Raw genomic sequence first — 144179 nt, forward strand, 5'->3', positions numbered from 1 at the left:
TTCGTACTCTTCTGTGTCATTAAAGACTACCAGTCTTGTGTCATTCAGATTATCATCTACCTTCGTAGATAAATTATTTATCTGATCCGAAAGTTCGACTACTTTTTCTGATAATGAACTAATTTCCCCCATGTGTCTTTCTGAACCAATTTTCAGAGTATCTACTGTGTCCTTTAAGTTTTCCTGAGTTTTTGCAAGTTGCGTAACCGAATCGGTAGATGCAACTGAGTCAGTTTTAACCCTCAAGGTCTCGTGATTTTTATGAACAATAGTTTGCAGTTCTTTTATGGCTGCTTCGTGATTCTGTAATGCATTTTTATGCCACGAAAAAATAGGTTCAAAATGCTCACAAATTTGTGTTTTTATGTCATTACAGACTTTTTGACATTTCGATTCGATGTTATGTAACTCAGTAGTTAAATCATCACGTGTTTGTTGAAGTGTTACTTTAATTTGTCTCTGATTTTGTTCCATTTGTTGCTGTGACTGTTTTTGATTTTGTTCCATTGCGTTTAACTGTTGCTGTGTTTGTCTCTGGTGTTGTTCCATTGTGTCTAACTTTTGAAGCTTTTGTCCCATTTCTTTCTGATTCTGTTCAAGCGTCGAGTCGAACTACTGCAATACAGCGAGCGCCAATACTGCCAGCTAAATAAAAGATTCTAACTACGGAAGGCACTAACTACTGATAGGCATAGTTAGCAAATGAAAGATTTTTATAGAAAACAAACAATGTATTTACCTTAATAATGTTCAAAAGTTGTCATATATATATATATATATATATATATATATATATATATATATATATATATATATATATATATATCAGTTCATGATATCCAGTATTACAAATTTACTCTTTCTGGTGGACATACGTCCACATCGTCCGCTCTCAAAATTCTGCCATCTCTCTCCGCACATCCACCACTGCTGGCGGCTCATCTCCAACTGCGCAACGCTACGCGCTGTTCACATCTAACTGCCCAACACTACAATAGCAAAAATTCCAACAATGCAAACCAGCCACAGACTGCCCACAGCACAGTCAGTGATTTTCATACAGAGCGCTATGTGGCGTTACCAACATAAAAACCTAAACAGCCTACTTACAAAGTGTTCAGCCACATGTGAAACGTCAACCACAACCTGCAACAAATGATGATGCCCAAGTAGGTGTTTTAGCTGCTGTCGCGGCTAATCCGCACATCAGTAGCAGACAAAATGCGCGAGAATAGGGAATTTCAAAAACGTCGGTGTTGAGAATGATACATCAACTTCGGTTGCATCCGTACCATATTTCTATGCATCAGGAATTGCGTGGCGACGACTTTGAACGTCGTGTACAGTTCTGCCACTGGGCACAAGAGAAATTACGGGACGAAGACAGATTTTTTGCACGCGTTCTATTTAGCGACGACGCGTCGTTCACCAACAGCGGTAACGTAAACCGGCATAATATGCACTACTGGGCAACGGAAAATCCACGATGGCAGCGACAAGTGGAACACCTTCACCAGATCTAACGTCCCCGGATTTCTTTCTGTGGAGAAAGTTGAAGGATATTTGCTATCGTGATCCTCCGACAACGCCTGACATAATGCGTCAACGCATTGTCAATGCATGTGCGAACATTACGGAAGGCGAACTACTCAGTGTTGAGAGGAATGTCGTTACACGTATTGCCAAATGCATTGAGGTTGACGGACATCATTTTGAGTATTTATTGCATTAATGTGGTATTTACAGGTAATAGTGCTGTAATAGCATGCGTTCTCAGAAATGATAAGTTCACAAAGGTACAAGTATCACATTGGAACATCCGAAATAAAATGTTCAAACGAATCTGCGTTCTGTATTTTAATTTAAGAAACCTACCTGTTACCAACTGTTCGTCTAAAATTGTGAGACATATGTTTGTGACTATTTCAGATTTAAGTGTCAGGAAGTCCTTTATGAAAGTATTTGTATGGAGTGTAGCCATGTATGGATGTGAAACATGGCCGATAAATAGTTTAGACAAGAAGAGAACAAAAGCTTTCGAAATGTGGTGTTACAGAAGAATTCTGAAGGTTAGATGGGTAGATCACGTAAGTAATGAGGAGGTACTGAATAGAATTTGCGAGAAGAGGAATTTGTGGCACAACTTGACTAGAAGAAGAGCTCGGTTGGTAGGACACGTTCTGAGGCATCAAGGGATCAACGGTTTAGTATTGGAAGGAAGCGTGGAGGGGAAAAATTGTAAAGGGAGACCAAGGAACGGGTACATATTATTTTATAACAGTTCATAACACATGTGGCTCATATAGGAAGCCGTAGTACACGTGAAACTATCGACGTTGAGTAACTGCTGAAGACTACAGGATGACTTAAACAGAATTTCTACTTAGTGTGACGAATGACAGCTTGCTCTAAATGTAAAAAATGTAAGTTAATGCAGATAAGTGGGAAAACAATCCTGTGAGATTCGAATAAGTGTTAGTGGTGTGCTGCTTGACACAGTCACGTCAATTAAATATCGCTCCAAAGCGAAATGAAGCGAGCATGAAAGAATGGTACTTGGGAAGACGAAAGGTCAACTTCGGTTTGCAGAGAGAGTTTTCAGAAAGTATTGGTTATCTACAAAGGAGACAGAACATTTGGAGACCCATTCTTGAATATTATTCTTGTGTTTGTGATCCCCACACAATCGGATTAAAATATGACAATGAAGTTATTTAGAATCGTACTGTTAGATTTTTGGTCGGTAAATTCGGTTAACATGGGGGTGTTTTGGAAATGCTTCGAGAACTCAAGTGGGACTCCCTGGACAGAAGACGACTTTTGTTCTTTCTTTCCGAACCGCTACTGAGAAAATTTAGAGAACAAGCATTTGCAGATGACTGCAGAACCATTCTACTGTCGCCAGTGTACATTTTAGGTAAGGACCGTGACTATCGTGTTATATCAGTGGCAGATAGACAATCGTTTTTCCCTCGCTCCATTTGCTACTGGAATAGGATGGATAATGACTAGTACCTGCACGTGGTACTCTTTGCCATACACCACACAGTGGTTGCGCAGTATGTATATACATGTAGAAGTAGGTATGAAATAAAGTTTGCTATGTTTTCAAATATCCACTTTGAATATCTTTTCAAAATCACGCTACTACTCATTTCCAGCTATTCTTCGAGATCACTATCCATAAGAGACATGTAGATTATTGTGAACAGAAGACCATTTCATTACTTTTCGCACGGTAACGAATAAGAAAACAAATATTCTTGTACTAAATATATTTTGGCTTTTGTTATGCGTTACACACTGAAAAAATTCTTTCTTTTTTGTGATTGGAGTAGATTTAATAATGTCTAGCTTAATTCTTAATTTAACTTTAATGACCCAAGATGGTGGAACTTCCAGTCCTATGATCATGATGTAATTAACACTCCAGTGTACGTGAAGGGTCGTACGATGTGTCTGTTATGTGTCGCAGTGCCGAGGGTTAAGCGATGTTGAACTTGATTTTGCACTTGAAGGACAGCACCACACAGCCTTTTAAATTTAGAGGGCGTAAAAGGAAGTGACACTATGATCATGTAATTGGAAGTGCCGTCATGTTGGTTCTTAAAGTATACAACAAGCCTTGATAGCTGCAAGTGATCTATATTCTGTGGCATTGGGAAGTGTCAGCATGGTTTCCTCCATTATGCTTAACATCCCTCACCTATTAGGCTAGAAGACGAGACCAAGCGATGAGCACTTAGGTTTGTGTTTATTACTGGAGAACCTGGATAATCTCATCACTGACGTTGGTAACATAAATTACACCGTCAATGGTGCACTTCTTGCCAAGAAGACTTTAAATGTGCTTGCGCCCATTGTAGAACCGTTTTGTGACATGATAACATTAAAAAATGGTTAAGGATTTCGTGATCACTTGTTGAGAAACTGCCTGTTGGCCTCTGTATGGAGATCTTCGGCCGACGTTTGTTTGATGATTTTTCTGACGTTTCGCCAGCACGAATGGCTAGCATTGTCGGAGCTTAATCTTCCATTGCTGGTGGTGGATTGGAGTCGAGCTCGCGACGGCAGATTGTATGTACCTGGCGCGCCAATGTCCAGGGGCTTTTCCGTGGTCGTTTCCGGTGCTGTTCTCCTCTTGTTGCCTGCAACGGTCTTTCGATGCAGGATTGGAATGTACGATCCGTTCGCTTTGAGGCTTTCTTCTTTCTTGTTTAAACTTTTCACATGTTTGTGTTCTTGTTTAGCTTCTCTGAACATCCAGGTGTGATAGCTCTTTTCTATAACCAGAACGTCAGCGCCGACGAATTTTACTAGGTCGTCTGCGTCACACAGGATTGATCGTTGTATGTTGGCTTAGGTGGAGAAATCGGCCGAGATAGAGCATGTGCTGTGGGAGTAAAATTCGCCGACACGGAAGTTCTGGCTGTAGAGAAGAGGTACCTCCTGCACTTGTTCAGAGAAACTCTAGAAGTACACAAACATAAGTATAGCTTCAACAATGAAGAAGAAGTCTCAAGGTGAACGGAACATGGATTCCCGTGCTGCAGCGAAAGACCGTTGCAGGTAACAAGAGGAGAACCGCACCGGAAATGACCACGGAAAAGCCCTTGGACGTTGGCGCGCCAGGTACTTGGAATCTGCGACCGCAAGCCCGACCCTAATCCACCACCAGTAATGGAGGATGACGCTTTGACAATGCCAACCAATCTTGCTGGCGAAACGTCAGAAATATTACTAAACAAACGTCGGCCGAAGAACCCGAGACAGAAACCAACAGGCAGTTTGTCAGTATAATGTTGCTTAAAATCTGCAATCAAGCAGAATCTCAAGAAAAATTAGACAAGGGAGGGTCTGTAATGTTAAAGAACGAAATGTGCGATGCATTTAATAATTACTTAAGTGGTAAATTCTCCAAGATGCAGCTACCACTTCTCCTCTACCGGGACGACAATGTAACAACAAGACACATATTGGAAAAAATTGGCTGGGATGAACCAGAAACTATTTTGGAGAAAGATAAAATTCCTATGCTGCATCATACAAAGCATGATTGGTTGAGGTTCAAGTGACTGTCTTGTTGGAAGAGCTGCCTGGAATATTGTAAACGACTATTGCTTCACGAAAGTGGATATAACGCAAGATTTTGCTTTGATTTTTTAGCAGAATGGAGATGTGTGATTGCTTAACATTAAACTCATGCATGCAAGAAGATACCAAGGAAACAGCAATGTGACTGTGAACAATGATAACACAGTTTTGTGTCGTGAATGTGAAATTCACGGCACATTGTTTTTCCTTTCACCTATCCAGGAGTGGCAGTGCTGATCTGACGCTAATTGTATGGCCACAGGGCGTGGGCGGCGGTTTGAACCACAGCTAACACCAGTCCAACGTAAGTTGGGATGGCGTGGGATGGAGGTACGTTAGTGACCTGCTCCACTTGGTACCATGAACCAGTGGATTCCAAAGCCAAGGTCGTGGTAGAGTGGCCGAGAAGCCTGCAGTGCATCGCAAATGGTCAGGCCTTGGGAAAACGGCCAAGGATGTTGGTGGAAGCGTGCTGGACCTGGAGGTGTTGGGCAGTGGGGGAGACATGTGGCAACAACAATTCGAATCTATGCTCGGAGCCGTGATGCTAGTGGCTGTGGAGTCTGCAGGCAGTGCCAGGCTCAGAATCTGGTTTTAGTTCAATCACTTTGGATGGGCGAGTCAGACCTAATTTTTTACAATGGTTTGTTGTTGGAGGATGGAGCAGAGTGGATGGGAGAAGTGAGTCAGTTGGTGGCCAACAGCCATGAAAATCAACTGGGAGCTGGTATGCCAATTGCCAGGCCTTTTGAATAACCAATTGTCGATTTAGGATGTGGCCGAGCAACTAGGGGTGAGAGAAGAACGGCAACCCCTGCAAGATTAGCAGGTGAATGGCTTTGTTTACTACAGTAAATGTGGAGCACTAGGAGTGTGCGCTAACGATCTACAGTGATCCTCTGTCAGTTGACGAGAATCAAAATTCAGTCATGTGTGTTAAGACAGTGTACAGTGAAGAGAGAGAGGGTTAATGGGCTTTGAGTGCGTTGGTTCATTACAGTCATATACTGTATGGTGGGGCTGTGAGTAAAGTATAGTGTGTTTGTAAGTTGTTTCCTTACATGTTATCAATATGTATTAACGTTTCCCAAAATGAAACTTATAGGGGTTATTTGTCTTCTTATGGTGAGAACATGGTGTATATCAGTGGTAGTAATGAATGATTGGTGGAGGTACTTGCTACTGGAGCCAGAGGTAGATATTATTATTCATTCATCCCTCTGTATGGAGTTGATGGCAAGTTCTAAACTCTAAGGGCTGAAAGTCTGATTCTATTGTTTGTACTTCTGTTTTTAATCTAATGTGAGCCTTATATTAAGCATTTTTCCATTATATTGAATGGTGCCCAATTGTAACATCTATGCGCCAAATGTGGGAATTTTTGATCTGTGATTTTGTACTTATTGGTGACTACTTATGTGTTACTATGGATGTATCTAATATCATTTTGCTATACGATCTTGCTTAAAAATGGTTAACTCCATCCACAGGCCTGGCAGGCTCAGTGGTAAAGACTGACTGCTGTGTCCTCCCCTGCTAGTGGCGTTATTAGATTTCGTATGGAGGGATGTGGGTTGAGCACCACATTCTCTCAGCCTTTGTTCGTTTTCGTGACCTGAAGCTGCTGCCACCCAGTAAAGCAGCTCCTCAGTTAGAATCATAAGGCTGATTACACACCAGTTCTCCCATTGAGCACTGACAGCACTGGAAACCAAACCCAGGTTCTTGGCATGATGGTCACTGAGCTGCAAAGGTTAACATGATATTTATTAAGGAGTATTTAAATTATCTGCTCCAGAAACAGAGTTGAGCGATATATATTTGTCTTATTGTTTAATATTCTGGTCTTGTTATTTTGTTGTGGAAGGTCTTTATTTTTTTAATAAATGTTTTTTGTAAAATAAGCCCATGCCTGCCCCATCCAGTGTTGTGCAGTGGGTCTACTGGGGCAACAAGAATACATGAAAATTGACTGGTGGGCAAGTAAATCTTTCATACAATCAAGACTGAGAAATGTTATAAATTATATTCTGTCCACCTATAATTTCAGTTATGCACTGGTAAACTATGAGGAAACTGTTAACAGAGACTCCAACGAAGATGACATCAATATGGTACAGAAGATTTAGCGTGGTATTTAAGTGGAGTAAGGTTCCTGTAGGGGATTGGGCAGATGTGCGGCCGAATTAAAGAATTATATTATTTAGCATCTAAACTTTAATTAACGCAACATTAAACCACTTACAATAAAAGAAATATATATTTCAGTGGCACGAAAGTACTTCAAATACGGCTCAAACAACCAGTAGCACAACTATCCTTTTGAGAATAACAGAACAAGGACAAATATAGAATAAATTAACTTTTGCCCTACAACATGTATTTTGGAAACAACATAACAGTTTACAATTTCTAGCAACTGGCCGTAATTAAAAATAACAACTGAAAAACTTACTATGCCAGTGAATAGTGAAACTTGTCTACGATCGCTAATGTAAACTTAAACTATAGCCAGACCTGCTATTTCTACCATCACCAGGCAACTAAGACTCCACCTATCCACAATGCTATGAAGCTACCGATGCCATAACTGACAGCTGATTCACATAAAGCGCTAACAGAAGGGATCCTTAATGCGCAGAATTGAACCGCACATCAGATCATTTACAAAGAAAACTCTTAAAAACATTGCAAAAGCAACTGATTCGCACTCATAGCGAAAAACGATAAACCTCTGTTAATATGCCTAATCCTGGCCACAATGCATACTGATGCAGTTATGCCTGCTCTGTCCCACAACACACATTGTCACACAATCCACATGCCACAATCACAAACATCCCATTGCATAGCACTCACGGACTTCAGACATCCACGTAGAAAGATGTTTTCGAGTGGCTATATAGAATGCACATTTATACCTAACATGGTGCACTATCTCAATAACAAGGCCACCAGGCTGCCACCATAATATGAAAAAGCACTCAGGCTGTGCTCCTTATAACTAGCTCCTCTGGAGCTGTTGTGCTTCTGACCATGTAGAGGCAGCAACTTCTCCACCAGGTTGTTGTCCAATGGCAGCCTTGTCTGCACTGACCGCCATCTTGTTTAGCAACTGTCCCTCACACACACAAGGCTCTTGAGGTTCTACCTTTGCCTTAGACCCACTCCTTTGAGTCATTCCAGCAACTACCATGTCTTGCCCATCTCCAAGCAAAGCCCGACCCACCAATGTCGTCTGCTGCTACAGACAGACAACCAAGAAAAATAGAAGAAAAGAAACTTCATGCACAGCAAATAGGGATAATGCTAAGGGTGGTATCGACTTACTTCACCAAAATATCAGGATAATAAAAAATGAAGTAGATGAGCTGATAATGTGTTTAGATGATCTCAAAAATAAGAATGAGATTGATATACTTTGTCTGTTTGAGTACCATGTAACTGTGGGGATGGAAAATATCAGTATAAATGGGTATCATTTAGCATCTTACTCTTGTAGATCTAGTATGGATAAAGGAGGAGTTGCCACTTTTCATAAAACAAGGGTATGAATACAGAACTGTTGAAGTTAGCAAATTTTGTGCATGTGAACTTCAGCTAGATAATGCTGTGTTGATATTAGCAACAATGTACAGGTCTCCACTAGGAGATTGGGAGCTATTCATAAAAACGTTTGACTCCCTATTATGCTGTCTGTCAGACAAAAAGAAGAAGTTTTAAATCTGTGGTGATTTCAATGTTAACTTTCTAAGCAATTCTGATAGGAAAAGTGAACTAGAAGTGTTGTTAACAACATATAACTTAATCAGTGATCAATTTCCCTACATGTATAGCTCAGGACAGTAGTACTCTAATAGATAACGTATTTGTACAGCAAGAGCATGTAGAACAAACACATGCTCTCCCTGTGGTAAATGGATTATCTGACCATGATCCACAACTGATTAACTTACAAAACCTAACAGGGTGTACACTTCAGAAACCATTAAGTAAAAGTATGAAGGTGCTGAACTCAGTATCTATAGATCACTTCAGAGAAAGTTTAGGAAATGGAAACTGGGAAGATATATAGAATGAGCCAAATGCTAATGATAAATGCAGCGTATTTCTTGATAAATTTATATCTCATTTTGAACATTGTTTTCCAAAGAAAATTACTAAATGTAACACCACAAACTTTTCAAAGAAACCTTGGATTACTACAGGTATTAAAGTGCCTTCAGAAAGAAAAAGAATACAGTATGAGACAGCAAGAACTAGTAAAGATCCAGAAGTAGTTTTACACTATAAAAATTATTGTAACATCCTGAGAGAAGTTGTAAGGAAATTAGAAATATGTATGTTAGAGAAGAAATTAACAACTCCAGCAATAAAATAAAATCAATATGGAATGTTGTTAGAAGGGAGAAAGGAAAATTAACCACTGGGGTAGGTAGTATTACTGTTAAGGAGAATGAGACCATCATAACCAACAGTACACAGGTAGCCAATGTATGTAACAATCACTTTTTAAGTGTTGGAGAAAAAATTGGTGAGATTAGTTCAAAAGAAAAAGCCAGGCAGTACATTGAAGAGTCAGCTTTAAAAAATTTTAGTCAGATTAAGTTTCATCTAACAACCTGTTGTGAAATAAGGAAAATTATTAAATCTTTGAAAAATAAATGTTCTGTTGGAGTAGATGACATCTCTAACAAGTTCTTAAAACAATGTTTTGAGTCACATATGTAATGCATCACTGACTCAGGGTATTTTTCCAGACAGGTTAAAATGTGCCATTGTCAGGCCTCTCTACAAAAAGGGGGAAACCACAGATGTCAGAATTACTGGCCAGTATCCCTGCTTACAGCATTTTCAAAAATCTTTGAGAAAGTAATATACTCAAGAGTGGTTACCCATCTCAACAGTAATGGGATACTTAGTAAATCACAGTTCGGATTTCAGAAATGGTGTTCCACTGAGACAGCAATATACAGTTTCATTGTCCACATAATACAGTCTTTAATTAGTAAAATGTCACCAGTAGGAATATTCTGTGACTTATCCAAAGCATTTGACTGTGTGAACCATGATATTATGTTAGAGAAATTACAATTCTATAGTATAAATGGAACAGCATATGAGTGGTTTAAGTCGTATTTACAGAACAGGAAGCAAAAAGTATCTTTACTTGCTACAAGTGATTCAAAGGAGTTTGCCACTTCATCTAACTGGGGTGAAATTACATTAGGTGTTCCACAAGGTTCGATCATGGGTCCCCTCCTGTGCTTGATATATGTGAATGATCTCCCTTCTTATGTGAACAAGATGCTAAACTGACACTGTTTGCTCTTGGTACAAGCATAATTATTAATCCAGTAACAGAAAATCCAATAGGAAATGATACAAATAAGGTCTTTGGCAAAGTTATTAATTGGTTTTCTGCGAATGGCCTTGCTCTGAACTTTGAAAAAACACGGTACATCCAATTTTCTGCTGCAAAAAGTATAATTCATTCAATAAACATAACATATCAAAAGAGATCAGTAGCCAGGGTACAGCATACTAAGTTTCTTGGTGTGCATATAGATGAGAATCTTATTTGGAAAATTTATATTGTGGATCTCCTAAAGCGACAATGTGAAACCTACAAGATGAACAAAAAATAGATCACAGAGAGAATCTATTCAAGTTTTTATCGCACATTTAAGTTGTTCATCATGGGCGCCTCTCCTGAAGTGGCACTGCGATAGTCACTATCAGTGACCTTTTAAACAGATGCCTACAAGATGTGCAACTATGAACCCCACACATTATTCTAACTACTTTCTTTTGAGCAGTGAATACCTTTTGCCGAAGTGTTGAGTTGTCCCAAAATATTTTTCTGTATGACATCAGAGAGTGGAAGTATAGAACGCATATTAGCTTGCTAATTTCTACATTCTAAACACATGTGGCATGTAAACAGGTGAGCAAACTTCTAATGGGATATGTGGGTGACTGTAAGTCATACTCTCTATAAACAGGTGAAAACTGACATTTATGTATGCAACACAGCTAACGAAATAATAATATTTAACTGTCAAAGATGAGTTTTACTTCAAATTTTATTCTAAAAAACTTCAAAAACGCGGAATAAAATCAACCACTTCTTTAAATTCCTGTTACTTCTCACCACCTGCATGGATATCATACCACAGTCAGCATGACACTCCTGATTTAAGACACAACAGATCTTCAAATTATTTATTTTCCACATGTATGGTACTTGTCAGATGTCATTTCCCTTCCAGTTTAATATATTTGCAAAAATATATCAGCAACTCGAAAAAGTACAATATTCATATCGAATATGAAAATGTCAGTTTCCAAACACACACATTTACCTCAACTTGGTGCCTAAAACATTATTGTGAACTGTAAAATAACTACCTCAACACCATTTCCAAAGCTAAAAAGTAGAAATAACCTACTAAACTAAGTAATAAGTCAACTTTAGAAGTTAGGTCTAAAAACTGACGTTTTAGAACTAACCTGTCCGGCCTACAACTGCAGAATACACGTGTTAACTAAAATAATACGGTAAGTGGGTAATCACATTAATAACCAGGCAGTCACAATTACTGGAAGTATTTCGTTAATTAAGTCTTCCCTTGGTCGCAATACAGTCTTGTATTATCCATTAAACTGGTTAATAATTATTGCTTTTATTACAAATGATTCAGGCCTGCTAGACGTTATCTACAATAACTACTTTTGATGAAGGTTACAATATTTAGCTATCTGAAGCGTTGTGCCAAGCCGTTCTAGGACAACTAACAGAGAAATCACTATTTAGCAAGGAGGAAAAAAGTGATTTGACGATTTAATTGCCATATAGAACTTGTAACTGCATATTTTACGTAATGCAGAGTCAGAACTTCACCTACGTATGCACAGAACACACTCAAGGACAATGATGGAGATGAAAGTTCTCCAAAGAACTTAGTTGATCTCTCAAAGGTAGTCTCTCTCATAAAATTATTTATCATTTATTGAGTACATAAAACACATGAAACCTGCTTGTCATAATATATAAGTAAAAATTCATATTTCAAAAAATAAAACTTCGCACCAAAGTAGAAGTGCATAATGTTGTAAGATTTTGCACACGTTGCAAGCACAATGAGCCTTCAGGTTAAATATTTCCACATCTAAGTCGTTTGTATTACTTGAATCATGATTCGTTAAAAGGTCCTGTAAAGTATGTTGGCAAGGAATTAACACATAAATAAATACATTAGTCTTAAAAAGACTTTCCTCTTACCAGTCCCCAACTAGACACCAAGGCTTCAATGTCTTCATGTAGTGTCAGTAAGATTTAAGTCCTTTTAACAGTGAACTGTATGTGGGAACATAATGAAAGCAATTACGTCTGGAGATAATAGACTAATCTCTGACCATAAAGGTAATACAGAAGTAGCTGTGATTCTCTTACTTTTTGTATTTCATGATTATTTTATTATTTTAATATGGTTGACTTAGGTGAAATTGTTAATGAAACAACAAAAAAGATAAAAGGGGGAAGGGTGTGAGTAATGACACCATATATTCAAGGAACGTAATAAAACACAATCAAACATAAACAGTTGGAAGAAACGAATTCCTCCAAGTAAACCTGCTAACAAATGCTGGTAAACGTAAGGGAAAGGTTATGTGTGGAAACATTATTTGGAAATCAAACACCTGAAGAACTAAATAATGTTAGTTAGTGGTAATGTAATGTAAGCTAACAACAGTGGTTATGATATTTCGTTCGCTTGCAGACTGCACTACTTTGTAAAGCTTAAAGAAGAAAAGCAGTTGGATATGTTAACCCATTTCAACAATGACTTTGCAAACAAGGACACCCAAGATATACATCTTCAGTGCTGAATAGAAATGACACTTGTTACTCATAAAAGAAAGAGAAAGATAGATAGCAATGAGCAATGGGGTGCTAGTTTCACCTACAATATATGGTGCTATGGTGAAAAATTTAAAGTTTGTTAGACAGCTTTCATAAGTTTACATGGCAATTCAGAAGTGGTTACCCATCTCAACATTGGTTGACTTTTTGAAGGTTCCTCTAATGCAAGGAAAATTACCAAAGGGCCATTGTGGTAGGCATCCAATCCAGAATGGAGCAGTGGTAGCACAACAAAACAAAATACACAACTGTATTACATTGTATCCAGTGAAAGAGAATCACTGTTCAGGAAGAACATCCAGTACCTTGGCACTTAACTGTCAGTCAGAGCTCTGTATGACATGTTTAAAGAAAAAATCCAGAGAGAAGTGTGAAATATCATTATTACAGGCAGTAGTTTCAAGAGCATTTCGAACTTTCATTTGGTCATCCTCAGGTCTACACTTGTATAATCTGTGAGGAATTGAAGCTAAAACATAAAAGGTCCCAATTATCCATGTTGCAGAAAGCATGGCCCCAGCTGAACTTTTAATGCATACAAGAAGAAATTCTACTGCAGTCCAAAAGTGTCTGAGCAGAAGTGTCAGGACAACAGTAACACTCACGCCATAGCGATGGATTACATACAAAATCTGTCTTTGCTGCATTTATTTCTATACAAACAGTGTTTCATTTACGTCAGCTCTGGGTGAAAATATTTGTGTAGATGACTGAAAACTGAAGAATATTGTTTTTGTTTATACCATGAAGGTATTGCTGAAAAGGTAGCAAATGAATTTCTTCCTTTGTGATGGATTACATCAATATAAACATTCCCTCTCATGTAAAAGAACTACATATGTAAAGGATGGGTGTGTGAGAAAAAACAAGAATCATATGGTTATATGTATGTTTCTATCACTCACTAGTAAAGAGCATTTCAATACAGTCATCCACAGATTTCCTATTTGTGGATGAAATTTGGACTCCTATCCAGTACATATCACTAATGTTACATAGTTCGAAAAGTGTCACCTTTGTGAAAATCATGTAATTACCTGACAAACTGAATTTTAGTACTTGATGGAGACAATTCTGTAAGAAAACAGCACTGTCGATGGAAATCATGAAATGTTCTGTGCCCCAATCTGAAGAAGTTACATTTAAACCTTGGGGTTATGTGGAATTTATGTACTCTTCAGTTCTGAAAGGAAGTGTAGTGACTTCACCACACATATACAGCTGTTTGCATCATGCGTTTAAGGTTGCATGGCCTAATAATATGAATGGTGTAGCTTTCTGTAGCACCTTAGTATATCCAGATGGCAGAGTTCCTAACAAAACAAAGGGAGTAGTGGGCATTGAGCAATTAGTGTCATATATTCCTCATGGAGAATAAGAAGAGATTTTTTACCAAGCAATTGTTAACTGGAACAACATGGCCGGAGCAGATTACGTTATTGAAGAAGAGTGAAAGAACATTGCTAGACAGTATTCATAAAATCATTGCCTTCATGCCAGGCTTAAAAATAACAGCGTATATTCTGTTTATTGTGTGTTTGGATGTTCTAAAATATTAAATAATTTTCCTTCTGGAATATTGTTAGAAACCTGCAAAAATGTGATAGATAAACTGTTTTACCTGAATTAAAAGTCATTCAGGAAAATATATTGTGTCACTATTGACTTCAAGAAAATAATCTTTATCAGATCAGAAAGTATGATTTTAGTTGAGAATAACAATATCAAAAACAGGAAGAATTACTATTTTAGAAATATTTTACAAGGTAATTGTTAAATGGACTTACATCCATGCACTAAAAACACCTTTAAATACTTCTAAATTGCTTCTGAAATTAGATTAGTACTTGTTCCATAGATCATGAATACGACACTACGTAATGATGTGGAACGTGTCAGGTTAATAAAAAGTGTCTATACAAGATATTACATTAGACAAAATATTATATGACACTCAATAATTTTTTTTTTGTGGAGGTTGGGAAATTACCCACTTACTATATCCAAAAATTCATCTAATGATTAGAAGGAGTTAACATTAAGAAATTCTTTTAATTTCGTTTTAATTGCTATATGGCTATCTGTCAGACTTGTGATGCTATTAGACTTTTGTGGCAGCATAATTTACCCCCTTCTGAGCCAAAGTTAGATTTAATCTTGAGTAGTGAAGATCATTCTTTCTCCTAGTGTTGTAACCATGTACACTGCTATTACTTTTGAATTCGTTCAGATTGTTAATAACAAATTTCATAAGTGAATATATATATTGTGAGGTTACAGTGAAGATTTCTAGCTCTTTAAATAAGTGTCTGCAGGATGATCTTGGATGAGCTCCAGCAATTATTCTGATTACACGCTTTTGTGCAATGAACACTCTTTTACTCAATGATGAGCTACCCAAGAATATGGTGCCATACGTAAACAGAGAATGAAAATAGGTGTGGTAAGCTAATTTACTCAGATGTATATCGCCAAAATTTGCAATGACCCTAATAGCTTCAGCAGGTCCTCAGTGTGTTTTTTCGAGTTAAACCCCTCATCAGTGCATACACCTAGAAATTTTAAATATTCTGCCTTAGCTACCAATTTCTGATTGAAGTCTATATTTATTAATGGGGTCATTCCATTTACTGTGTGGAGCTGTATATACTGTTTTTTGTCAAAGTTTAATGAGAGCCCATTTGCAGAGAACCACTTAATGATTTTCTGAAAAACATGTTTTACAATTTCACCAGTCAATTCTTGTCTGTTGGGTGTGTTAGCTATACTTGTATCGTCGGCAAAAAGTACCAGCTTTGTATCTTCATGAATATAGAATGGCAAGTCATTAATATATATTAAGAGCAGCAGAGGACCCAAGACCGAACTTTGCGCTACCCCATTCTTGATTGTTCCACAGTTTTAGAAATCACCAGTTTTTTGCATATTATGTGAACTGTTTATCTCAACTTTCTGCACTCTTCCAGTTAGGTATGATTTAAACAATTTGAGCACTATCCCATTCATACCACAGTACTTGAATGTATATAGAAGTATTTCGTGATTTACACAATCAAAAGCCTTTGATAGATCACAAAAAATCCCAACAGGTACCTTCCGGTTACTCAGAGCATTTAATATTTCATTAGTGAAAGTATATGTAGCATTTTCCGCTGAAAAACCCTTCTCGAAACCAAACTGACATTTTGTTAAAACTTATTTTTGCAAAGGTGTGAAGCTACTCTACAATACATTAATTTTTCAAGAATTTTGGATAAGACAGTCAGAAGAGAGATTGGGTGGTAGTTCTTGACATCAGACATATCCCCTTTTTTATGCAGTGGTATAACAATGGCATACTTCAGTCTATCTGTGGAAATATCCTGCTTCAGAGAGCTATTACATATGTGGCTAAGAATCCCACTTATTTCTTGGGAACAAGCTTTTATTATCCTGCTGGGAATGCCATCAATCCCATGTGAGTTTTTATTCTTGAGAGAGGTTATTATCTTCCCAATTTCAGATGGAGAGATGGGTGGAATTTCAGTTGTATCAAATGGTGTGGGTAAGTGCTCTTCCATTAACTGACTTGTTTCTTCTGATGAACATTTAGATCTTATTTTCTCTAAAACTTTTAAAAAATGATTATTCAAAATGTTTTCGACTTCCGGCTTGTTGTTTATCAAGTGTCCATTCGCTTTGATGATGATGCCGTCATCCTGTACGTTTCGTTGTCCTGTCTCCCTTGTAACAATATTCCAAATTGTTTTGATTTTATTATCAGAGGTATTAATCTCAGACATGATGCACATGCTTCTGGACTTTTTAATAACCTTTCTTAATGTGGCACAGTAGTTTTTATAATATTTGGCTGTTTCTTGGTCATTACTCTTTCTTGTTGTTAGGTACAGTTCCCTTTTGTGGTTACAAGATACTTTTATTCCTTTAGTAAGCCAAGGTTTTTTTGCATAGTTTCTTATAATTAGATTTAACTACTTTCTTGGGGAAACAGTTTTCAAATTCTCTTACAAGTGTATCATGAAATAAATTACATTTTAAATTAGCATCGAGTTCCTTGTACAACTCATCCCAGTCTAACTCCTTAAGATTTTCTCTGAAATTTCTAATTGTTGAGTCATTAATTGAGTGCACAACTTTGGAGGGTAGTTTTGAATTACTGAATGGAGCTATGTCATATGCTGTAACTAGCTGAGCATCATGATCAGAAAGCCCATTCTCAACAGGACAAGAATTTATGTTTTTAAACCTATCTTGGTCTATAAAAGTGTTATCTATCAATGTGCTGCTCTCCTTTACTACCCGAGTAGGAAAATTAATGACAGATGTCAAATTGAAAGAACCGAGCAAGACTTCCAGGTCATTCCTCCTATTACACTCTTTCAATGAATCAACATTGAAGTCCCCACAAATAATAATTTGCTTTCCCCTGTCTGACAGATAGCACAACAAGGCACCCAAGTTTTCCAGGAATAAATGAAAGTTTCCTGAAGGGGACCTATATACTGTTAGAATTATAAAAGTGCCCTCCTTCAGTTTAAGTTGACAGGCACATGCTTCTATATGTTGCTCTAGACAAGACTTTTTTGTATCTAAGCTTTCTACACAGTGATAACTTTTGACATATGTGGCAACTCCTCCTCCCACCTTATCCTCTCTACTCATATGTGCAGCTACTTTATAACCACTGATATTTGCCTTTTCCATATCAGAAACAATGTGATGCTCAGACAGGCATAGTATATCTATTACATTAATAGATTCAATGTCATCTAAACAAACCAGGAGCTCATCTACTTTATTCTTCAATCTCGGAATATTTTGATGAAAAATAATAACATTATTTTTTACTTAACTTTTCTGAGAATCTACTTTTTTCTTTAATCCATCAATATTTTGGTTAAATATGGTAAAATTATTAGTATTCTAATAAACAAGTCCAAGAGTAAGAGTAGAAAGAGTTACAGTAGTCTGAACTGACATCACACAGCTGAACTAGGTGGCAAAAAGTGTTCTTTAGTTTTCTCAAAAGTGGATCAGTGGACTTATGCCCTTTTAACAAGTCACGATTCACTTGTTAAAATACATGCAGCTCTCTTGCTGGCACTACTGAAATAAATTGTTGGTTAGCAGATGAGTGTAGGTCGATCTGCAAACTAAGGGTTAAATTCACACAAATACATAACAACTGACTCTAGAAATTTACGTTTGCACTACTGCTTAAAGGCTACTTGTCAGCCAGAATTAGCAATGTTTATTCTCACTTCACAAATTCTCCTCTCACTACTCACTCAACATTCGTAGTTTTAGGCATATTTCGGATACCGAACTTACTAGAGAGATAAACAAAGTTCCTTCTGAATGGAGTTTTCAGTCCTTCGTTAATGCATTAGTTTTTGATGAATAGCATTGAGTACAGGCACCCTGAGAGTGTTTTCAATGAAAAAAGATCTCCTTGCAGATATCAGACAAATAGAAGCGTCTTTAAGAAAAAGGTCATCTGTAGAATCACAGATCTGACAACACAAAACTTAAAAAAATTCAAAATACTTGGTCTGGAATCGGTATTAATGTAAAAGTCAGCGTGGAACATATGCATAAATTCCCTGAATGCATCCCACACAGAGTTCTATTGGATTTTGAGAAGTAACTGAGACATCTTTCACAACTTCATACTCCATCATGCAAAATATATAGGGAAAACCATTTATTGATTTGGTAATGTATGTGAATTTGAATTGTCACCTTAGGCATCTAAAACCATCTGTGAAATTTTCAAGTGAAAGCGTACAATACTATTAATTTTTGGAGCAAGCTGATACATTTTCAGGGCAAGTAGACACATTTTCTCTTGTTGAAACACCATTTCCTGCACATTCACTTTTATTTTTTTGTAAATTAGTATCAACATTAATACTCTGATGTATTCAAGGTCACTGACCTCACATGATATCATTAGGGTTCAAGATAAAAAAATATCCCTCACTGGCACATTAAGCCAATACCTCTAGACCTGAAACAAGGGCTGAGGTTATCTTTATGCTTATATTTTGAAACATATTGCTTATTTCCTATTATAAGCTCATAAACGAGCAAATGCACCAATTTTCTGCTGATTTCTACTATCTTTGATGTTAGCTGCATAAGTGTATGGTGTGAAGCTTTATCATCTAATTTTTTAATTTTTATTTTGATTTTGGGTGTGTTCATTTATCGGGAGAGAGCTGTATCCATTGGCTGAGGCGGTGGTTTTTAATGATATTAACTTCTTTACATTGTTCGACTGGTTCAGTCGGTATTGTATGCAGGAGTTTCAGTGTGAATCTAAAACATACCATTTTATGTTCGTTTGGACTACAAGATGTGCTGTTTTAGAATAATGTCTATGGTCTTTTTCTGGAGATGTTTAATTCTAAAACGTTAACACTGAAGGCAGTAGGAAACAACAGAAAATGTGTTGCACCTTTCTTTAATAGAACTTATCCTACAAAATAAGCAATATATTCAAAAATATAAACATAAAGAGAAGATTCCACACAACAAGAAACTTCAGCAGATAATCATTTATAATTTAAAGAATAATAATCCTGATTCAAAAGAAATCTGGCATATACGAATTCAGCTGACGTAGTTTTCCTCCTGTTATATGGGAAAAACTGGGAGAATCTTCTAGACTCAGTTCAAAAAGCATTTAGATGCATTACATTTAAACAACATACCGAAATCCTCACATGAAATGAGCACTTCTCTCAACAGACATGGAATAAAAACACTGAACACCACATCTTGATACTCAATCATGCTGAGAAATGTAGCCTTTTAAGTCTACTCGAAAAGATAGAAATATATGAACGTAAAAGCAAATCGCCATATCATTTCATCAGTGAAGAGACTGAGTTAGGCAATGCAGCATTTCTACATAACTTCATTTACCTGCTTTCCAATCCGAAGCATACATCAACACTACTCAATTTGACAATAATAACATGCAGGGAGTAACCCAACATGAAACATTTCACTAAAACCTAACAGCCCACTTAGTCGTTTGTTAGTAAAATAGTTAAAATTAATTTAAATTACAACTAGATATCACATGTTAATATAACATCCACTGCTGCAATATTATTTATTTAGGTACAACTGTGTCTCATCAATTATTTTGCTCCCCATGTATACTACAGCAATTACATAATATTATTTCTGTAACATTTGCTAACAAACTGACTACTTTATCTGTTTATTTCATTTCTAAGCAAAGCTCACTAAATGTAAATTATTTGCAATGAAACGTCTGTACTTTGTAAATTTCCTACTGTCGCATCAGTATACAGAGTGTAACAGAGAAACTCTTTGGCACATGGACATTTATATTTGTGGTATCACCATCTTCAACGTGGCAAAATCTTTTCGGTGTGTGTGTGTGTGTGTGTGTGTGTGTGTGTGTGTGTATGAGTGGATGGGGGGAGAAAGTATACACGTAAAGGAGTGTATATAACCTTCAGCAAACACATAACACAATAAAGCGAGATTTGGAACTAAGTAACCTAAAAGTAAAACAGTTCTAGCTTAAAAGATTTGCTTGGGTTGTGTTCAGTTGTTACTAGGCATGTAAGGCACTACACATGAAGGGCACTATCAACCCAAGGAACCTTTACCACAAGCGAGGATAAAGAGGTGAAGAATAATATAAACATAAAAAAATGTACATCTAAAAGGAAACAGCCATCTGATGATGAACCTTTAGGTTCTAAACTGATGACAGCGCTATTTCTGTGAATAAATGGTATTATTAACAGTGGGTGTTACTATTTTCTTCTTTATAAAATATCAGCCTATGTATTGTCCATTATGAGCTATACAATTTTGAGTTTATTTGCTATTGGCCAGTTTCGACAGTATAATCATTATCAAGGAACATACAAACTGCACTACGCAACAAGTCGCAACCGGTGTGACATACTAATTAATACTTTAGTCGATCTACACGAACGGTCGCCTTGACTGCATTGGCTATCCGTTCCGACACACGGCCAGTTTCATACATCCACACGTCCTAGTGTCTACGTCCCACAACGCACGGATGTCTGAAGGAACATTGCCTCAAATTATACAAAGACACTGTAAAATACAGACACTGCCCTACTGAATTTCATGTCAAGGCAAGGCAATCTAGCGAGCAAAAACGATATCTCTCCCGGTGCGAGAATCATACGATTTGCATGTGAGCACTATGAGACGTTGACAGTAGAACATATGGACGTTTTATTCTGGCTGTAAGTCGTGCAGAGATAGTCAATGCACTTAAGGCGACCGCTCGTGTGAAGCAGGAGATCTGGGTTCGACTACCGGCACAATACAGATTTTTATATGTTACTAGTAAATAGTAGAGCAGGTATACAATCGGATTCACAGTTTGGAAATACATTTCGCAATGCTTAAGATGTGTTGTGCTTTGTTCTGCCTCATCTGTATTACTGAAACACTATTCCAGGAACCGGTACCAGTTGCTGCATTGCCACGATAAAAATCCGATTTTGCGTAATTATTGACCGAACTTAAAAATGTAAAATGCTGACATAATCTGCTCATTAAGAGGTATAATGTCATATTAAGATTTTAACACAATAAGACAAGACTTAGAGTTAGAATCAGTATGTGTTTTTCTTGAGGCAGCGTAATTGACGGCGCGCCAATGTGCAGTATTTTAGAATGAGAGCGCTTAGTGACTACCAACAAACTTTACACATAATTTTGAACCGATATGAAATTTTTTCTCCCTGAAACCTCTCACAGAATGATGAAGGAGAAAAGGACTATCGGTTACTACATTTTCGCTGTTCATGCAGTGAAACTTCAGCAATAAGAGTGACGCTATAATTTATTAATTCTTTACTACTAGCTCTATTCAGGCGCAATTTTTAGACAGTACCCACATATACCACTGAACATAACTGCACAATTATATTACTGTGCGACACGTACACTACTGGCCATTAAAATTGCAACACCAAGAAGAAATGCAAATGATAAACGGGTATTCATTGGACAAATATATTATACTAGAACTGACATGTCATTACATTTTCACGCAATTTAGGTGCATAGACCCTGATTAGTCAGTAACCAGAACAACCACCTCAGGACGTAATAACGGCCTTGATACGCCTGGGCATCGAGTCAAACAGATCTTGTATGGCGTGTACATGTACAGCTGCCCATGCAGCTTGAACACGATACCATAACCCATCAAGAGTAGTGACTGGCGTATTGTGACGAGCCAGTTGCTCAGCCACCATTGACCAGAAGTTTTCAATTGGTGAGAGATCTGGAGAATGTGCTGGCCAGGGCAGTAGTCGAACATTTTCTGTATCCAGAAAGGCCCCTACAGGACCTGCGACATGCGATCGTGCATTATCCTGCTGAAATGTAGGGTTTCGCAGGGATCGAATGAAGGGTAGAGCCACGGGTCGTAACACATCTGAAATGTAACGCCCACTGCTCAAAGTGCCGTCAATGCGAACAAGAGGTGACCGAGACGTGTAACCAATGGCGCCCCATACCATCACGACGGGTGATACGTCAGTATGGCGATGACGAATACACGCTTTCAATGTGCGCTCACCGCGATGCCGCCAAACACGGATGCCTCCATCATAATGCTGTAAAACAGAACCTGGATTCATCCGAAAAAATGACGTTTTGCCATTCGTGCACCCAGGTTCGTCGTTGAGTACACCATCGCAGGCGCTCCTGTCTGTGATGCAGCGTCAGGGGTAACAGCAGCCATGGTCTCCGAGCTGATAGCCCATGCTGCTGCAAACGTCGTCGAACTGTTCGTGCAGATGGTTGTTGTCTTGCAAACGTCCCTATCTGTTGACTCAGGGATCGAGACGTGGCTGCACGATTCGTTACAGCCATGAGGATAAGATGCCTGTCATCTCGACTGCTAGTGATACGAGGCCGTTGGGATGCAACACGGTGTTCCGTATTACCCTCCTGAACCCACCGATTCAATATTCTGCTAACAGTCATTGGATCTCGACCAACTCGAGCAGCAATGTCGCGATACGATAAACCGCAATCGCGCTGGGATACAATTCGACCTTTATCAAAGTCGGAAACGTGATGGTACGCATTTCTCCTCCTTACACGAGGCATCACAACAACGTTTCACCAGGCAACGCCTGTCAACTGCTGTTTGTGTATGAGAAATCGGTTGGAATCTTTCATTATGTCAGCACGTTGCAGGTGTCGCCACCGGCGCCAACCTCGTGTGAATGTCCTGAATAGCTAATCATTTGCATATCACAGCATCTTCTTCCTGTCGGTTAAATTTTCGCGTCTGTAGCACGTCATCTTCGTGGTGTAGCAATTTTAATGGCCAGTGGTGTAGTTCAGGAGATTTGTCGACATAAACATTCATATGCGTGAAAAACTAGCTTATGTTTGAAATGGCGTGCAGTAAAACTTCAGAATCAGAAATCCAGGTAGATATAGATGTATATGTAGAATTAATTACTTCTTTACTACTAATTCTATTCTCAACACATTTTGGATGCAATATCTACATATATCACTCAACGTACCTGCCAAATTTTACCACTGTATGACTCATAGTTCAGGAGATATGACGTCGTAAATATTGACAGGCGTTCGAAACTAGTTATTGCTTAAAATGGAGCGCAAATTTAAGAACTACACTCCTGGAAATTGAAATAAGAACACTGTGAATTCATTGTCCCAGGAAGGGGAGACTTTATTGACACATTCCTGGGGTCAGATACATCACATGATCACACTGACAGAACCACAGGCACATAGACACAGGCAACAGAGCATGCACAATGTCGGCACTAGTACAGTGTATATCCACCTTTCGCAGCAATGCAGGCTGCTATTCTCCCATGGAGACGATCGTAGAGATGCTGGATGTAGTCCTGTGGAACGGCTTGCCATGCCATTTCCACCTGGCGCCTCAGTTGGACCAGCGTTCGTGCTGGACGTGCAGACCGCGTGAGACGACGCTTCATCCAGTCCCAAACATGCTCAATGGGGGACAGATCCGGAGATCTTGCTAGCCAGGGTAGTTGACTTACACCTTCTAGAGCACGTTGGGTGGCACGGGATACATGCGGACGTGCATTGTCCTGTTGGAACAGCAAGTTCCCTTGCCGGTCTAGGAATGGTAGAACGATGGGTTCGATGACGGTTTGAATGTACCGTGCACTATTCAGTGTCCCCTCGACGATCACCAGTGGTGTACGGCCAGTGTAGGAGATCGCTCCCCACACCATGATGCCGGGTGTTGGCCCTGTGTGCCTCGGTCGTATGCAGTCCTGATTGTGGCGCTCACCTGCACGGCGCCAAACACGCATACGACCATCATTGGCACCAAGGCAGAAGCGACTCTCATCGCTGAAGACGACACGTCTCCATTCGTCCCTCCATTCACGCCTGTCGCGACACCACTGGAGGCGGGCTGCACGATGTTGGGGCGTGAGCGGAAGACGGCCTAACGGTGTGCGAGACCGTAGCCCAGCTTCATGCAGACGGTTGCGAATGGTCCTCGCCGATACCCCAGGAGCAACAGTGTCCCTAATTTGCTGGGAAGTGGCGGTGCGGTCCCCTACGGCACTGCGTAGGATCCTACGGTCTTGGCGTGCATCCGTGCGTCGCTGCGGTCCGGTCCCAGGTCGACGGGCACGTGCACCTTCCGCCGACCATTGGCGACAACATCGATGTACTGTGGAGACCTCACGCCCCACGTGTTGAGCAATTCGGCGGTACGTCCACCCGGCCTCCCGCATGCCCACTAGACGCCCTCGCTCAAAGTCCGTCAACTGCACATACGGTTCACGTCCACGCTGTCGCGGCATGCTACCAGTGTTAAAGACTGCGATGGAGCTCCGTATGCCACGGCAAACTGGCTGACACTGACGGCGGCGGTGCACAAATGCTGCGCAGCTAGCGCCATTCGACGGCCAACACCGCGGTTCCTGGTGTGTCCGCTGTGCCGTGCGTGTGATCATTGCTTGTACAGCCCTCTCGCAGTGTCCGGAGCAAGTATGGTGGGTCTGACACACCGGTGTCAATGTGTTCTTTTTTCCATTTCCAGGAGTGTATATTCATCCAGTTTTTCATAACGAGAGCACTTAGTGACTTCCAACAAACTTCAAGAATAATTTGAAGCCTTTCTTAAACTGTTTGTTGCTTGCATGCTTAAAGGCATGAATTGAACACATTAATTCATTTGTAAAGTAATCAGTTGTTTCATACATGGGAGTTCGATTCCTTAAAGAAGCGGTGATTACTGCTTTATTATAAATTTTCCGTTCATATTCGATACAGATCTTATTAATGTTTATGTTTGCTTCCACATGTGACTGATGGATTATTCATATGTCACATCCGTTGTTGCGTAGTAATGATTTGTATGTTGCTTGGTATTGATTACACAGTCGAAATTGGCCAATAGCAAATAAAATAAACTGAAAAATGTACAGCCCGTTACAGACAATGCTTTATTTATTTTATTTTTTTGAAAAATATGTCTAGGCTGTGGACTGGTGCACAAACAAGATTAGCTTTAGTTTACCTCACTTGCTAACTTATTGTTATGTGTAATATGGAGGTTTCTATCAGAAGGCATTATCCCCACGAAAACATAACATTGTTTTCAACGAAAATATCACAAATGAAACTGGTTATTCGTTTACAATGCTAGGTGTTCTGTTTTTTCTCTAAGCCTGTTAATAATAAAACGTAATTAATATTTCTTTTAAATACAGATCTTTGCTGTAGAGCACCATCCATGAGATAAATATCAGCTCAGCTGGAAATAGACAACATCTGAGTCAAAACATGTGGAAATATGAGATAAACGTGACCAGCTGCATGAAGAGAACCTTTCGGTTCGAATCAAGTAGGTGAGTTATCTTTTTTAGTAAATGGAACCATCAACAGTAGCTGGTTACTCGTTTTACTTTCTGTAATAAATTTGTACGTATAATACAAAGTTTAATAGTGGCACTCAGTCTTAAGAAACTAAATGAATCTTGCTTACATAGGCTATCTGACCAAAATCCCCACACACCCTAACAAATTCACTATTTGTGACGTGAGACTAGCTATAAATTCAGATGTGTGATATGGAAGGACCTCAACCCTGGCACGTATATATTGACAGAAATATTTACCCAGACAGTAACACTTCAATTGACGTGTTTGTTGTTGTAATGGCCAAAATACGATGATGACTCAACTCGAAGGCTCTTGTCCCTGAATGCAGCCGATAACAAAACAGTAGAACAGGCAGTCTACGGAACCTGGAAGGATTTATATCGCAACAGGACTTGGAGTTTGCAGACTTACATTTATTAAGCAATACTCAAAAAAATGAACGCTTTTAGACACGAAAAATTTGGGCAGGTGAGTGTGTTTCAGCAAGGGTGTTACGCGACAGCAACGAAAATTTGATTCGGCAGACAAAGAGTCCAGATGTAATGACACGCACAGAGAATGTTCCGTAGACGTGTGGCACGGTTGCTATGGATGGCTTTACTGCTAGGTCTAATGTATGACGAGTTCTGGTGAAAACTCTCTTGATATTAACTCTGAGTATCAGACAAGACTGTAAGCAAGACCCCCGACCGAGTTCAACCTGGTCACCACCACCACCATAGCTGGAAGATGCCTACACAAAAGTCTCGTGACATCAATCATAACCATACACCAAGTGGTAATGACTACAGAAGTTCCCTAAAAGTCCACCTGCAAGTATCCTGTTTGTGTTAAAGTAAATCCATATTTCTCTTCTGTCCTCAGGTGTGTCTAGGTATCAACGCATTACAGTTCCTTGGACATCGACGTGTCAAGTAAATAATAATTTCCTCCACTGCTTCATTCAGTAAAGAAAGTATATCAGGACCGATGAACATAACGATAATGTTCTCATAGACCCTCCTGATGAAACTCTACACAGAATAGGAGCGCAGGAGGTTGGATCAACCGATGTACACAATGTAATTAATACTGACGAAAAGTGCCGTCTCAGGTTTGCACATCGACAGCCGGAGAGACTCCTTGTGGGGAGTGGGATCATACGCCATGCTTCCATGAACAATAACTAGTCTAGAGACGCAAAGAAGTCGTCACAGATTAACCACGCTAATAACGAGGATTTCAGATGAGATAGAATATCGCTCATTAAATTTCGAATAAGCTCTTTCGCGAAAAAAATATGCACACTGGACGATAAATCAATCACCTCCAACAGACGTCATGCTATTATCGTGTAATACCATCTCTAGCGTTGGTTAATGGCCTACACTGGCGAGGAAGAGGGATGACAAGTTTCTTCAGAGGAATATGTATGCTTTGCACCCCTGCGAAAACGGCTGCCGTCATCTTCAAATGGAGGAATGTGCGCAGCAGATTCGTCATGAAAATGTACTCGTAAAAGATTGGGCAAAACATGGTTACCGATAATCTTGAAATAAAGACCCTGGCCCATATTCATGGTAATCTGAACTGCTGGTTAAACTCCTGATTGAGTTGTCGCTTCACTAAACGATTTGAATCATTTGGAAATAAGCAAAATCGTTCGTTTCTGAGACCACGCCTCCAAAAAGCTACTATGAAGGCTCTGTTTTCTTTGGTCCACTGAAGATGTGCAGCTTCTTGTGTCGCTGTGAGTGATGGTGGTTTGCAAGGTATCCGAATCTTAATTTTCTCTGCACCCAGTTCTCGGAAACTGGCTGATGTGATCCTACAGACACTGACAGTTGAAATCCCTGTCGTATTTCAAACCGATTGTCATTGACTGGGTGCTATCGGATCCACGTCAGTTACAATATTTTTTCGAGCACTGTTCCTACGCCGTGTTAAATGGCTCCGAAGGGTGCAGCATTCCATGTAGACACATTAGAAAGCACACATTCATATGTCAAAACGGCCAGCTTTATTCCCCATGTAGTCATGGAACGTCCAAACACGATAGCCATTTTCTGCCAACCTGTCACGTATCAAACGCGACTTATCTTCCTCCACTGATTCTGTATAACGGAGTGGTGCGCGCACACCACTTTATTCACAAATTTTATCTCAACCAGGCAGGGTCACATGACCGACTTGTGCAAATTCTACACGAATTTCGGAAACTTCGTCGGATCCTTTGCTTCACAACTTCAAGCTGTTGGTAGATATTTGAATCATTTTGATCCAGTCCGAGCCCTTTTTTACTGTTTTCCGCGTTACTCCGCAACTTAACATTATAGGCACACCCTCCGGATGAGATGTTAGTCGCCCCCATAAAAGAGCACACCAGTCACTTTGATAACCCGAGCGCCGACGTGACTTTAAACATGCCACAATAGGTATTTACATTCCAGAATCATCTATTTCGCAGAGTACTATACCTAGGCAAGAATGGCCCAATTCTGATTTTGAAACACACTATTTTTTTTTGCTATTTCTAATTCGATGCTGGTAATTGAGGTAATTACCATAAAAAAAGCAAAATAGTACTACACCTCTGGCTCCCATTTCTTTTTACTTCTGAAAACTTTTGTATTTTTTGCTTAATCGCAGCTACAGCACTTAACTCCAATTTTTTGCTGGTTATTGTGTTTACAATATTGTGGCATAGTGCGAGTTGATGCAGAGGCACAGTATTCACTGAATTCTCATAACATAACCTGCTCACCATTTTCTAATCAGCTAAGCTGAACTATATATTAAATTACGCAAGAAGCAAAAGTACGAGCCGTTTCACGGATGTTAAGCGTCCTTTGAAGGCTGTGTGTAGTAGATAGGAAATTTAGTAAATTATCAAATTTTAACGAAATCATACTACTTGTTACACATTTTTAATATTTTTATTCAGTTCTCATACTATTTCACCTCCAAAAGAAACAATGCGCTACGTGATCCGTTTTACATGTTTCTCAGCAGAATGGAATTTTCAACTTACGTTGGAATATTAACAAATTCATAATTAAGGTCTGAGACGCAGGCAAAACTGATAGTGCGGCTGAAGTCTTAGTCTCTGACTCCCTGTCACTCACACAGAAAATATTTTATTATTATTGAGAACGGTAATCGAATATAGTGTCACTGCTAATCGGATGCTGTATAATGGCTGAATAGATTCTTTTGAGAACACTTTTTGATGTTGTATGTTCGGAGGTCACTCGAGGGATTACATCAGCTAACAATTTGGCAGTGTCCACTTCCAGTCTTCTGGAACGATTCTCTAAGTTGAGTAGTATCTGTTCGGAAAACAGGCAGTGCGTCTTAGAGTCGTCCGGATGTGAAGCATCGTCCATGGTGAAGCTCTCCAGGTGCAGAATATTACTTCTTTCTCCTGAAACAAACAAGCAAATTGCTCATGAAAATATCTTCGTCAGGTCGTGGGTAAGAACACTTCAAATATTTTAGCAAAAATTTATGTTGTAGGAGATACCGTTCTTTGTTCGCATATTGCCCTGTATTTCGTATGAACTCCAACTGTATCTTATTCGATGTGATCTGCAAAGCCATTAGGTCAATTATTTGTTGTTCTCAGAATCACCGCTATGTGTCAAGAGCAACTATCAGAAAATGGTTTCCGAACAAACGACTATGGCTTCATGAAGGATAGAGAAGTATTGTTGATTTATCTTTATTTGCTTCTAAAGTGGGGCTATAAAGTGGTTTGTAGATCCCTGATTCCATTTCAACGAGAGAAAAACAAGTGAAAAAGATTTTAGTTCCTCAGAACCATATTTTCTTAGTTGTATTATGTTTTATATGTTGAGTCTCTATGGTGATATTTCGTACACGTATGAGCTGCTGACTTTCGATACCATTTTAGTCTATTTTAGTTTCAACGATATTCTGTTAGTTCTTAGGATTTGTATGTTTACTTTAATAATTGGCATATCATGTATTAGTTTTCATAAGTTTAGGATGTGTTGTAAATAGGGTTACCACATCAGCTTTTCTTTTTATTTTCTTTTTTATATTTCGCTGAATAATGCATTAACTAAAATAACTTTGCACTTGAAGAGAATGATAACAGACACATATATTGATATTTATCCAGGTTGGACATTGCCGGAAATCTGATGCACAGTAACGTTGAAAAGGACACACCGTTATGGAAAAACCAGACACTGAGGAAGATGGAAGTGATGAAGGATGAGATTAAAAGCAAGAGAAAATTAGTTCAACCGCTTGCACCACTGGCCTAAAGATATGAATGTGCTTTGCAAGTGCCAAAACTGGTTACTCAAAAAGAACAGATCAACATCCATAGGAGGAAGAATTGGTCAAATATGGCGTATGTACGGTGTACTGAATAGGATATGTTCATTTACTTTACTTCAGCAAGGAATGCTTTTAAGAAGTGTCCTACATAACGACATATCACTATATTAATATTTATAATAAATTTGTAATGTCATTTCTTCTTATTTTTAGAGAAATTTTTTGATAACATCGAATGGTACACATTCTTTGAAATCCTGTACGTAGCAATAGTACCTACGACTTTTACACAAATTGGACTGCTGTTACACTGCCGCAAAAAGAATTAGTACACCTGGAAAGACGACGACGATTATATCCGATAATGGAATATGCCACCTGGGGAACAGTAGATGTACTGATAATGGTTTCAGCGTTGCCAGCCAACAGATAGCATAGTGGCGTAGCTATCAGAGCATCGTCTGTATCTACCCTTTAATAGGGAATGCTCACAGCCAGAAGGCTCAGTGTGGTGCAAACGTGTGAAATTACTAGGCAACCATACCACAGAGACGCACTCGTGCCTCATGCAGCCAAGTGAGCGAGTTTGAAAGGGGTCAAACTGTGGCCTCCCGAATGGCAGGATGGACATGTTGGACGTGGTGCGTCAGTTGTGAAACGATTATGTTATCAGTTTGTTGTTGTTGTGGTCTTCAGTCCTGAGACTGGTTTGATGCAGCTCTCCATGCTACTCTATCCTGTGCAAGCTTCTTCATCTCTCAGTACCTACTGCAGCCTACATCCTTCTGAATCTGCTTAGTGTATTCATCTCTTGGTATCCCTCTACGATTTTTACCCTCCACATTGCCCTCCAATACTAAATTGGTGATCCCTTGATGCCTCAGAACATGTCCTACCAACCGATCCCTTCTTCTGGTCAAGTTGTGCCACAAACTCCTTTTCTCCCCAATTCTATTCAATACCTCCTCATTAGGTATGTGATCTACCCATCTAATCTTCAGCATTCTTCTGTAGCACCACATTTCGAAAGCTTCTATTCTCTTCTTGTTCAAACTATTTATCGTCCATGTTTCACTTCCATACATGGCTACACTCCATACAAATACTTTCAGAAACGACTTCCTGACACTTAAATCTATACTCGATGTTAACAAATTTCTCTTCTTCAGAAACGCTTTCCTTGCCATTGCCAGTCTACATTTTATATCCTCTCTACTTCAACCATCATCAGTTATTTTGCTCCCCAAATAACAAAACTCATTTACTACTTTAAGTGTCTCATTTCCTCATCTAATTCCTTCAGCATCACTCAACTTAATTCTACTACATTCCATTATCCTGGTTTTGCTTTTGTTGATGTACATCTTATACCCTCCTTTCAAGACACTGTCCATTCCTTTCAACTGCTCTTCCAAGTCATTTGCTGTCTCTGACAGAATTACAATGTCATCGGCGAACCTCAAAGTTTTTATTTCTTCTCCATGTTATCAGTGTCACATGAATATTATCACAACTATAGATGAGGTTCTGGACGTCCTCGCAGCACATACGCCCGCCAGGATCGTTGTATGGTAAGGGAAATAGTGGTAGACCGTACAGCTACTACAGTACAGATAAGAGGGCTTGTGAGACCAGACGTGTCAACACGAACTGTTGCGAGTCAGTTATCAGCAGTGGGACTACTGGCACGCACGGCTCTCGCCCGTCTTAAACTCACGTCACGGCATCGACGTGCACGCCTCGACTGGTACCGTCAGAGGATCACTTGGAAGATAGAATGGCGCGCTGTGGTCCTCAGCGATGAAAGCAGATTCTGCCTGCACTCAAGTGATGGTCGTTCGGGCATACGACGTAGACCTGGTGAGCGCTGTCTCGTAGAGTACATTCGTCCTAGACTCACTGGCCGCAACCCAGGCGTTAAGGTCTGGGGTACGATAAGCTACAACTCACGTTCCCCTTTGGTGTTTTGCAAGGGACGCCCCTCCCACTGCCCATGAAACTCAACGTGCTCTGCAAGACGTGCAGCATCGTCCCTGGCCGGTAGGATGTTCGGAATTTTCTCCAATCAAGCGCGTGTAGGATATGATGGGATGAGAAGTGGCTCGTGCGACTCGTCAACCAACAGCTCTTATAAAATACGTCAACAGGTCGAGAAGGCGTGGCATAACATATCCCACGACAGTGTTCGCCATTTGTACGAGACTGCGCCGTATTTCCTGTTTTCAACAGAACCGAGGTGGAATCTTCCTGCACGTCGGTCAGAGGCCTGAAGATGGCGTAGTAAATCGCCGAAACTGGTAGGAAAATAAAATATGTTTGGAAACTAGACGGCTGAAAGGCGTTTGATTTGACATCCTGTATTCTAATATGGGTGTTTGAGCGTAGTTCGATACATGGTAGCTCAGAACCGCTTGTGCTATTGATCTGTAAATGTAATCATTTCATGTACTCCATGTACACTGTTGGAACAATAGATCTTGAATTAATTGAAAATTTTAAAAGGGAGTATTAGTTTTTTCAGCCCATGTACTCGTAACATCTTGATAATGTTAAATGGGATAAGACTAAAAGGAATAGACTATAAAGACAGAAAAATGATATGGAACATGTACAAAAACGAGACAGCAGTTATCCGTGGACGGACAAACCAAGAAGAGGTGCAGATACCGAAAGGTGTCCGACAAGGTTGTGCATTATTCCCCGTTATCTTTAATCTGAACATTGAAGAGGCGCTGAAAAAAGTAAGGGAAAATTCACAGATCGGTGTAGTAATTCATGGCCAACGAATAGATGTGATAAGATATGCCGATGGTATAGCTGTCCTAGCTGAAAGTGAAGAAGATCTTGTAGTCCTACTGAATAGAATGGATAAAGTTATGGAGGAAAAATATAATGTGAGAATTAATAAAGCAAAAACAAAAGTAATGGCATGCGACAAAAAAGATCAAGTGAAAGTCCAAGTTCATGTAGGCAATGAACTGCTTGAACAAGTTGATGAATTTACTTACCTGGGCGGTGATATTACCAGCGATGGAAGGAGCAAGGCAGAAATGAGAAGTAGAATTGCTCAAGCTGCTTTTAACAAGAAAAAAAAACATCTTAACATCTAAGAGCATCAGCCTTGAAATCAGGAAAAGATTTTTGTAATCATATGTGTGGAGTGTGGCATGCTATGGGTGTGAAACATGGACGCTCGTGACAGAGGAAGACCAGAAGCTAAATTCTTTTGAAATGTGGTGCTATAGACGCGTGCTCAAAATAAAATTTATCGACAAGGTCACAAACGAAGTGGTTCTGGAAAGAGCAGGTGAGAAGAGAAGCTTCTGGAGTTTCATTGTTAAAAGAAGAGTGCAATTTACAGGCCATCTATTAAGACATAAAGGACTCCTGAACACAATCATAGAGGGACATGTCGAGGGAAAAAGACCAAGGGGAAGACCACGGCTGAGGTACATGGATCAAATCGTGAAAGATGTGGGATGTAACAAATGAAGACAAAAACTGAAAGACGCACACAATGGAGACAAACTGCCATTGTAGCTGTTGCAAACCAATCCTTGGTTTGACCACTACAGAAGAAGACTCGTATAAGGGCCGAAAGCCGTGAAAGGGAAGAGGAGAAGGGGGTAAAACAAGATTGTAGCCTCTCGCCGATGTTATTCAATCTGCACTTCGAGCAAGAAGTACAGAAGAACCCGTAGAAGTTTGAAAAGGGAACAAGGCTTCGAAGAGAAAAACAAAACTTTGCAGTTTCTCAATAAGATTCAGAGACAGCAAAGAACTTGTCGAGTCAGCTGAACGAAATGGATAATATCTTCAAAAGAGCTGTAAGACGAACACCCAACAGAATTAAAAAATAGATTTAATCAGGTGATTCTGACAGAATTATAGTAGGAAATGAAATGTAAAATGAAGTATGTGACTTTTGCTATTTCTGATGCCAAGTAACTAATGGTTACTTAGTAAATGAATCGACTTCATTTACTTCCGGTACGATGGACCCGGAAGAATTATGGGCAAATTTTAAACACATTGTAAATCACGCATTGGAGAAGTATGTGGCGAAAAAGTGGGTTACAGACGGAAATGACCCACCATGGTTCAACAGCGCAATTCGGAGAATGCTCAGGAAGCAAAGACAGTTGCACTCGCGGTACAAGAAAGATCGGGAGAATGAGGACAGGCAAAAGTTTGTAGAGATTCGTGATGCTGTAAAAAGAGCGATGAGCGAAGCATTCAACCACTACCACCGTCATACCTTAGCAAAAGATCTTGCTGAAAACCCAAGGAAATTCTGGTCTTACGTAAAATAGGTAAGCGGGTCGAAGGCTTCCATCCAGTCACTCACTGATCAGTCAGGCCTGGCAACGGAAGACCGCAAAATGAAAGCTGAAATTTTAAATTTAGCATTTGAGAAATCTTTCACACAGGTGGACCGTACAAACATACCGTCGTTTGAGTCTCGTACAGATTCCCGTACGGAGGACATAGTGATAGACATCCCTGGGGTTGTGAAGCAGCTGAATGGGTTGAAAGTAAATAAATCGCCAGGTCCTGATGAGATTCCAATTCGGGTTTACAGAGAGTACTCTACTGCATTGGCTCCTTACTTAGCTTGCATTTATCGCGAGTCTCTTGCCCAACGTAAAGTCCCGAGCGACTGGAAAAAAGCGCAGGTGACGCCTGTATATAAGAAGGGCAGAAGGACGGATCCTCAAAATTACAGACCAATATCCTTAACATCGGTTTGTTGTAGGATTCTCGAACATATTCTCAGTTAGAATATAATGAATTTAATTGAGACAGAGAAGTTGCTGTCCATGCATCAGTACGGCTTTAGAAAGCATCGCTCCTGTGAAACGCAACTCGCCCTTTTTTCACATGATATCTTGCGAACCATGGATGAAGGGTATCAGACGGATGCCATATTCCTTGACTTCCAGAAAGCGTTTGACTCCCTCACTGCAGACTCCTAACTGAAGTACGAGCATATGGGATTGATTCCCAAATATGTGAGTGGCTCGAAGGCTTCTTAAGTAATAGAACCCAGTACGTTGTCCTCGATGGTGAGTGTTCATCGAAGGTGAGGGTATCATCTGGAGTGCCCCAGGGAAATGTGGTAGGTCCGCTGTTGTTTTCTATCTACATAAATGATCTTTTGGATAGGGTGGATAGCAACGTGCGACTGTTTGCTGATGATGCTGTGGTGTACGGGAAGGTGTCGTCGTTGAGTGACTGTAGGAGGATACAAGACGACTTGGACAGGATTTGTAACTGGTGTAAAGAGTGGCAGCTACTCTAAATATAGATAAATGTACATTAATGCAGATGAATAGGAAAAAGAATCCCATTAGTAGTGTAGCGCTTGACACAGTCACGTCGATTAAATATTTGGGCATAACATTACAGAGCGATATGAAGTGGGACAAGCATGTAATGGCAGTTGTGGGGAAGGCAGATAGTCGCCTTCGGTTCATTGGTAGAATTTGGGGAAGATGTGGTTCATCTGTAAAGGGACCGCTTATAAAACACTAATACGACCTATTCTTGAGTACCGCTCCAGCGTTTGGGATCCCTATGAGGTCGGATTGAGGGGGGACATAGAAGCAATTCAGAGGCGGGCTGCTAGATTTGTTACTGGGAGATTTGATCATCACGCGAGTGTTACGGAAAAGCTTCAGGAACTCGGGTGGGAGTCCCTGGAGGAAAGGAGGCGTTCTTTTTGTGAATCGCTACTGAGGAAATTTAGAGAACCAGCATTTGAGGCTGATTGCAGTACAATTTTACTGCCGCCAACTTATATTTCGCGGAAAGACCACAAAGACAAGATAAGAGATATTAGGACTCGTACAGAGGTATATAGGCAGTCATTTTTCCCTCGTTCTGTTTGGGAGTGGAACAGGGGGAGAAGACGCTAGTTGTGGTACGAGGTACCCTCCGCCAAGCACCGTATGGTGGATTGCCGAGTATGTATGTAGATGTAGATGTTGTCGAAGTACAGAGTAGCAACAGCAAGAAATTCGATTCCGGTATAGAGAAATTTGTTAACACCGAATGCAAACGTAAACGTTAGAAAGTGTTTTTTGAAGGTACTTGCATGGTGTGTACGCTCGTATGGTAGTGATAAAAGGACGATAAGAAGTTCACACTGGAAGAGTCTTGAGTCTGAATAGTGTTGTTAGAGAAGAATGTTGAAAAGTAGATGGGTAGATCAAGTAACTAATGAGAGGCATTGAATCGAGTTGAGGAAAAATGAAGTATGTGGCACAGACTGACTAAAATGAAGAATCGATTGACAGGATACATACTGAGGTATCGAGATCGTCAGTTTGGTAGTGGAAGTAAGAGCATGTAATACCAACCCCTTTTGGAATCCTGTATCCTATTCCAGTCTTATCTCCACTCTCCCGAAGAGGGCATATATGTAGTATTAGTAAGTTATATCAATTTATACTGTTGCTTTGACTTTGTCTACCTTGTGTATCACCAATATATGGAATGAAGGAGACACTTTTCTGGTTATCTGGATTCGAATACTGAGATACACTGAAGATTCTTCGTGCAGCAGCTTAGTAATTTACACTAATTTAAACTGTTGTTTTGACGTTGTTTACATTGGGCGTCACCAGTATTTAGCATGAAGGGAACATATTGGATTAAATACTAATGTACCATCGTAATTTACACACAATAAGAACTACAGGCACATAGTAGGAATAAAATTGCTATTGTAATTATGGAGTAATTAACGATTAAAGTTGCGATACTTCATGTCATCGAGAGAGAGCTATTTTTATGATCTTTTATGTCAGAAATTGTTTATTCTCCTAATAGAAATATGATACGACAATTTTTCAGTCAGAACCAAACATGTTTATGTTCTCATTGGTGTTAGTGAAGAGAACTGTAATTACGACCATATAGAAATGTAAAATTTTGCTAATCTAAAAATTTAATTAGTTGAATCTAGGCTTTTCATTCAATAAAACTAATCGCTCTATTCACCTGAAAATAATAATATTACTTTAAGACAGTAAAATAATATATGCAAATTAACGATATATTTTGTTGCAATGATAAAACATGTAATTTTTAGCCTTAATAGAAACAGATCCTCTCCTGTCTTTGTATGAAATTATTCACTGTTATTCCATGTAATTTTCTACGTAGTTTGGGAAGACGCATGTAAAAACTTTAATTGTTAATATGCAAAAATTGAATATGTAAAAATGACAGTAATTGTTTGAAATCATATAAATAGAGGATATTTGTACGCCGCCATAAGTCAGTTTTAGGTCACTCTTAAGCCAGTCTTTAAGTCAGTCTTCGAGAGAATTTTGTATCAACAGCATGCAGCCAGACTTTGTAAGTTCGCCACCGGACATCTAGTGTGCGAAATAAAATGTATGGTGAACTGAAACTTATTGAATCCATTGCATAGATCCCATCAAGAAGCAGCACCCTGCATTACACAAGATATGTTTCTTTTTTTTTTTTTTTTTTTTTTTTTTTGGTGGAGAATATCCGTAATAAGACGTGGTATGTTGAACACTGCTTTTCTTGTGTTTAGCAATTATAAATATCCAAAACGTCTTCACGAAAACATTTTCGTCACGTTTTATTACAAGCAGGAATGTGGGAGGAATTGTAGAGGGAGACCAAGGCTTAGAAACAGCAGTCAGGTTCAAATGTATGAAGGTTGCAGTAGTTATGTAGATATGTACAGTCTTGTACAGAACAGATTAGCGTCGAGAGGTGCATCAAAAGACCACAACACATTTTGGAATGTGTGTTGACATTTTTTGTCTATATTAATAACGATGCTAGGACAATATTAATCAATCATGTGCACTTTACAGCATGAAAAGATGTTTGTATTTCGTTGGTAAACTACAATTAATAATAATTCTCTTTTCCAAGTGTAGCTTTGTCTTGTTAGCAACCGTATGTATTATGGTGTGGTACGTTGGCTGTAACAGTGTGTAAATTCAATAAAATATTCATAAATATATTGTTATTAATGGTGTCAGTCGAGGCGATTTCCTTCAACTTACTTTACAAATTTAGCAAGCATTTATGTCATGCAAGTGAGACAGAACAAATTTATATATACAGGGTGAGTCACCTAACGTTACCGCTGGATATATTTCGAAAACCACATCAAATACTGACGAACCGATTCCACAGACCGAACGTGAGGAGAGGGCTAGTGTAATTGTTTAATACAAACCATACAAAAATGCACGGAAGTATGTTTTTTAACACAAACCTACGTTTTTTTTAAATGGAACCCCGTTAGTTTTGTTAGCACATCTTAACATATAAACAAATACGTAATCAGCGCCGTTTGTTGCATTGTAAAATGTTAATTACATCCGGAGGTATTGTAACCTAAAGTTGACGCTTGAAACCTCCGACGTTCAGTTGCGTGTTGTAACAAACACGGGCCACGGTCGGCGAGCAGTGTCATGCGCATACTGCATCGTCACCGCTTTCACCCGTTTCATGTGCCGCTACATCAGCAATTACATGGTGATGACTTTAATCATCGAGTGCAATTCTGTCAATGGGCATTAACAGATAATGCGTTGCAGTTCTACCTGTTTACTGATGAAGCGGGTTTCACAAACCACGGGGCAGTGAATCTACGGAACATGCGTTACTGGACCGTGGACAATCCTCGCTGGCTCAGACAGGTAGAGCGACAGCGACCGTGGACTGTAAATGTATGGTGCGGAATCATTGGCGACCACATCATTGGGGGCCCAAACAGCTGCAACATACATCGCTTTTCTACAGAATGATCTGCCAACGTTGCTCGAAAATGTCCCACTGGAAACGCGTCGACGTATGTGGTATCAGCATGATGGTGCACCTGCACATTCCGCAATTAACACTAGGCTGACCCTTGACAGGATGTTCGACGGGCGTTTCATAGGACGTGGAGGGCGCATAAATTGGCCAGCCCGTTCTCCTGATCTTACACCTCTAGACTTCTTTCTGTGGGGTACGTTAAAGGAGAATGTGTCCCATGATGTGCCTACAACCCCAGAGGATATGAAACAACGTATTGTGGCACCCTGCGGCGACATTACACCAGATGTACTGCGGCGTGTACGACATTCATTACGCCAGAGATTGCAATTGTGTGCAGCAAATGATGGCCACCACATTGAACATCTATTGGCCTGACATGTCGGGACGCACTCTACTCCACTCCGTAATTGAAAACGGAAACCACGTGTGTACGTGTACCTCACCCCTCATGGTAATGTACATGTGCGTCAGTGAAACCGAGCGAGGTGGCGCAGTGGTTAGCATACTGGTCTCGCATTCGGGAGGACGATTTAGATTTTCCGTGATTTCCCTAAATCGTTTCAGGCAAATGCCGGGATGGTTCCTTTGAGAGGGCACGGCCTATTTCCTTCCCAATCCTTCCCTAATCCGAGCTTGCGCTCCGTGTCTAATGACCTCGTTGTCGACGGGACGTTAAACACTAACCACCACCACCACCACCGTCTGTGAAAAAGACCAATAAAAAGGTGTTAGCATGTGGACGTAATGTGCTGTTCCAGTCTCTTGTGTAGCTAAGATCCATCACCGTTCCCTTTGGATGCCTACGTAATTCGGTGCTCTCCGATACACACGATCGAACAGCGGAGGGGTGGTACTCAAGCGTCAACTTTAGGTTACAATATCTCCGGATGCAATTAACATTTTACAATGCAACAAACGGCACTGATTACGTATTTGTTTATATGTTAAGATGTGCTAACAAAACTAACGGGGTTCCCTTTAAAAAAAACTTAGGTTTGTGTTAAAAAACATACTTCCGTGAATTTTTGTATGGTTTGTATTAACCAATTACACCAGCCCCTCTCCTCACGTTCGGTCTGTGGAATCGATTCGTCAGTATTTGATGTGGTTTACGAAATATATCCAGCGGTAACGTTAGGTGACTCACCCTGTATATATATATATATATATATATATATATATATATATATATATATATATATATATAAACTCTCGCGACGGAATGCCGACCGTTGCTTGAAACTGCTCCAGATTCCAGCAGAATAATGCCTTGCCTCAGCCGACAAAGAGTTCCAGATCTCTACAAAAGTGCCCACAGTTCCTTAATAATAACGTCCCGCTGTTAGGAGCTCAGCTTGTGAGAGATGTGTTTAGGTCAAAAATTATGGTACGGTAGATACCTGTTCCTAACAGACTCCAGTTCGTTTCCTACGTTTTCTACAGTTATACGAGTTTTTGGAACTACTCGTAAAGGAATCACTCATCATGTAATTGTTCTGTTAGTTTATTTAGAAATAAATTTATATGTACAATATTTTGTTACGCAGTTTGAAACGCCACTAAAGCAAGGTGACTTTCAATACGTGTTCTGCATTAACGGTACAGATGCTCAGAATGCAAGTATGTGTTTGTCACGATATATTTCGAGAGAATATTGTCTAGGATACGGTTTTTGGAAAGGGTGGGATTTAAAAATCTAACTACTTAATTCGAAACTGACGGTAACCCAACAAGTTCTAAAAAGCGGAGACGTGCAAGAGTTTCATATTCAGAAAGTTAATCTGGCAGTACACGGATGTGCAAGTTACGAAGCAGTCGTACTCGACTACACGCGACGAACCGTGAAGTACTAAATGGATTTCAGGAAAAAAGTCAAGAAGGATGCTGGCGCAAAGACGCTGATGAAGCAACAGGTTACGAAAGACGATCGCTAATGACACGTTTAGTTTAATTGGTGGCAGTTGACGTTTTTTATACCGACCGGCAGGAATTGCTGCGTTTACAGCTTTGAGCAGACTACTGCTGTTAAGAGGAAGGGCAAGAAGGTATGATGACGTAGACAGTGGTTGGCATTTACTTCGTTTTCGAATGAGAATCATCACTTGGAGATCGGGGTGAACCATCTGAGACAATTTTCTGTATGCATGTACCTACATACAGGGTGACAATTATTGAACTACACTCCTGGAAATTGAAATAAGAACACCGTGAATTCATTGTGCCAGGAAGGGGAAACTTTATTGACACATTCCTGGGGTCAGATACATCACATGATCACACTGACAGAACCACAGGCACATAGACAGAGGCAACAGAGCATGCACAATGTCGGCACTAGTAAAGTGTATATCCACCTTTCGCAGCAATGCAGGCTGCTATTCTCCCATGGAGACGGTCGTAGAGATGCTGGATGTAGTCCTGTGGAACGGCTTGCCATGCCATTTCCACCTGGCGCCTCAGTTGGACCAGCGTTCGTGCTGGACGTGCAGACCGCGTGAGACGACGCTTCATCCAGTCCCAAACATGCTCAATGGGGGACAGATCCGGAGATCTTGCTGGCCAGGGTAGTTGACTTACACCTTCTAGAGCACGTTGGGTGGCACGGGATACATGCGGACGTGCATTGTCCTGTTGGAACAGCAAGTTCCCTTGCCGGTCTAGGAATGGTAGAACGATGGGTTCGATGACGGTTTGGATGTACCGTGCACTATTCAGTGTCCCATCGACAATCACCAGTGGTGTACGGCCAGTGTAGGAGATCGCTCCCCACACCATGATGCCGGGTGTTGGCCCTGTGTGCCTCGGTCGTATGCAGTCCTGATTGTGGCGCTCACCTGCACGGCGCCAAACACGCATACGACCATCATTGGCACCAAGGCAGAAGCGACTCTCATCGCTGAAGACGACACGTCTCCATTCGTCCCTCCATTCACGCCTGTCGCGACACCACTGGAGGCGGGCTGCACGATGTTGGGGCGTGAGCGGAAGACGGCCTAACGGTGTGCGGGACCGTAGCCCAGCTTCATGGAGACGGTTGCGAATGGTCCTCGCCGATACCCCAGGAGCAACAGTGTCCCTAATTTGCTGGAAAGTGGCGGTGCGGTCCCCTACGGCATTGCGTAGGATCCTACGGTCTTGGCGTGCATCCGTTCGTCGCTGCAGTCCGGTCCCAGGTCGACGGGCACGTGCACCTTCCGCCGACCACTGGCGACAACATCGATGTACTGTGGAGACCTCACGCCCCACGTGTTGAGCAATTCGGCGGTACGTCCACCCGGCCTCCCGCATGCCCACAATACGCCCTCGCTCAAAGTCCGTCAACTGCACATACGGTTCACGTCCACGCTGTCGCGGCATGCTACCAGTGTTAAAGACTGCGATGGAGCTCCGTATGCCACGGCAAACTGGCTGAGACTGACGGCGGCGGTGCACAAATGCTGCGCAGCTAGCGCCATTCGACGGCCAACACCGCGGTTCCTGGTGTGTCCGCTGTGCCGTGCGTGTGATCATTGCTTGTGCAGCCCTCTCGCGGTGTCCGGAGCAAGTATGGTTGGTCTGACACACCGGTGTCAATGTGTTCTTTTTTCCATTTCCAGGAGTGTATATGAAAAAAAATGTAAAATAGTTACAAACTACGGCGTCCACACATTTTATTCAACATGTAAACGTCACTACAGATATTCGGTTCTAGCTTATGACATGTTCGATACACCTGCCGTCATTGGCGATGATGTGTCGCAGGCGAATACCGAAATTCTGCAAGACCCGCCGAAGTCTTGGAACATCGATACTGTCGATGATCTCCTGAATGGCTGTTTTCAGCTCAGCTGTGGTTTTGGGGTTACTGCTGTACACCTTCTACTCAGATCCGGAGAACATGGCGGACAGAGGAGCCCATACCAGTAGCCTCTGGCTACCCCAGAGCCAAAACGCGACCCCCAAGGTACTCCCCAGGACATCAAACACTCTCCTGCTTCGATGGGGTCGAGCTCCATCCTGCGTGAGCCACATCTTGTCGAAATCAGGGTTACTTTGAATAATGGGGATGAAATTATCTTCCAAAACCTTCACGTACCGTTGGGTAGCCACCGTGCCATCAAGCAATATCGCTTCGATTGTTCCGTGACTGGAGATTGCACACGACACATTCACCTGTTGAGGGCGAAGCGACTTCTCGATCGCGAAATGCTCATTCTCAGTCCCCAAAATGATCCAATTTTGCTTATTGTCGAACCCATCCAAATGATTGTGGGCTCGCCCGCATCTCGTGGTCGTGCGGTAGCGTTCTCGCTTCCCATGCCCGGGTTCCCGGGTTCGATTCCCGGCGGGGTCAGGGATTTTCTCTGCCTCGTGATGGCTGGGTGTTGTGTGCTGTCCTTAGGTTAGTTAGGTTTAAGTAGTTCTAAGTTCTAGGGGACTTATGACCACAGCAGTTGAGTCCCATAGTGCTCAGAGCCATTTGAACCATTTTTTTGATTGTGGGCTTCGTCGCTGAACCAAACCATGCATGCTCATACTAATTCCCATCATGCTCCGCGACCAACTGTGAAGTTTTAGCGTCCTAACGCAAGTCGTTCAGAAGTTGCGACGATTTTATTTCATATAGTTCAATAATTGTCACCCTGTAAGAAAGACATAGAAATTAATATAGGATTGGCGTCCTTATATCAGTCTGATGAAAGTAGATTCGTTCATAAACTAACTAATCATGTAAAAGATTAACAGGTCAGGCATAATTTCAGGGTATAAATTGTGGTACTCATATCTAACATTCTTACAAGTACCACATTCCATCCCTAAAAGCTTCTCGAAACTCTTCGTCTCACACATCGACAGCCTTGCAGTACGAAATCTTTCCTTTCTCATTAGCTCTTTTCATGACTTCGTTCTGTTGTATATATCTACAGCATGCCACGAAGATAATCGCCACTTAAGTTCTTCAGATTTATTAACCTATCAGTTCTCATGCTGTGTCTTCTATTACATTCACAATTGTGGTGTCACGGCCAGACACCACACTTGCTAGCTGGTAGCCTTTAAATCGGCCGCGGTCCGTTAGTATACGTTGGACCCGCGTGTCGCCACTGTCAGTGATTGCAGACCGAGCGCCGCCACACGGCAGGTCTAGAGAGACTTACTAGCACTCGCCCCAGTTGTACAGTCGACTTAGCCAGAGATGGATCACTGACAACTACACTCTCAATTGCCGAGACGATCGTTAGCATAGCCTTCAGCTACGTCATTTGCTACGACCTAGCAAGGCACCATAGCATTTGATAATTTATCTTAAAGCTTGTACAGTAACGAGAGATGTTCGACAATTGTGGATTAAAGTTAAGTATTATATCAACTACGTACTTTATTTGCTACTATTAATTCCCTTAACTGTTCCAGACCTCGCGCCAGCCAGCGTGAGCTTAAGCGCGTGCCTTTCGGCTTCCTCTCATTGTGACTTGGCTGTCTTGCCAAGTCACAACATTTTTGGCGACGAAAATTTAACGGTCGTATTGCTTAATTTACTTGTGTCATGGCTTCGCCACAATCTCCAGATGTACTGTCCGAATTTTATCGCTTGCAGAATCAGCAGAGGCAGGCCTTATTGGATGCCCTTGGACAACTCATCCAGGGTCAACGTGCAATGCAAAACGATGCGGCAGCCGCCGCTTCACCGCTGCCGCAGCCACAACCTGCAGTTGCACCACCTTTTCGTCATTTTGATGCGGCACTGGAAAGCTGGACGGAGTGGTCACGCCAGTTTGGATTCCATCTCGCCGCCTACAGAATTCAAGGTAACGAGCGACAGCCTTTTTTGTTGGCATGTGTAGGTGTGTCCACCTACAGTGTGATAGTGAAATTGTTTCCCCGACGCGACGTAGCAACTCTGTCCTACGACGAAATTTTGTCGGCCTTAAACGCATGTTTCAAGGAATCAGTCAACGTAGTTGCCAAACGGTATACGTTCTTTCGTACCAAACGTACGGCCGGTCAAACTAATCAGGAGTGGGTTGCAACTTTGCAAGGCCTTACTAGGGATTGTGCTTTTGAGTGTGAATGTGGACTCCCTTATTCAGATACAATGGTGCGTGATGCAATTGCACAGAACGTTTCTGATGTTCGTATAAGGGAACAGATTTTGAAACTAGTCAATCCCTCCGTTCAACAAGTGATGGACATATTGGATAGGCAAGACACAATTGACTTTGCTCAGGAATCATTTGAAACTTCGCCGGCTCTGTGTCACATTAAGCGGCCCGCCGGGCGCGCTGCACGGATCGGTAAACAGTCCTCGCGCTCGTCCGCGCAGCTGCCGCCAAGCTCTCAACCACGTGTCACGCGGCAGCAAGCACATGCAGTGCTAAAATCATGCCCGCAGTGTGCTACTAGACATTCGCGTGAGAATTACCCGTCACGCCAAGCTATTTGCTTTTCTGTAATAAAAAAGGACATGTTCAGAGTGTTTGCCAGAACAAGCTCAGAACGGACACTAACAACCATTCCAGGCCCTTTGCTTCGCGCCGGAATCGGAGTCGAACCAAGAATACTCAGGCTCGTGAACCTTCGCCCATGGATATTCATGTAGTTAATTCCACTCCGCCCAGTTCCACTCTCTCTAACAGTGACTGTGTTCGTCCCACAAAAAGTGTGCGTCGACGTCGACGGAAATCCCGTCAAGTAGCAAGTGCTTCTGTCCCAGTGTCTGTTCACGTTGCACGAGACAGTCACTCTTGTCGTCAGCAGGACAATAAACTTTTTGTAGACTTGGACATTAATGGCAACGTGGTCCCATTCCAGCTCGATACCGGAGCTGCAGTTTCATTGATCAATAACGACACATACAAACAACTGGGCACACCTCCATTGCGTGCCGCAAATGTTAAGTTAAATAGCTATTCCGGTCAGAATATCCCTGTGTTAGGACAGTGCAGCCTTCTTGCAACATACAAGGGACAAACAAAACTTGTGTCGTTTTACGTCCTTTGTTCTTCTTCTGCTGTGAACTTGTTTGGTTTAGATTTATTTCAGTTGTTTAACTTGTCTATAGTCAATCAGGTCCTATCAGTAAACCAGACTGTGCCTTCAGCCAGTGTTTCTCGTCTATGTGAGGAATTTGCAGACATTTTTGCACCGGGCCTTGGTTGCGCTAAGAACTATGAAGCACATTTGGAACTGAAAGTAAACGCACAACCGAAATTTTTCAGAGCGCGCAATGTTCCCCACGCATTGCGTGCTGAGGTCGCAAGAACATTAAACGATTTAGAATCACAAGGTGTGATTGAACGTGTGCAGGCTTCTCTCTGGGCATCACCCTTAGTAATTTTGCCAAAACCTTCTGGAAAATTGAGACTTTGTGTGGACTTCAAGGCTACCATGAATCCACAACTAGTGATTGCAACTTTTCCTTTACCCCTCCCAGAAGATCTTTTTGACAAACTGTGCCTGGGTAAATATTTTTCGAAGTTGGACCTCACAGATGCGTACTTTCAAATACCGGTGGACGAAGAATCCCAGCGAGTTTTGGTGGTTAACACGCATCTTGGTTTGTACCGATTCAAAAGACTGCCATTCGGGTGTGCATCCGCCCCTGCATGGTTTCGGCAATATCTACAAACTGTTTGTGCCTCGGTCCCTACTGCAGCAAACTATCTGGACGGTATTGTGATCTCCGGAAAGACGGAAGAAGAACATTTAGCCAATCTCAGAACATTATTTCAGGTCTTGCGTCAAAATGGTCTTCGCTTGTGGAAGGACAAATGTGTGTTTTTTGCTCGTGAATTACCATATTTGAGACATGTAATCAATGCACAAGGCATACATCCCAGTCCAGAGCACTTCCGGCCGTACAGGACTTGCCTTCGCCGCAGAATTTGAAGCAGCTACTGAGTGTGCTGGGAAAAATTCACTATTATCATCGCTATGTTCCCCATGCCTCTTCCATTTCAGCTGCGCTTCATCGCTTACGCCGTAAAGGTGTTCCGTTCGTCTGGACGACGGAATGCGAACGCGCCTTTCGCCAGTTGAAATCGGCGTTGCTTTCAAATACTTGCCTTACGCCATTTGATCCCCAGAAACCCCTTTTGTTGATGGTAAATGCATCGGATTTCGGGATCGGTGCTGTGCTTGTGCACAAAGATGGATCGCATGATCGCCCTATTGCCTTTGCGTCCAAATTGCTTTCGTTTGCGCAACGACATTATTCACAGATCGAGAAAGAATCTTTGGCTCTCGTATTTGTTGTTACAAAGTTTCATGATTTCTTGTATGGTCGTCACTTTACCATCATCACCAACGACAAACCTTTGACATCGCTTTTTCATCCGAACAAGCCTGTACCTCCACGTACAGCGCAGAAATTCATTCGCTGGTCTATTTTCCTCTCGCAGTACCGCTAAGATATCTTGTATCGGTCCACTGCTAGGCACAGAAACGCTGATGCGTTGTCCCGTTTGCCTGTTGCTGAGGATAGAGCATTCGATTCTTCCGAACTGCCCGCAGCTCGTGGTCGTGCGGTAGCGTTCTTGCTTCCCGCGCCCGGGTTCCCGGGTTCGATTCCCGGCGGGGTCAGGGATTTTCTCTGCCTCGTGATGGCTGGGTGTTGTGTGATGTCCTTAGGTTAGTTAGGTTTAAGTAGTTCTAAGTTCTAGGGGACTGATGACCATAGATGTTAAGTCCCATAGTGCTCAGAGCCATTTGAACCATTTTTTTCTTCCGAACTTGCTTGCATGTTCATTGATGCGGAATCCGATGACGTGGTCAAATCGTTTCCGATTGATTTTCGTCGTGTAGCTACAGCCACAGCTGCTGACCCTGTCCTTGCTACCGTTTTGCGTTTTGTTGCTACGCAATGGCCCTTGTCAAAGTCACGGATCGAGGATCCGTTGGTTCTCCGATTTTTTGCTCACAAGGAGAGACTTTTTATACGACGTGGTGTTTTGCTGTTGCGTACTGATAATGATCAGTCTCGGGTCGTGGTCCCACGTTCGTTACAGTCCTCTGTCTTACGGCTTCTCCACCGAGGACATTGGAGTATAGTGCGAACGAAACAACTTGCTCGTCAGCACTGTACTTGGTTCGGAATCGATGCTGCGATTACGAATATGTGCTCTTCTTGCATGGCGTGTGCTGAACAACATTTCGCACCACCGCAGAAATTCTTTGCATGGCCGAAAGCCACTTCCCCTTGGCAACGCTTGCACATCGATTTTGCTGGTCCATTCTGGAAAGCTCGATGGTTGGTTGTGGTCGATTCATTCAGTAATTTTCCTTTTGTTGTCCGGATGTCTTCCACGACGTCATCTGCCACCATCCAAGCGTTATCCGCTATCTTTTGTATTGAAGGTCTTCCACAGACTATTGTTTCCGACAATGGCCCACAATTCATGTCCGCAGAATTTCAGTCATTCTGCAAGGCCAATGGTATTCAACATCTGACATCCGCGCCGTTTTCGCCTCAGTCAAACGGTGCCGCTTAACGTTTGGTCCGGACTTTCAAGTCACAGATGTTGAAGTTAAAAGAGTCGCATTCTCGGGAGGACGCGTTATTGCTCTTTTTGTCCTCGTATCGCTCTCAGCCCCGAGATGGTCGCTCGCCGGCTGAGTTACTCCACGGTCGTCCTCATCGAACCTTGATGTCTTTGCTGCATCCGCCGCATCAGGTTCCTGTGCAGCGGCAGCCACGTGCTTTTTCTCCCGGCGACGTTGTATACTATCGCAACTATCGAGGTTCACGGCGTTGGCTCGTAGGGCGCATTCTTCGCTGCCTCGGCCGCGCTATGTATCTGGTTTTGGGGGCCTCTGGTGAGGTGCGTCGGCATCTCAATCAGCTGCGCCTCTGTCGTCGCACGGGTTCTGCCGCTCCCCGTCTGCTTTCAGCGACGGTGCCGTCCAGTCAGCGCCTTGGGGACCCATCTACTGGCTCGCCTCATCCCCAGGCGTTACCGACGCTGCCTTTCATTTTGTCCCATGGCGACGCGCCGCCGCCGCCGCCGCCGCCGCCGCCGGTTGTTCTCCCGCCGGCGACGCCCGCAGTGGACGCTTCGCTGCAGCCGCCAAGCGCCTCCCTGGGTCACGCGTTGCCGATCGCTTCCCGTGACCAGCTATCCTCCGACTTGGAACTCTTGCCGGCTCCGGACCAGATGTCGTCTTCGCCCGTCGGCTGCCCCGCCCCGATGGAGGTCGAATCTTCGGCCTCTCCTGTCTCTTTAAGGGCGCATACACCGCATGTTGGCGTGCACCCTGGACTAGGTTTTCAGGCGTTTCCTAGCTCCCCTCGGACCGAATGGCCCGGTACGGGTGGCACAGCCTCGCCTGTTGTTAGGCTCCCCACCTCGTCGCATACGTCAACATGGGGTCCTCCCCACGGCGGGCGGAAGCCTTATAACACAACCGTACGCCGATTTGCGGGGGAGGAATGTGGTGTCACAGCCAGACACCACACTTGCTAGGTGGTAGCCTTTAAATCGGCCGCGGTCCGTTAGTATACGTTGGACCCGCGTGTCGCCACTGTCAGTGATTGCAGACCGAGCGCCGCCACACGGCAGGTCTAGAGAGACTTACTAGCACTCGCCCCAGTTGTACAGCCGACTTAGCCAGAGATGGATCACTGACAACTACGCTCTCATTAGCCGAGACGATCGTTAGCATAGCCTTCATCTACGTCATTTGCTACGACCTAGCAAGGCGCCATAGCATTTGATAATTTATCTTAAAGCTTGTACAGTAACGAGAGATGTTCGACAATTGTGGATTAAAGTTAAGTATTATATCAACTACGTACTTTATTTGCTACTATTAATTCCCTTAACTGTTCCAGACCTCGCGCCAGCCTGCGTGAGCTTAAGCGCGTGCCTTTCGGCTTCCTCTCATTGTGACTTGGCTGTCTTGCCAAGTCACAACAACAATATCTGTACATAATACGTTCTCTGTCCATAAATGTGCTGTTCCCTCCTGATCTTTCTAGTAGAGAGCATACCTTCACTTTCCCCTTTTCTATTCCCCGAAAAGTCCTTATTTCAACACAATGAAGTGCTCCATACTTACTAATTCGGAAACTTTTTCTGAATTATGATTGGTAACAGCAGACTTTAAATGTCAGTGTTTGTTAAAAAAAAATTCTATGTTTGATCTCATCATTGCTGCTCTGTTCTTGCATGGTTCTGCTTTCCTGATTGAAAAATTCTTCTGTCATTCTACCGGGCTATCACTGTTTGTAAACCTTCTTCTTAGCAAACTCTTCTTATTTCTACTATTTTATAGGGTTTTTCAACTTACAATTACAGACTCTGTGAGAAGAAGAAAGCAAATTCCTAGAACTGATAACTCAATAGCAACTATTCCGTACACATCTCCCTTTACCTCATTTCGAGCTCACTAGTATACACTTAAAGGATGCGAGAATACTACAATAGGCTGCCCTGCCCTGTTGAGTAGGGAATGAAAGTTCCAGAGATTGAATTCAACATTTCGTCCTAATAACGTTCTTTACTTTCGGTCGGAATGACACCATCATCCAAGAAATCTGGTATTGGTAAGTGTTCAACTTGCACTTGTATTCCCGGCCGGAAATTTTCTATCACTTTTCAGTCTGCTTCTTAGAAATTCAACAGACAATGTGCAACGCAGCCTTATGTCCTCCTTGGCAGGAGATTGTCTTTATTGTTCCATTCCCATTACTGTCACCTGTGAAGAAAATGAACTCGTGTGGCTCACCGGACATGAAATACAGTTTTTATTATTGTGGTATGTGGCTTGTATATCAAGCGCCTTAGGTGTAAATGTCTCGTCCACAGGGTGGAGAAAATAATAACACCTGGAAACCAGACGGCATGTCGAATCGAGTAAAATGCTGCAAACAACTGTAACGCACCTTTGTGGAACTACGGCCATATCTACAGCTCCGTCTACACCTACATGATTGCTCTGCACCTCACACTTAAGTGTTTGTCAGAGGGTTTATCGAACCGCCTTGAAGCAATATCGCTACCGTTTCACTCTCCAATGGCAGGAGGGAAAAACGAACATATAAATCTTTACGTGCGGGCTCTGATTCTCTTATTCTATCACAATTATCGTTTTTTCCAATATATGTAGACATCGACAAAATATTTTCGTATTAGGAAGAGAAAGCTGATGACTGAAATTTCGTGAAAAGCTCTCGCCGCAACGAAAAACGCCTTCATTAAGCGAATGCCAGCCTAACTTGTATATCATGTTCTTGGCACCCTCTCCCCTATTAGGCAATAATACAAAACGAGGTACCGTTCATTGAACTTTTTGTATGTCGCCTGTCAGTCCCATCTGGCAAGGATCCCATATCCGGCAGCAACACTCCAGAAGATGACTGTTGGCAGTCTCTTTTTTGATAGACCACTTGCAACTTTCAATTTTCTGCGATAAAACAACAGCTAATCAACAATGAGCAAACGGAAGTTTGTTCGCTAAGACAACGGGTTTGTCCGATTAAACTGCTGCTGTGGTATGATTTGGATGTTGTACATTACCGTATTTTCAGCGTAGTTGGTGTAACAGTTAAGCTGTACCCAGCAAACATTGCAGAATATTATCCCCTAGCGTAAGCAACCGCAGGTTTGCGTAGAGTTGAGTGTTAAGCAGGAACCGTTGTATTCAGCTTATTTAGTTAGTTACTGCACTCTTTAGCATATCAGGTGCTAGCTGGGGCGTGTTAGTCCACTCGCACGCACCTCCACGCGCTCGTCCTTGATTGGCCGTCGCTTTATGTCCGTAACTGTAAGTCGGTGCGTTTTAGAACTATGGTTGTCTGGAAAATTATTCTCAATTCGACTTCCCTTAGCTTGCTCTGAACTTAAATTTTCTTCATGCTCTATAAGACTGTAGCGAAACTACGACTTATTTCTTGTGGGAAACTGTAAATATAGTTGTAAGTGGGAAGGGTCTGTGGATAAAAGCCAGTAACAGATGGACGACTTACCAGCCGGAGCTGTAGCTGGAGCTGGACGCTTGGCTGGAGGCCTGGCTGTACGAGTGGCCTCCTCCGCCCCCGCCGCCTCCGCAGGTGGAACAGACCTGGGGCTGCGGGTTGCAGCCGCCACCTCCGCAGCCAGAGGGCGCGTAGTGCACTGGCGGTGGCGCAGGCTGGAAGCAGCCTCCCGTCGGACATCCGCCCCCGCTGGGTGGGTAACGAGGGGGCGGAGGGGGAGGAGGCGGCTGATAACAGCCTCCCGTCGGGCAGCCACCGCCGCCGCCGCTTGGCACCACAGTGATTTTAACAGGGACCTTCACTTCCACTGGCTGGGTGATCTGCTTGTAATTGCCGCCACCGCCCCCGCAGCCGCCGTATCCACAGCCGCCGCCTCCGCTGGGCACATATCCGCCTCCGCCGCCGCAGCCTGGATGGCCGCAGCCGCCGCCGCCACCCCCAGAAAAGACGGGAACAGGTACGGCCACAGGGACCGGGACAAAACCACCCCCGCCGCCTCCGCAGCCGCCACCACCGCAACCGCCACCTCCTCCGCCGAAGCCACCAAGTTTCTTCCCCAACAGACACTTGAGGCAAACTGTCCGTTTCTTCCTCTTTCTAGGATCAGGTTGTGCTTCGGTATCTTCTTGCTTGTTGGTAGCTGGAAGAAAAGGGAATGAAATTTGTTAGAATACATCCAGCATTGAACACGTTATCAAAATAGCAGTTGAATAAATGGAATTTGCGCTACTGCACGCCAGAAATCTAATGGGTCTTAAATAGACTGCTCTTCAGCAAAACAAAGAATTTTGAAAAATGGCGATAAAAGTTTTAAAATATACTACTGGCCATTAAAATTGATACACCACGAAGATGACGTGCTACAGTCGCGATATTTAACCGACAGGAAGAAGATGCTGTGATATACAAATCATTAGCTATTCAGAGCATTCACACAAGGTTGGCGACGGTGGTGACACCTACAACGTGCTGACATGAGGAAAGTTTCCAACCGATTTCTCATACACAAACAGCAGTTGACCGGCGTTGCCTGGTGAAACGTTGTTGTGATGCCTCGTGTAAGGAGGAGAAATGCGTACCATCACGTTTGCGGCTTTGATAAAGGTCTGATTGTAGCCTATCGCGATTGCAGTTTATCGTATCGCGACATTGTTTCTCGCGTTGGTCGAGATCCAATGACTGTTAGCAGAATATGAAATCGGTGGGTTCAGGAGGGCAATACTCAACGCCGTGCTGGATCCCAACAACCTCGTATCACTAGCGGTCGAGATGACAGGCATCTTACCCGCATGGCTGTAATGGATCGTGCAGCCACGTCTCGATCCTTGACTCAACAGATGGAGACGTTTGCAAGAAAACAACCATCTGCACGAACAGTTCGACGACGTTTGCAGCAGCATGGACTATCAGCTCGGAGACCGTGGCTCCGGTTACCCTTGACGCTGCATCACAGACAGGAGCGCCTGCGATGGTGTATTCAACGACGAACCTTGGTGCACGAATGGCAAAACGTCATTTTTTCGGATGAATCCAGGTTCTGTTTACAGCATCAAGATGGTCGCATCCGTGTTTGGCGACATCGCGGTGAACGCACATTGGAAGCGTGTATTCGTCATCGCCATACTGGCGTATCACCCGGCGTAATGGTATGGGGTGCCATTGATTACACGTCTCGGTCACCTCTTGCTCGCATTGACGGCACTTTGAACAGTGGACGTTACATTTTAGATGTGTTACGACCCGTGGCTCTACCCTTCATTCGATCCCCGCGAAACCCTACATTTCAGCAGGATAATGCACGACCGCATGTTGCAGGTCCTGTACGGGCCTTTCTGGATACAGATAATGTTCGACTGCTGCGCTGGCCAGCACATTCTCCAGATCCCTCACCAATTGAAAACGTCTGTTCAATGGTGGGCGAGCAACTGGCTCGTCACGATACGACAGTCACTACTCTTGATGAACTGTGGTATCGTGTTGGAGCTGCATGGGCAGCTGTACCTGTACACGCCATCCTAGCTCTGTTTGACTCATGCCCAGGCGTATCAAGGCCGTTATTACGGCCAGAGGTGGTTGTTCTGGGTACTGATTTCTCAGGATGTATGCACACAAATTGCGTGAAAATGTAATCACATGTCAGTTCTAGTATAATATATTTGTCCAATGAATACCCGTTTATCATCTGCATTTCTTCTTGGTGTAGCAATTTTAATGGCCAGTAGTGTAAGATTATTGGAAAGAGATTTAACGGTTTGAAATATTCTTGGATGGTGGGTGGTGTTGATATTGGAGGAAAAAACCTATTGCAAAATCTGCAAAGTGTATTGGTATGTGGTAAGTATAGTAGGGGCATGGAACTATTGAAGGAAGGAATGGTCGAAATGCTGAGAACATATGTTACCCGAGGTAAATTATTACGTTTATGAGCTTCCTGCGATTGAAGGTGAGTGAATGAAGACAAGTTTTTTAGGGATGGCTTAACCCTTTCAGAGATGAGTGCGTTGTCACAGTGTGCTTCACTCCGCACATTGGTGCGCCTTTGAGCCGCTCCGTGCCGCACTCCCGGCCGTTGTGGGTACGATACGCGCTGAGTACTCCGGTGTCTGCTGCGCTGAGTTATGATCACAGGCTCCTCAGAATTCATTCTCACCTATCTGTTTTTAAAATAAAGTGTAGTTTGGATATTCTTCATTTTGGAACTTTCTGACACTAGATAACATTACAAAGAAACACAAATCGGAAATTTTATTCTTGTGTGATACACACCGCGGGAAAAAATCGCTGCACCAAGGAGTTGTGTGACACAGGCGAAAGTTGGCACGCGTGTATTTTACATCTGAAAGATGGCGTCTATTCAAATTTCGCGCCAGTGGATTAAAGGTGGCACTAGAAGCGCCAGTAGGAGGCTGCAAATCTGGTTTGCTTTAAATACACGGTGTAGCTGTCGTGAGCGTTAGTTACCTCAGAGATCGGCCTTGATGAGTTGATGTTAGTCAAGAATGCCTTTATGGCGACAAAGACGCCGGTATCAGCAGTTCATTGAGTTTGAACGAGATCGTGTGATAGTGCTGCGAGAAGCTGGATGTTCCTTCTACGATACTGCAGAAACGCTTGGCAAGAATGTAGCCACTGTACATGATTTCTGCCAGCGGTGGTCACGGGAGTATACGATCGCAAGAGCACCGGGCTCCGGGCAGCCACGGGGCACTACTGAGAGAGCAGACCATCGTGTGTGGCGTATGGCTCTGGTACGTCGTACTGCACCTGCAGCAGCAATCTAAGCAACAGTTGTCACCACAGTGACACAACGAATGTTACAAATCTGCTACTTCAATGCCTGCTCCGAGCCAGACGCCCTGTAGCGTGTATTCCACTGACCCCAAGACACCGCCGTTTGCTACTTCAGTAGCGTCATTAGAGAGCTGATTGGAGGGCCGGGTGAAGGTCTGTTGTGATTTCTGCATTCAACTTCTTCTTTCTTCTGGTAGACAAAACAAAAGGCACACTAGGAACAAGAGTACCATAAGGCTGTTTAGCCAACAGTCATGTAGTCTCAGCAATACTCCAAGTCTTGTAATAATATTGGCATCTGGAAATGCTTCAAGGCCACCATAATCTGCATGATTGGCCCAAACAACAGCCAGTGACAGCCATGTACTGCCTCCAAACACTGCTTGCACATCACAAGTGAAGTTCAGACGCAGTCCACGAAACACATTGGGACCTCCAAATTAACTGCTGTTTATTAAATTGTCCAGCCAATTCAATATCAATTGCTTTTAAGCTCCGATACACAGGTACACTGCGCCGCCAGCGATGACGGTAACCTAGACGTCGCAGAGGCATTGCTGAGGCACGTTAACACACAGTGAACGTAGGAAGCAAACGCCCAGCGATGCCCAGTGCTATGCGTCCGCACTCCTCGATGTTCGCAGAGCGAATAACGCTCCGTGCACGTGATGGCCATGTCTTGATTAGAAATAGCAGAATCGGGGGCCTGTAACCAACTTGTCTGCGTACTAGACGCACTGAACCTATACATGGAATTGTGGTCTGGTGATGCAAAACTGTTCGTCAGTCTGATGATTCGACCTATTGTGCTGCCATTCAGAACAGAATTCCAGGGGATGTTTTCCAACAGGATAACGCTCGCCTGCATACCACTGTCGTAAACCAATATGCTACGCGGAGTGACGACATGTTGCCTTAGCGTACGAGACTAGTGTCCAATACAGCGCATAAGGGACATCATCGTGCGTCACCTTCATTGTCATCCATAAACTGCATTAACCGTCCCTGTATTGACCGACCAGGTGCAACACCATGGAGCTCCATTCTACAAACTGACATCCGGCACCTGTACAGCTCAATGCATGAACTTTTATACGCTTGCATTCAACATTGTGACTGTTACAACGATTATTACTGTATTAGAAGCTCACATTTACAGTGGCTTATTTCGGGCCTGCATTAACGTGTGATCTTACAATATAAATCATGGAAATGTGTTCCCTAGACAAATGTATTCCAGAAATTTCAATACCCTACATTAATAATGTTTTGGTGTTGCGACTTTTTTGCGTCAGTGTATTTCGAAACAAGGCCAAACACACAGCTCCCCTTCACAGTGTTTATAGCAGTCACACTGATTCCTTTCATTTCTCCTTCTCGCTGCATTCGATGCATATTCTTATCCGTCTTGTGTTTTACTGACGATTCAGTAACGCTTAGGAAGTTCCTTTCTCGAAGCAGCAGTAGATTTTCCATGTCTAATCGACGAACTCCGTATGCTTTCATTTCTTGATGGTCTCTTTCTAAAATCTCACAATGAAGCTGACACGAAATTCGGAGATTGAAGTATTATTTCCCGTATGATCTTGTAAACAACGTGGGAATTTAGCACAGATATGTCTAAGCAGTGAAAATAGAGCTATTTGTATCATTTTAGTGTTTTGCCAACACATTCCATTGAGGAAAGTAGCGCGTCGCATTTGTCCAATGCATCCTTAAACTTGTAATTCAGCACACAATGCGGGAACATGATCTTTATCTTAATTATTTCTGTCAGTTGTACTTCTGGAAGGGGAAGGTATGCAAGTATTTCCAGTCCCAGAGATTTCAAAGATGAGAAACAGGAGGCAGAGTATTCTCAGTTTGAGACGATGGATGAGAAAAGTCATTCTCACTACCATTTCCCATGAGAATATACTCTCTTTATTCGTCGGACAGCATGGATATACCCATTTCCAAATACAATGAAACAATGCTAAGCAAGCCACGAGGTCGACAAACCGCCACTTTTGCGAATCTGAGCCACATCAAGGAACTACTAGTAATTCTTTAAACTGCCCAGTGCACTGTAAGTAATGACGTGTTATTACGCTTACTTTGAAAACCTCGGAACCGATATATCCAACGTTAGCACTCCTGGTATTCTCAGCTCCCGTTTCATATACAGCGTGATTCAGCTGCCCCTGCCCACGGGTTTTCTACAAACCGCAACACCTTCAGATACCACTGCCAAGATCTTCTTATTCTCTCGTACGCTGTGTGCAAATTATTAGAAAAAAATTCTTGTCGCAACTACTGTTTCTTTAAATCAAACTTTTCTAAAATCTAGGCTATAATTATGGTCGTCCTAGAGACACTACTTAATTTTTTGCTACCACCTAACTAAAACATTGATACACTTGGAATGAAACTAGATTATGAATTAGTCCACCCCACAACCCACTAACCATTCAGCATTAATAAGTTACAGCTGATGAAGCTGGTGATTAATAAGTTACAGCTGATGAAGCTGGTGATTGTATACCTCAACTACCAGAGGCTGTTGTTTTAGCATTATTCGAGAAAAATGTACAAAAGTGACCTTAAAACGCGTTTTTAATGACTCGAAAACCGTGGCCTCCAAAAAAAAAAAAAAAAAAAACACACAAAAAAACGCCACTACAACATTTAACTTTATTACATTTCCTGCAAGAAGACCCTGTTAATTTTATGTAGAACTAATAGTTTACACGTAGGGAGCGAGAGAATATGAAAATCTCAAATGCGGTTTTTGACGGCGTCGCAGGGTACATAAACCCAGGGGTTGGGACAACTGAATGGCACTGCATGTACAATATTGGTAATTAAAATTGCTACACCAAGAAGAAATGTAAATGATAAACGGGTATTCATTGGACAAATATATTATACAAGAACTGACATGTGATTACATTTTCACGCAGTTTGGGTGCATAGATCCTGAGAAATAAGTACCCAGAACAACTACCTCTGGTCGTAATAACGGCCTTGATACGCCTGGGCATTGAGTCAAACAGAGCTTGGATGGCGTGTACAGGTACAGCTGCCCATGCAGCTTCAACACGATGCCGCAGTTCATCAAGAGTAGTGACTGGCGTCTTGTGAAGAGCCAGTTGCTCGGCCACCATTGACAAGACGTTTTCAGTTTGTGAGAGATCTGGAGAATGTGCTGGCCAGGGTAGCAGTCGAACATTTTCTGTATCCAGAAACGCCCGTACAGGACCTGCAACATGCGGTCGTGCATTATCCTGCTGAAATGTAGGGTTTCGCAGGGATCGAATGAAGGGTAGAGCAACGGGTCGTAACACATGTGAAATATAAAGTCCACTGTTCAAAGTGCCGTCAATGCGAACAAGAGGTGACCGAGAAGTGTAACCAATGGCACCCCATGCCATCATGCCGGATGATACGCAGTATGGCGATGACGAATACACGCTTCCAATGTGCGTTCAACGAGATGTCGCCAAACACGGATGCGACCATCATGATGCTGTAAACAGAACCTGGATTCATCCGAAAAAATGACGTTTTGCCATTCGTGCACCTAGGTTCGTCGTTCAGTACACCATCGCAGGCGCTCCTGTCTGTGATGCGGCGTCAAGGCTAGCCGCAGCCATGGTCTCCAAGCTGATAGTCCATGCTGCTGCAAACGTCGTCGAACTGTTCGTGCAGATGGTTGTTATCTTGCAAACGTCCCCATCTGTTGACTCAGGGATCGAGGCGTGGCTGCACGATCCGGTTCATCTATGCGGATAAGATGCCTGTCATCTCGTTTGCTAGTGATGCGATAAACCGCAATCGCGATAGGCTACAATCCGACCTTTATCAAAGTCGGAAACGTGATGGTACGCATTTCTCCTCGTTGCACGAGGCATCACAACAACGTTTCACCAGGCAACGCCGGTCAACTGCTGTTTGTAGGTGTCGCCACCGGCGCCAACCCTGTGTGAATGCTCTGAAAAGCTAAATCATTTGCATATCACAGCATCTTCTTCTTGTCGGTTAAATTTCGCGTCTGTAGCACGTTATCTTCGTGGTGTAGCAATTTTAATGGCCAGTAGTGTATAGTACTGGAGGAACGACTATTGTGTGCTGGTGCGTTAGGTCGTAGCTAGCAGTTAAAGGGTCAATAATAGTAAAGTTAGGGACACAGTCCTTTTATATTTTAAGAAAAGGAGGAGGCGAAGGAAAGGAAAGAGGTTAAATGAGAGATGGAACATAAGTGTTTATAGTATAGATATCAGGATGTAGTTCGGGTTAAGAAAGATAGTCTTTGTCGAAGCTGTGTTGGGATACAATGTGAAGTGAATAAGGTACAGGTTGCCACTGAGCAGAGTTGGGTGAGAATTAGAAATTTAAAAAGTGGGACATCTGGTTTAAATCTTAGATTTGTAAATGTACAGTTGGGACATCTGGTTTAAATCTTAGATTTGTAAATGTGCAGTACGAGTGGGAAGGGAGTAAATCTGACGTACTGGTAAGGAAGATTTAACGTGCTCAAAGTTATGTTGACCACATGGCGCACAAGATGATGCCAAGTGTGATGGAATTTCGGGTATGCAGAAATACGAACGATAGGGGCAGGTGTCTGAAAAAAGTATATGATATCTGAGAGGTAGAATCACCAGCTTCATTGGCTGTAGCCTATTAATGTTGAATGCTTAGTAGGTCGCGGGGGTGGAGAGGAGTTTGCATACTAGCTCATAATCGAGTTTTACTCCAAGTTCTCAATGTAGTAGTTGGATAGGTGGTTGTAAAAAATTAATCAGTGTCTCCGGAACAACTAGAATTACAGTCTATATTTTAGCAAAATTTTGATTTAGAGAAGGACTGGTTGCAACAAGACATGAAATAGGTGTGGTGTAGCAGGAAATATTATTGGAAATTGTGCAGTAGATGATTAGGAATGTGATGTCCTAACTGAACAGGAGAAGACAGATGGGAGGAGACGTTTTGGATATGTTATCGGACCTGAGTTTCGACGGTACAGTTCCGATGGTACTTTTAATTCTGACCTACGATGGGGACTGGGAAAAGGAATCGAAAAAGACGGACATGAATACTAAGTGCCGTAGTCTGGAGCTTTAGACGGAGACTGACATGCCATAAATACTTGTAGGCTTCTTTAAAGTCAACAAACACAGAACTGTTGTAACAGGAGATGGGTGGGGCCCAGGAATTCCTGATCGACATAGAAATTGCGAGAATACACATATGATTAACACGGGGATACATGAGCTTGTTAGATTCTTTGTGGATGTATGGATATGTTGGGCGAGGGCAAATTCGTAAATCTAGCTGAACACTGAGGATGAGCTGCTAGATTGGTTGGAGAAAATTTCGCTGGTAGGTTTTGTGAGATTCACAAAAATCGGGATTCTAGAAGCTTTACACCGTTTAGCAAAATAAACTTCACAGACGTTCATGTTTTGAGGACAGTCACGTGTTACTAAGAAGGCTTCAGTTTGCAATGATTTTGGTCAAGGAACGATTCTGATGCATTTCTTTTTAATTCTTATATTTATTAACTTTTATAATACTTATTCAGTTTTGTGATCTAAAGTCAAAGTATGAATCATTAGGATATAAGAAAGTATCGAAGTTCCCTTTGTTAAGGTTGATAGTTAGTACACAGAGGGAATAAGAGAACACGCACTGCAAAGCAGTGGCATGGTTTCTTGTGCTTAAAAGAGCTTATGTACACTGTGTCAGGCACTTTGTTTGGTGCACAGAGATTTATGTGTCATGGTTTTCTTGGTGTGGCACTTTGAGTGGCGAGTCAGCTGTGGCAAAGAAGTAATTATACAGTTTACAAGAATATCAGATGATGAGTATATCTGTTGGGGTGGATGATATCGATAGATTTGATTGGAATGTGACTCCATACAGTGTCGGACGACCTGTTCTGAAGGAAGAATGCGGGGTGAGGAATATAAGTGAGTTTCTGAGGACTAGATAACTTGGTACTGATCTAGATGAAAGTATTAGGATCAGGTTTTAATTATCACAGAGTCGAGAGTGGGATCGTTAGAGATGGAATTTAATATCAAATTGGGCAAGGACAGCGAAGGATATTGCCACGCCGTTTCGAAAGAAACAAAATCGAATTTCATCGTTAGCGATTGAAAGTAAACACGAAAAATCTAAAACTCGATAGGTAGGCTATTATATAAATTCCACCCTTACCAAACGCGAGAGCAGTTTTTTAACCTATGTTCCGTCCGCTTCGGTACTGATCTGTCTGTCTGTGACGACGGCAGGTATACCACTCTGGACGAAGTGGTCTTGTATATGTTAAGCAGGAGCTCTGCGGGGTGGGTGTGAGTGTGGGTTGGAGTGTAAATGATGTTGAGAAAGGGGTATAGGAAGTCACAACTGCGTAGAGGAGTCATTCAGTGTCATCCCCAAGAAGGAAAACCAAAGCGAAGATGACATCTGCCTTAGAATTCTCAGATGTGACTATTCCATGAAATATGCTCTATATTTTCGTACTGCGCATCATTAAATCAACAGCACTCTTATAATTCTGTTTGGGACCAGCTATGCACTGTCGGTTTTGAGCAAGAAGAGTGGAACTAAGAGGGCTTACGAGACATGATTATTTAGTTGTACATGGTGCACGCTAGATTTAATGTCATGATAACCTCACAGACTCAGTGGCTCCATGTGCAACTAGTTTTAAAACATACATGAAAGGTAACACAAAGTATGCAATGCCTACTACAAGTCACAGAAATCTCTAAGGAGCCTGTAGCAGTTGAAGAAGCAGAACTGTCATATATATATTATTTCTCAAATCAACACCCCTTTTTCTCAATACATATTAATCGTACAGGGCTGAATGAGGTATCATTAGAAAGGTTTTTTAACCGTCTTCTGACAATGAATACTGATTTTGCGCTGGAACCTACTAACATAAAAGAGGCTTTTAACTGCCAGCTTCATACCTATATTGCACGAAGCTATTTTATTAAAAATACTGTTTTGTTTGTTTATAAGTACTTATTAACTGGTTAATTTGTATGAAGCATTAAAAACAAATAATAACCATGACCATTGCAGTAGTCCATTATCTTTGCCCGTTGTATAAGCCGGCATAAACATTCAGAATGCAAAACACATGAATGTGTATAAAGGGATGTATCATAACTTCATAAGCATTATTTCACATCGTCGGTTCATCTGTAAAGATGTTTTATCTTTATTCCCACAACTACCCTCGCGGCAACGGCTACACTCATTCAAAATATTCTTATTATTATTATAAAAGTGTGAAAGTTTCTCACTGATTCCCTGATTAATATAATACTAGAACAACGCTGCAATTATGGGCATCAAAGGTAAATACAATTTGTAAAATGTGTTTATAGTATTATGGTTTTTGCTAGAAGCTCATTGGCACCAGCATGTTAGCGAAAAGTAAGACATCTACGCTGTTGTCTTTGAATTCACTAGTTTGATTTCGTAGATACAGCATATTTACCTGTAGGATAGTTTCAAGAAGATGCTTCCTTAATGTAACTCATTCACACATAAAAAACATACTTACGAGAAACGGCGTCAGCCCGCGACTTAATGAAATCGGCGACAGTTCCTCGCTGAGGTTCTGGTGGCTGCTGACTAATTACTTCAGCATCATTTCCACCTGAAAAACACCATGTTGTTTATGATGAATTCATTTTTCTTCTAAGCCTATTTATTACGATATACTATCATTATGCCCAGTATTAGGGTTAATCAAGAGAAGAAAGAGCGGTATTGTGTCCGAACGCTTAAATACGCCAAGACGAGCTAGATATGAGATTTAATATGCATTTTGACTTCTACCAACACCCAAAACAAATATTAATAAAAAATTTTGAAGACATTTGTGATTGGGAGGGACTTTAACAAGATAAGGAGAATAAAGCTGATATGCGAAATATGTTTTGGTAGCAAACAAAACGTAACTTTTCTTTTTCAGAGAACTGTATGGCATATTGGTTAACTTTCTCACACTCAGACGCAGAGCAGTTTAAATATCCATCAAGCCATCTCTTATTTGGTTTATATTTGTTTCCCTAAATCACTGCAGGAATATGCCGGATGGTTCCTTTTATGATATGCAGAAAAGCAGTGATCTGTTTCTTATTCATGTCACCTATAGCTTAGCCGTAATTCAATCCTTTCGTGATTTTTGTAGCTGTAAGCTTTAATAATAATATTTTTAGCATTTAAAAGGAGAAAAATGACAGATAGTGCGTATACCACTCACAGAACGCATGTCGGTGCGACCGATGGATTAACCGTCGTAATTCTTCCATATATGCGTTGCTGAAACACGCAAACTGATATGATGTTTCGCGGCTACGAAGCCATTACTGTTTACATTACACCAATCGTATTTCGTCAGTCCCATACAATGAAACGTCCTCAGCTCTTTGAAGGACATATTCCAGTCTCTGTCTTCCCCTACTGGTTTTACTCTCTACAGCTCACTCTAGTATCATGTAAGTTATTCCTTGATGTCTTAATACGTGTCCTAACATGCTGTCTCTCATTTTGTCAATGTCTTCCAATTATTCCGCTCCTCGTCAGTTCAGAGTATCTCCCAATTTCTTATTAGTTCACGTAATTTTCAATATCCTTCAACAGCATAACGCCCCTAGCGCTTAGGTCCTCTAATTTTCCGTTTTTTTTTCACAGTCCAGCATCCATCTGCATACAATGCTATGTTCCAGACGTACATTATTAGAAATTTCTTCGTCAAATCAATGCCAATGTTTGATACTAGCTGACTTCTTCTGGTCAGGAATGCTCTCTTGGTTTGTGGTAACGTACTTCTTATGTTCCTCTTGATTCGTTTGGCACACATGTAATATGCTCTCATAGGTTGATGAATACGTGTTCACTGATGGAGCTGAGAGTTTAGTCGAAGGTCTTCAACTAGTTCTTCATACCGAGAGGGCAATCATTTCCCTGCGAGAAGCATTTGACATTTCCTTGTTTCGGAAACAATTCTACTGACAGTGAAACTCCAGAATGGGTATATATATCTGAGTTTCTCTTTCTTTACTGTTTAATACGTTCACGCCAGTCTGTGCCGCTGGTGGCACTCGCTGGAACCTCCCACCTAGCGGCATGTACCACTGGTGGCTCACTTTCGACTCTGCTAATGACGCTACCAGCAGCACACTAACGTATGATGTGTTACCTGTCATCCAGGCGCAACGAACAGCTGTGCATATAATTTTGTGTGATCGTTCAATGAGGGATCTTTCTGAGCAAATGAGATCACATAACTTTTGATTAATGTAGTGTGAACTTATTTATGTGATCTCCGTCGATTTAAAACAACGGACTTATAACTTATAATGGACTTTTTTTCGTAGGAAAATCGCCAAACAGCCGTACGTTTTGATGAGTTATTTTATTTTATTTTAACAAGCAGTTTCCGCATTTAAATATACCATCCTCAGACCCCAATGCATTTCACGTATATGTTAAAACGCTGAAATTGGTTGTTAAAATAAAATAGCTTCTCAAAAGGGTACGGCTCTTTGACGATTTTCCTTGTAAATATTTGACCACCCGCTGTCCCGCGTCCACAATGGAACAACAGACACTCAGAATAAAATATGAATATATTAAAATACGAGGCCTATTGGGAAAATAAGGAAAGATTGGCCGCGACGATGGAGTTTTGCACAGATGTGTTGGGCAGTGTCTCTTGTACGCCCGTAGACAGCGTTACGTCGCCTTTCTCAGGTCTGATCGCACAGTGAAGGCTAAAAATGCCTCAAAAATAGTGTCTTCCTAGAATATGGCTGCCTACCGAGAGATTTCGCCTGATTTCATGCGCCGCTGACCGAAACTTATAGTCAGAAAAATAAAGGTTTCCTGCGGCCGGCAGTGTTTGTATTCATTTTAAAGATTCATTATGTTTATTCTTTCCCATATCCTAAACTGATATAGTTTATGTAGAATATGCTACGTGAAACGGGGTGTTTGGATCTTTTTGTCGTTTCACTGCGTGAAGTGGCGCACTGGTTAGCACAATTGACTCACATTCGGGAAGAAGACGGTTCAAATACATGTCTAGCCATGCAGATATAGGTTCTCCATGAATTTCCTAGATCACTTCAGGCAAATTCCAGTATGATTTCTTTTAATGGCGCGGCTTATTTCCTTTCGATTTCCTGAAACATTTCTAGCTTGAGTTCCGTTTAGAATGACCTCGATGTTAACGTGACGTTAAACCCTAATATTCATTTTTTTTATCTTTTCCTTCCTTTACGAAACCGTGCCGGGTCGGGATTGGAATGATACTTCTCAGTTTCGCGGACAGTCAACCATATCCTTATATGGGCTATTACTGCGTTGGAGCCTCCACTTGCTAAGGCATTTTAAAAGTGCTGCTAGATTCCGCCCTGGTAGGAATGCGTATTCTCCTTCTGCCGGCATCTAATGTAAACACATTGCCAAATGTGACCCCGCTTTTCAAAGCGATCGCCCATCGTATATGTGTGGCGAAACGTAGTGATCAGCCTGGTATTTACTAGAGATCAGAAATTAACTCTATACACTCGCTCTGAACTTGCCACTGCGTCCCATGATGTTATCTCCGAACTCGCCGACCCCGTGTACCCGTGAGTTCGCAAGAATAGCAGTGGACTCGCGGCATTCCCCCTACATACACAATATTCCTGAAAAAAATTTCTATTAAGCTATAAACTACCATTCATTTATTTCACACAGCTGTGATTTTGGCTTTGTAGCCATCCTAAAGAACAATTTCAAATGCCGCAAAATTTCTGACATCTCTAAATCACGAAGCAAGCTATATAACAATACAACGACTCATGATTTTGTCGTGAATATTGTTCTGTTTCCACATACATTTACAAAAAAATAAACCTTTTTCGAAGACTGCTTTAAATTTATTTTAATTTTTGATATCTGCTCAGAAAATGTATAACTTCTACGTTGACATATACACCCTTTCGAGGCGCTACCGAGTCTATAACAAGACTATCAGGAAATATGATATGAGGATGAATTGCAGTCTGTAAATGGCGATTAATAATTAAACTAAATTAGAGAAATGAATAACATGCTCCACATCTTGCTGTTAGTCCACAAATGGAAACAGTCATGACCAAGTGAGTGCAGAAATAACATGCTTTTTTGGCACAGGGATGTATCAATGACGTCGCTCTGTATCCAGTTTTCGTTTGACGCAGCACACACGGTGGAGGAGGAATAAACAGGAAAAGAACCATTTCGTTTGGACTCGACATGGTTTGTATGCTTTCCGTATGAAGCGTGGATTATAGCGTGAAACTTATTCCTGATATCATTCCTCCTCCAAAGGAAAACATTTGCTATTGTGTACTTCGCATCAATTAACTTTCGCCTTATAGCCTCCACAGTCTCACAAAACACAGATTCGTTAAAGTCGAGCCTGGTAATCGGTCTTTTCGCTTTGCCAATGCTACTTTGCAGTAGCAAGATTTTGCACTCATCTTCAGTGCTATCAATAAGCCACGACTAGCCTTACATTCCGGCATTCTTCAGTGCCCGTGAACGAGTATACGGGTATGAAGCGAACACAGCGCCAAAGTTCTTAGATTCGTCACACTCGCGGAACTACAGCGGGAATGAAGGAAGAAGCCCTTCAGCACTGACATAATAGGGGGCCCTTGAATTTTTCTTTTGTTTCCTTTACTGTTTGCTCAATATACAGATTGAATAACATCGGGGATTGGCTACAACCTTTTCTCATTCCCTACCACACCCACTGTTTCCCTTTCATGCCCTTCAACAGTTACAAATGCCATCTGATTTCTGTACAAATTGTGAATAGCCTTTCCGTTCTTTGCTTAGAACTAGTGGCTCTCTTTTCTCCAACCCCTGCCACCTTCAGAATCTGAAAGAGAGTATTTAAGTCAACGTTGTCAAATACAAATGCTATAGAAGTAGTTTTGTCTTTCCTTAGTCTATCTTCTAAGATAAGAAACTGATTTTGCCTGATATCGACTTCTACCAGTTTTTCCATTCGTCTGTAAAGAACTGGTGTTAGTATTTTGCAACCACGACTTATTAAACTGATAGTTCGCTAATTTTCACACCTGTCAACACCTGCATTCTTGGGGATTGGAATTATTATATTTTTCTTGAAGGATATTTCGCCTGTCTCATACAACTTACAAGATGGTAGAGCTTTGTCAGGGCTTGAATGAGATCAGAATGAGATTATCACTCTGCAGCGGAGTGTGCGCTGATATGAAACTTCCTGGCAGATTAAAACTGTGTGCCGGACCGAGACTCGAACTCGGGACCTTTGCCTTTCGCGGGCAAGAGCTCCACCAACTGAGCTACCCAAGCACGACTCACGCCCCGTCCTCACAGCTTTACTTCTGCCAGGAAGTTTCTTTGTCAGGGCTTGTTCTCTCAAGGCTCTCAGTAGTTCTAATGGAATGCTGTCTACTCCTGGGGCCTTGTTTCGACGTAGGGTTTGCAGAGCTCTGTCAAATTCTTCATGCAGTATCATATCGCCGATTTCATCTTCATCTGTGTCCTCTCCCATTTCCATAATATTGTCCTCAAGTGCATCACCCGTGTATAAAACGCCGCTGCATACTCCTTCCACCTTTCTGCTTTCCCTTCTTTGCTTAGAACTGGTTTTCCATCTGAACTCCTGAAATTCATACAAGGGGCTCTCGTTTCTCCAAAGGTCCCTTTAATTTTCCTGCAGGCAGTATCTATCTTACCTTCATGATGCACGCCTCTACATCCTTACATTTGTCCTATAGCCATCCCTGCTTAGCCATTTCGCACTTCCCGTGTATCTTAATTTTGAGACGTTTGTAATCCATTTACTGCATTTTTATATTTTCCCCTTTCATCAATTCAATTCAGTATTACTTCTGTTGGAAGAGCAGTTGAACGGAATGGACAGTGTCTTGAAAGGAGGATATAAGATGAACATGAACAAAAGCAAAACGAGGATAATGGAATGTAGTCAAATTAAGTCGGGTGATGCTGAGGGAATTAGATTAGGAAATGAGACACTTAAAGTAGTAAAGAGTTTTGCTATTTAGGGAGTAAAATAACTGATGATGGTCGAAGTAGAGAGGATATAAAATGTAGACTGGCAATGGCAAGGAAAGCGTTTCTGAAGAAGAGAAATTTGTTAACATCGAGTATAGATTTAAGTGTCAGGAAGTCGTTTCTGAAAGTATTTGTATGGAATGTAGCTATGTATGGAAGTGAAACATGGACGATAACTAGTTTGGACATGAAGAGAATAGAAGCTTTCGAAATGTGGTGCTATAGAAGAATGCTGAAGATAAGGTGGGTAGATCACGTAACTAATGAGGAGGTATTGAGTAGGATTGCGGAGAAGAGAAGTTTGTGGCACAACTGGACTAGAAGAAGGGATCGGTTGGTAAGACATGTTTTGAGGCATCAAGGGATCACAAATTTAGCATTGGAGGCCACCGTGGAGGGTAAAAATCGTAGAGGGAGACCAAGAGATGAATACACTAAGCAGATTCAGAAGGATGTAGGTTGCAGTAGGTACTGGTAGATGAAGAAGCTTGCACGGGATAGAGTAGCATGGAGAGCTGCATCAAACCAGTCTCAGGACTGAAGACCACAACAACAACAATTACTTCTGTTACCCAAGGATTTCTACTAGCCCTCGTCTTTTTACCTACTTTATCCTCCCATCATCTCTCAAAGCTACTCACTCTTCTTCTACTGTATTTCTTTCCCCAGTTTTGTCAATAGGTCCCTAAAGCTCTCACTGAAAGTCTCTTCAACCACTTTCATTTTATCCAGGTCACATGCCCTTAAATTGCCACCTTTTTGCAGTTTCTTCAGTTTTAATATACAGTTCATAACCAATAGCTTGGAGCCAGAGTACATAGCTGCCCCTGGAAATGTCTTACAATTTAAAACCTGGTTCCTAAATCTCTGTCTTACCATTATGTAATCTGTCTGAAACCTTGCAGTGTTCCCAGGCCTCTTCCACGTACACAATCTTCTTTCATGATTCTTGAGCCAAGTGTTAGCTATGATTAAGTTATGCTCTGTGCAAAATTCTACCAGGCGGCTTCCTCTTTCATTCCTTACCCCCATTCCATATTCAACTACTACTTTTCGTTCTCTTCCTTTTCCTACTATCTAATTCCAGTCCCCCACGACTATTACATTTTCGCCTCCCTTCACTATCTGAATAATTTATTTTATCTTATCATACATTTCATCAATCTCTTCGTCATCTGCGGAGCTAGTTGGCGTATAATCTTACTATGGTAGGCGTGGGCTTCGTGTCTGTCTTGGCTACAATAATGCGTTCACTGTGCTGTTCGTAGAAGCTTACTCGCACTCCTATTTCTTTACTCATTATTAAACCTACTCCTGTATTACCCCTATTAGATTTTGTATTTATACCCCTGTATACTCCTGACCAGAAGTCTTGTTCCTCCTGCCACCGAACTTCACTAATTTCCGCTGTATTTAACTTTAACCTATCCATTTCCATTTTTAAATTTTCTAACCTTCGTCCCCGATTAAGGTATCTGACATTCGACCCTCCGATCCGTAAAACGCCAGTTTTCTTTCTCCTGATAACGACGTCCTCCTGAGTAGTCGCGAAGATATGAATGGGGGACTATTTTACCTCCGGAATATTTTACCCAAGATGTCGCCATCATCATTTAACCATACAATAAATCTGCGTGCCCTCGGGAAAAATTACAGCTCTAGTTCCCCCTTGCTTTCAGCCATTCGCAGTTCCAGCACAGCAAGGCCGTTTTGGTTAGTATTACAAGGCCAGATCAGTGAATCATCCAGACTGTTTCCCCTGTAACCACTGAAAAGGCTGCTGCCCCTCTTCAGGAACGACATGTTTGTCTAGCCTTTCATCGGATACCCCTCTGTTCAGTTTGCACCTACGGTAAGGCTATCTGTATCGCTGAGGCACGCAAGCTTCCCCACCGACAGCAAGGTCCATGGTTCATGGGGAGGGGGGGAACAGATTACGAAAGGAAACAAATTGTCACTATAACAAACAATCTGGTTTACTGCTAAAAGATATAAACCACCGAATCAAGAACACAGAAACTTAATAAGTGGGCAAGGGAATCCGAACGATATAAAGTTGTGTAGCAAATATGATCAATGATTTTGGAAAAGGTTAAGAGCAGAGAGGTCTCAGATAGAAATGAATGAACAACAGCGCTCTCGCCTAAGTGCATGGTGGGTGCAACTAGCTGGTTGTGAAAATTAGATCAGCAAAACTAGACCCTGGTTTTAGTTATCTGACTTCGCACTTGCCTCGTCTCAGCCTATGCTAAGATCTCCAAAGGTTACTACTCTAAATATGCGCAAGGGCAGAAGATGGCTAATAATTCGAAGTTCTGTATGGCCTCTGTGTTCTGCTCTAAGACAGAGATGTCTCTCCCCTCAGCTCCCTGCAACGACCTGGAGCAACTACCTTCAATGATGCCCTCAGGAGAAGTGTTCTCTATAACGTCAGTCCAGGAAATGTTCCATGATGCCATGTGGCGAAGTGCTCTATAACTTTCCTCTACCAAATCTGGCTGATTCTGCCAGCGTTGGAATCTCGACGGCCAATTTCAGCAGAGCTTGTGAGTGATGGCCAATGATAATTTAACAAAAAAGCTTAACAATTTCATGTTTATCAGATTTTATCTTGGTTAACCACTGGGTTATATTTTTCCTGTGGTGCGGGAAAGAAGTCAGAAAATCTCCCCAAGTGTGTACCAGCTTTCAGCTAATGGCCAGTGTGAAAACATCCATTAGACAAATGTGGAAACTCTCCATTACTACTACCAAAATAATTACTAAGAGACAACCAGTGAAGGACCAGTTATTAAAATCTGAACAAATTTTCCAGACGGCTTTCTGTTGACTTAGAAGCTGCTCGCAATTTAGGTAGTGTCGTATCATCTCCTGCATTTCAGATTTTTATCTCTGTGAAAAAGCATTCCTTTAAATTTCTTGCACGATGACCATCCTCCCTCCATGCCACTGCTGGGCTGGGCTTGTAGACTGCCCTTTCTTGCACTTTACTTGCCCAGAACTGGCTTTCAATACAAACATATGTTCCATTAAGTAAATCTTCCCTTTCGATAGCCAGTTAAAAGCCCCAAGGCTGATGTTATTCCAGGACTCTCTCCAAGAGGAAAAGAGATATAGAAATAATTAGAAATGCAATCATTGGCAGTTTTTATTGTTGCCTACAGTGTGCATACTGGATTACAGATTTGACTTGTCTTACTGTTTTGATCTGCATTTTAAATTATAAATAAGGTTATGGGACAGTTTGGGAATAACCTGCCATGTAACAATTGACTGTGCATTTCATGTTACTCTCTTACAAAAACTTAAGTTTCACTGAATTAATGAAGTTGATAGAATCGTACATACAAAGAGAATGCAAAATGTTGTCGAGAATAATTCAAACAATGTTGGCAGAAATTTACTGAATAAGTCAGACAATGCTGAAGGGAGATAAAATTTTACAGACTGGAAAGAAAGCATGAAGGGGGTCCCTCATGGTACAATTATTACTCCACTCCTGTTCTTTATATACGAATACGTGAATGACTTTCCACTTAACATTCATGAAGCAGAATTGCTATTATTTGTTGACAGTATAGAATTATAATAAATCCTATTAGAAAGAAAGCAAGAGAATAAATGTTTAAAGATGTTTTTCAAAGAAATATCAAATGATTTTCTGAAAAGTGTCTACCCCTTTAATTTTGAGAAAAAACGCTAGATTTATTTCTGTGCAAAAAGAGAGTCATTTCAACAGCTGATGTAGCACCATAACAGGAATCAGTAAACAAGGTAGAAATCTCAAAATTTTTGGGCTTACATATTGATGAAAACTTGAACAGGAAGAAGCGTATTACTGAGTAGCTCAAAGAGCTCTTTTTGCTCTTCACATAGATGCTAGTTTTCGTAATAAATGAATCACCTTCCTCACATATTTTATATACTTCCACTTAATAATGTCTTACGATATGATTTTCTTGTGCAATGCAATATTTGATTGCATAAAAGAGAGGAGTAAGAATAATATGCGGTGTTCACTTGCCATGATCTTGAAGGTATCTCATCAAGAAGTTTAGCATTTTAATTGTACTCTCAAAAAGTATATATTCATTAATGAAATTCGTAATAAATAATTTGTCACCATAATCCATTACGATTTTGAAGAATGATGATTTCCATACCTACAACACGAGAAGGAAAAACGACCTTTTATTACCCACTGTTAAAGCTGTCAGGAGTTCAATAAGTATCTACAAAATTTTTTGACCATTCGGTCAATAAGATAAATTGCCTGAAAGGTAACAAAGAAAGTTTTAAATCTAAACTAAAACTAGCTTTCTGGGCAACTCTTTCTATTTCAAAGATCAATTAATTTTTGATCATAGTTAAGTAAATAGGCCTGGAAAATATTATGTTCGTTACTGTTAACTACATATACTGTAAACTAACTCGTTGCACACAATTTCGATTTAAAAAATTCATTCAAATGATCTATGGGACACGTGACTTTGTAAGAGAGTTGTTTCTTGTATGTACCGTTCAGGTGGACCACTTACGAGTCAGTCGTCTTCGAAAAATTTTCAGACGAACAACATAGAGGACGAAAGAATTCTGACTGTCTAAAATTTTCACGTGAAACGGGCCTATACCTTTCTACTGCCGTGAATATGCTGTTTTTGGTCTTAAAAGGAGATGCTCCGAGTCACCTTTCGACGTTTCTGTACGAAAGCTGTGACTGCTGTTCCACAGGGCTGGATGTTAGGTACCACACTTCAAATTCTGTGCGGTATAGAGGTGCCCTGTATATGGCAGTATTTAGAAGCGGTAACGACCGTAATATCTGCAAGACTAACAGGAGGACTTAAAGTATTGTCATAAGTCTCGAAGTAAAAAATTTACTCCAGAAGAGTCTTTGCACTTGTTAACTGCAAGCCCCCGACTGTGAAATCCCATTGGAGGCCGAAACTTGGAACGCAATGATACAAGGTGTATTTAGGCTTTTAAGTCGATGTGAGATTAATTTCCTGCTGGTATATTAAAAGAGTTTGTAGTAAAAGTTGAATTATCACACACACACACACACACACACACACACACACACACACACACACACACACACAAAGAAATTCTGCTATCTCTGCAAAGCAAGATCCTATGCACAGTATCATACACACAAAGAAATTCTGCTATCTCTGCAAAGCAAGATCCTATGCACAGTATCATACACTTGCAAGTTTCTGTCAGCAAGTTTCTATCACCGTATAGGCGGACAGATCCGAAAAAAGCCGCATATACTGTCGCAGTAAGTAAAAAATAAATTTACATCCATATCGACAGATAAGCTATAGTCATGGCGATACATTAAAGTGTGACCCATCTTTCTGCCATAGAACCAGCACCCAGCATTATGCTACTACCAGTAATGATGTAACTTCCCGGATTCTCCCGAAACCATCTGTAGATGAACCTGAAAAGGTTCGAAAACCGGTTCATGTAATAAAGCATTATTATTCAAAAAAGGTGACTGGTTGCAGTTGTGTATAACTTATTTACTTTTAACTATTTAATATTTTAAAACTGAATGAAAGCATATTTAGACAATTTGTTAATAACTGACGTAATATTGTGCCGTTTTTATGATGAGAGGTCCAAAATTATTGTAATAATTTTGGGAATATTTAGCATCATGTGTATAATTGTTTTATTTAAATGGTTTCAGTTTCGTGTCACATAATGGAACGCATTTAAGGGCGAGCTGTAGGAAATATGTGTTCGTTTGTTGGCACCCTGTCGTTACTGGCGGTTTTCACTTCTTGCTAGCGGTATTGCATCGGCGGACCTAGAATAATTTTGGTGAGCGCAAGCAGGGAGTATTAGATGGTAGTTTTAAGCGCCCGTACGAATTTTAAGTTTGTTTGTGGGACTTGAGGTAGCTGAGAATTTACACAATTTAACTGCAGTTAATATTGAGAGTCACGTGTGGCGCACTTGTTTGCTATTTATCGCTTTGATTATTTTGGAAAATGAACTTTAGTTGTATGTCGCTATGAGCAGTGAGAATTTGTGCTATCAGACGTTGAGTGTTTGTTTAAGATTCCGTGATTAATAGGCTTTCAAAGGAACTTTGCATGTGTTCCATTTATGTTGCTATGCTGAGCTACAACAATTATTATCTGTTTTTGTTTTCACATGAGTGCCCATTTGTGTAAGGCCACCATTCAAAATTGTGTGCATTTGTTGTAGTAAACATTCATTGAATTTTAATGACAGTTATTCTGTTTCGAGAACATAATTAATCCCGTGTAATATACGTACAGATTATCTATTTTGAAATTATTTCGCCAATCTGCCTTCTACCTTAAAATGACCTAATGGCTAGATAGTTATTAAATATGTGTGATTTAGAGCGTTGGTGTACGACTGACTATTACTACACTGAAGCGAGCCAACCTAAGAGACTACGTCGTACACTGGTCACACCAAAAGCGGTCTGTAAAACCGATGGAGCTGTCATAATATTATACATCTACATACACAATCCACAAGCCACTGTGAAATCCATGGTGGACAGTGCATCGCACCAATATTATCAGTTTTCTTTCGTAATTCATGGACATATTAATGGAGGAAAAAAGTCCATTTGCTAGTGTTCGTGCCCTATTGTCTTTTATCGTATCTCATGACTCCTACGAGAGAGATAAAATGATGGAGGCATAATGGTCGCACAGCTTTCTTCGAATATGTTGTTGTTGTGGTCTTCAGTCCTGACACTGGTTTGATGCAGCTCTCCATGTTACTCCATCCTGTGCAAGATTCTTCATCTCCCAGTACCCACTGAATCTGCCTAGTGTATTCATCTCTTCGTCTCCCTCTACGATTTTTACCCTCCACGCTGCCTTCCAATACTAAATTGGTGATTCCTCGATGTCTCAGAACATGTCCTACCAATCGATCCCTTCTTCTAGTCAATTGTGCTACAAGCTCCTCTTCTCCCCATTGGGGAGAAGAGGAGCTTCAGCATTCTTCTGTAGCACCACATTTCGAAAGCTTCTATTCTCTTCTTGTCTAAACTATTTATCGTCCACGTTTCACTTCCATACATGGCTACACTCCATACAAATACTTTCAGAAACGACTTCCTGACATTTAAATCTATACTCGGTGTTAACAAATTTCTCTTCTTCAGAAACGCTTTCCTTGCCATTGCCAGTCTACATTTTATATCCTCTCTACTGCGACCATCATCAGTTATTTTCCTCCCCAAATAGCAAAACTCCTTTACTACTTTACTAATCTAATTCCCTTAGCATCACCCGACTTAATTCGACTACATTCCATTATCCTCGTTTTGCTTTTGTTGATGTTCATCTTATACCCTCCTTTCAAGACACTGTCCATTCCGTTCAACTGCTCTTCCACGTCCTTTGCTGTCTCTGACAGAATTACAATGTCATCGGCGAGTCTTAGAGTTTTTATTTCTTTTCCATGGATTTTAATACCTACTCCGAGCTTTTCTTTTGTTTTCTTTATTGCTTGCTCAATAGACAGATTGAATAACATCGGGGATAGGCTACAACCCTGTCTCACTCCCTTCCCAACCACTGCTTCCCTTTCATACCCCTCGACTCTTATAACTGCCATCTGGTTTCTGTACAAATTGTAAATAGCCTTTCGCTCCCTGTATTTTACCCCTGCCACCTTCAAAATTTAAAAGAGAGTATTCCAATCAACATTGTCAAAAGCTTTCTCTAAGTCTACAAATGCTAGAAACGTAGGTTTGCCTTTCCTTAATCTTTCATCTAAGACAAGACGTAGGGTCAGTATTGCCTCCCGTGTTCCAAGATTTCTACGGACTCCAAACTGATCTTCCCCGAGGTCGGCTTCCATCAGTTTTTCCATTCGTCTGTAAAGAATTCGCGTTAGTATTTTGCAGCTGTGACTTATTAAACAGATAGTTCTGTAATTTTCACATCTATCAACACCTGTTTTCTTTGGGATTGGAGTATAGATCTACTAAATTTCGAAGGATCTACGTTATCTTACATTAAAGGGTTTGCATTTAAAGTTTCTCGATATCCGTCATACAAGAGTTTTGTAAGCGACTTCCGCCGCGCAGGATAGCCGCGCGGTCTGAGGCAGCGCGGCTGTCCCCGTCGGAGGTCCGAGTCCTCCTTCGGGCATGGCTGTATGTGTTGTCCTTAGCGCAAGTTAATTTAAGTTAGATTCAGTAGTGTGTAAGCTTAGGTACCGATGACCTCAGCAATTTCGTCTCATAAGACCTTACCACAAATTTTCAAATTTGTAAGCGACTTCCCTCACAGATTTATTACATTTACCCAGAACTCTTATAGCAAAGTTGTCTTCTACTCGCCTCCCCAAATACTGATTTTGCGCTATCGTTTCAGTACCTATTCCTTCTTAGTTTTAACCCTAAATACTTACATGTTATGACGTTCGCAAGACGCTCATTATCGGGTACAGCTGGGTTCTTTCTCCATTTGGTAGGCACTGTCTTTCGTGTGCCTGCTTTTAAACAAAAACTGCCTGTCATTACACCAAGTAGAAATTTCGTCCGAGTCTTTCTACGTTTCCATATGACTGTTCAGTTGCGGTATTTTCATATAGGGGACAGGACCGTTAGCTTATAATCTTATACTACCGTTGACTCTATATTATAAACAGTTTACGTACACTGCCGGAAAAAGTGCAACAAGTTCAAGGGAAGTGTTCAGTGGCACCAGAGCGCACGTGCATACTGAAGGTTTTTGGTGTTAGTGATTCATTTGTTACGGCCATCGGCGACAGATAGCATTCACACGGCCTGTCTGCGCACTCACTCTGCAGGCTGTAACTGGGTTGAGCCAACACCGACTCAAAGGAAGGCCTCGACGCTTGTTGGTGACGTCACGTCAGCTAGACACGGCGAACGCCAGATCTGTTGCAGGCAGAAACGCCTGGGCGTGCTTATCACTATAAAGCTCTTATTTTTGGACAAAATGTTTGGTATTGTTTTGGATTCTGCAATTTTATTTAGATGAAAGATTTTTTTACTATCGAAAAGCTACAAATGAAGATCATAGTTCTGTATTACTGAATCCTGTCGAAATAAACGTAGATCAATATGAGAAGATACTTTGCCCCATTGCAAGCTTCGGAAACTTTAGATTCAAGTAACTATATTTACTTGATCCATTTTGTTATCGAAACTTACCCCAACCCCCTTACACTTAACTCGTTTGTTTTATTTATTTATTTATTTACTTTCGTTTGCCATAGTCACTGGAAATGTGAACTAATTTGCATGTGTAAATGTCCAACTGTTGCCAGTCATTAGACTACAGTCGTTTTCAACGAAAGGAATTCTAAACAGGAAATAAAATAGCTTCAGACATCGAAAATACTGCTGAGCTTAAACTTTTTTAAACATGCACATTAGAAAAGATAAATATTCCCCTCTCGCAACTGAAAGGAGGAACCTTATAAGATATTAAAAAAAATTATTTGATAAAACAAGTATCTCTCTTTTGCCTCTTCTTCTGTCCCCAACCCCCTCCCCCAACGTGTACAATCGCAAGATATTTCATTAACATTCAGTGCTCCCCACTCCATAGCCAACCAAGATACCTAGAGAAGAGCACCAATATGTTGACAGTTTCTTGTAAAAGCTACCCAGTACAAACGTAACTTCCTCAGATTTACAAATAAGGTAAAGAAGTACGAATTCTGTTGCTGCTGGACCATGAAGTTGTTTTTGTATGTCAGTCCTTAAAACAGGTGGAAATATAAGTTCAGGAGTACACTAATTGTTAAGAAATGTAATGAATTGCACAATTAATTGACTGTAGAAATCTCTCAGAACAATGTGTGTTGGTCAACTACCGCCAATAGTTTCACATTTTCGTGTGTCAGAGAGAGAGACACCACCATTATGAGTATGCCTGCAACAGACCTGGCGTTCGCCGTGCCTAGCTGACGTGACGTCACGAACAAGCGCCGAGGCCCTCCTTTGAGTCGGTGTTGGTTGAGCTCAGAGGTGAACGCTCTTTTTGGCATAAAACAAATGCCCTGGCCAGCAAGATCACCAGATTTCTCGCCAGCTGAACACGTATGGGACATGATGAAACGGGACCTTACTCTTCCTCCAGGGAAGCAACAAAAGGCACAAGATGCTTGGGACAATCTATCGCAGGATGTCATTTGGCACCTCTGTGATCGTTTGCATGCCAAAAGACACACCTGCGTTACCGACACAAGGGGATACATTGTGTAATGATGTGACTGTCCGGGCACCATTTAGAATGATATGTGTGTTTCAGTTGATTAGAATTTGTACCTGACGTGATCATATCTGTCTTCCTGTAGAAACAGTAAACAGCCAACCACTTGCAAATTCGAAGGTTTATTAAAACCAATTTGCCATAGTTTCAACGTTTATAAAAACGAACTCTTCAGATGGAAATATAGACAACTGGATTACATATTTGGCAGACGTATTTTAAAATGAAGCCCAAAGACATCAGTCAAAATAAAATTTCACCTCCATCACATTTTAAAATTAGCTCATCGTGGTTGTTGTCGTATAGTATTTCGTCACTAATCTACGGCTAGTGTGTTAGCTGTACATTGGTGTGGAAGTAAAATGTGACAAAAAGGATGTTGTGAATCTTTTTATTTATTTAGAAGGTGAAATTCTGTATGTGACTAACACCTGTCGACTATATTTTAACGTATCTCTGTCACAACACGTAATCCAGGTGTCTATATTTCCTTCTGAAGAACGCGTTTATATAAATTTTAAAATCATGGTAAAGGGGTTCTAATATACATTGCAATTTGTAACTGATTGGCTGTTTACGACTTCTATAAGAAGATTTCTTTCTACTTTTGCCGCTCCATCCATGGACAAAATTTTAATACGATCATATCTCTTTTACTATTCGACGATGTGGTACAGTCTCGAAAGACTTTCGGAAGTCTAGGAAGAGGACTCTGTCTGTGCAACTGTATTTCTTGCTTGCAAGATGTCGCATAAGAATAAGGCAAACTGCACGTCACTCCCGTTCGAATTTCCTGAAACCACTCTGGTTCTCTGAAGGCAGACTGTTTTCATGCAGGAACAGAGTAGTGTTGGAGTTCAGAATATGCTCTAGCATCCTTCAACAATTGGACGTGAGAGATATTCGTCTGCCCATCCGATCTTTTATCCTTTTTGTAAATAGAAATAAATATGGCCTTTTCCAGCCAAATGGGACTGAATGTTGTGCAAGATTTTCCCTATAAATATGAAATAGGAAAGCAGCTAATTCATTGGAATATTCGATGTAAAATCCAAGCCCAAACCTAAGCTTAAACTTAGATGCCATGTTAAGAGTTTGGTCAAAATACGTGATTCACGACACCAAACAAACTTAACTGCGTAAATTTATGTTCGTTTCCATTATTTCTCATCTAAAGATTCCGTTCAGGTTCTAACATGCTAGTGAAATTGAGATGCACGCTATATCAGGCATCCCGTGCAGTTACTTTTTGCGCTCTTCCATAGTAGCTTTATGAACATTTCTATGGGTGCTAGAGAGACAACTTTATTTAATGAGCTTCGGCATTTGAATTGATTTTTATTTTAGTCTGCGCAACTATCGCTCCAAAACACAATGTTTAATTACAGCACTACATTCACTATCGTTCACACTACACTGAACACTTTAAAGGCCTACAACAGTTTTAGACTTTCATAAAAAGTGATACAGTCGTGACCTTTGTAAGTAGTGAACGTGGTTATCAAAATATCTCTAACTTCCACAGAAATTTTTTTTATGTTACAGAAATTCCTTGGTTCATACCTTTAAATAAATGGTATGAAATTCGTTAGTGAAACACAATGGTGGTGAAGGTCAAAAGCCAACACTATTTTTAAAAAAACGCAGGTAGAGTGGATATGGTTAGATGTTATTAGGAACTGTTCACCAGCTCAGGTAGAATTTTGACGGAATTTTGAAGTGTCTTTATTGCATTAACTATCGCAGAGGTTAGTTGAAAGGATCTGTTGAATCAATGAGACTCTCAAATGAGGGCAGATGGGAGGAAATTTGAACCTTGCAATATCCGATTTCGACTCCAGACTCTGAACCACAGCGTCATCCCGGTATGGTTGGTTGTGTCATTTTGATGCAAGGGCAAGGAATCAAATGATATTATTTTATTTTGTTCGAAATGAAGAACACTGAGATGGTTTAGTCAAAAATAAGCACTAGCCTGAAGAATTGCATTGTTAGTGTCTGTTTGTTCACAGGCCTTTCTTGAGTGCTGTCTTTACCACAGGAACTCAATACGTATAGCAGGTATAATAAAGGTAAACGTAAGCCTGCATTACCATTGCAGTTCATTAGAACGAGCTTCAGATGTGAATAAACAATTCCTTTGATAAAGAAAGTGACTGTATCTGCAGTTTCAGGTAACATATGTGACAGAGAAACATTCCAATAAAGTTATTCTTATACTTAATTGAGCATTAAAAACGATATAAGATGAAATAAACACATTCACCATTTTATTGGGAAATCGGGGCATTACACTGTAGTTAATGATAAGGGATTTGCAAGGTATGTTTTCTCTGTGAGAGGAGTAGGTTAAGAAAGACTCGAGACGATTATTTCCTCTGAATGAAGAACGCTTGTAGTTTAAAGTGTCTCGGTGATTCAATAGTTACAGAGGAAACAGTAGCTCATATCGGCAAGAAAGGGTGAACGAAGCGGAAACATCCTGTTCGACCCGTCGTATTCCTACACTGACTTTGGGCGACCTGGGAAACACAAAATCTATGTGACCGAAATGTGATCTGAATTCTCCACCAGAAAAAGGGACCTGAGTCTCAACCATTGCATTACCTATCTCTGTCGTCCCACCCAATTGTGCCCGTATGTCTGGCAAACATATCAAGAATATCAGATTGAGGGAAATCAAACATGGTCGAACGCACTGATTATTTGATAACGTGTCTAAATGGTCTGCACGTCAGCATACGGAGAAATACTAATTTCAGTTTAGAGTTGTCATACATATCAAGTACCGATAGTTTTATGATTCGAAGGGGCTACCTTCACAGTGAATTTTAAGAAGGTACTACTTCTTCCTGGAACACGGTGCGAGAATCATAGCGATCACACCAGAGTGAATGGCGTACGTATCCTATTTGGAGGAGGAGTCATGGAAACACCTGGGGTGTTAAAGTGACTAACGTATCATGCTAAAACAGTACACGAAATTGAATATGGCGTCATGGGTAATACCAGGTGCACTTCGTTTAGTGTCGTCGTTGCTTAATGGGAAATGATAGGTTCGCGCAAGGAGTTGCGAAACGTTTCTGACGCCCTCGTCTGCACGTAGCATCTGCCGCCATAAAACGAATATCTGCTGGGAGATTTCCTACCTGCCTTGAAGCCGACGAGACCTGTGTGAGCACGTGCGTGCAGCCCGTTCCACGTCATACTGCGACGTTTTGTTGTTACACTGGAGCGGTTGTGCTTTTTTTCTGTAGTGGCGCTTCTTCTCTTTTGCGTCCCTATCAGAGGATTATGTGCGACAAACAAGGAAAGAGGCAAGACTTGCTATACAAGACGTTCTGGATTTCGAATTGCGTATTGGTACCACTTTAGTATTCAGTGAAGCCCTTGAATATACGACTGCAAGAATCAAGCACTTACGTTTATAAGGAAAAGAAATTAGTATAGGTAGTCATTTATCAACATCCTCTGGTAAGTATAGGCGTAGGCGTTTTCCAACTTTGAGTTACCACGGGTGGCCGATATACTGATACCACTAACACAAAGAGATAACTTGCGCTTTCCATCACTTTGTCTGGCAATATACACTGGGATGACACAAAATCATGGGATAGTGATGTGAAAATATACAGAAGGCGATAGTATCGCCGACACAGAATATACAGGGTGTTTCAAAAATGACCGGTATATTTGAAACGGCAATAAAAACTAAACGAGCAGCGATAGAAATACACCGTTTGTTGCAATATGCTTGGGACAACAGTACATTTTCCGGCGGACAAACTTTCGAAATTACAGTAGTTACAATTTTCAACAACAGATGGCGCTGCAAGTGATGTGAAAGATATAGAAGACAACGCAGTCTGTGGGTGCGCCATTCTGTACGTCGTCTTTCTGCTGTAAGCGTGTGCTGTTCACAACGTGCAAGTGTGCTGTAGACAACATGGTTTATTCCTTAGAACAGAGGATTTTTCTGGTGTTGGAATTCCACCGCCTAGAACACAGTGTTGTTGCAACAAGACGAAGTTTTCAACGGAGGTTTAATGTAACCAAAGGACCGAAAAGCGATACAATAAAGGATCTGTTTGAAAAATTTCAACGGACTGGGAACGTGACGGATGAACGTGCTGGAAAGGTAGGGCGACCGCGTACGGCAACCACAGAAGGCAACGCGTAGCTAGTGCAGCAGGTGATCCAACAGCGGCCTCAGGTTTCCGTTCGCCGTGTTGCAGCTGCGGTCCTAATGACGCCAACGTCCACGTATCGTCTCATGCGCCAGAGTTTACACCTCTATCCATACAAAATTCAAACGCGGCAACACCTCAGCGCCGCTACCATTGCTGCACGAGAGACATTCGCTAACGATATAGTGCACAGGATTGATGACGGCGATATGCATGTGGGCAGCATTTGGTTTACTGACGAAGCTTATTTTTACCTGGACGGCTTCGTCAATAAACAGAACTGGCGCATATGGGGAACCGAAAAGCCCCATGTTGCAGTCCCATCGTCCCTGCATCCTCAAAAAGTACTGGTCTGGGCCGCCATTTCTTCCAAAGGAATCATTGGCCCATTTTTCAGATCCGAAACGATTACTGCATCACGCTATCTGGACATTCTTCGTGAATTTGTGGTGGTACAAACTGCCTTAGACGACACTGCGAACACCTCGTGGTTTATGCAAGATGGTGCCCGGCCACATCGCACGGCCGACGTCTTTAATTTCCTGAATGAATATTTCAATGATCGTGTGATTGCTTTGGGCTATCCGAAACATACAGGAGGCGGCGTGGATTGGCCTCCCTATTCGCCAGACATGAACCCCTGTGACTTCTTTCTGTGGGGACACTTGAAAGACCAGGTGTACCGCCAGAATCCAGAAACAATTGAACAGCTGAAGCAGTACATCTCATCTGCATGTGAAGCCATTCCGCCAGACACGTTGTCAAAGGTTTCGGATAATTTCATTCAGAGACTACGCCATATTATTGCTACGCATGGTGGATATGTGGAAAATATCGTACTATAGAGTTTCCCAGACCGCAGCGCCATCTGGTGTTGAAAATTGTAACTACTGTAATTTCGAAAGTTTGTCTGCCTGAAAATGTACTGTTGTCCCAAGCATATTGCAACAAACGGTGTATTTCTATCGCTGCTCGTTTAGTTTTTATTGCCGTTTCAAATATACCGGTCATTTTTGAAACACCCTGTAAAAGCGCAGTGAATTTCCTGAGCTGTCACTTGTACGTAGGTGATTCAAGAGAACAGGTTTCCGACGTGATGATGGCTCCACGACGGGAATTAACAGACTTTGAACGCGGAGTGGTAGCTGGAGCTAGACACACGGGACATAACATTTCGGAAAGCGTTATGGAATTCAATATTCCGAGATCCACAGTGTCAAGAGTGCGCCGAATATAACAAATTTCAGGCATTACCTCTCACCACAGACAACGCAGTGTACGACGGCCTTCACGTAACGGCCGAGAGCAGCGGCGTTTGCGAAGAATTTGCCGTGCTAACAGGCAAACAACAGTTAGTGCAAAAATCAATGTAGGACGTACGACGAACGTATCAGTTAGGACAATTCGGCGAAATTTGGTGTTAATGGGCAATGGCTTCAGACGACCGACGCTTTGTTAGCAGCACGACATCGCCTGCTGAACCTCTGCTGGGATCGTGACCATATCGTTTGGAGCCTAGACGACTGGAAAAACCGTGGCTTGGTCAGATGAGCCCCGATTTCAGCGAGTAAGAGCTGATGGTAGGGTTCGAGTGTGGCTCCCCAGAAGCCATGGACGCAAGTTGACACCAAGGCACTGTGCAAACTGGTGGTGGTTGTATAATGGTGTGCGCTGTGCTTAAATGGAATGGGCTGAGTCCTCTGCTCCAGCCGAAATGACCATTGACTGGAAATGGTTATTTTCAGCTACTTGGATACCATTTTCAGTCATTCAGGGACTTCATGTCCCCATACAACGATGGCATTTTTATTGATGGCAATATGGCATGTCACCGTGCCACGATTCTTCGCGACTGGTCTGAAGAACGTTCTGGACAGTTCAAGCGAATGGTTTGGCCACCTATCTAACATTTATGGGATCGAGAGGTCAGTTCGTGCACAAAAACCTGCACCTTCTACATACTCGCAATTATGGACGGCTATAGAAGCAGCGTGGCTCAATACTTCTGTAGGGGATTCCAACGAACTGTTGAATCTAAGCCACATAGAGTTGGTGCACTATGATGGGTAAACGGAGCTCCGACGCGATATTAGGGTTCCATCCCCACCACAGTGAAATTACGCAGACATGCCCTCTTATTCACGTATCACCCATAGAGGAGGTATGTAAGCATGTCTGTACGGAAAAATGTCAGTACCACGATATATTTGACAGAACAACTGCACCAGATGTCCCACATGTCCAGACTGAAACTACCAAGGATTTAATAGTGTATGGACCATTACTTAAAATCGTCAAATATGCTTACCAACACACATCCAAACCTAATTCACCTCCTAAGGATACGTATTGTTGTGCTGGAATAACTCATCGCTTTGAAAAACAAATAGGAAGCTACAGAAGTAGGTTTCACGTAGTCTTTAAGGACGAATGATATTAGCTGAGCTGAACAGGATAAGCACGAAACATGCACCACATGGAAATGGAAATGCCGTGTGGCTAGGGCCTCCCGTTGGGTAGACCGTTCGCCTGGTGCAAGTCTTTCGAGTTGACGCCACTTCGGCGACTTGCGTGTCGATGAGGATGAAATGATGGTGATAAGGGGATCGAACCCGGGCCGTTAGGTTTGACATTCCGTCACGCTGACCACTCAGCTACAGGGGCGGACATACAGCACATAATGGACAGTGTTCTACTTGAAAACCAAGATCTATGGTTTCGTGTGCGAGAGGTCTTACTTAGATCCGACAATCACTTCGGAATGAGTACCTCGACTCATCTGATCGAACCACAGGTACTGAATTTTCTGTGGTTTACAGAGAGAACTGACGTGTTGCGATATACGTGTCATTTATTCTGAGTACTCTTTGCAGTACCAGGTGTAAGAGTTTTCGATCCTTAAAGCTGTTCAACTGTTATTTATATGTAAATGTGATAAAATTGATTGGGAGTTGATGAATATCAGTACTATATCATGAATGGAGTGCTTACCTATTTAGCTCCTTTTGTCAAGCCTGTGCTATAATTACTAGAATTTCATAACATCGTATTCTCAAATGCATGTTCACCTTTCTTCAACCGATGTAAAGAGATGGATGGCACAGGCATTTACATCAGCATCTCACTATTATTTTTGAATATTTGGAAGAATTTTTCCGCTAGTAACTAACGACTATTTAGGTGAAATGTAATTAACGTAATCTCTGTCAGGGAAGGATCATTGAAACCCGTTATGCACTCACTTTTTTGCGTTCCCTATTGTTTTCTCAAATCGCTACTGATTATTACCTAGTTAATTTCCAACTGAAATGTACATCATATGCAAACGTCTTATTGTTACTATTCATTATTTTTAATTGTTATTCACTTGATGTTGTAACATGTTTTATAATTATGGAGCTATGCTGAAGTGGTTATAAAGAGTTAAGAAAAGTAAAAAGGATCACTTCCCAGCGTTCAGTTATTAAAAGATGAATACAGACTCTGGAAAGCAGAACCCTAAGGATCACTGAAGATGAGATAGAAAATTAAGTTCGAGTTATACGAATTTTTCCAGAAAGGTAGCTATCGGGATAATACACTTGTTATACAGCCATTTATATAGCACCCTGTTGTAAGATAAATGAGTTTTCTCGCATTAATAAGAAACTGTTCCGACGTTGATCTATATCCTTACATTGTGATAGGTTACATCAACTCCTGGCAGAGGAAGAGCCGTTTAGTGAACATATGTGCGTGCACTGTGTGAAAAAGTTCCGTATGCTGTGTGACAGGACAGGAATGAGACTGACGCTGGAGATCTGCCTACTGCGGAGCGGAAGAACACATTTTCAGCAAACAGGTCGATCAATTCAACGGAGTCTATCGATGTTGATGAAACTTGTCACGCTGAGAGGACGCAGCTGAAGGTCGACTGGCAGATGCACACTAACTGCTACGACAAATCTTTCGTCAGTAGTACAAGCAGTCATCTTTATGTGATGTTGATATGCCATCATTGTAACACACTGTAGACGGTTAACGATAGGTATATACGACGAAACAACAGCACTATCAGGAATGATCGATCGGAATGGCACATTTGTGAAGCACTGGAATTTTGAAGAATCGGGGCTTAGTTCCCCGTCTGGCCGTACCAGAGTCGTGTTTCTGTTCTTTCCATAAATCGCTGTAGGTAAATTCAGGGGTGGTTCCCTTGGAAGAGACAATGCTGATTTCCTCCTCAAGCCGACTTCATGCTCCGTCTCTAATGACCTCACGTCGACAGGATGTCAGCATTAATCTTCCGTCTTTCCTTCCTTCTTTTCCTAATAGAAGGGGTACACTCAGAGAATATCTATCCGTTAACGTTAATTATCAGCCTACTGACTAATTTGTGAGGAAACCTCTCATTCTTGGACAATTTTAATGCCCATTCTGGAGCCCCTCAGAATCGTGGGGCACAGTCACGCCTTCCCTTTCAACTTTAGCAGCTGAACAATTGCATCGTTGGATATGTTTTCCTTACCACGGAGGAAATGACATTAAAATGTATTATTTTCTTTGGAGAATCATGCTGCAGTTACTTATGGCTATTCAAAGAGTTTAGACCGTAGATGACTAACAATGACCCTACACCGTTTAGTAACTCTTATTTGCAAGACATAACGGGTTGGGATACGATCATCTCCCGTGAATACTTGAAGATTGGCGAGGAGCACAAAGTCCAGTAACATTTAGCAGTAAAAGTCTGCACGTATGTCTTAAGTTAGCACTCTCCATAAGGTTAACCCAGTTGTGACGCATGAGGAACGGCTTTAGACTACGATAAATGTCAATCAATCAGCCTTTCGGTAGGACACTGGCTTCATTTGAAGTGGCAAAGTAAACAAAATTTGATTCTATTTTATGTTCCTCTCGTGTGAACCTGAGTTGCAGATACGCCTAGCATTTCTTTTATGGTGCTGCATATAACTGCTTCACTTGTCCTAATTGATTTTGTAGTCCGGTAGATGGTACACCCATATCCGTAATTTCTGAGATTTGCGTTTTTGCGAATACCATCACACAACACTTAAGCGTCATCGTTCAAATTATGGAACATTATTTGTTGTAAAACCTTTGCAGTATGTGAGCTCTTAATAGCACAGATGCTCGAAAGAAAATATTTTGGTTTGGGTTCACAGTAGTAGGGGCGAAGAAGTGAAGCGAACAAGATGCATTCCAAGAGATACCGGTTCATGATATATTTGCTCAGCAAAGCAGTACCTTAACCAGGGATCTTCGTCATCAAAAATTCAGTAAGCAATAATTGTCCTTCAAGTCAGGAGACAACAGTACTAAATGCATCTTACATTGATTGTAATCATACGAATAAATCCATAGTTCTGGAAACAGACTTAGGGTTCTTAGAGTTAGGCTATTTTTAAGCGACTGTTTTATAAACTGCAGCGTAGTGCGATGTTGTAGGACCCTCTGTAACTGGCTGGGTAAATCAGCCAGAAGCTCGCTAGTAGGCAAGTACAACCTATCTGCATCAGGGCCACGCCCACGAAAGCACCGTGGGGTTTAAACCGGCCTTCGGGTCGAGGAGAGCTTTACAACAAGTTGTTTTCGAACAGTTATGAAAAGAAATCTGAAAGTATTTGTATGGAGTGTAGCCATGTATGGAAGTGAAACGTGGACGATAAATAGTTTAGACAAAAAGAGAATAGAAGCTTTCGAAATGTGGTGCTACAGAAGGATGCTGAAGATTAGATGGGTAGATCACATAACTAATGAGGAGGTATTGAAATAACTGGGGAGAAGAGAAATTTGTGGCACAATTTGACTAGAAGAAGGGATCGGTTGGTAGGTCATATTCTGATGCATAAAGGGATGACCAATTTAGTATTGGAGGGCAGCACGGAGCATAAAAATCGTAGAGGGAGACCAAGAGATGAATACACTAAACAGATTCAGAATGATGCAGGTTGCAGTAGGTACTGGGAGATGAAGAAGCTTGCACAGGATAGAGTAGCGTGGAGAGCTGCATCAAACCAGTCTCTGGACTGAAGACCACAACAACAACAACAACAACAACAACATGAAAAGATGGTTCAAATGGCTCTGAGCACTATGGGACTCAACTGCTGTGGTCATCAGTCCCCTAGAACTTAGAACTACTTAAACCTAACTAACCTAAGGACATCACACACATCCATGCCCGAGGCAGGATTCGAACCTGCGACCGTAGCAGTCGCACGGTTCCGGACTGCGCGCCTAGAACCGCGACACCACCGCGGCCGGCCATGAAAAGAAAAGAGGTGATTCTTCAAGATGAATAGAAGGAACTGGAACCCTGCCAGAAGTGTGAATTTTTTAAATTCGAACGACTGTGCTAAGAGGAACAACAGCTCACGAATCCCAGATACCCGACACATCGAGCTTAAAAACCACGTCCTATGCCTGAAAATCATATTGTTTACAAGCAGAAGCAGAGCAGAGTCAGCCAAGCTGTGAGAAATGCTAAACTTGGATATGACCATACATTAACTAACAACAGAAATAGACCAGCTGTCCTATGGAAAAATGTGCGTGGGTGTGGTGTAGGCAAAGTGGAAGTTGCATTGTCCCAGCCGAAGAACTGAACCGGTACTTCACATTACCTACGACCACAGTTAAAACAGAAACAAAATATAGAATCATTCATTAGTGGTAAACGACTATAATCCCGAAGAATTGTATCTACAGCACGTTACTTGCAATATCGTCAATAAAGGCATCACGTGTATCAGATCAACATCTACTGGACACGATAGCATCACAGTCCAAATGATGAAGCTTACTGTTGATCCACTACTGTCTACTAAAACAGATATCCTCAACCACTGCTTAACCACAAGTGTTTCCCCTAAGGCCTGGGAACAGGGATATTTATGCAATTTTCTAAAAAGGACGTTGCCACAGCGTCCTCTGGTTAGCGACCTACTTGCATTCTTCCTGCACTGACCAAGGCCTTGGAATATATAGACCACGACCAGCTAACAAACAACCTAACCATAAACAGCCTACTAGAAGAATACTACTCAGGTTTCCATCAACATCGCAGCACAACATAAAGGTAACAGATGACCTGGAATTTGTCATGGATGCACAAGAGGCGACTATCATGTGCTACTTAGACTTCAGTAAAGCCTCTGACGCCGACCACTTCGACATTTTAGCAGCAAAATCTAGCATCCTAAGTGTCTCTCCAAGCGCTGTGCAGTGGTTTCGCTCATACCTGACGTCTCGCCAGCAATGCTGAAAGTTTGGCATCATAAGGTCACAATGTAGGCATGTGGTATTAGATGTCACCCACGGTTGGGTATTAGATACTATACTATTTTCATTGTATGTCAATGATGTGCTTTCAATTTGTTCTGATGCAAATACCATAGGTGTGCTGAGGACCTCCAGTTGTCTCTAAGTCCAGAACCAATAAAGCTGAAGACAGCTATCGAGAATCTTAATATTGATCTGTGCACCCTATCAAAATAGGCGCAGAATATGGGGTTAGAGCTCCATTCATCCAAAACCCAAGTGGCACTGGATGATCATTCCAGGCTCATTAGCCCAAAATATCGGGAGTCTCTACCGTCTTTAATCCTAAATGGGACAAATATCAACTGCTCTCCCTCAGAAAAGAGTCTAGGAGTAATAATGAAAGCGTAAATTGGATTGAGCACTTAACTGCAATGTGCAAGAAGGTATCAGTATCCCTCCACGCCCTAAAAAAATGTAAAAGGTTCTTCCTTCTTGACCTGAAGGGACTTATACTTCCAGATATTGCTTATATCGATGTTATCCGGCAAGGTCTTTCTCAGGAAGGCTAACGGCTCCCGGAACTAGTTGTGAATGCCTTCGTTCGATATATTTGTGATCTTTAATCTTTGATCATATTTCACCACATATGCACAGCTATCCTGGCTGCAGGTAGTCACGCGCAGAGGTTTCCATACCTTCTGTCTTCTCTACCGTCTTATTGACGTACACTGTCCCTCACATCTCTCCTCGACCTTAACGCTCTTGTCTGGATAACACGGTGGAAACACGCGTTCCCATCAGAGCAAAATCATTTCCGTCCCATTCCATCGTTCAGGCAGATTCTCTAAGTTCTTCTCAGTAGCAGGAACCCGACTCTAGAATAACCTCTCGCATTATATTCGAAAAGTGAATGATACACTGAGGTGCGAAAGAAACTGGTGTAAGGATGCGTATTCAAATACAGAGATACGTAAACAGGCAGAATACTGCGCTGCGGTGGCAACGCCTATATAAGACAAGTGCTTGGCGCAGTTGTTAGCTCGGTTACTGCTGCTACAACGGTAGGTTATCAAAATGTGAGTGAGTCTGAACGTCGGAGCACGAGCGATGGGACACAGCACCTCCGAGATAGCAATGAAGTGGAGATTTTCCCATACGACAATATCACGAGCGTACCGTGAATAACAAGATTCCCGTGAAAGATCAAATCTGCGACATCGCTGCGACCGGAAAAAGATCCTGCAAGAACGGGACCAACGACGACTGAAGAGAATGGTTCAGCTTGACAGAAGTGAACCCCTTCTGCAAACTGCAGCAGATTTCAGTACTGTACCATCAAGTATCAGCGTGTGAATTATTCAACGAAACACCATCGATATGGGCTTCCGGAGCTGGAGGCCCACTCGTGTGCCCTTGATGACTGCACGAGGCAAAGCTTTACACCGCCTGGGCCGGTCAACATCGAAACTGGACTATTGATGACTGGAAGCATGTTGCCTGGTCGAACGAGTCTTGTTTCGAGTTGTATCTAGCGGATGGACGTGTATGGGTATAGTGACAACCTCATGAATCCATGGACATTGCAAGTCAGCAGGGGACTGTTCAAGCTGGTGAGGCTCTGTAATAGTGTGAGTCGTGTGCAGTTGGATTGATATGGAACCACTAATACGTCTAGATACGACTCTGGCAGATGACTCGTACGTAAGCATCCTATCTGATCTCCTGCATCCCTTCATATCCATTATGCATTCCAGCGGACTTGGGCAATTAGATGAGGACAATGCGACACCCACAAGTTCAGAATTCCTCATAGTGGCTTCAGGAACACTCTTCTGAGTTCAAGCACTTCCGCTGGCCACCAAACTCCCCAGACATGAATATTACTGAGCATATTTGTGATGGCTTGCCACGTGCTGTTCAGAAGACATCTCCACCCCCTCGTACTCTACGGATTTATGGGCACCCCTGCAAGATTCATAGTGTCAATTCTCTGCAGCACTACTTCAGACATTAGTCGTGATGGGGCATTTCTGCATGCTCGCGGGGTTCCTACACGATATTAGGCAGGTGTACCAGTTTATTTGGCTCTTCAGCGTATCCCCAAGTTCAGAAGACAGTTAATGAGATATCTACTGAAGCAACAATAATGACAAACACAGTTCCTGTACGCACTCGTTATCCCTGTACGTCCTTCTTCCCACCAGGTCTTCCTCGTTTCCCAGTATTTTTAGTTGGTGCAAACGCCTTAAATTTCTTTTCCCAAATCTCTTTGTCTCTGAATACATCTGTTTTGCACACCTATAAAATCTTTCTACAGCGACCACTCCTTTCATTATTGTTGTTATTATTAATATTAGTCGTAGCGGCAGCATTGGTAGAATTACGGCAGTACTAACTTGGCTAGTCAGAATTATTTAATCACGTTGCTTCTATGGACACACAAATCATTTTAATACTATTTATCACATTAAAACTATAATTTCTTAGCTGACTATGATATAAAAAGGCACCGCATGAGTAAGACCACGGTCCGATGTAAGAGAGGGTCTGAAGACCCCAATCAGATGAAGTTAAATTAATAAATAAGTAAAAATAAAAGAAATATTCTACTGTACTGTATCAGATCGATGACATTGTAATACGGTTCACTTATTTGGTTTTTAAACGAGTTCAGCGAATTCATTTGGAGATACGTGGTAGCTTCTTTCATGTGGAGGCACCTTACCAACAGTTAAGGTAACCGACGAAACAGTCTGCTAAGGCAGCAGATGACCGATACGAGTGCCTTGACAGCACTATGTCTCCTGCAGCGCCTCTCCTGGGCACTTGACCATATCGGTTGGACCCTAGGCAACTGGAAAATCGTGGCCTGATCAAACGAGTCCAGATTCAAGTGAGTACGGGCTGATCGTAGCGTTCGAGTGTGACCCAGAGGCCACGAACCCATGGACGCAAGTTGTCGACGAGGCACTGTGGAAGCTAGTGTCGGCTCCAAAATGGTGTGGGCTGTGTTTAAATGGAATTGACTGAGTCCTCTGGTCCAACTGAAACGACCATTTACTGGAAATGAGTGTTTTTGGCTGCTTGGAGACCATTTGCAGCCATCCATGGACTTCATGTTCCCATACAACGATGGAATTTTTATGGATGACAATGCGCCATGTCGCCGTGCAACTACTGTTCGCCATTGGTCTGAAGAACACTCTGGATAATCCGAGCGAATGGTTTGGTCACCCATCGAACATTTATGGCATCGAGAGTTCAGTTAGTGCACAAAAACCTGCACCTTCAACACTTTCGCATTTATGGGCGGCTACAGATGCAGCATGGCTTAATATTTCTGCAGGGACTTCTAATGACTTGTTGAGTCCACGCGACGTCAAGCTGCTGCCATACACCGGGCAAAAGGAGGCTCGACACGGTGTTCGATGGTAACAGATGACTTTTGTCACCTAAGTGTTCATTGCTCCATGGAGATATAAAAAAAGCAGCGCGTGAGACATATTTATGAAATACTATTGCACTTGCTGCACCGAACTTCCTGGAAACCTGGCACACCTACACTAGATTGTCTCTAGTGAGATTGGGAGGTCCAGATTAGTGGATGTACACAAATTATGCACCGCAGTAGGTTGTGTTGCACCTCAGACAAGTATCTACACCACAAATAAATAACGAACAATGAGGTGTCCAGCTTGTGGCTCAAGCTCTGCCATAGCTACGTCAGTGTTGCCTCCGGGTTTGCGGAGACGGCTCACCTGACTGTGCGACGACGCCGACGCCGCCCCCGCAGACAGCAGCGACGGCGAGAGACGCCAGCAGGGCGAGTGTCCGCGGATGCATGTCAGCTGGAGGCGGCCGGCATCCACGCCTCTATTTGTAGGCTCGCAGACACCGCCGCCGCCGCCACTGGGGTTACGTAAGCCCGCAGCCTCTGGGGCGCGCGACGGCCATCCGGAGGCCGCTGGTTGTCCTCTTCCCCTACTTCCCCTCCACTTCCCGCTGCTGCCGTACCTTATGGAGAGAGAATGAACATTTCAATGAAGCTGGGGAAACACAGGATTCAGCCAGCGTTAAATATCAACCCAAGCAGCTCCGTAAAAAAACGAGTACAGACTGCAGTTCGCAGTGCGTATCCTCGCCTCGACAGAGCCTGACTCGGTACACCGGAACTACGGGAAGTTTTTCTTGTCATCATGTGGGGTCGGGTGAGATTAGCGAATCCCCTCTGGAAATTTGTGGTGTGTATCTTGTTCACACAACAAATTCCCTCGCTTTTCCTTCTTACATGCGTGATAACCACGGTAGAAATTGACCAAAAAATAGCAACGCATTTCAGTGTATATCCTTGGTCCCAGGAGAGGAAATGCTACCGTACCTTTTGGAGAATGGTTTATTTTTAAAAAGGTAACATTCTCTGCAAACAATTTCGGCGTCATTTATTGTCGTGAGGGTCCCACTGGTGTCCTATCATGTGCTTTATCCAGGAGATGCGAATATTGTCAGGCAACCAGAGTTCTCAGCTCTTTAGCTTTATCCAAAGTCCACCACGTGGCGATCAGATGACGTTGCACTCCAGTCCCACACTATTGTAGGCAATTAAAGACATTCCGCCTTCCTGCAAGAAAACTTGTTTTGTTTAATACATAAACATGTTTCACCACAGTTGTGACATCTTCAGTGGCTTCTTTTTCCTTTTATCTTTCTGAAATCTGTATACTCGAAAATTTGATGTTCGTCAGGAATACTCTGTTATCAGATTTCGTAGCTGTTTAGATTACATATGTACTTTACCTTTTGCATTATGTATGCGCTGATGCTGCCAAAGAAATCAGCCACAAGCCAAAATTACTACAGCGTGTCATCTGCAATGTAGAGATATTAGGGAAACGTCTGAATTGAATTTTTGTTTAGAATATTTGCTTTAAGCTGTATATTCTGGTTAGACTTGGCGTGAGTCCCTTTTTTCGTGCCTGCCGTCTGTGCCGTTGAGCTGTCCTCAGCTGTACATAATTTAAATGCCAGAAAAATGTTTTGGTCTTACGTTTAAAATGAGCTACAATTTGTTGAGCTTGCTTTGAAAAAGTATTTTGGTGTCGTTTGCCACTTACAGATTGTGTTTCAGATTTTTAACAGATTTGGCCAGGTTTTCTATTCCTGATTAGTGAATTCTGGATGTTACTACGTTGTTACGGCACACTGTTCGCTTCATTATTGGTGAGTTGCCACGAAATTTTAATTTGCCCGATTTCGTTTCATTCTGGTTGTGTGTGTTTGTTTTATTGAGTTTTCTTGTGAAATGCTTGATAGTTCACTTAGAGTGATGAATAATGGAAACTGGAAATTTTTGGTAAGGTCTTATGGGAGCAAACTGCTGAGGTCATCGGTCCCTAAGCTTACGCACTACTTAACCTAACTTAAACTAACTTACGCTAAGGACGACACTCATACTTATGCCCGAGGGAGGGATCGAATCTCCGACGGGGGGAGCCGTGTGGGCCGTGACAAAGCACGGCTACCCCTCGCGGTGGTGAATAATGTTTTGTTGCGCAGTTTTATTTGCTCATTGATAACTGTTTTGCCCTGTAGGATAGATTTTTGGATTTAGTAATATTCTTTTATTGTTAATATGTGGTGCAGATGATAACTTGCGAATACTATACGATTAATTAATCGATAACGTCTCTAACATCCCTTGCATGTTCCTAACGCAGCCCATAGCTGATTACTCGATCTAAATGAAAAGAACACCTGACTCTCGGCTGGTAATAATTTGCAGTAATGAAGTCAGATTAACTAACATAATTAGGAAACGCCGAGAGGTCGTCGCAGTAGAAAGACCGATTATTGTATAATTGCATGACTGAAGGACAATCACAGAAAGTAGTCACATCAGTAAAATACATGGGGATATTTATAAGTATCGATTTAAAGTGAAACGACTGCATAAAACAGAAGACAGAAGACAGACTGCGACTCAATAGAAGGATCCGTAACAAATGTAGTAAACTCACAAAGGAAGCAGCATACAAAATCCTCGATAGGTAGTAATTGATGATTGTTCGTCAGTTCAGTGTCTGTACCAGATAGTATTGATAGAAAAAACAGAGCAGGACCAAAGAAGAGCAGCGCATTTCGTTTCAGGTTCATTCAGGAAGCGTGAAAGCGACGCGGAGATGCTCTGCAACTCCAGTGCCAAACACTGCAAGAGAAGTAGCCTACATAACGTGGGGTCCGACTGCATATGTCCTACAGGAGTGCACCAACATATTGCGTTGTTCGTCCGTTCAGGGTTCGTACCACATTGTATTGATAATAAAAACACAGCAGATCCAAAGAAGAGCAGCGCAATTCGTTTCAGGTTCATCCAGGAAGCGTGGAGGCGACGCGGAGATGCTCTGTCAACTCCAGTGGCAAACACTGCAAGAGAAATATCCTGCATAACTTGGGGTCTGAGTGCGTACTTCCTACAAGAGTGCACCAATATATTGCGTTGTTCGTCCGTTCAGGGTTCGTACCAGATAGTATTGATAGTAAAACAGATCAGATCCAAAGCAGAGCAATGCATTTCGTTTCAGGTTCATTCAGGATGCGTGTTAGCGACGCGGAGATGGAATGTCAACTCCAGTGGCAAACACTGCAAGGGAAGTATCCTGCATAACGTAGGGTCCGACTGCATATGCCCTACAAGAGTGCACCAATATATTGCGTTGTTCGTCAGTTCAAGGTCCGTACCAGATTGTAATGACAGAAAAAACAGAGCAGATCGAAAGAAGAGCAGCGCATTTCGTTTCAGGTTCATTCAGGAAGCGTGAAAGCGACGCAGAGATGCTCTGTCAACTCCAGTCACAAACACTGCAAGAGAAATATCCTGCATAACTTGGGGTCTGAGGGCGTACTTCCTACAAGAGTGCACCAATATATTGCGTCATCCTACGTATGTATCGTGAGAAGGTAGTGAAGGCAAAACGAGAAGATTCGATCTAAGACTGAGGCCCACCAGTAATCGTTCTTCCTGCGGACTTTCCACGACTGTTACAGGGAAAGGCAGTGTGAAAGAGTACCTACCTGGGAATTCTATTCCGGTCTCCATATCTCACAGAAAAAATTTCATAGCATTGTTGCAACACTGTCTTTATGGAAAGTGATCCAATAATACATTCTACACAACTTGTAGTTAACGTCACTTGTTCCACATTTATTTTGACTACTGACCCTACTTGAATACTTTCAGCTTTCACTTGAGATGTTTTCCACAGGTAGGTATTTTCAATATCTTACTAATCAAGTGAAAGTGGAAAATACAACGTACTATCAGACATGAGGTTTAACAGCTGAATATTTCAGTGTTCACACCAAAATGTTTACTTAGTTGGCAGAGAAAATTTCACGACGACTGATAATAATGCATGGAAATGAATATAGTTGGCACTAAACAATTAACATCACATCTTGTTTTCTGTTTTCAGTCATCAGTCTTCTGACAGTTTGACGCGGCTCGCCAAGAATTCCTTTCATGTGCGAACCTGTTCATCTCACAGTAGCACTTGCAACATACGTCGGCAATTTTCTTGATGTATTCCATTCTCTCTCTTACTGGACAGTTTTTCGTGTCTACAACTCCTTGTCCCGTGTAAGTTCATCTAACTTCCTAACAAGTGTCCTATCATCCTGTCCCTTCTTCTTGTCAGTGTTTTCCATATATTTCTTTCCTTGCCGATTCTGCGGAGAACTTCCTCATTCCACCTAATTTTCAAAGTTCTTCTGTAGCACCACATCTCAAATGCTCCTACTCTCTCCTGTTCCGGTTTTCCACTTTGTCTCTCTGCCATACAAAGCTGCGCTCCAAACATCCATTCAAGGAATATCTTCCTCAAATTAAGATCTCTGTTTGATGCCATAGATTTCTCCCAGCCAGGAATACCCGTTTTGTCCGTGAACTCTGCTTTTTTTGTCCTTGTCCCGTCCATCATGGATTATTTTGTTGCCCAGATAGCAGAATTCCTTAACTTCATTCGCTTCTCGATCACCAATAACGATGCTACGTTTGTCGCTGTTCTCATTTCTCCTATTTCTCATTACTTACTTCTTTCTTCGATTTACTCTCAGCCCATATTCTGTAGGTCATTAGACTGTCCATTCCATCCGAAATATCCTGTAATACTTCTTCACTTTCACTGAGGACAGCAACGTCATCAGCGAATCTTACCGTTGATATTCTTTCATCTCGAATTTTGATCCTAGTCTTGAAACTTTCTTTTTTTCCGTCAAAGGTTTTTTGGCACATAGATTGAACAGCAGGAGCGAACGACTACATCCCGGTCTTATACCCTTTTTAATCCGAGCACTTCGTTCTTCATCTTGCACTCTTGTTTTTCACCCTTGTTTCTTGTTCATATTGTATATTGCCCGTCTTTTCCTATAGCTTACCCCTATCTTACTTAGGGTTTCGAAAATATGACACCATTTGACATCGTCGGACGCTCTCTCCATGCTACCAAATCCTGTGAACAAGGGTTCTTCAGTCTTGGTTCCATTATCAACCGCAACGTCACAATTGCCTCTCTGGTACCTTTTCATCTCCCCATATCTTCATACACTTTTTCTATCTCTTCATCTTCAGCTAGCGGCGTCGGCATGTATAGCTGAACAGTTGATGTCGATGTTGGTTTGCTGTCGATTCTGATGAGAACAACCTCATCACTGAACTGTTCACAGTAACACAGTCTCTGTCTGCCTACCTACTCATAACGAATCGTACCCCCGTTTTACCATGTTCTGCTACTGTTGATATTATCTTAAAAACCTTCTGACGAGAAATCCTTTTCTTCCTTCCATTTCACGCCCACTTCACTGTGGCGACAGAATTCAAGGAATACTACCTAATATCCCGTGAGACCTCCTTTTGTCCGTCGCAGTGCAGCAGCTCGGCGTGGCATAAACTCATGAAGTCGTTCGAAGTCCCCTGCAGGAATATTGAGCCTTGCTGCCACTGTAGCAGTCCATAATTACGAATGTGTTTCCGGTGTAGGATTTTGTCTAAGAACAGATCCCTCGATTACGTCCCACAAATGCCCGATAGGATTCATGTCCGGCGATCTGGGTCGCCAAATCATTCGCTCGAATGCCTTCAAACCAAACGCGAACAACTGTGGACCGGTGAAAGGCGCATTGTCATCCATAAAAATTCCATCTTTGTTTGGAAACATGAAGCCCATGAATGGCTGGAAATGGTCTCCAAGGCTCGGAACTTAACCGTTTCCAGTCAATGGCTGGTTCAATTGGACCAGAGGACCCAATCCATTCCATATAAAAACAGCCCACACCGTACTGAGCCACCACCCGTTTTCACAGAGCCTTGTTGAGAAATTTGGTCAATGGCTTTGTGGGGTCTGCGTCATACTCGAACCCTACCATCAGCTCGTACCTACTGAAATTGGACTTATTTGCCCAGGCCACAGTTTTACAGTCGTTAGGATACAACCAATATTATCACGAGCCCAGGACAGGTGCTGCAGGCGATTTAGTGCTGTTAGCAAAGGCTTTCGCGTCTATCGTCTGCTACCATAGTCCATTAATGTCAAATGGCACCGCACTGTCCTAACGGATACTATCGTTGTACGTCCAACATTGATTTATGAGGTTATTTCACGCAGTGTTGTTTGTTTGTCAACTCTATGCAAACGCCGCTGGTCTCGGTCCTTCAGTGAAGGTCATCGCCAAAGCGACGTCCATGGTGAGGGATAATGCCTGTTCTCAGCACACTGTGAATCTAGGAATACTGAATTCTCTAACTAATTCCGAAATGGAATGTCCCATGCACCTAGCCCCAATTGTCGATTCCGCGTTCTAAGTTTGTTAATTGACGTCGTGCGGCCATAATCACGTTGAAAACTCTTTCACATGAGTTACAGCTCCGCTAATGCACTGTCCTTTTATACCTTGTGCACGCGATACTACCATCATCTTTAAAAGTGAATATCGCTATGCCATACCTTTTGTCGCCTCAGTGTATATCCAGATTGTCCCTTAACATTTCCCTCTACAGATTTTATAGGTTCCCTACCACGTTCATACTTCTGACGTTCCACTCCCCAACTCGTAGAACGTTATCCTTTCGTTGGTTATACCTTTTCTATCTTTCTCTCAAGGTCATGTCCCACTTAGCAGCCCCCTCCTGGAAATCCGTATGGAAGATAGTCTGGAATTTTTTGTCAACGGAGGGATAATCCTTACACTTTTTCAATTTCAGGCCATATGTCCTGTGGATATGCGTTATATGTTCTTAAAGCAGTGGTTTCCAATGCCTTCTTTCCAATGCCCTGAACTTCAGTACACTTCTCCGCCCTCTTTGACATGGCTGCTGGCAGAAAGATGGTGACTTCTTCTGCCGGGATCTTCGGTTTCATTGGCAATGATTTTTACACTCAGAATTAAGCAGTGGAACCCCTCTACACAGGTCTATTGTAATACAAAAGAAGCAGGCAATCACGTTCAAGTAGAGAGCGATCAATGTTGTGGCTCGAACAGAATTTTATCCATGCTGATTTGGAAAGATATGGCAAAGGAGATGACTTGTTACCACATTATCTACTGGCATCCGGGTATGAATACTGCCGGCAGACTTGTTGCATGGTTCTTGCTCATGTGCTAGCGTGTGCAATACAGTAGATTTTGGGACATAAGAGCATATTAGTATTTTTGAAGTTACATGGTGGTTTGAATAGCTGATAGGCTATATTTTACTATTCTCCTGAGTTATAATTTGATTTGTATAATATTTGTAATTTGGTTTACGTAATTTATATTTATATAAATCTAGAACTGAACTAAATTCCGGCCAAACAGGCCTCGTAAGGCCCAACCTCTCCGACCAACCGCCGTGTCATCCTCAGCCGAGGGTATCACCGGATGCGGTTATGGAGTGGCATGTGGTCATCACACTGCTCTCCCAATCGTTGTCAGCTTTCGTGACCGGAACCGCTTCTTCTCAGCCAAGTATTTCCTTAATTTGTTTCACGAGGGCTGAGTGCACCCCGCTTGCCAACTGCGCTCGGGAGATCTGAACGGTCACCCATTCAAGTGCTAGCCAAGCCCGACAGCGCTTAACTTCGATGATCTGACGGGAACCAGTGTTACCACTGCGCAAGGCCGTTGGCTCTTATGTAAATCTATATATTTTTTATTTATAATTTTATTTGCATGATAAAAGATTAGTTAACAAAATGAAAGAAATGATGGAACTACTTAGTGTGTCTATGCTGTGATTTCCATAATTACAAGTACGGCTGCCATATTTAGATGTACAATAATTTACGATAATTTATGCAAATTCTCTATTAGTCGCTTAATTAATTAGCGAATGGTGTAATTTAGTCTAGAAATCGTAGAGCGACAAAAGTATAGAGTCATATTTAGGAAAGTAACAGTGCAATGACATACAGAGGAACAGTAGTGTTAGGTGTTCCAAAGATTCAGTACCAATTACCCTTTAAATTAGATTGTTCCAGGAAAATTAGAAGACAATCTAACGTCAGGAACTTTAGCTTTCTACCAGTAGGTGCCAACACGTACAACATGACAGTTTAACTCACGTCAGTCAAAATCTATCCTTGCGTGTCCTTGTCATAAGTTCAGTTACTCATTACTTTTAACAAATACAGTTTCCTACGAAACTAAATATCCTATTGCAATCAGTGGATCAATAATTGTCGTAGAAATGCTGAATTGGCAAGAAATATAGTATGAATAATGTTTTGGCAGATTTAGGTACACACTGCTCCTACACGAAATAAATGGCCATATTTGAGTGAAAATTAAGAACAAAAAGATTATTAACTAGAGTGTAATCATAGCAGGTGGGGTGGTTCCCGGTTTCTGTATTATAATTGGTATGCGAACTACTCTCCACCACACCCCGTATTGTGGTTTTCGGAACATAGGTGTAGAACGCAGAAACAGATGTAGTACTACTACTACTAAGAATCAGTGTGGGGTGTGAAGGCTTTGAGCACTCTGTAGACAGAGCACTTTTAGGTTAAGCGGTGACATCATACAGCCATTTGACGTAAAGGAATGCTGATCTTGTGTAAATAGTACTGTTCTGGCTCAGGTGGACATATTGAGGCCCGTCGCCAACTCGATGTTGTGTGTAATACTGCTGCTCCGCCTTGGGTGGACATGGCATCTCGTACACTTAATTGTGACACTCATGATTTTTAAAGACACACAGCGTATTCTTGAAAATTCCGATATATCTTTGGTCTTGGAAGTAGAGGACGTTGACTAAGAAGATGCAAGCAAAATATAGGGGAAATTATTGTTCTAGGCGAAACAGCTTTCTTTAAAAAGAAACAGCTGCGAATGTGAAATACAAACTTTAAGATCAGCAAAATATTCGTGAAATCTTATGCTCAGAGCACAAATGTGTGCGAGTGAAACATGGACGATGGTGAGGACAGAAATAATCGATCAGGACCTGAGATATGCGTAGTCGCAAGAATCAGTTTGTCGGGTGGATTGATCGAGTAAGGAATAAACTCCCCTATCATGAAGTCAGCGAGGAAAAGTGATAATAAAGTACGCCGACAGTCCAAGAATTGGGCAAGCATTACGACGTTGGCCGCTGGTAAAAACTGTAATTACACAAGGATGAAATTGCTGCGACAAACCTTACATGAGCATATAAAGCAGATCGTTATGGACAATTGCCTTGTTACGTTTTCTCCCAGTTCGAGTAATGACATCTAATATAAATATGCAGCAGTAAAAAAAGGAGTTAAAAGCTATGAATGTTTACTTATATGGAGAAGAACAAGAAACAACTGGGTAAGATTAGCAGATAAGATGGAGGAAAGAAGACAAAAACAGAAAGGGATGAACAAAGCATGATTAATGTTGACAATATAGCAGAAATACTTGTTCGCTTTTGGACAGATATAACGTAGTTGCGAAACACTGAGAGAAAGTCTACGTCGATGGTCACAGGTAAAGCCTTAATATTCTTCGATAAGACACAGGTTAGTGGTTAATTTGTTCCCTAGTCCTATGGCTGACATGCAGAAGAAGGTGGGGAAAAATTTAGTGTTATGCAGAGGTGCAGCCAAGATACTAGATGTTTCAATTTGCATGCTGCAGTTATGGAATGATGATAAGTGTCTGGTATGTGAGGAGACATGTTGAGGCCACCTGTGGTTTAGGAACCAGTATGTGAAAATCAAATCGTCTATCCAGTAGCGTCCACTATAGCTGAGCATAGGCTGGACTGAAGCAATCAAACAACCGAAGCTAATGTACATATTTTACGTATACATTCATGGCTACCTTATGTCTTCTAGTGTTATCACTATCTGTAGTCCGTTGAAGCTAATCACAGTAGTAAAGACTATACCCCAATAAAGAATGTACACGTTTCTGTTTTGTAGTTGATAGAAACACTTTTCTAAATGTATGGGTTGTACATAGGTAAAAGAGAAATGTACTGCGTGTTGTGATGCTTTGTTCTTCTGGATTTAAACGCTCATCAAAGATTGCAGCAGGATCTTTTACTGGTTTTAGAGAGAATACGGTGATACATTCAAGGTGTGTATGGGGAATAATTTAATAAAAATCTTTACTGACAATTTTTCGATGTAATATGAGGATGATTACTAATCAAGACGTCCTCTGTCCCGGGTTAGAAAACCACCACAGCTTAAATTTTGATCAATAGTCAGCACTGACGGCCGAAGACTTCCGGCATAAGATGTCAACGGCCTTGTCAAAGAGGGTGGTGGGGTGGACAGAGGTTGAGGGCACTCTCTTGTTATTGTAGTGGAAAACTGCACCTAAAGGCGGAAGAATCAGCAATGATCAACGGCATGAGGATGCATTAAAGACACATATCGTGTATCCACGGGACATGTGGTCTGTGACTGGAAAAGTGTCATGATGATCTCTCCATGGCAAAATATTGCGGAATAGTCTCCCATTCGGATCCTCTGGAGGGGACTGCCAAGGGGGAGGTGGCCATGAAAAAAAAAAAAAAAGAAAACAAAACCAACGGATGGATCACGTTCTATGAGTCGGGGCGTGGAACGTCAGAAGCTTGAACGACGTAAGAAAGCTAGAAAATCTGAAAAGGGAAATGCAAAGACTCAATATAGATATAGTTGGGGTCAGTGAATATTCGTCAGATGAATATAGGGTAATATCAACAGCAGCAGAAATAGGTACAATGGGAAGGTAGGGCAAAGAGAGTGTTACTGTGAGCAGTTCAGTGATAGGCTCGTTCTTGTCAGAATCAAGAGCAAACCAACATCGACAGCAATAGTTGAAGTATACATGCCGATGTCGCAATCTGAAGTTGAAGAAATAGAAAAAGTATATGAGGATACTGGAAAGGTAATACAGTACGTAACGGGAGATGAAAATCTAATAGTCATGGGGGACAGGAATGCAGTTGTAGGGGAAGGAGTACAAGAAAAGGTTATAGGGGAATATGGGCTTGGGACAACGAATGAGAGAGGAGAAAAACTAATTGAGTTCTGTAATAAATTTCAGCTAGTAATAGCGAATTCTCTGTTCAAGAATCACAAGAGGAGGAGATACACTTGGAAAAGGCCAGGCGATACGGGAAGATTTCAGTTAGATTTCATCATGGCCAGACGGGGATTCCGAAATTAGATACTGGATTTTAAGACATCCAGGAGCAGATTAGAGACTCAGATCACAATGTAGTACTGATGAAAAGTAGGCTGAAGTTTAAGAGATTAGTCAAGAAGAATCAATACACAAAGAAGTGGGATACGGAAATACTAAGAAATGACGAGATACACTTGAAGTTCTCTAAGGCTATAGATACAGCAATAGGGAATAGCCCACAATTGAAAAGGAATGGTCATCTGTAAAAAGGGCAACCACAGAAGTTGGAAAGAAAAAGATACGTACAAAGAAGGTGACTGCAAAGAAACCATGGGTAACAGAAGAAATACTTCAGTTGATCGATGAAAGAAGGAAGCACAAAAACGTTCAGGGAAATTCGGGAATACAGAAATACAAGTCGCTGAGGAATGAAATAAATAGGAAGTACAGGGAAGCTAGACGAAATGGCCGCACGAAAAATGTGAACAAATCGACAAAGAAATGGTTGGCGGAGGGACTCAGCGTATAAGAAAGAAAAAACAAACTTCGATGACATTAAAAGCAGTGTTGGTAACATTAAGAATGCAACAGGAATTCCATTGTTAAACGGAGAAAAGCGAGAGGATAGGTAGAAAGAGTACACTGAAGGCTTCTATGACGGGGAAGATTTGTCGGATGTGATAGAAGAAGAAACAAGGGTAGATTTAGAGGAAATACGGGATCCAGTATTAGAATCAGAATTTAAGAGAGTTTTGGAGGACTTTAGAACAAATAAGGTATAAGGAATAGACAACATTCTATCAGAATTTCTAAAGTCATTGGGGGAAGTGTGAACAAAACGACTATTCTCTTCAGAGTGTAGAATGTATGAGTCTGGCGACGTACCATCTGAATTTCGGAAAAATATCATCCACGCAGTTCCGAAGACTGCAAGAGCTGAAAGGTGTGAGAATTATCGCACAGTCAGCTTAATAGCTCATGCATCCAAATTGTTGACTAGAATAGTATACAGAAGAATGGAAAAGAAAATTGAGGATGTGCTAGCTGACAAATAGTTTGACTTTAAGAAAGGTAAAGGCACGATTGAGGCAATTCTGACGTTGCGGTTGATAATGGAAGCAAGACTAAAGAAAAACCAAGACACGTTCATCTGATTTTTCGACCTTGAAAAAGCGTTCGAAAATGTAAAATCATGAAAGACGTTAGAAATTCTGAGAATAATAGGTGTAAGCTGTAGGAAAAGACGGGTAATATACTATATGTTGTAAGTAGGCTGTTTAGGTTTTCTTATTGGCAACGTTACGTAGCGCTCTGTATGAAAATCACTGGCTGTGCTGTGTGCAGTCTGTGGCTAGCTTGCATTGTTGTCTGCCATTGTAGTGTTGAGCAGTGGCAGCTGGATGTGAACAGCGCGTAGCGTTGCGCAGTTTGAGGTGAGCCGCCAGCGGTGGTGGATGTGGGGAGAGAGATGGCGGAGTTTTGAAATTTGTAAGACTGGATGTCATGAACTGCTATATATATTATGACTATTAAGGTAAATACATTGTTTGTTCTCTATTAAAATCTTTCATTTGCTAACTAAGCCTATCAGTAGTTAGCGCCTTCCGTAGTTTGAATCTTTTATTTAGCTGGCAGTAGTGGCGCTCGCTGTATTGTAGTAGTTCGAGTAACGAAGATTTTTGTGAGGTAAGTGATTTGTGAAAGGTATAGGTTAATGTTAGTCAGGGCCATTCTTTTGTAGGGATTTTTGAAAGTCAGATTGCGTTGCGCTAAAAATATTGTGTATCAGTTTAAGCCCAGTCATATATATATATATATATATATATATATATATATATATATAATTGCTCAAAGGGGACATTTCATATGTCGACCCTTAGCCGAGGATACCTCACTGGAATCTTCTGATTTCTTCTTGTAGTTTGTGTAATTAGTGTAGCTTTAGTTTATTGCTAGCGCGTAATTGTAGAGAGAATCTCCTTTGTAGTTGCAATCTTTCATTGTTGTACAGTAAAACAGTTGTGGCATGCATGTAAATTTGCACCAAGTATTTCGCAGCTGCGCTGCAATTAACTAGATATTTTTTTCAGTGCTATGTTAATGTGTTTTCTTACTTTTGCTCTTCAAATTGTGCTTTTCTGTGTTATCGTGTGAAATATTGTGACAATAATGGCGTGTGAAAAACGTAACACTAGGCTCCAAAGTAAACTGAGAAATAATAGTGGCGACGAGCGTAGCTTATCAGCACCACTGTGTAATGAATTAACATACATTCAAGGTAGTTATTTGGTAACTGTGCATAGGGAAATGGAGCGGGCGTCAAATAATGGTGTAGACAGTGAAACAGGTAGTGAACAGGGAAGCACTATCGATGGATCGGTCGGCAGCAGCTCGCCTCAGGAATCGGGAATGACAGAACACAATATCGCAAATACCGTTGACTCAGGTTTTTGGTTCTCACCGTTTTCTCAAATAAGTCAAGACACATTTTCTGCTTGACAAAATGTGAATGTTGCCGGTGCAACTTCACTGCCGAAAAGCACTGAGGAACATGTTTCAGACACCAGTGCATTGTTATTACAGTTAATGCAACAAATGGGACAAAGGCTACATAAGTTAGACACAACGCTTGAACAAAATCAGAAACAAATGGAACTAAATCTTCAAAAGTTAGACACAATGGAACAACACCAGAGACAAACACTGCAACAGTTAGAGACAATGGAACAAAATCAGAGGCAAACACAGCAAAAACTTCAAAAGTTAGACACCACACTTGAACAAACACGTGAAGATTTAACTACTGAGTTACATAACATTGAATCGAAATGTCAAAATGTCTGTAATGACGTAAAATCACAAATTTGTGAGCATTTCCAACCTATTTTTTCGCCTCATGAAAATGCATTACAGAATCACGAAGCAGCCATAAAAGAACTGCAAACTATTGTTCATGAAAATCACGACACCTTGCAAGCTAAAATTGACTCAGTTGCATCTACCGATTCGGTTACGCAACTTGCAAAAACTCAGGAAACTTAAAGGACACAGTAGATACGATTTCAACACAAATGGACACTGAAACTTGGTTCAGAAAAACACACAGAGGAAATAATTTCACTATGGGATAAAGTAGCCGAAGTTTCAGATCAGTTCACTAACTTATCTACAAAGGTAGATGATGATGATCTGAATGACACAAGACCTGTAGCCTTCATGGACACTGAAGAGTATGAACAAATTAGAAAATTCAAACAAAATCAAAATGAAATCAATACACATTACAAAAGAGAAATTCGGGAAGTACAAGATCAGTTGGCACAAGTAATACAAGAATCACATATTTCAGAGGACACTCGCGCTACAGTACGGGAAGAGGGAAATAGAAATACGGAACAACCACAAAATAATAACACAGGACACTTTGGAAATTATGAAAGAAATTGGCAAGGCGCATTGGATTTTGATATGATACCGCCGAAACGAAGCAACATTGAGCGATGTGCGGCTCGCCGACACGATGATTTTCACTATAAGCTGTTCATTACTACACGTAAATTCAAACCATTTAAGAATTCTGACGACGACATTCATCCACAAGCATGGCTTCATCAATTCTCTCATTGTTTTCCTCCCAACTGGTCATTGGAGCACAGGTTAGAATTTATGTGTGGCTACTTGGAGAATGAACCAGCTGTAAGAATGCGATCGGTCATTCACGATTGTCACAGTGAAGGAGAATTTTATCATGCCTTCCTCTCAGCGTATTGGTCTCAAGCTACACAAGACCGAGTAAAACATAGCATCATAATGATGAAACATTTCGAACAATCTGAATTTTCCAGTCTTATCAATTATTTTAAAGACATGTTGCATAAGACTCAGTATCTTTCAAACCCATACAGCCCCTCAGAACTCATCCGCATTTGCTTAATCAAACTGCCTGAACATTTACGACATATTATTTTACCAGGACGTTGCAAAGACGACATTGAAGCTTTTCAGGGACTGTTACAAGAACTGGAAATTGACACTGACAATCGCGGAACGCGAAAACAGGAGCACAACAATTACAGGTCACATCTGTCACAATTCCGCGATGACAGAAATAATACACGACAAGGCTATTCTTACAACGTAAATCGTGACCAAAACAGACACCACCCATATGACAACCGTTGGCAGAGTAGTAATAATTACAGGGAAAGATCACCTCTCCGCGGTAATGACTATCACGGAGACAATCAGAGAAACAGACAATATGGGAACCAAAATAATTATTATCAAGGGAGACAAAATAACTTTAGACGCAACGGTCCAGCGCGCAGTTACGATTCTCCACCACGTGACCGACAAGAAAGAAACTATGGAATCTACCGACATGACGACAGACGATATGATCGTAACGACAGACCTGAATTGCATCAGAACTGGCGGGATTCAAACAGAGCAGGGCCCTTTCGACAAGGTGAATTTGTAGAAGTTAGGTCTCCAAATCCCAATAACGACGCGCGACAACAAAGACACAATAGGCAATGACTCATACCGCTGGCAGCCACAAAACTTACTTATGAAACTGACGATGCAGCTGCCGTAGCTAGTAATTACGTAAAAATGGAAGACATTAGGGACATCTTACTCCAGGAACACGACGTAAAACAAAACAACATTGCATATCCTATGATTCAAATTACTGTAAATGACGTAAAATTTACGGCAGTACTTGACTCTGGCAGTCCCATTTCAGTAATTAGTGAAACAGCTTTTAGCAAATGCAACAAATCGAACGATTGCCCCACACTTCCGTTACGTAAGATTAAATTACAAAGTGCAATCGTTGGAAAAAGTGTTGATGTACGCCAACAAACCAACTTAGAATTCTTTTGTCAAAGCCGCAGCTTCTCTATGAACTTTCTTATTGTTCCATTATTGTCAACGGAAATTGTATTGTGAGTAGACTTTTTGAATGAATACAAAGCAATCTTAAACTTTCACGATGCTGAAATAAGTTTAGAGTAAGAAGGTAAGTCAATAGCTTTGAAATTTGAAGATTGGCTCTCAAACCATGACGAGGAAATTAATCGGCTTTACCTTCTGTTAGACAACAGTTCGGAATTCTCTACGGAACTAGACACTAACAATCACTCTGCAAGTACTGACAGGGATGATATCGACGGCATATTTGAAACTAATGAGTTAATTCAGAATAAAATTCAAACAATTGAGAATTGTAATGACACTGATAGGCAGCACCTTATTGAGATTTTACAAGCACTTTCTACAGTTTTTACTCACAAAACAGGAACAATCAAGGGATTTCAATACCAATTTCGTGTTCGTGAGCCTACTAAATTTTGTGTTAGATCATACGTAATTCCAGCACATTATAGGGACCGTGTTAGAACAGAAATACAATCTATGCTTGACAAGGGCATTATTGAGCCTGCAGTAAGCTCATACAACAATCCATTACATGTTGTTGAGAAGAAAAATGGATCGATCAGGCTTGTCTTAGATTCGAGACAAATCAATACTATCATTATTCCTGAAACAGACAGGCCGCAAACGTTGGAAGAGCTTCTTCAAAATTTTAATGGTGTAAAAGTGTTGTCTTCTATTGATCTCAGATCCAGCTTTTATCAGATCGAACTTCATATAGAATGTAGAAAATACACAGCTTTCCTTTGTTTCTGCGTTTGTTATAAATTTCGCAAACTTCCTTTTGGTTTGAACATTTCTTTGGCAGCGTTCATTCGCGGGCTAAATTCCATATTACCTGAGTTCTTAAAACGTCACATCACATTATATGTGGACGATATTCTGATAGCAGAAGCCTCATGGGAACAACATAATCGCATCCTCAACAGCGTGTTACATATTTTTGCAGAATCTGGAATTACAGTTAACTTGGAAATATCTGAGTTTGGTAGGACAAAGGTGAAGTTTTTGGGACATATTATTTCTTCTGAAGGCGTTCAGCCAGATTCTGAAAAGTTAGAAGCAATCACAGCCATTTCAGTTCCATCCACAAAATAACAAGTCCGCAGTTTTCTAGGTTTCGTAAATTTTTACCGTCGTTTTCTGAATATGCAAATTCTTGTTACACCAGAACTTTGTTCTCTCACTGGTAAAAACACTATTTGGAACTGGGACGAACAAGCACAGTTGGAATTCAATTCTTTGAAAGAATCGCTACTTAACGGGCCAATACTAGCTTATCCAGATCTGTCACAAGATTTCTGCTTTAGTACAGATTCTTCTAAAGTCGGTCTTGGTGCCCATTTATTTCAAGAAGCCATAGAAAATGACACTACTGTTCAGAAAACCATTGCTTTGCTAGCCGAGTGCTAACAAAATCTGAAGAAAATTATTCCGTTACTGAACTAGAAGCTTTAGCTATCGTTTGGGCATTTAACAAATTCCGTTTCTTTCTTACTGGTAAGCACGTAAAAGTATACAGTGATCATCGTGCATTACAATTTCTTATGTCTTCAAAATTAAATCATAACAGCTTAAAACGTTGGTCATTATTTCTGCAAGAATTCCACTTCACAATAGTCTACATTCCCGGCACGGAAAACATTGTTGCGGATGCACTGTCACGCGCACCGGCTGGGCTTGAGAAAGGTAACACAGAAGGCAACTTTGAGAAAAATTTCAGTATTCTTTACATTCAGAAAGTCGCCTTTGAAAACTTCATCACCACATCTTTAAAGGACATTGCTCATGGACAAGATAAAGATCCGATTTGGAAAGACATCAAAAGTAAATGTCCTGAAAAGACACACACACAGATTCGGCATTATTATCTGGTTAGAAACAACAAACTGTTCAAACGCTGCACTGTTGATGACAAGCTATGGGTACTTTGCATTCCTGACGATTTTGTTAATAAGCTCATTTGGTACATTCATTTCAGCTATGCATATTTTGGTCCACGAAAATGTTATCATATTCTTCAGACGACTTGTTATTTTAACAATATGGAAAAGAGAATTCGAAGAGCCTTGTCTATTTGTAAACTTTGTCAAAAGGCGAAACCATTTACTATGTCACATCGTGCTCCATTGTTTCCTATCATTCCTTCTAAATTAAAAGAATTTGCTGCTGTTGGTCGCTTGGGACCACTTGTCAGAACATCTAATGGATTTTCGTATGTTCTAGTCACTGTTGAACTTACTTCAAAATTTGTTTCTTTCACACCGTTACGTAAAGCCACTGGACGGTCTGTATCCAACGCCTTTGTTAAAAATTTCTTACGTGAAGTAGGACACGTTAGTAAAGTCATTTCAGATAACGGACCGCAATTCAGATCTGCTGTTTGGTCACGCATGCTTCGGAACCATAAAATCAAACCTGTTTTTATTTCACTGTACTCACCACATTGTAACCCGTCTAAACGGATTATGAAAGAAATCAAGAAACTTTGCAGACTTTATTGTCACAGAAAGCATCAGCATTGGGACAGATATTTACATTTATGTGCTTAATGAAATGCCTCATGACTCCACCGCTTTACCACCTACTCTTGTACTGAAGAATGAAGAACCACCGAAGAGAATCAGAGAGCTTGTACCTTTCCTGAATACACGTAAACTTCGACACAAGGACATAATTGATTTGGCTATTAAAAATATAAATCTACAGCAGACAAAAGGAGAAAACTACACGGTAAAGCAAATGCAAAGAAATTATACATTGGTCAGAAAGTTCTCATTAAAGCTCATTCCTTGTCACATAAGAAGAAACACTTGAGTCACAAATTCTTTCTAGTTTACAATGGACCTTACAGAATCCGACGTATACCACATGATAATTGCATTGAAGTTGAAACTCTGCGTACTAGGAAGAGTAAAGGATTGCACCACATTTCACATGTAAAACCGTTTATTGAAAGATAATCTGCTTTTTAACTTAGTCTTTGCCATAAAACTTTTCACTTTACATTACTAATATACTTTGTCAGACTTAGAATCTGTTAACATGCAACAATGTTCGAACTTAAATATCCAGTCAAGAACCAAGAGAACTTATTTCAACAGAAATTACGAATGCATTGATATAGTGAGTAGACGACAAAGTGTTGTTATTTGTACATTCTTGCTTGTTAGTTGCACAATTACGTAACGACTATAAGACTTACATACTTAGAACATATACTGGTACTGCTAATGAGATTTTAATGTAACATTTTGGTTTACTTGAAAATACATTCTGGATTTAAAGTACTTTCTGTGAGATACCAGATGACACAGTGGTTAGTTTATGTGACAGCTACACGATTTTATCATGACACTACTAATGAGTGACAATTTACAATGTTGCTTTTGCAGTGTTTCTGTTTTATATCTGCACAGTTTTTCTGAATTACTCTGGGAAGAAAAACATGTTTTAGTAGTAACTTTTGTGGTATAGCTACAATGAGACAGCCTTTTCTGTGGCACAACAAAACGTTACATTATAGTACTTTCTTGATCACGGTAAGGTACGTAATAATTACGATATCTATACGCAAAGCATTTCACTTTCGTTTATGATGAGGTAAGTACATTGACTTCAGCAGAAGTTTTCTTACAGAGGACGATAACTACGACACTTCCACAGAGATTATCTTACAACAAGACGCACAGTTTAGCGCTATAGTACATGTACTTGAGTGATTAATTTTGTACTTAAAACATTTATTTTTAAAGATTTTGGAATTACATAGATACAGAGGCTTTCCGTGATACACTTCATCCCATTGCTGTAATCTGTAACACCTGAGGATATATTTACATTAATGCTCAGGGGGGTACACGTTTACTTTGCACAAGGAGCAAGCACAAGGAGCCCTAGCTAATATGGTATTTGCTTATACAACTTTACACGTCGGTACCATATTTCTCTAAAACACAAATTACACAGCTATCTGATCATTTAAATGAGAGATAAATATTTTCTTACTACATCAGTGACACACGTTTACACAATTACACAGTTGGGTAACTTCACACTTATGAAATTGTATTTTGTTTGTACTTTGTCAACTGTTCATATTTTATCAGAACCATTGTGATACTATGAGAGCTTTGAATGATATATTTGGTATGGGATCACGATTTTTAAACTACGTTTGAGGTAAATGACACTATTGAAATGAGCAGAAAGCTACGACGTTTTTGAGATTTGACTGAGGTGTTATGATGTTATTTTTACGATGACGATGTGTATTATGCTGTTGAGGTATGTTTATGATCAATAAGATGATGATACCATATACTACATATTTCTTATGATGAAATATTGAAGAAGTGTCGACGAATATGTATAATAAGGTAAGGAATAATGAGTAGTGGGTAGGGACACTGATTTGTGGAAAAGGATGTTGGAAACCAAGAATCGTACTTTAAGAGTTATGAAACATATGTAAATGCGTGAATGTATCACAATGCTCACGAAAACTTTTTGAACACTGTTATATTCATAGGATTTTGTTTCTACACATTTGCAACGCAAATTCTCGACCTGTGAAATTTTTTATATGAGACTGTCACTGTAATGCAAACTGGTGTCGTAAATATTCCAGTAAGAAAGTTAAGTGACCCCCTTCACGTAATGAGTCGTGGGCACCCAGCTGCGCGATAGTCACCTGGGAAAAAGCCATTAGTGTGTGCCTTTCAGAGGCACAGGTGGAGGAAAAAAAAAGGAGGCCATTATCCTCGCTATTGACATTACTTTGTAGAAAGCATCGCAAATACGACACACTCAAACTTGAAAACATGTGATTATCCTGTGGAGCTCTTAATTTATGATATTTACTAAAATGCCTAATGAAACGATGAGAAACATTTCATGGCTATTGTCTTGCTAGTTGAGAGAAATGCCTTATGACTTGCTTTATGTATTTATTTACTCATTTTGTTTAATATCTAGTTTCTAGCTGCACTGCAGCATTGGTTAAAATAAAATTTAATAGATTTACTAATATAGTTATTTTATGCCTATGGATCCAGTCAATAAGAAATTTATGATCTACTTCCAAGAAAACGAGGGCACATAAATAGACATTTCCCTTCACAGGAATTGCATAGATTTTTTTTTTACGATTAGGTAACTTATCTGCTAGTGTAAGTTCTCGTGATGCATCACTCTAGTGTTAAGTGTGACACAGGTATTAAACATGGCCATTTTTACTGTAATATTTTTTCTGCTTGAGCTTTGTCACGTTTAGATATAAGTTATTGCATTTGCTGCTGGTTGCTTTGCCAATTTCCATTTTTTTTGTCATTGCTGTTTGTGTTAATTGTTCTGTGCTGCTGCATTGCCTCATCCCTTAGTTTAGCATCTGAGCTCAGTAGATTTAAGTTAGCTTAAGATGGGGTAGGCTATATAAGAGAACGAGAAGTGATGAATTTGAAGAAATGCATTGAGAAGCTATAAGAAATGGTTTGGCCAAAAAAAAGTATTTTGAAAGAGGATATGAACAAAAAAGTAGGGTTTAGGAACAACAGGTTTAGGTAGGATTTTCTTGTAAATAAATGATGAGGTAAGATAATGGAAAATAAGTAATGAGGTAAGAAATATGTGAACATATAAATACAGAAAGCATGCTTGGATAGGATTTTTTTGGTGGAAACAAATGTTGAAATAAGATGAAAGATATATGGAATGAAGTTTTGGGTTGGACTGCAGTACCAAATGTTACACTGAAAACTAACCCTGTCTTTCCTTTTGTATTATTCCACTATGTGTTTATGTGCCCTTGTGTATTTGTCTCTTTCCTGTCTTTATGTGTTTAGCTAATAAGATTTATGCTGTAGAATTTTTCAAATACTATGTTATTTTCTTTGCAAAAATGTTTAGACATTATTTATTCTGTTCTGTTCTAATGCTCATGTGTGAAATTAATGTTTCGAAAACTATTCACATTATTTTATATATTTACTTGTGTCATAATTCCTGTAACACTTATGTATATGTTATTTCGATTCTTTTGTAAAACCTGTATTACTACAAATGTTGCCGGCCGCGGTGGTCTAGTGGTTCTAGGCGCTCAGTCTGGAACCGCACGGCTGCTACGGTCGCAGGTTCGAATCCTGTCTCGGGCATGGATGTGTGTGACGTCCTTTGGTTAGTTAGGTTTAAGTAGTTCTAAGTTCTAGGGGACTGATGACCACAGATGTTAAGTCTCATAGTGCTCAGAGCCATTTGAACCATTTTTTTTTGAACTACAAATGTTATCTGTATTGTTATGTTCTTTAATGATGCATTTTGTACCTTTATATTTGTATTCTTATGTTATAAAATTGTAATTGACACCAGTTCATCATATTATTAACTTGTAAGTTCCATTTCACTGCACACGTTTCTGTTGGTCATAGTACATGGACAATATGTGAGAAGTAGGGACTGTTAGTGTTTGCACGTGTGTTAATAATTCAGCAAGGAACTGGATAACAGCATTGCTGGTTCTAAGGACAATTCCAAAAACTTTGTGAGTGCACAAGTGGTGGTTATGGACTTGCTATATTATCCGCAAGACTCTTTAATGGTGATTGTGCACCTGCACAGTCACAACAGATGGCTGCTGGCCATCTCTACAAGGACTACAGTTGGTTTGCATCTTTGATGACCCACCAATACCATTATTTCTACAAGGACTGCAGTGGGTCTGCACCTCTAGTGGCCCACCAATACCACAATCTCTACCAGGACTACAGTGGGTCTGCACCTCTGGTGGCCCACCAATACCGCAATCTCTACCAGGACTACAGTGGGTCTACCAATATGACCTGCCTACCAATATTCTTCAAAACTTCGAATGACTCTGCTGTGGGTTTGCTCTGTTGTGACCCATTACTCGTCTGCATGTCGAGAGTCAGCACTGTCTTTCTGTTGGAAGGACAACACTACTTCTTCAAGACTGCATGGAAATCCACTACTTCCGTGTGCATTTTCTTTTACTGCTCAGACTTTGAGAAAAACACTGCAATTTTACTGTGATGAATGGCCAGGACTGTCTTTATGATGGACTGTGAGAAAATTTTAGCTTTTGACCAACATTGTATCAATAAGTGTGTGCATTTGATATCTTTGTTATTGTAATCATGAAAAATTTTGTCAAATCACTATTGGCCACTGCCCAAAACAATTTGTAAAATTTTTTGTGGGGTGCATGGGGGCTATGTAAGCAGGCTGTTTATGTTTTCTTATTGGCAACGTTACGTAGCGCTCTGTATGAAAATCACTGGCTGTGAGAACGTTCTGCACAGAATAGGAGAGGAAAGAAATATGTGGAAATCATTGACAAGGAGAAGGGACAGGGTGATAGGACATCTGTTCACACATGAGGAAATTACTTCCATGCTACTACAGGGAGCTGTAGATGGCGAAAACTTTAGAGGAAGACAGAGACTAGAATACTTCCAGCAAATAATTGAGCATGAGGTTTCAAGTGCTACTCTGAAATGAAGAGGTTGACACAGGAGAGGAATTCGTGGCGGGCCGCATCAAACCAGCCAGAAGACTTATGAGGGTGACCTGTGACTTGTTTAGGTTATCTTAAGGCTGGCTTAGATACGACTGTATGTCATTAGTATATGAGTGACATTACAATAATTTTGTGCCGATGAAATGTCATTTATACACTGCGAGAAGACCAATGGACCAAGGACTGAATTCTGGAGAACTTCTGGGAAGACATGTTTCCAAGATGAGGTCTCCAACCCACAGTCGACACTTTGATGCCTGTTTTTAGGGTATATATCGAAGTATAATATTTCACTGTTTAAAAAGTACAGTTGTTTCATTTTCATAAGCAATTTATCTACCTCAAGAGTGTTAAAAACTTGCCGAAATCAGATATTGTTAAAATTGTAGATTTACGTATGTCAGTGTCATCAGTCACGTAAAGGATTGTAGCTGCTATGCTTTGGTGGTTCCAAAATGCAACTGATATTTATCGCTGATGTTATAGATGTAAAGTTATTCTGTGAGTTTTCCATAAACAGTTTCTTTTTTGTGACCCCTGTTTGGTGTTGATTAGAACAGGATATGCTGTTGTACGTGTCCGTGCTATATAAGGAAAGGTCGAGAACACCATACACATTATATCTCATTAGCTGTGTTTCGGAGTAACCGCGAATTAGATGCATCATACCTGCTGCCTTTACTAGTAAGATAAAACTACTAGACGCAGTAAGGGCGGATGTAACATGTTATTCGAAGTGACTAACCATTTCTGGCCTACACTGATGGAAAAAAATCGCGACACTAAGAAGGAGTTGTGCGACGTAAACTTGTAACTCTGGTGCATCGTATTGCATATTCAGCAACAATTTGAGCAGCAGTTGGCACCACAGTAACACAACGAACTGTTACGAATAGGTTATTTCAAGAATTGATCCGAGCCAGACGCCCTATAGCGTGCATTCCACTGAGCCCAAACCAACGTCATTTGCGACTACAGAGACGTCAAACGAGAGCTCATTAGAGGGCAGGGTGGAGGCCTGTGGAGTTTTGTGATGAAAGCAGGCTCTGTCTTGGTGGCAGTGACGACTGTGTGTTGGACAGATGGACCCCAGTTGAGGGCCTGCACCCAACCTGCCTGCGTGCTAGACACATTGGACCTACTCCTGGAGTTGTAGTCTGGGGTGCTGTTTCGTATGACAGCAAGAGCACTGTCGTGGTTACCCCTTGCACCCTGAAGCAAGCTTGGTCGTTAATCAGGTGATTCGTCCTGTTATGCTGACATTTGTCAACAACATTCCAGGGGTGTTTTCCAAGAGGATAACGCTTGCCTACATACCAGTGTTGTAACCCAACATGCTCTATAGTGTGTCGACATGTTGCCTTGGCCTGCTCGATCACCAGACCTGTCTCCAGTCGGGCACACATGGGACATCATCGGATGACAACTCCAGCGTCATCCAGAAACATCATGAACGGTGCACGTTTTGACTGACCAAGTGCAGCAGCTATGGAGCTCCATGTCTTAAACTGACGTCCGACACCTGTGCAACTCAGCACATGCACATCTGCATGCTTACATTCAACATTCCACATCTAAATCTACATGCTTACTCTGCAATTCACACTTAAGTGCCTGGCAGAGGGTTCATCGAACCATTTTCATACTACTTCTTTACCATTCCACTCTCGAATGGCGCGTGGGAAAAAGGAACACCTAAATCTTTCAGTTCGAGCTCTGATTTCTCTTATTTTATTATGATGATCATTTCTCCCTATGTAGGTGGGTGTCAACAAAATATTTTTGCATTCGGAAGAGAATGTTGGCGACTGAAATTTCGTAAATAGATCTCGCCGCAAAGAAAACCGCCTTTGTGTCAGTGACTACCACCCCAACTCGCGTATCGTATCAGTGACACTCTCACCCCTATTGCGCGATAACACGAAACGAGCTGCCCTCCTTTGCACATTTTCGATGTCCTCCGTCAATCCTACCTGGTAAGGATCCAATACCGTGCAGCGGTATTCCACCAGAGGACAGATACATTTAATGTAAGCTGTCCCTTTAGTGGGTTTTGCATCTTCTAAGTGTTCTGCCAACAAAGCGCAGTCTCTGTTTCGCCTTTCCCACTATATTATCATGTGGTCTTTCCAATTTATTTTGCTCGTAATTGTAATTCCTAGGTATTTAGTCGAACTGACAGCCCTTAGATTTGTGAGATTTATCGTATACCCAAAATTTATTGGATTTCTTTTAGTACCCATGTGAGTGACCTGTTTAGTGCCACTTATCGCACCATACAGAAATTCTCTCTAGATCATTTTGTAATTGGAATTGATAGTCTGATGGTTTTACTAGATGGTAAATTACAGCGTCATGTGCAAACAATCTAAGGGGACTGCTCAGATTATCACCGAGATCATTTATGTAAATCAGGAACAGCAGAGGGCCTATGACACTACCTTGCGGAACGCCAGGAATCACTTCTGTTCTACTCCATGATTTACCGTCTACGAACTGTGACCTGCCTGAGAGGAAATCACGAATCCAGTCACGTAACTGACACGATACTCCATATGCACGCAATTTGATTAATAGCCGCTTGTGAGGAACGGTATCAAAAGCCTTCTGGAAATCTAGGAATATGGAATCGATGTGTCCTTGTCGACAGCACTCATTACTTCATGGGAATAAAGAGCTAGTGGTGTTGCAAAAGAACGATATTTTCTGAATCCGTGTTGGTTATGTATCAATAAGTCATTTTCTTCATGGTGATTCACAATGTTCGAGTACAGTATATGCTCCAAAATCCTACTTCAAATTGAGGTCAGTGATATGGGTCTGTAATTCAATGGGTTACTCGTATTCCCTTTCTTGAATATTGGTGTGATTTGTGCTACTTTCCAGTCTTTAGGAAGAGACCTTCCGTCAAGTGAGCGGTTGTATATGATTGCTAAGAAAGGCGCTATTGTGTCTGCATACTCTGAAAGGAATCTGATTGGTATACCATCTGGACCGTAAGACTTGCCTTTCTTAAGTGATATGAGTTGTTTCGCAACACCTAAGATACCTACTTTTATGTCACTAATGCTAAAAGCTGTTCTGGTTTCGAAACTATTCTGGCGGTTACAGCGGTTATTAATGTACCAGCATTTTATATTTGCTTATCTCGCGCTTACATTAAACTGTGATATTACAACGTTAATCAGTTAAGTATGCTAGCTAGACAAATGTATTCCCGAAATTTCATTACTGTACATTAATTACTTTTTGGTGTTGCTATTTCTCCCGTCAGTGTATCAGCTGACACACGTCATATCCAGGCAAAACACGGAGATAAATGATTTTATTGAATAAACTGTCATACAGTGCAATGACCATCTATTACACATGATGCAATATCCGGCTGTTGAAGAAACAGTGTGCTGGAAACTTACGTTCCATTCAGGGACTTACCAGTGACTATTGTCAGATAGTGTGAGAGACCAGGATTTGGAAATGAACAGTTCGGTGTATAATACTTGAACCGTAGTAACGAGAAGCATCGTATGCCGCGTAATCTTAGGTGGGGTGTATGTGCAGTTTAACATGAGAGACAAATGGAGAAGATTTCAAGAAACTTTGAAAAGTCGATATCTTCTGCTTTTCTGTCCGACTTTAACTACTACATTTGTTTGCCTCATTGCTAGCGTGGAAGAAAGTGGTTAAAATAATGAACGAGGTTGTCTTTGTGAACGTAGGTACTGGGAATGCTGAGAGATAATTAAGGGGTGCCTTTATTGCTTCTGTTGCTTCTGCTTGACGCATGACAGTTCAGAGGAACATCGTGTTTACACCAGGAGATGGCGCGGTTACAACAGGTTCCAGGGTATGCCACACGTTTCCAGAAGCAACTCATTATCTGGGTACACTCGTAGGCAAGCGATAATTGCATATTTCAGGGTTACTGTATCTCACGGTTTATCGGCTGATGTTAGTGTGCTATGAAAAAGATAGCGCAATTACAGGTCAACTTTTCACATTTTCACCTTCCAATCAGCATTTGTTACCTTTTTGTGTCTTGTGAAATAGTGTGGTAATAAACTTTTTCCACCGTCTAATAATTTAACAACAGCCTTTTGTTTTGTATATGTGGCTCCAAAATCGCGCAGATTTCTTAGGTGATTTATTTATTTATTTATTTATTGGAAGTAAGCTTTTTAATTCATGTTTGTGCGGTATTAGCTAATTTTACCACTTAGACATTTTCAAGCTAGCTAGTAGTCAAACAAATGTCAAACGTTACACCAGCTTCAAGAATGGAAAACTATGAATAAAATGTACATGAAGTATATAAAACATATATAGAAACCTTTCACACAGCTCTGTCACAGTGCAAAATAGTAGTTACATTTTTTACTTCCATACGTTATTGTTAAGGAATCCCTTTCTAATGGTATCTTTAATAAAGATTACTTTTGAGCGTGGTGGTAACGGGTACAATGTGCATTTACATCACTAATTAGCACATTCATATAAAAAACGTAAAAATATGAATTACATTTGATATTACCGTCAAATTACGTTATAGCTTGTGTAGTGTGTATTGTGTATTGAACCGGGGACCTAGAAACGACGGAGAAACTTCGCCCCCGACGTAGCCCTCAGTGGTTCTCAACCCCCACAACAGGGTACAGCAGTCCACTCACCCCACCGCTGCCCCACACCGAACCCAGGGCTATGGTGCGGTTTGACCCCCAATGGACCCCACCGGAAACGCCTCATACCAGACGAGTCTAGCCCCAAATGTTTGGGTGGTAGAGTAACTATGGTGTATGCGTACGCGGAAAAAGTGTTTAAGCAGCAATCGCCGACATAGTGTAACTGAGGCGGAATAAGGGGAACCAGCCCGTATTTGCCGAGGCAGACAGAAAACCGCCGTAAAAACAATCCACAGGCTGGCCGGCACACCGAACCTCGACACCCGACGGGAGGATTCCTGCTGGGGACCTGCTCGCCTTCCCGCTCGGAAACAGCGCGTTAGACCGCGCGGCTAGCTGGGCGAAGTATTTCACCTACCATTTGTTTATAACAGACAACAGCAATAATAATAATAATGATAACAATAATATTAATATGTAAAAAAATATTTCTGTTGTTTTCAGGTCCAAAAATAGAAAAGGAACATGGAGAAAAAGCCATTTAGATTACTTCGGAAGTGGCGAGCACGAAATAAATTGTAGACAGCTCTATGTCCAATGGAGTATAGTGCCAGGAATGTAATTATTGAGCTGTCAGCATATGGATTATTTTTTATGGAATCCAACATATTCCAGAATATTTTGAAGTAGACCAACAAAGAAAGTAACATTTCTTTCAGGAACAAACGGATAGATATAGATCCAGAGGAATTTGACTGGTTTCATGGCATGTTTTCAATTGTAGGAGTATAGAGAAGTCACAGTGCCGTCATTGAAAATTGTGAACATAGAGCATGTTCGACTTATTTTCAATAGTCTGTGGGATAGGAACTGCGTTACACAAATACCACACTGTATTCAGTTTGATGATACACAGCAGCGACGACAAAATCGTACCTCTGATAAATTAGCTCCTACAAGGGATATAGTTGAACAGTGGGTAAACACATTACATAATGCATACGATCCACATGAGAGTATACAGTTGATGATCAGCTGGTAAATTTTAGCAGCAGTTGTATTTTCGCCCACATATACTCTAAAAACTTGTGGACTATTGTATCAAGATATGGACTGCATGTGACAGCACTAATTAATGACACAAGCCTGTTTGCGCACAAAGGAAGGGCAACAATCCAACCAAGAGAAATAAACCAGGAAAAGATTAGTGAGAATTGCAGCTTCAAGTCTCGTCGGATTCCAGGAGTCAGCTACAGTTGCCTCCTGCTACCCAAAAAACTCGGAAAACGCGGGTAAGACTTGATCTCGGTAGGTTTCATACAGACTTAGCTATGCGCATAGATAATAATAATAATAAAAACAATAATAAATCCCATGGAGGCCCGGGAAAAGAATAGGCCTCCGGTATGTTCTGCCAGTCGTAAAAGGCGACGAAAAGAACAAACCACTAATAGGACTAACCCCCCTTTTAGTGTGATTAGTTGGTTCAGGACAGAATTGATGAAGCCTCGGACAAGCGCAGACATGGTCGGGGATGACGCTTGAACCCTATGCCCGTCCACAATGGTAACGACACTGCTAGCCACACGGAAAATGATTTAAATCCAAAAAGCGGTGTTTTGCAGGATATGCTTCCTGCAACCACTCTAGAAGGAAAACAAAGACAGAGGATGAGATGGTCAGATGAAGTTAACCGACACCTCATGTTCTGTTATAAAAGATGTTACCAAGCAACAAACTTTGGAACAAACACAACTGGATACAGATCACAAGTATACACTACATTTATTACCAGATACCCAGAATTAAAATTTTTAGCAGAACAACGACTAGCTGATCAGATCCCTGTAATAAAAATAACAGGATACCCCAGTCAGAATTAGAAAACATCAAACAACAAGTACAACAAATACTAGAACAAAATAATGTGCAATCAGAAGAAGAAGAAAATACAGTAACGGATTGAAACATCCCAGAGCAAACAAACAAAGAACAACACGCATCAATTAAACAATCAGAGGAAAACGAAATCTTAAGACAGCCACCAGAACAAGCACAAACAGAACATGAAGTGACACACATGTTAGATAGAGAAGAAAAATTTCAGCTGACATATATAGAATACAAAGACACAAATACAGACATTACACCATTCTAGCATAGACCACCAAATAAGCTACAAGTGGAAACAACAATAACAACTATCAACACAATCATACACAACAAAATAAATGAAAATAAAACTATGGAAGAGTTACAACTACTGATTTATATAGGAGAACTCACTACACTAAATATACACACTAGGCAGAGATCAGAACCAACCAAGACACAGAAGAAACCCACAAAACCAGCGTGGCAACGCAGGCTACAGATCAGAATAGAAAAACTGAGAAAAGACATCGGACAGCTAACACAATTTATAAGAAATGAAATATCAGACAAAAAACGGAAAATGTTAGGTAAAATCTCACAACAAGAAGCGATAGAGCAGTTAGATGAAAAGAAGCAGGAATTACAAGCATTGGCCAAATGACTTAAAAGATACAAAAAAAGTGAAAATAGGAGGAAACAAAACCAAACATTCAACACAAACCAAAAGAAATTTTATCAGACAATAGATAACACACACATTAAAATAGACAACCCACCAAACATAACAGACATGGAACACTTCTGGAGCAACATATGGTCAAACCCGGTACAGCATAACAGGCATGCATGGTGGATACCAGCAGAAACAGACACATACAAGATGATACGACAAATGCCTGAAGTTATAATTTTGCAACATGAAGTCACCCAAGGAATTAATTCTACTCACAACTGGAAAGCCCCTGGAAAAGATAAAATAGCAAATTTATGGCTAAAGAAGTTCACCTCAACACATTCACATCTAACTAAATTATTTAACAGTTACATTGCAGACCCATACGCATTCCCTGATACACTTACACATGGAATAACTTATCTAAAACCTAAAGATCAAGCAGACACAGCAAACTCAGCTAAATATCGCCCCATAACATGCCTACTAACAGTATACAAAATATTAACTTCAGTCATTACACAGAAATCAATGACACTAACAACACAGAACAAAATTATAAATGAAGAACAAAAAGGCTGTTGCAAAGGAGCACGAGGATGTGAAGAGCAACTGATAATAGATGCAGAGGTGACATATCAAGCTAAAACCAAACAAAGGTCGCCACACTATGCATACATTGATTACCAAAAAGGTTTTAATAGTGTACCCCACTCATGGTTACTACAAATATTGGAAATATACAAAGTAGATCCTAAATTGATACAGTTCCTAAACATAGTAATGAAAAAGTGGAAAACCACACTTAATATCCAAACAAATTCAAATAATATCACATCATAGCCAATACAGATTAAGCGTGGAATATACGAAGGAGACTCATCAAGTCCTTTCTGGTTCTGCCTTGCTCTGAACCCACTATCCAACATGCTGAATAATACAAATTATGGATATAATATTACTGGAACATACCCACACAAAATAACACATTTGCTATACATGGATGATCTAAAACTACTGGCAGCAACAAATCAACAACTCAACCAATTATTAAAGATAACAGACGTATTCAGCAATGTTATGAATATGGCTTCTGGAACAGACAAATGTAAGAAAAATAGCATAGTCAAGGGAAAACACACTAAACAAGAAGATTACATATTGGATAACCACAGCGACTGCATAGATGCGATGGAAGAAACAGATGCCTATAAGTATCTAGGATACAGACAAAAAATAGGAATAGATAATACGAATATTAAAGAAGAACTAAAGGAAAAATGTAGACAAAGACTAACAAAAATACTGAAAACAGAATTGACAGCAAGAAACAGGAAAAAAGCTATAAATACTTATGCTATACCAATATTGACCTACTCATTTAGAGTAGTGAAATGGAGTAACACAGACCTAGAAGCACTCAATACACTTACACGATCACAATGCCACAAATATAGAATACATCACACACATTCAGCAACAGAAAGATTCACATTAAGCAGAAAGGAAGGAGGAAGGGGATTTATCGCCACAAAAAACCTACATTATGGACAGGTAGACAATTTATGAAAATTCTTTATAGAACGAGCAGAAACTAGCAAAATACACAAAGCAATCACTCGTATAAATACATCGGCTATACCACTACAATTTCATAACCACCTCTACAACCCTTTAAATCACATAACATCAACAGATACGAAGAAAGTAAATGTAAAAAGAAAACACTACATGGCAAGCACCTGTATCATCTAACACAGCCACACATAGATCAAGACGAATCCAACACATGGCTAAGAAAAGGCAATATATACAGTGAGACGGAAGGATTCATGATTGCCATACAGGATCAAACAATAAACACCAGATATTACAGCAAGCATATTATTAAAGATCCCAATACCACAACAGATAAATGCAGACTTTGCAAACAACAAATAGAAACAGTACATCACATCACAAGCGAATGTACAATACTAGCAAATACAGAATACCCCAGAAGACATGACAATGTAGCAAAAATAATACATCAACAACTTGCCATACACCATAAACTAATAAAACAACGCGTTCCCAGATACAAGTATGCACCACAAAATGTACTGGAGAATGATGAATACAAATTATATTGGAACAGAACCATTATAACAGATAAAACACCACCAAATAACAAACCTGACATCATACTCACCAATAAAAAGAAGAAATTAATACAACTAATAGAAATATCGATACCCTATACAACAAATATACAGAAGAAAACAGGAGAAAAAATTGAAAAATACATCCAACGGGCTGAGGAAGTCAAAGACGTGTGGCATCAGGATAATGTTGACATTATACCGATTGTACTATCAACTACAGGAGTCATACCACACAATATCCACTAGTACATCAACGCAATACAGCTACATCCAAACTTATATATACAACTACAGAAATCTGTGATTATTGATACTTGTTCAATTACCCGAAAGTTCCTAAATGCAATGTAACATATACCGTACAGTTAAAAGGAAGTCACGCTTGATCAAGATCCGCGTCACTTTCCATTTTTAACCAGACATAACGTCTGAGAAAGAAAAGAAACAATAATAATAACAATAGTAATATAATATTAGTAATAATTTCGTGCGGCTGAATGGCCTGGTGCAAGTCTTTCTACTGAACAATACTTCGACGCCTTTCGTATCCCTAACCTACCACAGTTATCCATGCTGGAAATAGGAGCTACAGTCACATCTCTGAGAGGCGGAGGATAGGTTTAACTGATGACTGAAAACTCTGTGGTCCGAGTGAGATTCGATCCGGCACACTCTCGTTCATCAGACGCGCCCTTTACTGCTAGAACGCCACGTCCGATATGTGATCAACATATCGATCCTATAAGGAGATACGTCAACGAAAACGGATAACTGCTGAGTACTCTGTCTTTCAAGGAGGAAGCAAGTGGACGTGAAACAGAAAAAAACTATATAACCCTAGACGATGATGCAAATAAGGCATATGTTAGACATAAGGTATAAATTAGTCAGGTCCAACACTGTAAAACCTGAGACAAGGTGGTCGCGCATGGTTATACACTCCTGGAAATGGAAAAAAGAACACATTGACACCGGTGTGTCAGACCCACCATACTTGCTCCGGACACTGCGAGAGGGCTGTACAAGCAATGATCACACGCACGGCACAGCGGACACACCAGGAACCGCGGTGTTGGCCGTCGAATGGCGCTAGCTGCGCAGCATTTGTGCACCGCCGCCGTCAGTGTCAGCCAGTTTGCCGTGGCATACGGAGCTCCATCGCAGTCTTTAACACTGGTAGCATGCCGCGACAGCGTGGACGTGAACCGTATGTGCAGTTGACGGACTTTGAGCGAGGGCGTATAGTGGGCATGCGGGAGGCCGGGTGGACGTACCGCCGAATTGCTCAACACGTGGGGCGTGAGGTCTCCACAGTACATCGATGGTGTCGCCAGTGGTCGGCGGAAGGTGCACGTGCCCGTCGACCTGGGACCGGACCGCAGTGACGCACGGATGGACGCCAAGACCGTAGGATCCTACACAGTGCCGTAGGGGACCGCACCGCCACTTCCCAGCAAATTAGGGACACTTTTGCTCCTGGGGTATCGGCGAGGACCATTCGCAACCGTCTCCATGAAGCTGGGCTACGGTCCCGCACACCGTTAGGCCGTCTTCCGCTCACGCCCCAACATCGTGCAGCCCGCCTCCAGTGGTGTCGCGACAGGCGTGAATGGAGGGACGAATGGAGACGTGTCGTCTTCAGCGATGAGAGTCGCTTCTGCCTTGGTGCCAATGATGGTCGTATGCGTGTTTGGCGCCGTGCAGGTGAGCGCCACAATCAGGACTGCATACGACCGAGGCACACAGGGCCAACACCCGGCATCATGGTGTGGGGAGCGATCTCCTACACTGGCTGTACACCACTGGTGATCGTCGAGGGGACACTGAATAGTGCACGGTACATCCAAACCGTCATCGAACCCATCGTTCTACCATTCCTAGACCGGCAAGGGAACTTGCTGTTCCAACAGGACAATGCACGTCCGCATGTATCCCGTGCCACCCAACGTGCTCTAGAAGGTGTAAGTCAACTACCCTGGCCAGCAAGATCTCCGGATCTGTCCCCCATTGAGCATGTTTGGGACTGGATGAAGCGTCGTCTCACGCGGTCTGCACGTCCAGCACGAACGCTGGTCCAACTGAGGCGCCAGGTGGAAATGGCTGGCAAGTCGTTCCACAGGACTACATCCAGCATCTCTACGATCGTCTCCATGGGAGAATAGCAGCCTGCATTGCTGCGAAAGGTGGATATACACTGTACTAGTGCCGACATTGTGCATGCTCTGTTGCCTGTGTCTATGTGCCTGTGGTTCTGTCAGTGTGATCATGTGATGTATCTGACCCCAGGAATGTGTCAATAAAGTTTCCCCTTCCTGGGACAATGAATTCACGGTGTTCTTATTTCAATTTCCAGGAGTGTATTTTAAATTTTTTTTTTTTTACATTAGTGACCTCATTGCTTTCATATGTTGGCTGGACTTAAATCGTTACTGGAAGAAAGAAACCAATTGCAAAAGAGGAGAGTTTCTTCTCGAACTGGTAACCCCCTTAGTACAGTTAAACAAAAGTCGGCACAGTAAGCCTCCTCTTCTACCTCCTTCTTGAGCACAAGTGTAGAGAGGACAAACCGTGGACGGTGCTCCCTCTGCAAACGTTCCGTGCATAGAAAATGCGGATGGTATTTCGCTTTCATCTGCAAACAACATTCAGAGCGGCTTTGTTTGAAAGGTAAGGATGTTTAAGTTAAAGAACGAAGACAGTATCAGCAAGTGTTGTTTTGAATCCTGTAATGTACATTTTTATGTTAGCTTATTAAAATCAATGAAACTCTGCCATTACAGCCCCTGTAAATTATTTAGGGTCTTTATAACCCCTGTGATACTCTATGAAACAAAAAAGTCCTTTTAGTAGGAGTGTTAAACTGTTAGATAAAACACATACGCAAAAAATGTTAAACGCATGACATTGCAGAGGCAGAAAGTAGCTGGAGGCCACTCAGGGCGAACGCCGCTGTGAGAAGCGGTCTCCCGACATGCACCCCTGACGCCAAACGTTTACAGTAGGTTCCGTAGTTTTTAATAGTTGGGAGCTCGATTCCTGGGAACTGTATCTCCTGAAGTGAAACGGCAACTCCAGAGTTAGTAGTTCGGTGAGGTGGCGATGTTAGCCATTACAGTCACGTTGAAGGAAAGTGAGATTTGAATCTGCGATAGCAGCGTAGAGGAAAGGCGGCAACGAGTTACTCCGCTGCCGAGTCGTGTTGCATCTGAATGTGTGATTCCAGCAGCAGAATTCTGTAGAACTTCTGATTTTTCCTTCTTCTATCTTTGAGGTTTCCGTTTCTGTAAAACTTTTCTGTCTTGACTACCGGGTCAGATGAGGACCACTTTTTTCTACAACCCCCACCGCGCGGAATGGCCATAAAGCAGTTTGGTCTTTTAGGAATTCACACACATTTGAACATTTGAACAACCCGCAGCTATTGGCTCCGTCAATCACTAGACTGGTTGTTGTGTGACGTCCTTAGGTTGGTTAGGTTTAAGTAGTTCTAAGTTCTAGGGGACTGATGACCATAGATGTTAAGTCCCATAGTGCTCAGAGCCATTTGAACCAATGACTAGAAACAAATCTACATACATGAATTCTAAATTCAACATATTCATCTCTCAAAATAGTGATCAATTAATATTAATCGTTAGTGGTAGACTGCTAATCTGTTTCGTTCTCTGAGGGGGAATCTTGGCAGGTGTCCTCTACCCTGATGATGCCGGAGCTGGTAACAACTAGTTCTGTGGGTATGAAGTTCGATGGTGATGTTTACTCCTCCGACTGAAAACAAGGCACTGACATGAGGTTAGGGACAGGAGCAGTTGTTTAAGATCCTATCATTACTTTAGGTGTGGATTTCGAGGCAATGTTTGCAAAGTTTGACATATCGATTGGCTGGAGTCATCCAAACTTTTTCTTAGCATCTTGTAAGACAGGCGGTCAAGTTTTTTTATATACCTGCATTTTCTTTTCCCACTTGAAAATTAAACAGTTCAGCGAAAGAGGAGATTACTGATTTGGACAGTTTACACATAGGGGGGTTGTTAGCAGCGGCTGCCCTCATACGTCGTCCTTCCGCACGCCCCATCGGTAGCTTCATTAGTACAGCTGGAGGACATGTGTTCAAATCTCTGGCACCTAAAACATCTCATAGGACGACGAAAACAGGAGCTGTCGTCACACCTATTACCCATGACCTTAACTTTCATAGGTAGGATGAAAGTCCAGTGCCCACCCTATTGCCCTTACGTCCTCTCTGGATTGGACGAACGAAATAGGCTCCGTAGCGCCCTAGTTTAACACGGTGTTCTTCAGTTGTCTGAAGCGTTACGTAAAAATGGGAGCTTAAATCTTGAATTGTTATGAGGAGAAGTGGTAAATGATACAACCCCCAACTTGTCTCATGCATGAAGTGCCTGAGATTGATTACCATTCAAAGATTTGGTCATCAGAGACTCATTTCTGATTTTCTGTAATGCAGTAGCTACTTCGAAACTGCCCTCAACATTTTCAACAAAAAACAGTGTTTTCGTTGTTGTAAAGGATTATCCGTCCATTCTGGAACGTACCAAGAGCTGGGCAAATTGTCCACCTCCATTTCTCCCTGCCTGATTCTCATACCGTGGGGTGGCCAAAGACGGACACGCAATGGGGCTGTACGTCTCTGCATTAACGGCCTTGCTTTCCGTCCGCTGAGACAGTTGTGTTGGCACAGCCACCAGCGTAGGTAAGCTTGATCCGTTTGTGCCGGTTGTTCTCCTTCCAGGTAATTTTAAATTCGCGCCACCTTATATAGTTTCTCTGTATTGCACTGATACTGCGTGAGCCCATTGTGATGCCGTAGCACTAGCGGCGCCCGAGGCAGGATTCGAACCTGCGACCGTAGCGGTCGCTCGGTTCCAGACTGTAGCGCCTGGAACCGCACGGCCACTCCGGCCGGCGGCAGAGTTGGTGTTGGCGAGGGATGTTGGTTTCGACAGCTCGGCTGTAGTCTGGCGATAAGCTCTGCGATCTGGTGTTACTAAACACGTCGTTTTATGTAGAGTTGTAACTTTGTTGCTGCCGGCCAGAGTGGCCGAGCTGTTCAAGGCGCTACAGTCTGGAACCGTGCGACGGCTACGGTCGCAGGTTCGAATCCTGCCTCGGGCATGGATGTGTGTGATGTCCTTAGGTTAGTTAAGTTTAAGTAGTTCTACGTTCTAGGGGACTGATGACCTGAGAAGTTAAGTCACATAGTGCTCAGAGCCATTTGAACCATTTTTTAAACTTTGTTGCTCGCTGTTTCTGGTTATTGCATTGATCACAATCAATATACAGGCTTACGAAATTTGTAGCCAAGAGTGCTTGTTATTAAGTGGTCGGTCGCTCTGTCTTGTATCCAGCTTCACCGTTGTCTGAAAGGTGGTTAACGGTGCCTTAAGGCGGCGAAAGACGACTCAGAAACGTTTACTTCAAGTTATAAAGTTTTGCTGTCTGACGGTGAATGTTAGCTTTAGAATTGTATGATTAATGGGCTTTTAAACGTACCTTTCAGGAACTGGTTCACTTTGTTACTCTGTGAACTACAAAAATTATTACCTATATTTTTTCATTTGAATCTGCAATTATTTAAGGCCACCGTTCCGAGTTGTGAGAATTATTTGTAATAAACATTCATTGAATTTTATTGTTATTTATTCGGTTTGGAAAACATAATTAAATTACGTGATTTAGCCATGCAGTTTATTTGTTTTTAAATTACTTCAGTAAACTGACTACTGAGTTATAATGATCTAAGCGTCAGGTTTTTAATAAATCCAGTAGCTTCAAAGCGCAGGTGTACGACCAGTCCCTGCGACGTTGAAGCGAGCCAAGCTAATAGTCTAGGTCGTACATCGCCAACTCCAAAAGCGAATTATAAAACCGATGGTGCAGTCGTTTACATATAAAATCTACTAGCCACTGTAGAATGAATGGTGCAGAGTACATCGTAACAATGTTAGAATTTTCTTTCCTACTCCATTCGCATATTGATAGAGAAAAAGTTTCTATATGCCTCTGCACGTGCCCAATTGTCTCATAGTCTATTCTCATGACCCACACGAGACGCATACGATAATGACCACTCAGGTACCTTCGATTAATGTTTCACTGAGTTTATCCAACATGGTTTCGAGAAAACTGCGTACTCTTGTAACGCCGGAAATGCATATCCTCCAATTTCCATCTATTGTACTATAAATATTTTTTCCTTATTTTGTTACCTGAAGATATGACGTTTCGGTGTCTTTGTATATAGTAACTGTTTTACTATTTGTATATACATGAATTTACGTCGATGTATAATTGGTTTGTTTTGTAAATACTATTTGAATTTTTACGCTGGGTCTTGCCTAGGGAAAACTATGCTATCGAACGGATACATCGATAGGTCGTGTGGAGAACCAAAGTGTTTAGGATCTTTGGTAGTGTTAACTCTGCCGCGTGGAGCGCGGGCTGAGCAGAAAGGAGTCTGGCTGGAGGAGGGCAGTGGAGCAGGTGTGTTGTGTGACGCTTCCGCGAGTTGCCGCGCTTTCGGGGTTTGGTAGCATGTAATTGCGCTCGACTTGCTATGTTAGTTTCTGACATGGTGTCGCAGACGGGAGCGTTAGCTGGCACACATCAAGAGCCCGTTTCGGCTGGTGACCGTGTCGAGAAGAAGGCGCGCCAACATCCAGCTTCTGCAACAGCGACGGCCGACAATGAGTGACTGTCGCCACCTCCTCGATCGACGACTTCAAACCTTCAATCAACCAACAAGGAAGACTGGTAGCACGTAAAGTTTTAGAACTGTATGGCAGACCTCAGCTTTTCAAACTGTTAAATTTTTCTCACTAAATTACAGCAACGTAGCATGAACCTTTGTTGCTCATTGTCCCAATTGAATTACCAAGCAGGGTCCCTTCCTTTTCCGAAATGAACCAGTGTGTCGTTGAAATTCAGACGCCAGCATTAAAGTAATATCATTCCATTTCACTGCTTTAATTTCAAAGTTCAGTTAAGGTATTCATAGCTGGCTACAATATTTAGATTACACAAGCACAAATTAAGAGTGCGAGTTTTGTTACCGTATTTTAGCTTACCTGTGACTGCAGCTCAGCTTGGTACGTACTAAATTTTACTATTGTTAATTGTTCAGAATCATTTAATTCAAGTTCAAAGTTAAATATCTTATTTCTAAATTGCGTAGATTCAAGTAGCTTTTGAAATGATTGTTGAGGTAGCCCAAGACTAACCTTATTTTACTGAATTTCGTAGTGCTTCAGAAACAAAGCTCACTATTAATTTCAGTCACTAAATTAACTTTCAATTTTCCGGTTTTATTAATTTTTTTGCTAAATTAAGTCAGAGTGTAGCGAAATTTATTACTTCTGACAAACATTCAGTTTTCACACAACACGTGTCAACCTTCAGTTGCCACGCTTTTAGTGCTAATTGTATGTGCAATAATCTTTCTTTTTCAGTTACTATAGTAATTGTCCATAGGACTGGCGACCATAATTTCCCCAAAATCTCAAATATCTAATTACCGCTAGTTAATTGTTAACGTAACGACCGCACATTTAATTTCTTTATTAACTTTACCCCTTTTCAAAATTAATTTCCACCAGTTTCATTTGCATTTTTCCTTTCATTTAGATGTAACCCTTTCCTCCCTCTTTACCGACAGATTAACTTCGGTGACGATTGCTTTTCCCAAATTTCCATTAGGTGCACGCGGTTTAATTTTTCACTGTCATTAAGGTCGGTAATTGAGGGGGAGGTTACACTCTCACTTGAAAAAATAAGCGTTATGTTCGTCGATCATTGCTGTTACATTTTCATATGGGCTATACTGACTTGTTAAGAACCTAGCAGTGCGGCCCTATGTTTTTTCGAAGTCTCTTGTCATGCCAGGTTGATTGACACCTTTGAACAAATTGGTCACACTAGTGTCTTGTATGTGACTTCTCTCACAGATTTTTTGTATTTTCCGGGAACTCTCGCATCAAATATAAGTCTTCCAGTGGCTTTCTCTAACAGCGATTTTAGATGATCGTTTCATGTCATATTGCTTCATAGAGCTGACCCTAAGTACACGTTGGGACATTCTCAACATGTTAACCGCTAATATTGCAATTTGTTATGGATATGGTCTTGCATTTATCTCCATTAAAATGGAGGTGCCATATATTACACGAAGTAAGTTACATTGAAACTACTTATTCGTTGACACTTCAGGCATTAGAGACTCATCCATCTATTCAGAACGCTCAAACTCACTATCGAACGGTTCGCCGTTACGAAACTGCCGGGGCAATTAGTCATTTCACTTGCAATCCGTTGTACGGCGTTTTTTCTTGATGTGTCTGGACTTTTGGATCTCGAATGCTGGCCCTTCCCCTGCCCCTTCCATTTCGCATTTCATCAGACATAACGAACACACAACGACACTAACGGAAGATGCATCTTTCATACAAAATACTAACCAAGCTCTATTGAAACCTTGCACGTACGACGCGATTCGGTGTTACATATACGTTTATAATTAACACAGAAATCTGCCTACGTTGGACAAGTTTCGTGTGTGAGGCAGAACTTTTTGAAGGCAGAAAATCATCGTAGCGACTGAATCTCTAAAGTCATAAATATAACAGTGTAGCGCAAGACACTGGTGTAGCGTAGAGGTTAAAATACATTTATTTTACGTAGAAGGTCCTAGGATTGAATCTCGTCACATGCTTCAAAATTTCTTATTTCTAATTTTTTTCAGAATTACTATTATTCAATAAGATCTCTCAGAGAGGTCACAGTTCGTAGTGATAGACGGTAAATCATCGAGTTGAACAGAAGTGATATCTGGCGTTCCGCAAGATGGTGTCATAGGCCCTATGCTGTTTCCGATTTGCATAAATGATCTAGGTGATAATCTGAGCAGCCCCTTTAGATTGTTTGCAGATGACGCTTAATTTACCGTCTAGTAAAATCATCAGACGATCAATTCCAATTGCAAAATGATCTAGAGAGAATTTCTGTATGGTGCGAAAAGTGGCAATTGGCACTAAAGAAAGAAACGTGCGAGGTCATCCACATGGGTACTAAAAGAAACCCGATAAATTTTGGGTATACGATAAATCGCACAAATCTAAGGGCTGTCAATTCGACTAAATACTTAGGAATTACGATTACAAACAACTTAAATTGGAAAGACCACATAGCTAATATTGTGGGGAAGGCGAAACAAAGACTGCCCTTTGTTGGCAGAACACTTGGAAGAGCCGACAAACCCACTAGAGAGACAGCCTACATTACACTTGTCCGTCCTCTGGTTGCATATTGCTGCGCGGTGTGGGATCCTTACCAGGTAGGATTGACGGAGGACATCAAAAATGTGCAAAGCAGGGCAGCTTGTTTCGTGTTATCGCGCAGCAGGGGTGAGAGTGTCACTGATACGATACGCGAGCTGGGGTGGCAGTCACTGTCGACACCTACCTACGTAGGGAGAAATGATCATCATAATAAAATAAGAGAAATCAGAGCTCGAACGGAAAGATTTAGGTGTTCCTTTTTCCCACGCGCCATTCGAGAGTGGAATGGCAGAGAAGTATATGAAAATGGTTCGATGAACCCTCTGCCAGGCACTCAAGTGTGAATTGCAGAGTAATCATGTAGATGTAGAAGTTCGTTTAAATATAATTTTTTCTTTTACCACTTTGCTGAGTCATTTTCATCGGCGTGTTAACTTTTTTTATTTGCTCTTATTTTTGTACCTATCTTTTTTTTTTTTTTTTTTTTTTTTTTGCTTCAATGTGTCGCCTAAAAACTGTAACCAGGACTGTTCCTCTGTTTGTTATCGCGGAAGCTCGTGTAGCCAGTGTGAGGATAGTTTCAGGTAACCAATGACAGCAAGAAATAACTGTTTGGTTTTAGCGTTCCTATCGAAATTTTTCTGTCTTGAATTTGGTCGTCGGCACTAGCTTTAATCGTCGTGGCCAAAGCGAGCGTGATTAATAGTTCTGTCGGAGGTTGTTGACTGCCGTTTCCTCGGATACATTGCACATCACGAGTTTTCTGTTAGGTTAGGACATGATTTTAAGTTCAGGGCTACAAAACACGTCGCCTGCCGCAGTTCAGTCGTTGGTCACTTCACATCAGCCTATCGACATAGCACCTCGCGCCCCCTTCACGCCTCAGACTGTACTTGTGTGTCGCCTATAACTGAGTGGTAGCCGGCAAGCCATGCAGCAACACTGTAACAGTAAGTGGGAGACGTCAGCTGTAAAGTAATTTTAATCGGACTCTGCGAAGGTTATCCAAGTCTTTCTACATTTCCTTACGGTCGTCCAAAGACGATACTTTCCCGTACACAACAGCGTGCAATCTTACAGTGCTCCACCGTTTGTGAACAAAGCAAGGTACGCTTCAGGCGAGTTGGAATTTCCTGAAACCACGCTGATGCTCTGAGAGGAAAACAATCTCCTCTTTTCCTCGAAGAGCGACGTAACGCTGGATTTTAGAATATTCTCTAGGACCCTGCAACAGTCGGACACCAGAGATATTGACCTGTAGTTCATTGCATCCGATTTTTTTAGCCTTTTTGTAAACAGAAGTGACCTGCACTCTTTTTCGCTCACATAGGGCTGTTCGTCGAGCAAGAGTTTCTCGATAAATACGACGTAAGAGAGCAACTAATTCCTTGGGGTATGCAATGTAAAATCTAATCTTTAAGCCTCAAATTGTCCAGATTCAGTTTTACATTGATTTCGCGCAAATTGTTTTCTTTAAAATATAGCATTTATGGCACCAGACAAACTTATTTAATTAATCTCATCGACAGAACGTTTGAAGTTTATATTCATTTCCATCAGACATAAGGATGTCGTCAGGAGCGCGCCAGAGAAGTGTTATAGGACTGCTATTACTTTTTATGCACCTAAATCATCTGAGGACAGGGTGGGCAGCAATCTACTGATGGTGATGAGGGTATACAGAAAAATTTTCCTCATTGAGTCACTGTAGGAGATTACGAGATGGCATAGGCAAAATTTCTAGTTGGTGTGATGAATGGTAGCTAGCTCTAAAGGTAGAAAAATTGTAAGTTAATGGGGATGAGTAATAAAAACAAACCAATAATATCTTGATACAGCTTTACTAGTGCCCTGATTGACATGCCCTGATTGACACAGTCACGTCTTTTAAATATCTGAGCGTAACGCCGCTAAGCGGTATAAAATGTAACGAGCCTATGAGGATTGTGGCAGAGAATGCAAATGGTCAACATCGGTTTATTAGGAGAAATTTGCTTTTCGTATGTAAAGGAGACCACATATTGGACAGACACTAGTGCGGCTTATTCGTGAGTACCGCTCCAGTGTTTGGTATCCACACAAAGTCGGATTACAGGAGGACTTCGAAGCAATTCAGAGACTGGCTGCCACATTTGCTAGCGGTAGATTCGAACGACACGCTAGCATTACAGAGATGCTTCGGGAACTCAAATGCGAATCCCTGGAGGGAAAGCGATGTTCTTTTCGAGGAACACTATTGAGAAAATTTAGAGAACTGGCATCTGAAAAACGAATCTTTTGTCGTCAATATCTGTTTCGCATAATGTCTACGAAGACACGAAAAATTAGAGCTTGTATGGAGGCATAGAGATACTATTTTTTCCCTCGCTCTGTTTGTGAGTGGAACAGCAAATGAAGCGACTAATAGGGTAACTCCATCACGCAACTTATGGTGGCTTGTCGAGCATCATTATAAATGTACATGTTAATAATTTATCATCTAGAGTGTCCGTACAGGTTTTACCATGTTCATTAAATTGAGGTACATTCAGTGTGAGTTACCCCGTGCTATTGCTTTTTACTGTCTTCCATAATAATAATTATGATCATTTTTAGTAATTTTCCGATTGCTACTAGAGAGATACCATCTTCTGTGGGTCCGTTGCTACATTTAAACACATTTGTATTCTGGTTTGCGCAGCTGTTGCTTTAAAACAAAATGTTTGGAAACAGAAAGGCATCCGTTTTCGTTCAAATCACTCTGAAGACTTCAAAGGCCATGCATACGTTTTAGATTTCAGAAAAACGCGATAATGTCTTGAACTTTTTCAGTATTGATGCGGTTATCGGATTTTATGTATTTGTAAGATAAATACACTCATGGAAATTGAAATAAGAACACCGTGAATTCATTGTCCCAGGAAGGGGAAACTTTATTGACACATTCCTGGGGTCAGATACATCACATGATCACACTGACAGAACCACAGGCACATAGACACAGGCAACAGAGCATGCACAATGTCGGCACTAGTACAGTGTATATCCAACTTTCGCAGCAATGCAGGCTGCTATTCTCCTATGGAGACGATCGTAGAGATGCTGGATGTAGTCCTGTGGAACGGCTTGCCATGCCATTTCCACCTGGCGCCTCAGTTGGACCAGCGTTCGTGCTGGACGTGCAGACCGCGTGAGACGACGCTTCATCCAGTCCCAAACATGTTCAATGGGAGACAGATCCGGAGATCTTGCTGGCCAGGGTAGTTGACTTACACCTTCTAGAGCACGTTGGATGGTACGGGATACATGCGGACGTGCATTGTCCTGTTGGAACAGCAAGTTCCCTTGCCGGTCTAGGAATGGTAGAACGATGGGTTCGATGACGGTTTGGATGTACCGTGCACTATTCAGTGTCCCCTCGACGATCACCAGTGGTGTACGGCCAGTGTAGGAGATCGCTCCCCACATCATGATGTCGGGTGTTCGCCCTGTGTGCCTCGGTCGTATGCAGTCCTGATTGTGGCGCTCACCTGCACGGCGCCAAACACGCATACGACCATCATTGGCACCAAGGCAGAAGCGACTCTCATCGCTGAAGACGACACGTTTCCATTCGTCCCTCCATTCACGCCTGTCGCGACACCACTGGAGGCGGGCTGCACGATGTTGGGGCGTGAGCGGAAGACGGCCTAACGGTGTGCGGGACCGTAGCCCAGCTTCATGGAGACGGTTGCGAATGGTCCTCGCCGATACCCCAGGAGCAACAGTGTCCCTAATTTGCTGGGAAGTGGCGGTGCGGTCCCCTACGGCACTGCGTAGGATCCTACGGTCTTGGCGTCCATCCGTGCGTCGCTGCGGTCCGGTCCCAGGTCGACGGGCACGTGCACCTTCCGCCGACCACTGGCGACACCATCGATGTACTGTGGAGACCTCACGCCCCACGTGTTGAGCAATTCGGCGGTACGTCCACCCGGCCTCCCGCATGCCCACTATACGCCCTCGCTCAAAGTCCGTCAACTGCACATACGGTTCACGTCCACGCTGTCGCGGCATGCTACCAGTGTTAAAGACTGCGATGGAGCTCCGTATGCCACGGCAAACTGGCTGACACTGACGGCGGCGGTGCACAAATGCTGCGCAGCTAGCGCCATTCGACGGCCAACACCGCGGTTCCTGGTGTGTCCGCTGTGCCGTGCGTGTGATCATTGCTTGTACAGCCCTCTCGCAGTGTCCGGAGCAAGTATGGTGGGTCTGACACACCGGTGTCAATGTGTTCTTTTTTCCATTTCCAGGAGTGTATATCTGTGTTTTAGAACTGCCTCCGAGTCTCATAAATTTAAACAAAAAGTAGAATGGAATGCTCTAGACAAACGTATGGTGAAGGCTTAAGGTCAACATTCTACAAAAGGACGACAGAAGAGCAAATATGATAAAAAGCAATTAGAAACTGTTCACTACCTCGGGTGAAATGGTGATGGTAATCCCAAGTGTCCTTGTTGAACTAACAATCGCACAGTTCTCTGAAAATGATCTACTGAACCAATGAGGTTCTAAAATGAGGCTAAATGGGCGGGAATATGTAGCGTTCTCCTTCCGAATTCGAGTCCACTGACGTTTTACTATATAGTACAAGAAAACAAATGGTCTTGCCTTGGCAAGTTCGAATTAAGAATTTCTAAGATGTTTTGAATATGATCTAGTAAAAAAAATCATCACCACCTTGAAGAGTTCTATCATTCGTCTTTGTACGAAAACAATTTTTCAATGCTCTTTTGAGCAAAGAAAATCGCAGCATATCAACGCCTGCATTTTCAATGTAGTGTATTAGAACGCGCTTCGTATGAAACTTAATAATTTCAAGTAGTAAATAAGCAATTCAGATGACAAAGCAGAAGGTTACTGAATATGTAGTATCATATATCATTTTGCTGCGAAAGTCGAATCAGACTGTAGTTAATGAGATGGGCTTTGGAAAGGTATATTTTCTCTGTGGAAGAAGTGGTCTAAGCAACGCTCATGCCGGTTTAGCCCTCTGAATGAATAAAACTTAGAGCTTAACGCCTCTTGGCGATGAAATCATTATAGACAAAACAGTAGATCGTTTCCTGAAGGCAGAGCAAATGGAGCGTCACAAGTTCATTCCCCTCGTACTCCTACCCTGACGTTGGGCAACCTAGGGGACCCACAGTCTTTATGACCAGCAGTGGATTTGAATTTTGTTGCACTCATCTGGGAGCAGTTACAAGAGTGACAGTGTGAAAAAATTGAAACTTGTTAGTAGAGAACTGTTCTTTTTCGTAATAAGTTTAACTGGTCAGCAAGTCAGCTTACAGACATCAGAGTTTAAATCAGAAATGTCATACGTATCACTTACGTTGGTTTTCAAATTCGCAAACTATCTTCACACTGGATTGTAAGAAGATATTATTTCTCGCTGGTACAGAAACCGTTCGAGTATCACGATGTCAGAGAGAATGGCTTACGTCCCTTGCATACAGGAGGCTAGTCGAAACAACTGGAAGAGCTAAAATGACACTCAGCTGCTACGATAAAATTGTACATGAAATTTAGCGTGACGACATCGGTAATACTAAGTGACTTCGTTTAGTGTCGTCGCTGTCTTTTGTTTAGAAATGATAGGTTCGCGCGACGAGTTACGAAACGTTTCCAACGCCCTCGCCCACAGGCGAATCTCTGAGCTGAGATTGCCTGCCTGTCTTGAAAACAAGAAAACTTTTTGTGTGCACGTGGGTTCGAACCGTCCGACGTCTTTCTTTTATTTTGCGTTGCTGCTCTGAAAGGGTAAAAACTGTAGGGGAAGGCAGAGATTACAAAACATCCTGCAAAGATTGGCACAGGAATTCGTGGTGGAAAGAGGACATTTAGTGCTCCATAAAACCACTCCTCGATTTCAAATTCCTAACCATCAGCAATTTAGGATTTGGGTGGTAGTTAGAATCACTACATGCAGCACTTAAATATACACTACGAAAGAAAAATTGCAATATTAAAAAATAATTAATGTAAGGTAATGAAATTTCGGTATTACATTAGCCGACGTAACATATTTAAATGATTAAAATTGGAAGATCACTGGTTGATGTAAGCGCTAAATAAGCCATTGCAAAAGTAAAGTGCTGGTGCCTAAATAACCGTTGTACCCGTCAGAACGTTGAATGCCAGCATGAAACTTGCATACATTGTGTTGTACATGTGCAACATGTCAGTTTGTGAGATGGAATTCCACGCCTGTTGCACTTGGTCGGTTAATGTTGGTTGTGAATGACGCTGGGGTTGTTATCCGATGATGTCCCGTGTGTGCTCGATTGGAGACGAATCTAACGATCGGGCAGTCCAAGGCAACATGCAGACGCTCTGTAGAGCACGTCAGGCTACAACAGCGGTATCTGAGCGAGAGTTACTCAGTTGGAAAACAATCTCTGGAATGCTGTTCATGAATGGCAGCACAGCAGGTTGAATCATCTGATTGACGTACAAATGTGCAGTCAAGTGTGAGGCATACCTGCGAGAATGTCCAGCTGTCATACGAAATCCCATCCCGGACCAGGTGTAGGTCCAGTGTTGTCTAGCACGCAGACGAACTGGTTACAGGCCCTAAACTGGCCTCCTTCTAACAAACACTCTGCCATCTCTGGCACAGAGTCAGTCTTGCGAACCATGGATGAAGGGTATCAGACGGATGCCATATTCCTTGACTTCCGGAAAGCGTTTGACTCGTTGCCCCACTGCAGACTCCTAATCAAGGTACGAGCATATGGGATTGGTTCCCAAGTATGAGAGTGGCTCGAAGACTTCTTAAATAATAGAACCCAGTATGTTGTCCTCGATGGTGAGTGTTCATCGGAGGTGAGGGTATCATATGGAGTGCCCCAGGGTAGTGTGGTAGGTCCGCTGTTGTTTTCTATCTACATAAATGATCTTTTGGATAGGGTGGATAGCAATGTGCGGCTTTTTGCTGATAATGCTGTGGTGTACGGCAAGATGTCGCCGTTGAGTGACTGTAGGAGGATACAAGATGACTTGGACAGGATTTGTGATTGGTGTAAAGAATGGCAGCTAACTCTAAATATAGGTAAATGTGAATTAATGCAGATGAATAGGAAAAAGAATCCTGTAATGTTTGAATACTCCATTAGTAGTGTAGCGCTTGACACAGTCACGTCGATCAAATATTTGGGCGTAAGATTGCAGAGCGTCATGAAGTGGGACAAGCATGTAATGGCAGTTGTGGGGAAGGCGGATAGTCGTCTTCGGTTCGTTGGTAGAATTTTGAGAAGATGTGGTTCATCTGTAAAAGAGACCGCTTGTAAGCCGGCCGAAGTGGCCGTGCGGTTAAAGGCGCTGCAGTCTGGAACCGCAAGACCGCTACGGTCGCAGGTTCGAATCCTGCCTCGGGCATGGATGTTTGTGATGTCCTTAGGTTAGTTAGGTTTAACTAGTTCTAAGTTCTAAGGGACTAATGACGTCAGCAGTTGAGTCCCATAGTGCTCAGAGCCATTTGAACCATTTGAACCGCTTATAAAACACTAATATGACCTATTCTTGAGTACTGCTCGAGCGTTTGGGATCCCTGTCAGGTCGGATTGAGGGAGGACATAGAAGCAATTCAGAGGCGGGCAGATAGATTTGTTACTGATAGGTTTGATCATCACGCGAGTGTTACGTAAATGCTTCAGGAACTCTGGTGGGAGTCTCTAGAGGAAAGGAGGCGTTCTTTTCGTGAATCGCTACTGAGGAAATTTAGAGAACCAGCATTTGAGGCTGACTGCAGTACAATTTTACTGCCGCCAACTTGCATTTAGCGGAAAGACCACAATGATAAGATAAGAGAGATTAGGGCTCGTACAGAGGCATATAGGCAGTCATTTTTCCCTCGTTCTGTTTGGGAGTGGAACATGGAGAGAAGATGCTAGTTATGGTACTAGGTACCCTCCGCCACGCACCTTATGGTGGGTTGCGGAGTATGTATGTAGATGTAGATGTAGATGTAGAACAAGCTTTCTTTAGAAAACACAAAGGACGTCCACCCTGCCCTCCAGTGAGCTCTCGCTTGACACCGCTGAAGTCGCAAATGGCGGTATATTGGGGTCAGTGGAGCTCATGCTACAGGGCACCTGGCTCGGAGCTGTCCTTGAAGTAATCGATTTGTTACAGTTCGTTGTGACACTGTGGTGACAACTGCTGCTTAAATTGCTGCTGAATATGCTGTACAGTGAGCCCTAGCCATGCGCCGAACAAATACGTTTTCCTTCTTGGTAATGTCACGTGGCTGTCCACAGCCTGCTCTTCTTGTGAGTGTACATTTTCGTGACCACCGCCGCCAGCAATCAC

The 144179-nt window shown here is 41.6% G+C and overlaps 1 protein-coding gene across 1 annotated transcript; it reads right to left on the bottom strand.

Moving 5' to 3' along the window:
* Positions 1–28871: 28871 nt before the first annotated feature.
* On the bottom strand, positions 28872–94040 carry LOC126459199 (loricrin-like). Its single transcript, XM_050095844.1, has 4 exons — positions 93909–94040; positions 62896–62991; positions 52029–52677; positions 28872–29381 (listed from the first exon to the last, which is right to left on the bottom strand). The coding sequence occupies exons 1-4, from the start codon at positions 93991–93993 to the stop codon at positions 29369–29371; spliced, it is 843 nt and encodes a 280-aa protein (XP_049951801.1). The 5' UTR covers positions 93994–94040; the 3' UTR covers positions 28872–29368.
* Positions 94041–144179: the final 50139 nt, after the last annotated feature.

The sequence above is a fragment of the Schistocerca serialis genome, chromosome 1, assembly GCF_023864345.2.
Source record: "Schistocerca serialis cubense isolate TAMUIC-IGC-003099 chromosome 1, iqSchSeri2.2, whole genome shotgun sequence".
In the NCBI taxonomy this organism is placed as follows: domain Eukaryota; kingdom Metazoa; phylum Arthropoda; class Insecta; order Orthoptera; family Acrididae; genus Schistocerca; species Schistocerca serialis.

Coding starts and splice junctions, on each gene's coding strand:
- LOC126459199 (XM_050095844.1), bottom strand. CDS start 93,993: ATGCATCCGCGGACACTCGCCCTGCTGGCGTCTCTCGCCGTCGCTGCT. Junction 62,992..93,908: donor CGGCGTCGTCGCACAGTCAG/GTGAGCCGTCTC, acceptor GGTGTTTTTCAG/GTGGAAATGATGCTGAAGTA. Junction 52,678..62,895: donor GCGGGCTGACGCCGTTTCTC/GTAAGTATGTTT, acceptor CTTTTCTTCCAG/CTACCAACAAGCAAGAAGAT.